The sequence below is a fragment of the Notolabrus celidotus genome, chromosome 8 (genome assembly GCF_009762535.1).
Source record: "Notolabrus celidotus isolate fNotCel1 chromosome 8, fNotCel1.pri, whole genome shotgun sequence".
NCBI lineage: Eukaryota > Metazoa > Chordata > Actinopteri > Labriformes > Labridae > Notolabrus > Notolabrus celidotus.
The window spans coordinates 20,058,777-20,202,955 of NC_048279.1; the positions used below are offsets into that span (position 1 = coordinate 20,058,777).

The following is a 144,179-nucleotide window of genomic DNA, read 5'->3' on the forward strand; positions in this document are numbered from 1 at the left end:
AAACCATACGTATCATTCTTCATTTCAAAAAACCTCTAACACGGGCTGAAGATATGACCATGGGTGCTCAGGTGGAGAATTATAGCCATCATTACCACCTCTACATGAACTGCCTGATCTGAGTGATGCTCTGTGTTTGCTCCACGTTCAACTGTGGGATCAGATTTTAGACAAGAGAAGGAAATTCAAGAACTGACCATAAATCAAAAGTAGTGAGTAACTAGAGCATTGAAAGAAAGTAGTGGAGTAAAAAGTACAATAATTGTCTTCTGAATGTAGTAAAAGTAATAAGCACCCCCCAAAAAATAATACTCAAGTGAAGTACAGATACTCAAAAAATGCACTTATGTACAGTACTCAAGTAAATTTACTTTGTTATTGTCCACCACTGGCCACTGTCTTCTGCAAGTCTTAAAACTCCAACCCTCACATGACCCTGTCCGCACCCCTAACCATTAATTAATATCACAGCTAGATACTTCACTCCAATCCACAGAAAGTTAAGACCAATAAACTGTTGGATTCAGTTCAGTACAACAGTTGAATTAAGTTTATTGGAACCATCATTCCTGATTGGTGAAAGCTGGTAAAGCCAGTGTATTGTTAAAAATTCTGTTTCTTACAATGACCTTGTCTGTACAGTTGCAGTGTTATTTATTCTTTGTGAGCTCATACTTCAACTTTTGAGTGTATGCTTGATGAAGAAAGTAAAACTTGATAATAATGTGTATGTGTGTGTATGTGTGCACGTGTGCTTGTCATTGGCTGTTTTGGTCCCTTTAGTAATATTGCCCTGAATGTTGAGGCAACTGGCAGAAATGCTCCCTAATCGACTCAGAATCACAGAGACATGGGGGGGGGGGGTTGGGGGGGGGGGGAGTGAGACATTGAGAGCTGGACACACTGGCTTTATATGAAATGAAAAGACAGAAAGTTAGACAAATGAAAAGAGAGGTTTTAATTAAATCTAACTCTACAGACACCAGAACACCATCTATAATCTCTGAACTCTTCTAATCTCTTCCTCTTTGTTCTGTCGACGTATTTTTGTCTGAGACTCTCTGCTTTGAAAGTCATCCAGAGAAAACACTGATAACATGGGCACGAATGGAAGGAGTGCAGCTCTCAAATGCAAATGACATCTGAGTCTTAACATCTGATTGATCCAAAGCTTGAGTGGATGACAGACCTGATATTACAGCAGTTTTCATCATCAAACTGTGTCTGTCTCACCGTCTGTCACCGTCTTGCTTCATCTGTCTCTCTCTCTTACTGGCACTGGCTCGGAAAACAGCTGAAATGGCTCTTGGATTGGATCCAACATGGCCTGTGAGGAAAATCTGCATATTGACAACCTTGAAGGCCTTTTGTAGTAACAAAAAAACCCTTTATTTTACAAAAAATATGCCAAATGTTAGGCCAAGCGGGTTAAATGGTGTGCCCCACGTACAGAAACTATATTTCTCGAAGCAGGCAGCCCATGTTCAATTCTGACTTACAGTCCTTTGCCACAGGTCATTCCTCACCCTCTCTCCCTGTTTCCTTCTCCACTGACTGTCCTCGATTCTCAATATAGGCAGAAAAGCCCCCCAACACGTATAAGGAAACGTCTCTTTTTGGAGGCAGACCAGGCCAAGAAAGCAGCACAAAGAGGTTCCACATTAAAAAAAATAGATATACACAAGTTTTCCGAATCTTATTTGCTTATAAAATCTTCTAGTTTAAAGTAACTCTTGAGCTTTGATTTTCAGGACTCATGACTTGGCTTGTTGACAGGTATTTTTAATTCATGATATGCCGACAGGATCGGTCAGAGTTGAATGTAAATAAATTAAGTGTGTTTTCTACACAGCCAAATGTCCTACACACAGTCCTGACACATATTGAATAGTTTGGAGTGAAAAAGCTGTTCTCCTTAGAACAGATCATAATATTTACAATGAGGACTTGACTCAGACTCAGGTAAAGGGAAATATTTAGTGTCTCTAAGCTCAGACTTGAGGTTGGGTGACTTGACTACAACACTAGGTGCAGCTACTTTTAGTTTTAGGAAATCAGAAGACCGGTCATGTAGAATGGACTTATCAAGATAGATTTACTACATTTCTGAGTCTCAATTTAAGATTCTTAAGGACAAAGTTCAATCAGTTGTAGTACTATTATCCAATTGAATGAAGCAGAAGTTTACACTGAGTTGCCATCACTATAAAAGCTTCATTTCAAACGCATATCATTGTAAAAATGCATATTGAGGGTGCAGTAGTTTTACCATTCAAATGGAAGTTACATACACACATGTAGACTTACATATATTTTTCTTAATGCTAATTACTGTCAGTCTGTGCAGATTACAGTTACAGATGGAAAGTCAATTTCATACACCCTAATGTTGAGAAAGTCCTCCTGTAGTAAAAAGTTCACTCATTCAGGCACAGTGCTCCTTTAAAGATCTCACTCTGCTTATCAGGTGTCTATAATGGAAAACAATGGTGAATGTTGCAACGTCTATAATTGCACATAGATGCATGCTGACAAACACTGAACATGCAGGTCTGCTTGCAAATACTAAAACACTACCCAAATGTATGTCTTAGTAATGGATTCAGAGGACTGTAATGGACTGTAATGACTGCTGAGAGCTGGGCTGTCCGCATTAAGGCTGCTCTACTTTAGGAGTTTTTTTTTTTTTTCAACAGCACTGCGCTGTTTCATGTCTTCAGGCGACAACAAAGGGAAGCATGGGGTTTGTATCCATGAGGTGAACGCTTGGAGGGTTCGTTTCAGTACAGGACTATCTGAAGTGACTCCCCCACAGCTGGTGAACACAACGAAGTGATTAACTTGAAGGGACTTCCTGACAGCTTCATATCCTTGTCTCCTATTTGCCACATAAGAAAGATGCAAACAAGCTGAGAAGAGTTCATTCTGACACAACAAGACCTTCCATTACTCAGTGAGCATCAGGGTGAAAAGAGCCCTATTTGAGTATTGAGATGAAAGGCGGGCAGAAAAGAACTTGGAGTGGTGGCTCTTTAGCAGACACAGTCTGAGCCCTGAGATGAGTAATGAGGTTATTTCCCTCTCAGCTAGGACTCGCTGCCTCATTTGTGAGATTCCTCAAATAGCAAGTGTTCATTCTGTGACCTCTTTTACCAGCCAGATGTCTTTTTAGAAACAGATGCATAAGAAATATCCATTCTTCTATGCAAATGAGCAACCAAAGCCATCATGTGAATTGTCACAAGTATCTATATGTTTACTAAGAGAGATGAAATTAGTTATTTCTGCTTCATCAAATCACAGCAGTGTGAGGTCTGAATGTCAGCAGGATGGGAAATTAGCCTTTAGAACCTTCAAAGGAAAAGATCAATGTGCCTGCATTGATCTGTCAATCTGTGTGTCAATCTGTTTTGCTGTAGGTATTCACACCGTTTAGAAATATCAGCTTAAAGTTCAGAATGTATAAATCTGAAAAATTGAGCAAAGTTTGAATATGTGTACTCAAAGTCTTAAAGTGAGTTAATTCAGCCTTCTCAAATTACTGCAGTATTGAGATAAGCTCATATTTTTCAGCAGGGTGTGAAATTAACTTTTTTTATCTGGCTGCTACGTACAAACAAGAAATACCTTATTCATTCATTCATACATTAATATATTCATTCCATGAAAAGGCGTATCTGCTCTGCAATTAGCTGTGAGTCAGCAGTGCTACAAGCTCACGCAGGGACTCCGTTCATTTCTCAGTGACGTGATTTTTTGGGGTATTGCTCGGTCTCCTGCAACATGTTTGAGAGCTTAAAACTAAAACATGAGTGAAACTTGCAGACGCTTGTTTTAACTTCTGAATTCCTTAAAAAGTTGTAGATCTAGGGTGCACCAATGATAATTACGACAATAGACATAAAAGTGTAGACTGTGATACTGAAATGGTCTGAAGATGTTAACATTTTTTTTTCCCAGCATGCGTTCTCAATTAAAGTATCTTCATTCAGACAGCTTGAAGTGTCATTCATCCCTATGTAACTCAGTTGTGGACATGTTGACTGAATCACTCTCTCTTTCTTTTGCAAAGAACTCAGTGACTGTCCGCATTTTATGAACATGACAATGTGCTCGTTTTGTCCTTGACAGAGACACTGGAGAGAAAGAGAAGTGGTCTTGGATGGCAGGTTGCTTGGTAACAGTTACATGTCCTGACTGATGGAGGGGACACTGTGGATTCTCTTTGCAACGTGAAAATGTAACACGCAGAGTGACAGACATGGCAGTGTTAGGTAAAGGGACAGGAGGCCATGACACATAAACGGTGCATAGAGATCCCAGCATGCATTGTTGTTCACACACATTCAGTGCATTTGGGGATTATGGCTCACCTACCAGGTATGTGTCTTGAACCTATCACAACTCTGTTGTGTCCACCTCTGTTGTGCCAAAGGCTTCTGTATGTAATGCTTAAACTTCACTGGTGCCTCTGTCAGGGGCAAGCAGAGAATGTGTTTTTAAGAAAAGAAACACCTGGGGCACTGTTGACCTAGTGGTTTATAGTCCTGTTATTCTTGTTGCAGCAGTCGCTGGTTTGACCATAGACATATAAAGAGTAGACGCCGCCTCAACCTCTACTACCTATTGGCGCTGATGAGCCATGGGGCTTCCATCTTGATCCGGTCACCCGCTCTACCCAGTGTAATCTGTTTGGCTGGCGCAATTAAGTGTCAGTGCATTTAATCAATCATAACTCGCCGAATACTAAACTGATTTTCATGCAGTTTTTTTTTCTGCAGTTTTTTTTTTCTGCAAACGTCATACATGTAGGTATGATACCGGACACATGGTTCGGCATATTTTAATATTCATAGTGGGCTTAACAGTAATAGAATATTCTGATATGTGATATATGCGATGTACGATAGGTATTTTGCCGCACAGTGCTCTGGCATCTTGAATTCTCTGCTGATTCAGTTTCCGTTTACAAGTAGGATGACCGGACCAAGATGGCGGCCGTATTTCTTACCCCCTATCAGCCAATGCGGCGTTTACTCTTTATATGTCTATGGGTTTGACCCCTGGCCATAACCCTTTGCCACACTTCTTCCCCCATTCTCTACTCCTAACATTTCCTGTCTAAACACAGTCACAGCTAGTACTCGTGTTTAGTTGACTACATCATTAAACGTGTTCACCATCACTATTCCACACCAGAATTTCTAGTCAGTGAAACGAGTTATTAATTATTTTATTAATGTAGGCCTGAAACGCCAACCATAATGTGTCTGAGCTGTAGCGCAGCCGCCTGTGACTAGCAGGAGGTAGCGCCGGTTGATGATAACTACTGTCTGGTTGTTAATGAGCACAAATGACAGATGACATCTCTTAGCCCAGCATGGTTTAGCACCTTTTGATTTAGAAAATGGAGATACAATTGTATGAAGTCTGGATGAGCACAGGTATGTGAACAATAACCTTTGGAGAGTACCCAAAGCTGGTGCTGATAGCTCTACTAACATTAGCCACACTCTGCTAAGTTGTTGACATAGTTTACCTGCAAACTCTGTGATCCATTGTTTAGGAGTCATCTCTTATCTTTAGACTAGTCAGCTAGTCAGAATTTATATTTTTGTTTTAAGGACAAGCTATTTAGTTTCTTTAGAACATTCCTGGTTACAGCTTGTTAACTTTTTAGAAGGGGAACTTCAGTTAAGCTGCTCAGTGCAGCATACTGTTCCCTGACCAAGTCGTGACACTTAACCACATCCTCTCTCTATTCTGCTGCTTGCATCAATTTGAACAGCCTCTACAAATGCTCAAGGCTAAAATGGTGCAATAGATCAGGACAGTTTTTTATTTCCCCTTGTTGAAAATAAGTGATGTTTGATGTAAAATTCCTCTAAAGGTGTTTTCTTTCTTATTTATATAATGAGTAGAAGAAGAACAGATTAGAGGACATTAAAACTTCACAATCCATGAAAATAAAGAGCGCCAGCTACAGAAGTGCAGCCTTTATCAACATGAAAGCTGTGGGAAAGATCAATACATCTGTATTGATCTTTTAAAATGTCTGTCTGTTGCATTTTTCTGTGCAAATTCCCAATGCGTTGATGTCCTAAAATGAAAATGAAAGTTGAGGTTCTGATGTAGACTGACACAGATGGAACAGAAATAAGTCTTTGGTTTTGTTAGCATGCACACACAGCAGAATAATCTCACTTCCCAATTTAGAACAGGCTAAATAAACTCTTTGAATAGTTGTAATTGAATAGGGTTCAAACAAAGGCACAGGACTGACCCGGTTCAACTCTCCACAACGACCAAGTTCTGCAGTGCAACTTAAATTCTAACATAATTCAGAAACATCAAAGATGATTATTCAACAAAACAACTGTTCTGAAAAATAAAAATAAAGCAGGAACATGCAATGTTGTAAATCTTTACTTTACTAAAGTTGCATTGTCTTAGTCACACATACAGTATACTGCTTCTATATTTCAGCTTTTATGGTGCTTTTTATGTCTTTGCATAAAAACCCATTAGAGAAGTTTAATGTTTAAACGCTGATATCCACTAAATTCTGATGTCCAAGAGGGACAGGACTGAACATAGCGAGGTTTTTATCGATAGTGCTGTTAACTAAATGTAGAGTCTGTCAAATATTTGTCACATATTAAGGATTCTTGTTTGATATTCTCATTTGTCTGCTGTTAAAAAACAAAACAGTAGCAGCCAGCAAATACAAAGTTGAATATCCAAGTACGGTATACTTCAGAAAGTCTCAAGCAAGAATGAATAAACTCACCTCAATGCTGCTTTTTCTTCTCTGTGACGATAGCCCTGCTCCTCTGCTCTGCTCTCTGAGAGAACCACAGCTTCTCTCTACTAGAGAGAGAGAGTGTGTGTATGTGTGTGTGTGTGTGTGTGTGTGTGTGTGTGTGTGTGTGTGTGTGTGTGTGTGTGTGTGTGTGTGTGTGTGTGTGTGTGTGCGCGCGTGCGTGCGTGCGCGCATTTTAAGTGTGTAAGTAGATGTGGGAGAGAGAGAGAGAGAGAGAGAGAGAGAGAGAGAGAGAGAGAGAGAGAGAGAGAGAGAGAGAGAGAGAGAGAGAGAGAGAGAGAGAGAGAGAGAGAGAGAGAGAGAGAGAGAGAGAGAGAGAGAGAGAGAGAGAGAGAGAGAGAACAAGTCAGTGTCATTCCCTCTCCCTCTCTCTATGTACTCTCTCTCACTGCCTCTGTTTTATTCTTTTCAGTCTCTTGTGGGTAATTTTCTTTTGAAATTATTTCAACAGCTCCTCCATTCTCTTGTCGTGCCCTTTATCCAGCTGCTGTGATCAAGCTGGTTCTCTTTAACAAACTCTTTCCTTTGGAGAATTGGTCTTGTTATCTAAATAATACAACCAACCTGTTGCATTCAGCTCTAAATGAATTACTGGAAATGAGTCCTCTATGTAGAAGGGAGAAACACAGTAAGAATGAATATTCATGTATGCATCTTCTTTTTTTTTTTTGATTTATTTTCCTCTCACGTCTCATACTTCCAGAAAATACCACTGCTCTCCAAACTGTTTACAGTTTAATAACAGAGGGATCCATAGATAGATGGCTATTGGGTGAATCTCTGAGAACTGGCACTGGTTATTGGACTGGAGGGATGTCGATGACCCAATAGGTCACCAGCATTTCTAAATCAATCTCTCTATTTCTAGTGCAGCCTTTTATACAGCCTTTGAATCTTTTTTTTTAATGTGCCTTGGCCCCTGGTCGAGCTGCTCTTCTCTCTCCAGTGTCAATTCATCTTCAGGGCTCCAGGCTAACATTCAAGAAGTCTTTATCACTGTTCCTTTTCATAAATTTTGTCCGTCCCTGCTGCCATTTTCCTTATCTGTCTCATTGCTGTCTGTCTTTGGCTCTATCTCTGTTTCCTTTGCCCTACTCATATCCAAGCTGGTGCTAAATCAAACCTTTTTGTGTGTCATTCTCTCTGTATTAGTCCTCAATATGACTATCTCTATGTATCTATGTCTCTTAGATTTTTGTTCTTTTTCTTTGTTTATTTTTATTTTTATTTGATTGTTTATTTATTTTGTAGTATCTTTCTTTGGCTATGTGATTATACCCACACACTTTTGACTTAAAGCTAGGGTTGGTAGTCTCGGAAAACTAGCATGAATTTGAATGTAGCTTTTCCTCAGGACTCCGTCTAACCCCTCCCCTCCTCCCTCGGAGCTCCTCCAAAACGACGCCCCCCCCGCTCACATGCACGAGCACCGCTGATTCTCGACCATATGACCGTGACTGATTCAAAACCGGTCCTCACCAAAACATTATCATAGTGAAAGTTAAAAACACAAACAAACATGGCTGCTGTTAGTACTCACAACTATCATGCTAGCATTATCCAGTTGTACCGGTGACACGATATCAGGAGAAAAGTTATAATACATATAATACTGTAACAGCTCTACTGTTTGTTAAACGTGTTCAGTGTAGATGTTCTTAATTCCTACAGTGTTGACGGTCAGTGAAGGCATCAGGAGAGGTGTAGAGTGTGCGAGCATAGACTGTAAATAAAAATGGACCGCGTTGCTCCGCCTCTTACCGTTGTACAGTTCTTAAGCCAAAAAATCCCTCTCCTGGGCGCAGCCATTGTGCAGCCAGAGCCTGTGAAGCCTTTGTAATAAGCTCCGCCCTACAGCGTAACGTCACAAGACGCCGTGTGTCCTTTGAAGTTTCGTTCTACGGCGGCTGTGAATCAAAGGAAACCCGGGAGTAAAACCCCGTTTTTTAAACTCTAATAACTAACGAAAAAGAAACTTTTCAGAAAAAAGAGGCCTTGGACACAAAACAGCCAAATACTAACTACATATCACCACAGCATACGGATGTGAGAAACATTCGTACGACGTGTATTTATTTTTTAAAGTTTGACTGCTCCCCTATTCAAATGAATGGGGGAGACGGATTTTTTGACCTATACTGCAGCCAGCCACCAGGGGGCAGTCACACTGCTGAAAGCCTCACCACCAGGGCCGTATCGCTTGTGTGCGGCACGCTTGTGTGCGAGTGGGAGAGAGGAGAGACAAGAGGAGAAGTTTTTCATTCATTCCAACATTGATTGTTGCTTTGTTGGTTGGCGTGATCACGGCCGACAGTGACCGGTTATTAAAACTCAACGTGTTCACGAATCGGCTCGTCATCCCTACAGCGTCCGGACGGACGCTACAATAAATATATATTTTCTGTAGGACTTACTGAACGTCATTAATTATTCTGCTTGTTGGTGAGAGCTTTTTAGACTCTGATCCGGACTACAGTCCTGAGTAAAGCACCTCATCAGGTCAGAGGGGACAGGCCCGAGGACGAGCGAGAGGGGCAGTCAGTAGAGTCAGGGAGGCAGGAGACGGGGACTCGGAGGAGTGCACGCCGGGGAAATGTACGCGCAGGAGGAGGGCAGAACGGCTGGACGGGATTTGATTGGTTTAAAATTTGGGGAGCCAAAAAACGGTGATTGGTTGTTGGTTGTGTTTTCCCAGGTTTACTCCGGCTGTAGATAGCAGTTTTTTTCACTGTTTTTTAGGAACACATCATGTAATGATTGCCATCAGGACATAAAGATCATTTTAACCAGTATAACAAAAAGTGTATCGAAATCTGATTACCAACCCTAGCTTTAACCTTTACATCTCATGTTCACGGAAAGAGTCTTAGTCTTAGTTTTGTCCACCTATACAGAAGTATACATGACATATTTTTCTTTATGCTTTAATCATTTTTCTCTCCCTCAGTCTGCCTGTTTTTCACACACAGACAGAATGGAATTTACAGTTTCTGTTGCTCATTCCTAAGTGTCTCCTCACCTAAACTTTCTGTCATTGTTAAATCCATAGTGTTGTCAAGTCACATCTCACCTTATGTTTCCATAACAAGATTTCAAAGCTATCTGACTTGGTGAGCTACAAAACAGTCGAATATGTTTATGAGAGGGAAAATGAATCAGTATGTTTCTTAAATAAACTCCACTTCAACTGTTATGAAATGTATCCTGCATGTAAAAAGAAGACGTGAACCCACAACATGGCGGGGGGGGGGGGGGGGGGGGGGGGGTCGATGACATGCACTGAGTCAGGCTGGAAATCAATCCTATTACCAGTGTGACGAGGACTGGTGCCTCTTTTAATGGGGATCCTGTTGTAACTGAGCTAAACCAGCATCTTTGGGCCCATTGAAAAAAACATCACATCTGGCCCAAAACACCTCACAACCTAAAACCACGCTAAACCTACAAATATTACACTGTGTAGACATGGATGCAGTATTCTGTATACAATGGAATTCACTATTTTGTCATATGATGCAAGACTGATAAAGAAACCTGCTGAAAGGCTTTTTATGATTTCAAAAATAATTTTCAGGACATCATTTTTTGAAATACATTTCCACAAATGTTGTTTTTTTACTGAAAGTAATTACAGCTAAAGTATACATTAGTCCATCCATCCATCCATTATCTTGACCGCTTATCCCGTTCGGGGTCCCGGGGGGCTGGAGCCTATCGCAGCTGGTTTCGGGCAGAAGGCAGGGTAAACTCTGGACAGGTCGCCAACTCATCACAGGGCGTATACATTAGTCTACGTGATTAGAATGAATTAGCAGCATCTTTAAAATGATGTTATAGAAGAATGAAATCAACAGTTTAGGATGCTAGATATATACAGTGAAAACTGCCTTTATTAAATAGGCTATCTGAATGACAGAAACAAATAATTTTTTGAAGACTGTAGTTTGAAAGTAATCCATGTTAAAGCTTTATAGTAGATCAGCCCTATTCAATTAGCGGCCTGCGGGCCACATGCGGCCCGAAAGCAACCCTTGAGTGGCCCGAAAGCAACTGCCCAGTGATTGTGACTTGGGTCCGGCAAGAAAAACATACTTTACTAACACTGACAAGTGCTGCTCTTTTATTGTGTTTATGCCCTTTTGGATGTGGCAATACGTTAATAAACATCCAGTGTGTTTGTTATCTTATCTATTTGTTTTTCTTTTAAATGGTTAACTTTGCCCACTGTCTGCCAAAAATGTCCGGCCCAGCTCGTGTCCTTAGTCTTAAAATCCGGCCTGACCAAATATTTAATTGAATAGCCCAGAAGTAGATATTTAATCCTCAAGCTGTTCCTTCTTATGCTTTTATTTAGCTAGTTTTACCATCTTATGCTTAGCTGCTTTACTTCCTACTTTGATTAAACACACTTTTATTTTGAAAAGACTTCCGGTTGTTTGTAAAGTTACGCGTTTGATTAAAAAAATCAGCTTAACAGCGATTGTATATCATAACTGTTCCATGCCCCTTGAAAAGGCATAAACTCTCTAGTGTGTCAAATCTTTAAAGCATCAGTTCAGTTTAAGACCATGGTTTAGAGGGATGATACTCCTAGTAGGCTATATGGGGTAACTAATACCAGGGGACCACAGAAGTTTATCTCACGTGGACTTTGTTGGCAGGTTCATTTGTAACATTCACAGACCAGACCCACTTTTCTTAGAGATGAACTGTATGACATTCTGTGGACCTGTCTTTGCATTTTTCTTTCTTTCTTTTATTTCCTGTCCTCCAGACTCTTGACGTGATGACTGCAGGATGCACTTGCACTCTTCATTCACTGTCAGGTAAAGGCGCTTGCACCAGGTTTCAGGGCAGAACCTAATCATTTCATGTATTAGTGGTGGGGAGTTGAGTAATACAAAGGCTGTCTGAATATTACTTTATTTAAAAAAAAAGAAAAATCAATCACTGCACTGTGAAGAAAGTTTTCTTTAGTGTTTGGTTAAAAACGTCATGTAGAAATACTAATATTATTTAAAAAATCCTCTGGGGCCCTTGTCAGTCATAGGCCCCAAGAAACATCCTAACTTTGATCTACCAACTCCTCCTTCCATGCCATATCTGAAGGATAAAAATCACTGTTTGCCAATGGTAAACATAATCATGAATGGCTTTTATTTTCTAGGCTGCACAATTAATCCCAAATTCATAGTTATCACAATGTAAGCGTTTGCAATAAACGCATCCCAAAGGTCTGAATTCATCATTCAAATAAAAAAGTAATTTAATGTAAACAGCTTTCTCACTCAGCTTGGTTATATGTATCTATTAAATGGGGGCGTTATCACCATCTAATAATTAGCCATGCTTTCACTCCATTTTGATGCAGTCAGATGAAGTTCAAACAAGCAATCTGCTACCCTCAGATTAATTAGTGCCAGATTAGAGGTGAAAGAAATTCCTAAGGATTATTTCTGTATTCAGAGGAAAAATGTCCCACATGAAAAATACAGATAGACATAGAAAGTGGTAGTTAAAGCCAATATGCTCTCAGAAAACACCTGGAAACTCTAGTCATTTCTGCCTGTTGTGTGGGGGATGGTTGTAAAACAAATGACCCGGGGCTTATCTGTGTTTCCCTAATGAAAATCACAGGACAGAGATGGTTCAAAGATTCTTAATAGACAAACCGGCTGGAGTATCGGTACATACACAAGGCTATCAACCACTGGAGAATGTGCCATTTGTTCCACATAATGTGGCTAATGTTAAGAAAGAGAAGAGAACATTCTCAGTGCTATACTTAGTCATCAGAAATCCACTTGGTGTCCTCTCTGCATTATACTGAGAAGTACCTCAGACAAACCCATGTAAAATAAGAAAAAGCAAAGAAATAAAAAGAACTGTCTATTCATGTAAATTTAGAGAAAGCTTCACTATATTTCATTACATCAGAATTTTATAAATTCCCAGTAAAGATTTGCTCTAAAGAAAAGTATCACTGTTTTGATGTGGTTGATTATTTTCATGCTTTTCATGTCATCTTTTTCTAACCCTGTGTTTAGAAAACAGACAGTGTTGGCTCCAATAGAGCAAAATGGAAACTTCACACACTGCGCAGGCCTGTGAGCTCAACAGGACTCCACCTTGTTGTACTCAGCCACTTCCCTTTAAAGGCAGGAAGAGAGAAGAAACAGAAGAGGAAGAGAGGCAAAGGGGGACGGGCTTATTGTAATTATTTAAAGTAAGAAAAATACAGAAGTGAGACGTTGAACAGACACCTCTAAAAAAAAACAGTGAAAGCCAAAGACAAACAGGAGAGAATCGGAAAGACAAAAGTCTGAAAGGGGGTAAAGGCCTACATGTAAACATGGCTCCTTGGACAAGGACCATATCGGAGCGGTATGGTGTAGGTAAGTCTGTGTGTGTTCACTTGTGTGTGGGTTAATTTACGTGCTGATGCAGTGTTTCTATGTTAAGGTATGATGGTAAACTTTCCAAATAAAGACAGAAACTAAAATGCCTATCATTTCCTGCTTAACAGGATGTGAGCAGGTGCATACGGTTTGATGGCACTCAAGGATTTACACTTCAGATTTCTACATCTAAATAATTTTAATCCTAAAAATCATTTCATTTTACAGCAGTAGGATTCAAGTGTCCTTGGCGTGTATGCTAAACCAAATTGTCATCCATCCACAGCTGATGGAGAGGTGGGGGGCCAGGCCATCTTTATGCATTACACATTATGCAGCTCACATACACACAAGCAAGATGATAAATAGATCCTGAAAAAGACAGTTTTAGATGTAGAGGGATTGATTTTTGAACCAGGGGAAAAAAAGCAGCTGATCGTGCAAATACTTTGTAAAGTCTGTAGTTTATCTGTTTGTGGTTTTAATATGGCTGGACAGATTAGCATGTGTTGCTGTAAGATATACAAGACACTCAAACTTGGTGAGGAAACGATTTTTGAGTTCTCACAGAGATTACAATTTTGTGAGGAAAATTGCATTTTGCAAATGATGCTCTGATTTATAGGTTGCGAGTCAGCAATTGGTTTATGTAGAAAGTGAAGGAAAAAATAGTAAGTGTTTAATTTTACTAGTTGTACTGTGTATTGTGTGGGCTTAACACTGAAAGTGTGATGAACACAATTCTGAATGAAATACTAATGAAAAAGCACACTGAAATGCTGTTAATCATCTCTATCTTCCTGGTCTGTGTAATACGACAACACAGGAAGTAGAGGAGGATGGAAAGTAGTGTGCTTGAGTTTGAAACTGCTGAAGACCGTAACTGTACTAAGAACAGAAACCACAAACTGTTGTAAACTGCACACACACATTTTTTTGTTTGTAAGGCGTTACATATTCTACACCAGGTATTGGTCTGAAAGAAGGATTTCACCTTTTTATTCTGTGAAATATAGACTATATTTAGAATTCATTTCAAGGGTGTGTGACTGCTTGTTTAGTGTTTTGTTATCCTAATGATCAAGCACCCTGTACAGTGAGGCTGTGTTCTACATAATCTTAAATAAGTTCAGTTGAGAACAAATTTAATTTTGACCTGGGGTGTTAAGTTTAAGATTTTTCTTTAGCAGTTGGCCTCCAATGTGCATGTGAAATGTATTTATTTATTTAACCTTTATTTGACCAGGTGAGTTAATTGAGAACCAATTCTAATTTGCAAGAACGACCTGGGCGAGAAGGCAACACAGGTGGCATGACAATAAATAAAAAACAAAACAAAAAAACAGAGAGGACATACAGAGAGACCTAGAGACAGAACAATACAATACAAAAATATGACCACAGTGAACAAATTAAAAGCAATTTAAAAGCAGGTGCAGTGATGTTGAGTTATGGGGTGTAATACGTTTTTGAAAGTGGCGAGTGGAATGAGAGAGGTCAGCTTTAGGGATTATTGCAGGTGATTCCAGTCATTTGCAGCGGAAAACTGGAAGGAGGTGTGTCCAAAGGAGGTCCGGGCTTTGGGTGTGATGAGTTTGATAAAGCTACTTGAGCGCAGGCTACGGTTTGTGCTGTGAAGTTTGATTAGTGACTGTAGATATAACAGGGTTTTACCAGTGAGGGATTTGTAAATGAATAGAAACCAGTGTGTTTGTCTGCGAGGGTGGAGAGAGGGCCAGAAGTCCTGAGTGTACAGGTGACAGTGGTAAGTGGTGAATGGGGCTTCAGTGACAAAACGGACAGCAGCGTGGTAAATGACATCCAGTGAAAGCATGACACCGCTAGTTGCCAATGTCTTCAAAGACCTATAGCACTTTTAAATCAAGCTATCTTACTATCATAGCCGTGGACTGTGGTGTAAGCTAACAGACATATCACCAGGGGCTTGGTCCCTCTCACTTTGTGTAGCTTACTATTGGGCCTGTGAAGGTTTATAATTTATTTGTGTATTTATTTTACTGCCATCAAGAAACTGTCTTCCTAATACAACCCTTTATCATGCGGTTACAATTGTGTTTTTTAGTAAAGTGGAATTTTGCCGGCCAAGGAGAGAAGCATCTTTCCCTCGAAGTAGGAGATATGGTGTTCATCCAGGAGGCCTGCGATGGTAAGACTATCTAAGAAAATGTAAAAAGTAATATAGTTTATGTCACTGAAAATGTAATAACGCATATTTTTTTGCTACAATACACCAGGCCACATCACAAAAAAATGTAGATCTTTTTCTATATTAAAATATGTAAACTTTAATAGTCTACTTACTATTATACTTACCATGTGTAATTTGAAGAAATAGAGCGTTTTCTGAGTTAAAACAAAAATGATGTGTAACTTTTCTTAATCTTAATTTACAGTCTTAACTTAATCGATAAGTTTCATCCAAAATAGGCCTAAGGTTATATCTCCTATTCAAGATCGTAGTCTGCATCCTTACCTCCCTTCAGGTTTTAGTCTACCAGTATTCTGTGCAGACTCCTCCACATTTCAACATTTAACCCCAAAAGTCTCTCTGTGTAGAAATGCTTGTATAATTAGCCATCTGTTTGTCTTTCAGGATGGTATCGAGGCCACTTAGCTCGGAACAAAGCCCAACAGGTAAGGGCTTGATCACACATAAACTTGATTTTATAGAGTTGACTGTGTATGACTGAATTTAACAGAGATGTGGTAATGACACGTATGTTGGGACTTTCAGTCTGCTGTATTGAACTCAAAAAAGGTGTATTTATTCCTAGTTTTATGGATAGAAAAGAACAGCCATCACTCATTTCTTTTTTCTCATCTACCCACACAAATCCCTTCCCAGGGAGTGTTTCCTGCAAGTTTCATACATCTTAGGGAGGTCATCATAAAAAAACGAGGGTGAGTGAAACTGGAAGTTCTTAAGTAACTTTCTCTTTTCAACAGTCCAACTTTTTACAATGCGTCTTGTCATGTTTGTCATATTTTTATCGTTTTTTTTTTTTAACAGAGAAGAAGAGGTAGTGTTGTCTGCAGAGATGCCCTTGGTAAAGGAGGTTACCACCACACTGAGGGAATGGGGTAGCATCTGGAAGCAGCTCTTTGTGGTAAAAAAAAATTATAAGCAGCAGAGACACAATGTATGTATGCCCATCTGTGAGTGTGCTTGTGTGTAACAGCATAGATCTGCTTTTCCAGGCCAACAAACGCAGTCGTGTCAAGCAGGTCCAGAGACTGATGTGGGAGCTGATGGAGTGGCGTTCACAGCTCCTGTCTGGCACTCTGCCTAGTGATGAATTTAAGGAGCTAAAGCAGAAAGTCACCTCCAAGATTGACTATGGCAACAAGTATGTCTGTTTACACCTCACTATAGTCACTGTTTGAAACGGAATCCTCTTACTCATTCAAATCAGTCACACAAGCTTATTTACTCCTGCTTTACTGCCATGTTCACATCTTTCAAACCATTAATCTCCCCTAATCTTTCATCCTTTTCTCTTTTATCTCCCTCATTCTTCCACCACCTCTTTGTCTTGTTCCCTCATTTGTTACCAACCCTTCTCCTGTCCTTTTACACTTTCCATCAATCTCCTGAATCCCCAACCTCTCTTGCTTCTCATTACAGGATCCTGGAGCTGGACCAGGTGGTTCGGGATGAGGATGGGAACATTTTGGAGCCAGAGCAGGCGAGCGTCATCAGTCTTTTCCGGGCTCATGAGGAGGCAACGGCCAAGATCAATGAACGCATCAAAGAGGAACAGGTGAAGAAAGAGATAAAAGAAATAGTGCTGCCGAGATCAAAAAGAAGAAAGAGTGAATTAACTATAATGTGACGGAGAGAGAACCTCATGAGTGGGTTGGCAGCTACTTCAAGTAGGTTTAAGTTAATTTATCAACTAGAGTTCCCAGAGACTTGTCTCTCTTGTGATTTAACCTGTTTTAACCTTCTAAGAGGTAAAGAATATATACAGAATATAGAAAGGACAATTTTTTTTAAATGTATTTATTCATTACGCAAAAGCAATGAAGTTAAATTTTAACTAAAAGTGCCCACAATGGATAGTACATTTTACACACCAATCATGTCTGCCAGCCAAACTTAATTAAGAACTCCTGTTCTCACAAATTGGCTCGACTTCTCTTTGGCTCTGAACAGCCTGTTTTGTTACACTGAGATATTAACTGGAGGAAATGTACTCTTGAATTCTTTATTTTTCTTCTTCCTTACAAACCTACAATTTGGATTCTGCAGCTGGCACAGAACCATGTGATTAAAAGTTGTTAAATGTTGCTCCAGCTAACCAGATTTGTCCTTGTTGTGAACTATATTGATGTGTTTAGCATTTACCCTATTAAACCTTTGTCCTGGTATAACCTTCTTCCACCAATGTCCTCTCCTGCAGTCCAATGTCCAGACAGACCACAGCGGGATCTCGGCACGGATCCAGTCCTCCCCCACCCACAGCCTCTACGTCTTTGTCAGGAACTTTGTCTGTCGCATTGGAGAGGACTCAGAGCTCTTCATGTCCCTTTACGACCCCATCAAGCAGAGCATCATCAGGTGTCACCTGTCCTTCTATTTTAGCTTTAGTGACTAGCCATATGCAATCTTAAGAAGGTGTTTTTTTTTTGTTTTTTTTTGTATTCTTTTAGATTTAAATGCTGATTTAAATGCTCTTAAATAATAATCATATTAATTTTGAAGTCTTATAGATTGATTTATCCCCTCTTGCATCCATTTGAAATCACTTTGGGGGTGTCATAGTTAGTCACATAAATGTATAAAGCTGGGTGCATGAGCTTCTATTGTTACCTATATGACTTTATATTGCTTTAGCCTCCCCTGTTGCTCACTCCTTCTCTCTGTTCATCCTGTGTGTTGCTATTCCTCTCCTCGTATTCCCTCATTCGTCTCCTTCCACTATTGTTAAACTCTCCAAATTAGAACAATGGCCGCCAAAAATAAGAATACAGATAACACAAATTATAGGGCAGGAGATTCTGACTGGCAGCGCTGTGTGATTCCTGACAGTGCTGATGCTAAGCCCTGTCACTCACTGTCATACTGTCGATATCTAAGCCTCAAACACTGCAGCTGTGGGTAGAAAGATAGACCTGAATTGAACATCAAAATAAATCCACCTCTATTCCATGTCTCTTATTTTCTTTCCACTTTTCCAGATGCCATGTTGTACCTTGTGTTTTCTGTGCTTGTCTTATCATTTCCTTGATTAGACATACTGTACACTGATGGAACTGATATTCTGCATAATCTAGTCACCCCCTGCCTGTGATGTTATGACAAGCTATCAACTTTCTCTCAGCTTTGATTCACCCAATGCTACTAACAGACATCTACTGTGTATACATGTCTGTCTTGCTGTCTGCCTGTCCTGCTCATCCCTCTGTCTCTTAAAAAAAACTCTTGGGAAAAGAAGGGTTGTATTTTTAGCTCTGGAATCTAAACTATTATGCAGCTGCTCGGGGTAACATTATTGGCTTCCCATGCCTATCAGAGGATAACTGAAACACTTAAACTTGAGTGTCCTCAAATTCACGTCATGTCACATCAGGCAGCTAAATATTTCATGCTCATGTACACCAGACAGGCTGCTCTGGAATACTAAAAGAAGAGGGAGACAAACAGTCAAGTATCATCTGTACCAAACATATACTCAATCCTGCATTGGACAGATAATTTTTTATCTTTTTGATTCATCATTTCTTGCAGGTATTGGATTTTTTTGAAGTAGTCTGAATCTACAGCACTTTAATCATGATCTCAGCTGCTTTTTTTTTATGCTCTTTGAGGTTGAATATTGAAATGTTGTGAGGCATAGCTTTGCAGAATTGTTATGTAATAGAAATGTGTCATTTTTCACTCTTTCCTATGTCTGGTGCAGTGAGAACTACTTGGTACGCTGGGGCAGCAAAGGATTCCCAAAGGAAGTGGATATGCTCAATAACCTGAAGGTTGTCTTTACAGTAAGTGACCACGAGAGGGCACTGACACACTGTTTTTCAGCACTACAGGCCACTGCATGAGAGTGAACAGATCTATTACCTCTGAAAACGTTGACTTGTTTATTTATTTATTTTTCTCTCAGATTGTACTCTGTACCCTTTTGCCCTGTCTCCTTTTCCTCCATGTTTTCATTCTTCTATCATTTATTCCCACTCTTTACACGTCTCTTTTTCTTGTTTTTCCAACTAGGATTTGGGGAATAAGGACCTGAGCAGAGAAAAGATTTATCTGATCTGTCAGATAGTGAGAGTAGGCAGGATGGACCTGAAAGAGATGAACAACAAGAAGTGTACTCAGGGCCTGAGACGGCCGTTTGGTGTAGCAGGTATTTGCAAAGCATTACATAAAACTTGACAAAGGCTGAAAATGTTGCTTAATTACCAATCTGAGTTGTCAAGAAATTGATGAAATTTACTAATTTTTACATTTATAAAATTGCTAAGCAGTAACATTTCAGCGAATTGTCATTATTACTGAGTGTACCCTGTAGAAAACCTCACCTAAAGCTAAAATACAAAGGGCAACGTAGAAAGACTGTTTCACCAGTTAAGCCAACAATTATGGCCTTTAATTGCCTCCTCACTCATTTTTACCTGCTCCCTAAAGGTCAGAGTAATTCTGTCTTGAGTTGTCAGCAGAAGCAGCTGCTGCAGGTACTATTGCCAATATTTTCACCTGGGAGCTACAACCCCTGCACTCCTGAAACAAAGCTTAAATATTGATGATGACCGTGCACTAATTATAATTTTACCCTTAAGTACTGTTGCATTGACCACCTTAAAACAGTTGCCTCCTCTGTCTGCATATAAACTCACAAAGCAGCTAGCAGGCTTTTGCAAGGAACCTTTTATGCTGGAGTCAGTGCATGTTAATGTTTCACAGATGCTGACACTGTTTTGATGTGAAAGTCAAGTATTGGAGTTGCTTTGATTTTCCATTGCAGACAGATATGTTTTTTCTCTTTTGCAGTGATGGACATCAGTGATACCATCAAAGGGAAGATTGAATGTGACGAGGAGAAGCAGTATTTCATCCCCTTCTTCCCGTATGTCCTGTGTTCCTCCACTATCACTCTTCCTCTCCTTCCTCTCAATCATTTAGTTCTATAAGAAACTCCCATTTCTGTTCACATTGTAATACAAAAAGAAATGTTGCATCTTTATTTATGAGAGTTGTGTCTGTTTTGAAGAATGTTTGTGTGTGTTTGTTTGTTTGGATTCAGGGTAGTTGCTGAGAATGACTTTCTCCACAATTTACTGAACAAAGTGACAGCATCACGAGGGGACAGCGGGGGCCAAGGTACGGTTCCACACTTACAAGCGTTTGCTTTGTGTTTTGTGGTGTATGAGCCATTTGACTGCTCTGCCAAAGTTAGGGGGCCTGCATGGATGACTGTATTGCTCCCACTGGACTGTGCACACTGCAGCCATTTGCAGGCAGACTAAATGACCATCTTTCACTGCATCCTTTCCCCCCTCTCCCTGCACTGTTTGTTAGAAGCAGGACATTATACTGATGGATAGCATGCTCCCCTGAGTCGATCTTTTCATATTACTTACCCACTGTTTTCCCTCCTCTGCCTGCACTCGCAATGCCCACTACCCCATGTTAACGGCTAACCCTGCCATCCCCAGTGTGTAACACTGTCTCGTTCCTCATATAGTTACCCTGTATGTTGGACTGCACTTTTATATCTCTCAGCTTTTATCTTTCCTCCTGCTCATGAGGGCCCCGAGCATAACCTAGATATGAGAGGAGCATTCGGAAGAGCAGATATGGAAGTATAACCTCAGGCCACCCGACGTCTGTTCTTAACATTACCTACCTCTAATCTTTCCTTTCTCTCCATTTGAGATTTATTTGGCTACAACACACACACACACACGCACGCACACACATGCACAGACGCACAGGCACACATTAACACACATATACAGAGTTTTCTGTATGTGGCCTTCAAAATGTAGACTTGTGACATACTCTGCATTTTATCAGCGATATATTTTTCTTTAAAAACTCATTCTGTTTTTCCTTTGTCTCTTAATGTGTCGTCTGAGCTCTCTCATATAATTTCTTTGAAGGCTGTGGGACTCTATGTTCCTTGGAAAAAATGTCTGCCTATTATGATTACACTGTAATCCTCCCTTTGTTTCTTTCTCTCTATCTCACATCCTTTCACAAAGAGGACAGAGAAATGTATAGTGTTGATAACAGTCTATTCTGCTGTAACAACAGGCGTCTTTACCCAGGCCTGGTTCACCTTGAAACTTTAACAACTTTGATAAACAATAAAACGAGCACAAAGTGAGCCTAACTTTAAGTACAGCCTTCTGGCTTTGTGTTTCAGGGTTTTTGTGGGCCATGAAAACATCTTAAAATGTTTTACATTCAGTTCTGTTTTGTACCGAGCGTTGGAATCCTTTATTCATTCATTTGGCTGTAATGTGAATGTACTTACCTGCAGAGAAAATTGCAAACTCCTCACTGGAAACCTCCTCTCTCATTTAAAACAGCTCGGCATGGTATCTGTTTTTTCCAAGTCAGTGTTCTTCAATCTATTATGTTTGCTTCGGCAACATCTTGAAAAGTACCCTGCGTTCTCGCAATTTGTTTTGTGTGATCAACTTTGTTTACTACAGCATAATTTTTGTCTCTTTGAGGTTTATGTCACTGCACTACACAAAATCCTAAGTTTTTAGCTATACCCTGTTTTATAGTTAATATTGACAATGTACACCCTTCAATGAAATTAAGTGTCCCTGTTTAATCAATATATAAATTAACTTGTAAGATTAATGGTCCTCATAAAGGTAGTTATACATTGGAGACATTGTATAACACACATTAGTCCATCGTCTGTTAAAATTTTACAAGTCTTGAAAATTCCCTGATGGTCTTAATGCTTCTTCTGGAGCCGTCAAGTATGACTAATTTCAAAGACAATTCTGTAGCCCTCAATAACCTTGCCCCTCTTACCTGACCAACCTCATCAAACGCCACTCCCCATCTCGCCGCCTCAGATCATCAGATGCCAACCTCCTGTCCCCTCTCACCAAGTCCAAGCACCACACCTTGGGGGACAGAGCCTTTGCCATCGCTGCCCCAACTCTCTGGAACTCTGTCCCTCCACACATCCGCAACTCTGACTCACTTCAATCATTCAAAAGCCACCTCAAGACCTACCTGTTCCAAAAGCATACAACACATAACCTCTCCCCCTGCCTCACCTCTGTCCCTGTTTTGTTTTATTTATATGTTTTATTTTTAGTTTTACCGTATGTACAGCGACTTTGAGTACTTAGAAAAGAGCTATATAAATGATATGAATTATTATTATTCATATATATCATCCTTCTTCTTCATCCTCATCCCAGGTCTGTGGGTGACCATGAAGGCTCTGGTAGGAGACATCGTTCAGATCCGGAAGGAGTACCCTCACCTGGTGGACCGAAGCACCGTGGTGGCTCGCAAGCTCGGCTTCCCAGAGATCATAATGCCGGGCGATGTTCGCAATGACATCTACCTCACCTTACAGGCTGGTGACTTCGACAAATATAACAAGACGACACAGAAAAACGTGGAAGTCATTATGTGGGTCTGTGACGAGGAGGGCAAGGTAATACAGGTAAGCAGTGTGAAGACGGAGCACACTAATGTATGTGATAGGAAAGGGATTTGTGTAAACGGGGATTGGTTGGAGTGTATGAGGTGTTTGAGGTAGTGGTTGTGTTGTATGTGTGTGTGTACCATACATGCAATGCTTGAGAGATAGAAATGATATGGGCCAGTGAGCAAGAATGGAATGATCAAGAGCTTACTCACCCTCTCATGGTCAGGGGCACACAGACGTGGCTTTTTCCCCAGAATATAAACCCATCCAAGGCATATTTGGATATACACACACACAAACACACTCACACACACGGATATATTATCCTTTGGCTCAAAATGACACATATTTTCTCTCCCTCCCTCTTTTCTAGAACTCCATCTGTCTGGGAGCAGGGGATAAGGCCGTCAGCGAGTACAGATCCGTCATCTACTACCAAATCAAACAGCCCCGCTGGATGGAGACAATTAAGGTGTGTGTGTGTGTGTGTGTGTGTGTGTGTGTGTGTGTGTGTGTGTGTGTGTGTGTGTGTGTGTGTGTGTGTGTGTGTGTGTGTGTGTGTGTGTGTGTGTGTGTGTGTGTGTGTGTATGTGTGTGTGTGTGTGTGTGTGAGAATCGGTGCCATATGGGAGCAAAAAGTTGGGATGATTCTAGGGGCCCATGACTGACAGGGGCCTTAGAAGATATTAGAAAAAATACCATGTTTGAACTGAGCCTGCAGAATAATATATCTATATCTACATGATGTAATATTTTTGGGTTGGAATGGTTGTAGGCAGGGAAGTGGTGGAGTCCAATTTGATGTTTTTCATGAGACCCAAAATCCCTGATGGCGTCCCTGTATGTGTGTGTGTTGAAGAAGTTGTAGAGCTGACAGTACTCTGCCTATACTTGATAATCCTTTCAGTTTCCTTAAAGGTGCCTGATGTTTGCATATCATTTTCACTTGTTTGTGTAGCATTTGCATTGGTCCCTTTCTAAACAAAAATGTTGTGGTATACTTTTTTCAATTTGAAGATGTCTGTTATTTTATATGTCATAATAGCATGTGTCCCTCAGGTGGCTGTCTCTCTGGAGGAGATGCACAGAATACATTTGCGCTTCATGTTCAGACACCGCTCCTCCCAGGAGTGTGAGTATCAGCCTCTCATCCTCTGCCTGTCTGTCGACTGAATGCACCCACATTCTTGAATCCTCTTCCCTGATCACTAGGGCATTATGTGACGCTGAAAGGACCAAATGATTTGAGGCAATTTAGAAAATGACCCAAGACATCATTACTCTCACTCGATTATACAAATCAGTAGACTTTCTAGCTCCAGTGCCTGAATTCTAGCCCTTCCCTCTTTCATTTTCTATTCCCCTGATGTGCTTTTCCCTTGACCCGCCCTCCCTCTGTTTACAAATTGGTCTCCTCCGTCTCCAGCCAAGGACAAGAGTGAGAAGAACTTTGCCATGGCTTTTGTGCGCCTGATGAAGGAGGATGGGACTGTTCTTCAAGATGGACTGCATGATCTTGTAGTTTTTAAGGTCAGAACCAGACGAGAAACTTTTTCAGACAGAGTAACACATCAACAGGTTTAGTATCTTCCTACATGGAAAAACTATCTCAATAAAACCAGAATGATCTCAGTGGAAACCTCATTTCAAACGAATGAAGTAACTTTTGCAGCTTATTTTGCAGCTTATTAGCAGGCCAAAATGCAATCTGAAGATGTAAATACACCCTGATTATAAATTAGGTCATACTGAGAGTTTTATGATGAGAAAGGGTCACATCTCAATCCCTTTTAGGGGCAAGAAACTTCAAGTAAACAGCAAAAAAAATGCTAATCCAAAATATTTAAAGATGGCAAAAGATTCATTACCCATGTTCAGAAATGAGAGACTTAAAGTTTATCTTAACTGTACCAAAGATCAAAGTTATGCCCATTCAATTCTTAAGTTTTCTTTGATTTCAAGCCAAAAAATAAACACAAAACTTTGTAGCTTCCAAATCTCATAAGTTAAAATCTAAAAACGTTTGTGTACAAAGAAAGCTTAGAACTCCTGTCAGAATTGCATTCATAGATTTCTTTAAATATATGTTATTAAACATTTCCCCTTGCCAACATAATCCATCCGCTTGACTGATGTTCCACAAAAAAAAGGAGATGGGCTTGCCATAATAAAATGTCACTCTGAACAAGAGCAGTTTTATTTAAGGATATCTCTTGTGTGCTTTGAAAGGGTCTTAGACCTTTTTTTGAACTCCTGAGATATGAGCCCAAAATTTATTTTTTTAATAATCAAAGCAAAAGTTTATACATTAGCTGAGGAAGAGCTTTGTTTTGTTTAGCAGCAACCATCATCAACGCTGCTCTGATCATACAGTAAGTCTGGACTGGAGATTACGGCCACCCAGAAAGGTTGAGTGAAGCCAAATAGATTTCCTGCCAAATCAGCCGAAGCTGAGATTGAATCCCGTCTTATTGATTTAATGCCAAACGCAATGAAGATTAATTACTTGTGATTCACTCAAAAGACCAAATGGATGGTCTCCCTGTGCCCTCTTTCTCTGTTATCTCTGGTTATCCCTGCAGCCCCCTTCATGTCAGTGCCACTCATGGCTTCAATCTCTTACTCCTGCTTTTTCACCCACTTGTTATCACGAAGAAGGCATGGATGGGCTTTTAAGAACCAAATTAATCTATGACCTACAGAGAGTAAATTATGAAGGAATGCATTATTGTAAGTTTGATTAGAGAAACAGAAGTGATGACATAAACATAGAAATAATCTGGTCTCTTTCCAAAATATAAACAGTTGTTGATGTTTTTGTTTGTGCTCTTTGAGCTTTCTAACCCGTCATGGCTCCGCTGTTGTTAAAATGATGAGTTTCAAACTGAAATTGAGTTTAGAAGGGGATTAGGCTCAGTGATACATGAGAAATACTGCTGTGGAACTTACAGCTTCAATGATTACTTGTCATTTTACTCTTGGGTACCTGCCTGATAAATCAATGCAATCCCCAGCGTCTCCCTCTGAGTTGTATCGAGAATTTGTGCTATTAAAAGAACGATAAGTCTTGTCTTAGTTCTGCTTTGAGCCACACCAAAACTTCCAAGCCATCATTTACAAAGTTATATTATCACTGGTGTTTATCAACGTTATTTGGGTTGAACATAATTTTCTAAAACTTTCCTCTCAGGGTGACAGCAAGCGCATGGAAGATGTGAACTGCTATTTGTCGTTGCCCTCAACCCGCCACCACCATGGCGACCTCCACAAGGGGTCAGGGCTGAACCGCAGCTCCAGCAACGTGTCGGGGAGTGGAGGAGGCCTGTCAGTCAGCTCCAGAGACAGCTTCTGTATCTCTACCCTGGTGTGCTCCACCAAACTCACCCAGAACGGTAGCTACCCCGAAGTCAAATACCCTCTCGTGGGCAAATGACACACGCCCTTCTACACACTAAAATTAATGGAGGTTAAAGAAAAAGTATATACGAGGAGGATGTTGAAAATTGAACTTGACATGCCAAATAAAAAAAAACATCAACATCTTCTTTCAACAGAGTAAAAAGGACAAGCCAAGACCGTGAATAATAGTTTGCAACAAAATTGGTAAAGGACAAATCCACCAGTTTGAAGGTCTCTTTAAACCTGCAAAAACACAACTGGTCAAGTGTACATACATCATTGATGAAATGTTTGAGGTTGCACAGAATTCTCCTCAGAAAACCATAGACTGTATAAAATATGGACGTAGTATCCGTGACGTCACCCATCTGTTTCTGGAGCGCTGTTTTGAGTCAGTCAATCAAGTCAGCTGTGCCTCTCATTGGAAGACTTGTAATCTTAATATCTTCGAAACTGCCGCATTAGAAAAAAATTCGTCTTTTGAACCAGGCTGTGAACATGTTTATTTCTGCTGTAATGATCAGCTTTTTGAATTGGTGTGTATGTGGTTTCTGGTACTTCCGGAGCCAGCCTCCAGCGGATCTTTGATTAACTGCAGTTTTTAGCACTTCCGCATTGGACTCATATTTTTCGACCAGAGGTTGTCGCTTGCAGAAAACTCATAAAAAAGTGACATGCCAAGAAAATATTTTTGACCTTGTAAGTTAATTTTAGGTTTAGAGCTAAAAGTTGTGTCAGGATTACAAAAACTAAGGTTAGGGTGAAGAAGATAGCCAGTCAATTAACAGTGAGTCAACAGTTTGATAATTATGTTAGCTGACCCAGAACTGTGTTTGTGTGTGTGTGTTCAGTATGGTCATGGGTCAGTGAGCAAAAGATGGGGGACACTTTGTTGTATGCATAGGTTTTAGTGTTGGGGAGTGACGACATTTTGTCCTACACACCCTGGCTGGCGGCCACATAACTAAACACGCACACCGGCGTGCACATCTACATCTACAAATGCACACGAACACTTTCTATCCTGACAGTATGGTGCATCAGACACAGGTGCCGTGCAACAGCTGTTACTTGGGAAGCCAGTCCATCACTATAATGAATATTATCCTGCAGTATTAATCACCTGTACCATAGACACACACACACACACACCGGTCACGAAGACATGAAATGACAGACACTGTCACACAGAGGCTTACAGACACTGTCACACAGAGGCTTACAGACAGACAGACACCCGTTCTCATACACAAACACACAAAGGCTCTAAGGCTTGCAGACACACAGTGTTGCTGGGGCCACCCACCAGATGTGCGGCTTGGCTTGGTGAGTCAGAAATTATTGGACAGGGAAAGCAGTGAGCTTCAAGCGGGCAGCTCTGCGGAGACATGCCAATCTGGCCCGTGTCAAACTGCAGCAGAATTAATGACACAAAGTGTGGATGTGAACGTTTAGATGGAGGTCTCTTTAGCATAGGAGGATGGCCTGCGAGCTTGACAGATCATCTTTTGATTAAACATGACTTTGTTGTTGCTTCTCGCTGCGTGATTTGGAAAATCTTGGAAAACAAACAAAAAATATTACATTGAAAAGGATTTCGTTTTTACACAAATCCTTAAATAGACAAGTTATTAAACACAGAAAATGGTACAAAATACATATTTTTCTGTCATTTTTCAAATGTCTTTACTTATCTTTTAATCAAAGGAAATTGTTAATAATTGTTTGGTTTAATCATTGTTTCAGTCATAATAGTTGTATTATATATAAAAAAAGTTAACAGCACCAAAGTCTAACCAACAGGATTCCAGTCACTGACATGATACCTGAGTTTAGCAGTTTATATGTATTTCCTGTGACATATAAGCTGAGAATATTCCAGCACAGAGTAAAGTTTGATTTTGCAAACTTACTACACATCTTCATCACAATAGATGTGATCCGATGTATCATTGGACAGAACAATATGTGTATGTTAACCAGCTGAACACAAACTGTACTCTGTGTGTCTCTCCTCTGCAGTCGGCCTGCTGGGTCTGCTCAAGTGGAGGACTCGACCTGAACTCCTCAAAGAAAACCTTGAGAAACTTAAAATAATTGATGGAGAGGAGGTAGTGAAGGTCAGTGGTGTGAATACAAGTTTGTCCTCGCACGAGTGCATAGACTGGTACGTGTGCTCTCTCATAGACCTCTCCGTTGTCTGGTCTGTGTAGTTTCTGCAGGACACTCTGGATGCCTTATTCAACATCATGATGGAACACTCTCAGACTGACGACTACAACATCCTCGTGTTTGACGCCTTGGTGAGTGTGGTGTGTGGTGTGTGTCTGGGTGTGTGTGTGTATGACTAGTCAACAGATGCTGCCAATTTCTTTACAGGCTGTCTTTGTTTGTACAATTTCTTACATTTCTGCCTGTCCATATTTTTCCAAATAAACATGTCTATCAGACAATTTACATAACTCCTCATCTGCAGATTAAATGTCTATTTCCATGTAAACACACAGCTCTCTTTCTGTTTCTCCCTTCTGTCTGACAGATTTATATCATAGGTCTGATTGCTGACAGAAAGTTCCAGCACTTCAACACGGTGTTGGAGGCTTACATCAAGCAGCATTTCAGCGCCACACTGGCCTACAAGTAGGTCACTTCCTGAATCACCGTGCACTTCGTCATCTCGTTCTGTTGCGTTTTGCCTGAGTTTCTTGATTGACAGAAGGCAGAGCTGTCAGCTGCATGTGTGTCTGGCATCAGACTTCAACATTTTTTTATTCTACACCTCATCACATCTGAACATTAGTGATGTGAAGTGAACATGACAGAGAGGTACAAACTAATTGATATTCTACATGTTTCCAAAGAAAGAGAAAGAAAGGAGAAGTTTGTAGAAAACTCAGCTTACCTACCAATCAATTTGCCTGATTATGGAGCGTTGGGACACAGAAACAATACAGAGGCTCTTTTGCATCTACAGGGTTGCTAAGTTGGAGGATGATTAAATTATGTATTTATTGGCAAGAGAAAAAACGTTTTTCATTATAAGGAAGGTTTAAAATAAGAAAAAGTCCAATTGCTCTTCCTAAGGACTCTAGATGAGTACAATATGTTCTTCATCAGCATTTCAAGCATCAACCTAGTTAATCCCTTGAGAAGGTCAAGAATCTATTTGGTCAGCCAGTTGAGACCACTTTACTGAAACTCACAGAGCATGACTGGCTATTAAATGTTTAAATAATTTCACTGTGGGCTCCAATAGATTCAGGCTGAGTGCATCCACTCAGGGATCAGAGAGGAGATTTTAAGACTTAATGCACGGTGATATTAATAATAAACATACAACCTTTTTATTGTGTGAAAAGAAAATTGCAAATGATGATGATAATAATAATGACAACAATCACAATAAAATAATAATACATTCATAATTAAAATATGATTATTCTCATGATGAATTTGTATATAAAGCAACAATAAGTAGTATCAATAATAATAATGATAGTAATAATAATAATAACAAGAACAAGAACAATAATAATACTAATAATAATAATAATAATAATAATGATAATAATAATAATTATTATCAATAATAATACTGCTCTATCTGTTAACATGGAGGAGGCAGACTTAATGAGCTATACTGCAGCAAATCATTAGGAGGGGCTCCAAATGTTTTGGCTTCCCACTCTTGGGAGCTGTCATTTAGTTGCTGTCAGCTATTTACTATGCCAAACACTGAAACTATACAATTGTTACACTTAATGCGACTTAATGACCCGAATGTCCCTTGAAAATGTAATGTTAAATGACTAGTGCACTGATCCAGATGCCACCAGAGTAAGTGTGTCGTTCATTTAAGAGGACTTGACCGGACAAACCACTCCACTTCACTATACGGCAATATAGCTAGAATTTTAAACTTGCCTCTCTGTGGAGTACCAGCTAAAGCACTTAGACATGCTCCCAAAACACTACTGTCTGCTTCTTACTCTCTGTTAATTCACTCAGTGGGCACTAGGGAAACATTGGTTTGATTTGCCAAAGCTTCAATAAGGAAATTAAAAACACATCAGACTCCTCCTTCACTCTGTTCCATCCTTTTGACCTTGTTTTTCCAATAAATGCTGCTGCCCCTCTCGGCTACTTCTAGCCACTTGTCTCTCTTCCTGTCCATCTCCCCACCATCACTTCATCCCTCAGCTGCCCTGCTAGAGTGTTGGTGTTCACCCCCTTTGAGAGGGTCATGGCGGCTTAATGCCTGTCAGCTCAGAAGCTGTTATGTAAAACTCTTAAACTCCCTCTCACTACATTTTAAACTGTCTATCTCTTTCCCTTATAAAAATCCTCCTGTTCTCACCTTTAAGCCATGCACTAAAACAAAATCAAGGAAGACTGGATGGCAATAACGATGGTAATATTTCCAAGTCCACCCTGACGGCTGGATTAGAGTTAATTTTTCACGGGGACTTTTATTGTGTAGGAGGATTTGATAACTTTAGACCAGTAATTGGATGATCCTCCTTGTACCCAACAAAAGCCAGATGTCTTGACCCTCTAAAGGCCTACATTCCTGTTTTAAGTGTTATAAATATGCCAATGCACTATAACATGCCGTTAAGGTAATTCAGATGGAGATCAGGTAGAGAAATAGTGCTAAGACTTAAACTTAGACTGAACTCTCTGCCACCTACACCTCTCCTGGGCTGCTGTGACACACCGGAATATTTATGTGTGCCGAAAGACGCCTGTGGGGAGAGTGTGTGTTAGAGAATGCTTTTTTCACCATGCATCTCAGGGCAAATAAAAATGTCTGTGAGTTGTATGAAAGGTACATCTGTTGAGGTGTGAAATACTATTTTGCCATTTTTTCACCTCCACCCTCCCTGCCCTTCTCCGTCTCTCTCGTACCTCCACTCTCCTCCGTGTTGCACTTCGTCTTTCTGCTCTATGGAAGTGAAAAATAGAGTTGGTGATTAACTTTTCAACCTGTGGAACATCAGGGAAGGTATGACAATTCTGACTGAATGGTTTCTTTTTTTTCCCTTTTTCTCTCGCTCATACTTTCTCATCTCCTTCCTCTATCACTCTCTGGCAGGAAGCTGATGTCGGTGTTGAAGAAGTATCTGGATGTGTCCAGTCGAGGGGAACAGTGTGAGCCCATCTTCCGAACCCTCAAAGCCCTGGAGTACATCTTCAAGTTCATCGTGCGCTCGCGTATGCTCTATTCCCAGTGAGTGTTGATGCACCTATTTGTGGAGTTTTCTTATTATAATGACTTCTAATTTACTGCTAATATAGCTTCTTGAAGGCTCACACATATGCACACACACTGCTCAATGACACTGCATTGTCTTGCATATTTGTTTTTGACAGTTCAGTGAAAAAAAAAAGGAGCTGATAACAGCACTAATGTTGCTAATAAGCATTGATGATTAAGCGGTGTCCACATGAAAGGTAATGAAAGGGCAGAGCTGCTGAATGGGCTGCCAACCCAAAACCAGACAGACAAAGTTCCTGTTGAGAGACTTATGACACCCACTGTGCCTTGCCGAGAGCTGCACTATAAGATAAGTGTAAACACTATTTATAACTGTGGCTCAGAAGTTGATGCTGACAGATGAGAAACATGATCCACAACTGTGTGATTCACCCTGCCTGTGGGAGAGTTCAGTGCCTGTGTAAGTGTGCAGGTACATGAGGTTTCGGTGTAAAGTTTTATAGGTTGTGTCCCTCTGTTAGGTGTAAGTCATTGTACAACTAAGGCAAGGCAAGGCAGCTTTGTACAGCACATTTCATACACGAGGGCAACTCAATGTGCTTTACATTAAAACATTAAAAGCATTGGAAAAATTCAGACAGGCATAACAGAACACAATTAAAATGACAAATATAATAAAACAGAAAAGAAAAGGAAAATTAGAAATATATTAAAAATGACATTACAATTTAATTTAAAGTGAGTTAAAATAAGCTAAGATAGGAAGGGAGTGGCAAATAAAAAGTCTTAGTCTTTGATTTAAAAGAGGTGAGAGTTGGAGCAGACCTGCAGCTTTCAGGGAGTGTGTTCCAGATATGTGGTGCATAATGACTAAACGCTGCTTCACCATGTTTCGTTCTGACTCTAGGGACTGAAAGCAGACCAGTTCCTGATGACCTCAGAGGTCAAGGTGGTTCATAAAGTAGTAGCAGATCAGCAATGTATTTTGGGCCTAAACCATTCAGTGCTTTATAAACCATCAGCAGGATTTTAAAGTCTATTCTCTGACAGACAGGAAGCCAGTGTAGAGATCTAAGAACTGGAGTGATGTGGTCTACTTTTTTGGTCCTTGTTAGGACTCGAGCAGCAGCATTCTGTATGAGCTGCAGTCATCTGATGGACTTTTTAGGGAGTCCTGTAAAGACACCATTAGAGTAGTCTAGTCTGCTAAAGATAAATGCATGAACGAGTGTTTCTGCATCCTGCTGAGACATGAGTCCTTTAATCCTTGATATATTCTTAAGGTGATAATAGGCTGACTTTATAATTGTCTTAATGTGGCTGCTGAAATTAAGGTCTGAGTCTAAGACTACACCAAGGTTTCTGGCTTTGGTTGAACATTTCATCATTGCAGATTGGAGCTGAGCATTAACCTTTAACCTTCTTACTTGGCTCCAAAAACAATCATTTTCAGTTTTTTCTTTGTTTAACTGAAGAAAGGGATGGAAGAACTAAGATAAAAGGGATCCCTGTCATTGTGTTTGTCATTTAGAGTCCACTACTAACCAAGTTTTTCTTTTTTTTTTTAATCTTGGAGGGGACATCATGGGCTTTGTTTGTGGAAATGAATGTTTGTTCAATGCAGTGGATGAGTTTAAATATTTATTCATGCAGAGTTTGAGGAATTATGGAGAAGCTTTACCCTGGTTTCCCAACTGGTTGAGGGTATGCGTGTGCTTATGTGCCTGTGTAGGGAAGTGTGCGTGTGTACAAGCCTCTCCATATGCATTTAAGAATATGTTTAAATATATGTCTGTGTTTGTCTGAGCATTATATTATCGCTTGGCTGCTCCTGGATTGACTGAGCTCCAGTCGGCAGCCTCCCTGGGCATCCCTGAACTGATAAACCTCACTTCCTTCTCTCCTCTCTCTCCGTCTCTCTCTCATCTCCTCTCTCTCTCTCTCTCTCGTCTCTCTCTCTTCTCTCTCCTCTTCTCTCTCTCTCTCTCTCTCTCTCTCGTCCCTCTCTCTCTCTCTCTCTCTCTCTCTTCCTCTCTCTGATGTCCCTCTCCTGCAGCCAACAACTTCAGCTTCCTCTGCATCTTAAGTTTTTACATCATGTTTCTTCTTCTATAAGCCTCATCATACTTACAGAAAAATCAGGTATTCAAGAGAGCATGCAGCGCTGTAGGTGCATCTGGAAGGCTCCGCTTTGTCACCATCAAGGACTGGCAGTCATTAATAGTTTAACAGCCCATCATTGAAGATTTATTAGCTTGTTCAAACCAGCTTGTGTTCATGCAGAGACTATTAGGGGCATATGATGTTTACTTTGAAATTATGTAAGGCATGCTGTACCACATATTGCTCTTTCTTTCACCTTCTCTCCGGCCTTCACGCCCTATAGCTTTCATTACACTCCTGAGTTTGCTTCATCAGTTGTTTTATTTTCTCCTTTCCCAAGAGCTCAGACAGTGTTCTATATTTTCCACTGTGTTGTCCTACCATTGTCCTCTTTTCTCTATCCAAAAATCACAACTCTCTGTCTCTCCTTCATTTCTCTAATATTTTTTACACCAGTTCCTGTGTCAGGTCCATTTAAACAAAAAAAGATGTAATATAGAAGATAAAAAGAGATAAGAAATATCCCTAGATGATGTTCATTAATGTGATAAGGATTCCTGTTATTATGAGATCTTTGTGTTTTCCATGGTCCACACTTGATCATTTTGTTAAAGAGGTTTTCGTTTTACAGTGACACTTCTAATTAGCTTTTTGGATAATTTGTCATTCATTGGAGGCATAAACATCGGGCACTACTAATAAAACAAAGCTTTTAACACACAGAAAAGGTTTACTTACCAGCAATGGGTTTCTGTTTAAGCTTGTTCATTCATCCTCCATTTGCGCTCGCCACGGTCTCATTCAATGCCAAATTCTCCACAAAGTTCATTATACCAACCAAATATTAGCTAGAATATACCCCTACTGTTAAAGATAACCTATAATAGATGTATTGATCCCCTGCCAACCATGCCCACATGTTCTGGTTTTGCCCAAGATTAACACCATTTTTGGGGCAAAGTTTTTGATACTTGAGCAAAGCTCATAACCAGATATCCCCACCAAAACTCACTCTAGCCATCTTTGCATACCCCCTGACTCTAGCCTCCCTTTTGCGATGAAACAAGCTCTTGCTTTCACTACTTTGTTAGCTTCGGTGGCTGATCCCTGTTTGACTGGAAACTAGCTTGCCCCCCATCATATGATCGCTGGATCAGAGAAGTCCTCTGCAACCTTAAGCTGGAAAAACTCAGATTCTCCTTGAAAAACTCCTCTATAACATTTCAAAATATATGGAATCCTTTTCTGACATTTGCAAAATCCATTACTTTAATTCCTGATTCTGATGATGAGTAAATCACCTTAATCCTACTCCTTGCACTTCTCCTCCAACTGCTGCATCTTCTGCTTGCTTGTACATTTTTATTTCTATTTAAATTTTTTTAAATTTTCTTTGGTCTTTTTTTTTTCTTTTTATTCATTTATTTATTGTTTTTCTTTCTTTCTTTCTTTCTTTCTTTCTTTCTTTCTTTCTTTCTTTCTTTCTTTTTCTTTTTCCCTGTTGTGTGTGTAGTGTGTGTCCACCAGCCTCCGTACAGTCTGGACTTGAACTGGGTGGGTGGGGCAGGGGGGGTTTAAGACATTACTGTAATCCTGTGCCTTATTATTCAAAGCAACTTGACATTGTCTGTTAAAATGTTCAAAACTTAATAAAAAGAGTTTGAAAAAATAAATGAAAATAAAAAACAGAAAAGGTAACATTTAATACATGTAGAGCTTCAGTAATTTTGATCTTTTTAGGGAGCCTTTGAAACATCTGGCAAGGGACTACGGATGTAAATTAGCCTTTTGGCTAATTCTGGCATACTTACAGAAGTGTTCATTAACAAGCATGGTCCTTTTAAATAATAAATAGATAAATAAATAAATAAGTTACATATAGACATATTTACTGCAGTCATTCTATCAGAAACAGACATACCAAGTTTTCCAACAAAACACTAAACCTGCATTTGAATCATCATACTGATTGACCTAGGGAGTATACAATGTTTATTAATTGTCTGCATGAATGAACCACTTAAATAGGATTGGATTTAACAATACTCAAGGTTTGTGTGTGACTCATTGCACCATTCATACATCTTGAAAGTCTTACTCATCAGGGTTAGAGGAGCAGTAATAGTTATGTTGTACTTTGCTCAGAGCGTTGCAGCATTTTTGAGTAGCTGCATCACTTATTTCCCTCTCCCATGCTAAACATCAACATCTAAAATTTGTCTAAACCTGTGGTAAACCTTGTATCTCGGTGGTTAAGTGCCACCCTGGATGTGCTTCGGGATTAGTCCAGGGGGTAACTACAGTTGTAAGTCACTGCAAGGTGACATTTTGACTGATTTGCTCAAACAGGGATTTGGTGGTTCACAAGGGGACGGGCTAAGTGTTGTTTTGATTCTCTCTTTTTGTCTTTTCCTTCTGTCAGACTCATGTAACCAGCTGTGCCGCTCTCCTTCTAAACTTCCCCTCCTACAACCTTTCATCACATTTTTCCTAATTTTCCCCTCACTTCTATTCCTTCCCTGACATCCCTCCATCCCTTCTCTTCCTCTCCATCTGTCTCTGCTATTAATTGCTGAGCTGGTGTGAGTATTTGCGCTGTGCAAATGTGTGGGTACTGAGTGCCTGTGTTATGTGTGTGTGTGGATAAGTTGTGGCAAGAGCCTTCGGTCTTTTTAGTTCCACATTCATCTGAGTGGATTAAAGAAATGCTCCCCAGGCTATGACATGCAATACTGTACTAATGGGACGCAACTATTTTAGGTTGGTCTAAGTGCATATGTGTGGCGTGAGTGCAAAACCTGGTATTATCACACCCAAAGTGACCTTAACCCATCTAGACATCATCTGTTTTCTCTCCTCACACACACCAACACGCACATCTTTATGCACAGACAGGGTGCTGGATTAAGCGGGACAATGCATCTGTAATCATAACTGTACACTGCAAAGAGCCCAGTGTTAATGCCTGTGTGTGTTACCGCCTAATCCTTCCCCCCACATGCTAAAATCGCTGTGTGCCACATGCTAATCCTTCCTCCAGCACTCCTAACTTCTATTGTAATTAACAACTGCACAGCTCCACTGAATCACATGGAGATAGGGAGGAGATGTGGGAAGGAGAGGGCTGGAGAGATGAAATAGAGGAAAGTTTGTCATGGGGGGAGGGGGGAGAAAGTTGGAATAGAGGAATTTGTGGGTGTTTGAATGTGATCTGAATATTTGAATCACCAACACCTCAGTTTATTCTTTTAAAGTCAGAGGCACATTGTGATCACAGCAGTTAGTGTTCATCATTAAGTTTTACTTTTTCAAAACAATACTGAAATTGTTTGCTGCACTACTGAATGTAGTGCAGTCTCTACAAACTGCTAGCTGTTAGCTGTAAATTCCCTGTGATGTTTTGTGTCATGGTCTTACAGCTTCATATGAAAAAGGGAACTCAACTTTAGAACTTTTAGAGTTCAACATACTGTATCACCTCTGCGTCAAAAATATTCTCTTACGTGATTTTGAAAGAAGATACAAGGAATTGCAGCCAGACATTTGATTACCTATTTCCATAAAAACAGAGGTGTAATTTCACTTGTTACTGCATAACTCTAGGCAGAGGAAAACAGCACTGGCTTGATGAAGATGACTTCCAAAACATTGTCATTACCAGCTTTCGATCAATTTAAACTGTGATGAAAAACAACTGCTGCAGAATTACCTATATCTCAGTGGAGACGCTTGCTGTTTGGAAATACAAAGAATGTTTAAATGCTGCAAAAACAAACCAGTTAGGGGGGTAGGAAGGACAAGTTATAAAAAACTGACCACAGAAGTTAGAAGTTCACATATGGCTATAATATGCTATTTACATGTGCTCCAAAACTTGACTTGTATTCCTGATCCTTATATACAAGCTTAATAATAATAATAATAATAAAATAATAATAAGAAGAAGAAGAAGAAGAAGAAGAAGAAGAAGAAAGAAGAGAAGAAGAAGAAGAAGAAGAAGAAGAGAAGAGAAGAGAAGAAGAGAAGAAGAAGAAGAAGAAGAGAAGAAGAAGAAGAAGAAGAAGAAGAAGAAGAAGAAGAAGAAGAAGAAGAAGAAGAAAGAAGAAGAAGAAGAAGAAGAAGAAGACGAAGACTGCAGGGTGTGGAGTTTGCATGCATGGGTTTTCAACGGGTACTTCGGCTTCCTCCCACAGTCCAAAACATGCTCACCAGGTTGATTAATCACTCCAAATGCCTGTAGGTGTGTGCGTGAATGGTTGTTTGTCTCGCTGTGTTAACCCTGTGATAGGTTGGCGACCTGTCCAGGGTGTACCCTGCCTTCCGCCCGAAGCCAGCTGGGATAGACTCCAGCCCCCCGTGACCCCAAACAGGATAAGCGGTCAAGATAATGGATGGATGGATGGATGGATAATAATAATAATAATAATAATAATAATAATAATAATAATAATATAAATGACAATAATAATGATAATAATAATAATAATAATAATATAATAATAATACTCATAATACTCATACTAATCATATAATAATAAATCATGCAGCATTAATAGAAGGAAAGAAAATTAAATAGTACATGTTGTGTATAAATACAGTCAAAACAACTATATACAAAGTCTGATGATTAAGGGCCTATGTCCACTTTTGACATTTTTTGTGGTTGCAGCACCAATGGCCTCAATCATAGAGCACCTCTCACCAGCACTTGCAGTTGCTACGTTGAAGAAGTTGACCTATGGCACTTCAACTTCCCTTTGTATTGACCATGAAGTCTGTTAAAATGCTCTCTATGTTTCATATTGCCTTTTATCCAATCAAATTTTACCACTGAAATGAAAAACTGATATAAAGCGGGTTTGAGTACCCAGAAAAGCGCTTATAAGTCCTGTCATTTGTTTTTATAATTATATATAGAAATTGTGTTGTTATCGTTAGCATTACTTGGAAAATTGGGAAATCAGTGTAGTTAGTTTTTTCCATTGTACAGACCTCCACCATTGCTGTTGACAAAGTTGATATCAGAAGTCCAGCTTCTTCTTGAGTTGATTGGTTGATGATGAAGAAGTGACAAGCTGCTAGTGGATTTAGGCTTAGGCCCTGATACCACTTGCCTGCCTTTGTATGTCTATCCAAGATGCACTTTTTTATTATACTTTTTTTAAGTTAATACATCTATCCACTCACTCTTGTTTGCCTAACACAAGTAACCCCTTCATATTTCTTTTGCACACAAACATTATAACAAACAGTCTGTCTTTGTGTGTTTAGCTCCAACTTGTGATTCCTGTCAGCTATCCCTCATTTTCATGCTTTGTTGATATTTTCCTTCCTCTACACGCCCTGACCTTACTGCTCACATCACCCCGTCTGTTTTTCTCTCATTTTTTCAGTTCCTTTCTTGATCTATATGCAATCTCCCTTCCCCCCTCTCCATCTCTCATTCTAGTCATATCACGCCATGTTTTCTAAAAGTTTGTCCCATGCTTTCTGGCTCTCTGCCGCTCTCCAATGTTCCTGTTTCACTGATTTTAATTTCCTCTTGCACTCCCAGGCTGTACGAGGGGAAGGAGCAGGCAGAGTTTGAGGACTCACTGAGGAGGCTTTTTGAGTCCATCAACAGCCTGATGAGAACAGACTACACCGGCACTCTGCTGCTCAGGGTAATCATGCACATTCACCATTCAGCCATTCTTCACCTCAATACACCTCTTTAAATTCTTCTCATCTGTATCCTCCAGCCTTTCTGCCACTTCTTCCCCCCTTTTTTTTTTTTTTTTACACCTACCTGTCTCATCTTCTCACTCCTCCTCACGCTCCAACTTCCATGATAGGATCTCTCACTCAGACTGAATCTGCTGCTCAATGTCTTCCCCCTCGTTCTCACTACTTACACTGATGCAGATGTTGAGATACAGGTAGTCACAGAAAGTTAGGCAGAGAGACAAGTAGCCCTTTAAAAAACACAAGCTTTTCTTTTCTCACACTATACAAGTAACTGTGTGACGTCAAAGAAACCTTCCATTTGCAAGCCACTACTACATGATATTAAAACATACTTTTAACACTATTTACCTTTTATTTGTGTGTGTGGGTCATCAGGTTGCCTGCTCTCAAGTACCTTCCGACTGTCCTGCATGATGTTGAGAAAGTGTTCGATGCCAAACTCCTGAGGTAAGCTCGACTTGCAACACGCTCAATCATACCTTATCTTTGGTCTCGGTCAGGAACTCTGACAGAGAGGATTACGGAAGCTTTTAGATCTGCTCAGCTCAGGTTTCCCTCTCATGCTTTGCTCAGTGACCCTCATCTCTTTGTCCGCCTTACATTCCATCCTGTTCAAGACTTACTTTCTTTATCAGGTAATAAAATCTCATCAAACTGCCATAAACACAAGGACACACGCTCAAACACACCCTGCACCTCCTCTGTGTGCTCCAAACGGAAATGACAATTTCAGTGAAACCATCAAGCAAAAGCCATTTGAACCTCGTCTCTTTTATTCCGGCCTCCTGAAGAGTAAAACGACCAGGAATGGCTTAATTAACCTCTTTTTGACCCCGAACCATAGTCCGAACTCACTGTGAAGCCCTGGAAATGACCTTCTTGTAAAATCTACCTTTTAAAAATAGATATTTCGGACACTTTATATCACCTCCAGCAACTCCGCAACTGAACTTGGATCCATTCTTTCATCACTGCAATTTGTCATTTCACCTCTCATTGACCGCTGTGTGCTTTACTGTGAGTACACGTGTGATTGTCTACCATCCTCATCTGCCACTCTGGTCCCCTGAGTGGCTCCATGTCAACACAGCATCACAAAGGTGCTACCTTTAACACCAAGCCACACATACATGACGTGGATTAGAAGGTGATGAAGGGCAGAGAGCCATCATCGAACGTATTCTCACTTTGTGTCATTCTTTTTTCTCTTTCCACACGCAGTCACTGCCCTTATTGTGTGACTTCTAGACTTTTAACACACACATGCACAGACACAGCCCAGCCATTTGAACTTGAAAGTTAAGTCCCTATTGCATTCCTGATCAGAATGGCCTTAGGCAAACTCTCCAAAAGCAGCCTCTGTGAATTACAATCACTGTGCATGAGGTGGAAATCAAAGCTTTGTCTCGTCTGAGCAGTCCGATTCTAACACCTTGTAAACTCACCTGGAGTGTGATTTATAGAGTGCTACAAGTGCATACATTGTCAGCTGTGCATGTGTTTTGTTTGCTGTGTGCATCCTTTGCATATCCATGTGGGAATCGTCTGACATTTTTCGTTTTAATTAAATTCAGCTCAGATGATTAGTGGGCGTGATAAGTCTGCTCTGAGCCTCTGTGCTCCGGTGTGTCCTTGTGCCAGCTTATGCACATCAAAAGTCACACAAAGCTTTTTGTTGTGTTTGAGTTCGGGAGCAGAGGTGGTGCATTTTATTCTTTTATGCTATTACTGAAAGTGCTTGCACAACCTTTGTGGCGTAATTTAAGACGACAGGGACAAAGTGACAGACAGACAAAAAAATGAAGACAAAGGGTTTGCCCTGTTCTGAGCATTCAATCTTTTTAAGTGGCATCAGGGCTCACAACAAGCCTGTTTAATTATTATAAAATTGAATTTGGGGCAGAGGATGACTCAAACCTGTGTCTTCATTAGAGCGTGTTTAGACTTTTGCTCATTTGTTTTCATGCAGCACACACCGCTCTGCTCATGTCTACGCTGCACTCTGTTCCAACCTTTGCTTTTAGTTTCTGCATATTTTATGACTCTAAACGAGAAATGTTTAAAGCTTAACTTAAGATGTGGTTGTTAGCCAATCTTTGAATCAATTACACTAAAGGAAAAAGTTGTGCCATTCATTTAAATGTACCATGTGCAATAACCTGGAGAGAATTATTCTGGATTATTTATCTTACTCATCTTCAAGAAAAAAAAACCTGTTGCTCCTCCTGCGTAATGACCTTACTGATTATTCATTCCTCCTCCTTTTGCTTTCTGTTTGCAGTGAATTGCTGCATGATTTTTATTCCTGCATTCCTCCGGAGAAACTCCAGAAACAGAAGGTGGCCTCCATGACTGAAATTGTCAGCAGCCAACTCTTCCAGAAACAAGGTGTGTCATTTTTTTCCAGTTTCACTCCTCAGCACTTAGCTTCTAACCAGTGGCAGATTAACCAGTTGTGTGACGAACCAATCAGAGACATGCACAGTGCTAAACAACCGGCAACCCATTCTGCATGAAATCCCATGGAGCATTAGCTGCCTCTCTCTTAAAGGTCGAGATCACATTAAAAGGTCTATTATATAGTGAGTAAGTCATGCCCTGCTACATCACCGGGCAGACAGCTGTTCTCACCGTACTTTATGATCAGTAAGGGGGTTCTTTGCTGTAAAGGTTTTATCTTGGTGCAGCACAGTGGATAAAAGTGTGCTGCTAATACTGCAGGGGTAATGTTCCAGTCTCTGTAAGGCAATCCAGTTAAGCACTCTGGATAAAAGCATCAGCCAAATGGAGAAGGACTATTCTTGTGTTTATGCATTTATCTTTATTCGGTAATGTACACACACAGTCCAGTCGCTTTGAGTTATAAGGGAGAGACTTGACTTGACGGGCAACATCATTTCAAACTAATCTTTTGAAATTTGCACATATAACTGATTTACCTCATTTGTTTGTTGGTCATGACATTTTCTAAAAAGGGGAAAACCCACTGGGAAAACTATCTTCTCTTACAGCCAGCATTTGAACAGTTTTTGCAGCATTTTTTTGAGGCATTGTTGTCTATTAAGATAAGGAAAACCATACAGATATTTGATATTGATGCTGCTATACACAATTTCAGTGCAGCACCATTGACCTCCACTGACGTTATAATCACTACAACAGATACTATCATATTGTAATCAGCAAAAGTGGCACCTATTAATGTACTCCTCTTCTGCAATGGTAAAGGTCACTGCAAGTCATGCATGCTGGGATTAAACAGTCATGAGGCTAAAACAACATCAACCTGAACAGAGATTTGGTAGTCATTGGTGGTATCTGATGTTTTTTTGTCCTTGCAGCACGTATATTCCCTCTGCATCCAGACTGAGAATGTCAATGAACCATAAAACTGAGTACACCATTCACATCTCAGCAGGTGTGAGAGGTGAACATATAAAAAAGATGAGTGTTTTTTTTTAACATTAAAGCCACAGGTGGTAAATGTCATTTGTCAGAAAGGGAGAAGTAATATTACCGAGTGTTTGAAGCTGGCAAACACAAAGTTTTTAAGTTTAATCGTCAGAAGTCACTTTCCACATCGTCAATTCTACTTTACAGTGATTTTATCTGAATGAGACATTACAGCCAAGGACACAGTCTGCATTGCACCTTTAAAGTGTTCACTTCACATCAGTGATCACACTCACTCTGTCCCCAATCGAGTTCATCCCCTACCTCTGTTCAGCCCTATTACGTCTGTCTAATTTGCTTGTAGTGGGCTGATAAGTAGTGCTTTCCCCCCCTCACAGGACCACAGTGATGGATAGAGTTGGGTAGTGTTGTGTTGCTGGATAATAGGGACTCGATAAGGGGGCTGATAATCGAGCCTCTGCAGAGCAAACTGAAGAAATGGAAGTAGACTGTAAGTGATTGAGGTAGACGGAATTTAGTTTGAGACAGAAATAGGTCTGAGATGGGATACATGCTGGGCTGTGCCCGACAGATTCAGTCACATCACGGGCCATTCAGTGTTTGTGCAGTGGCGCATGCAAAAGAGGTACCTGCACTCCTTTTAAATGTTGTTTTTGCCCAGTGTAGCAGTGGGTCAGCTCATCAGTCAGTCAGTGCCAGCTGAGTCAGTAGCTGGTCCAGGATACGGTCCTTTGGTATTGATCCTGGCTTGGATGATTGATTCCCCAGGGATCTAGACGATGGGCTCGGCCCACTGGCTAGCTGTCAACGCGCTCAGAGTCACACTCTGTCACCAGGAGAGGAAGGGAAGAGGGAAGAAAGTGATAAAAGTCGCTGGAGAGGGAGAGATGGTGACGACAGTTAGAAAAAGAGATAGCATAATTAAGAGTAAAAAAGCAACGTGATTAAGGGCATGAGGCCAAAATGCTTCATATAGATTTTGGCAAAGTACCTCTGAATTACCCGCCAGTATGTGACAAATAGATGAATGTCCTGAGATAATTTTAAAAGTGAAGTTATGAAAATTATCTTTATCTCCAGCCTTAGCTCATAAACTGTTTTGAATTCCTGCCAGGAGTCATTTGTTGCATAGTTTTTGGAAATAGTGGAAGTCTCCTTCAGAATTAAAACTCAACTGCATATGAGAAAATGGTGGCGTTGGAGTAAGGTGCGGGTAGTGGAGAAACCAAGCAGATAAGAACAGAGGAGGAAAAAATGGAAAACAGAAATAAATGGGAGTTACATTGCAGAGGGGGTAGACAGAAAGGGGAGACGGGAAGAATCATTGGAGGACAGAAATAAATTGAGACAGCAAATAAAGGAAACATGACATGGTGCTTGGCAAAGGTGGGACAGGGGCAGAAGGATAAGTAAAGGGGTGGTGAAAGATAGATGGCAGAGGAGTAGGGGAGAGACAAAGGCTTGTTGAAAAGAGGGAAACGAGGGATTTTGGACTGATACAGAGAGTGAAAAGAACAGGTGGATGGCGGTGCTGGGAGGAAACAAAATAGCCTGGGGAGAGTTGTAATGGGAGAGTGAGAGAAAGAGAGAGAAACTGGCCTTGTTTTGCTATTAAACAGTCCTAAAGTGATTAAAGTTTAAGGCCTGTTTCACACTCAATCCATCAACAGAGCTGCTTGCTGTTAGCCAGTGATAGCTAGCCCCCCCACCGCCCCCCCACCTGTGCGGTACTTATTTATTTATTCATTCATTTCTACATTGGTCCTCTCCATCTCGATCCCCGCCTCACGAAACGAGGGCTGACACTCAGTCTAATTGAGATGCATTTTAGCATTGGGATGCTAATCAGGGGGCTTGTATGCCACGGTGCCATTGGCCCAGGACGCTGAAATATGCAGCGGAGGAAAATTATATATTTATAATAGCTAATGGCCCCCGGTGTCCTATCACTGCACTGCAATACATATTTAATAACCCAACCTTGCTGTCTGTCTGACTGTCTGTGTGAGCGGGCCTGCCAAGCTCATTCTCCAGGGGAAAAATGTCAGCCACTGACAGAGCAGAGGTGGAATGATGGAAGGAGATGACATGAGTGTGTTTGTGTTTGTTTGTGAGGTAGAGAGATCACTTGTTAATGTTACACTGAGAGTTAGAATGATTTGTATTAGGGAGCAATTTTTTCTCCTAATTATTAAAAGTGTCTGAATTTATTGGCTTTATATAAGAAGTAAAAGAAGAGAGTAAAAATACATAATGCAAAAGACTTGGTGGCAGTTCAACTCTAAATGGGTTATTAGAAATTCAACAACTCAACGATGTCAACTATCCTTGCTTTGTAGATAGTTTTTTTGATTTACTTAGTGTATGTTGTATAATGAGCAGCCCGTAACAGGAGTTTTTCCTCAAACGCTACTTTCAATACTTAAAACTTTCAGTCCTTCACTGTAAGAAGACTTTGTTCCCAACAAAGTCTGTTGTTCTGCTTCTTCTATCAGTAGTAAGAAAGTCGCTTTAAGGTGCTTGTTGACAAAAGTCTGGATGGAAATTGGTTCAAACGAGGAAACTCTGCACAAACCGGAGAACACTCGGTCATAAACCTAAGTGCATGTAGAGTACATGAGGCTGCTGTGTTCTTATTTGTGGTGGCACAAAGCAAATGCATTTCTTTTTTTATACTGAGGCCTGTCACATGGTCACATGCACTCATTTCTCTCCATCATTGGTTTAAAATGTATGTAAATATATGTATGTGTTTATTTGTGTGTGTGTGTGTGTATGTGTGTCCCCAACTTGCTGAGTTTGCTCGACATGTGTCTCTTAACTGGTTGGCTCTCTCATGACTGGTTGCATCCACGGGCAGTGTTTGAAAGGATTGGATTTTTTCCCCCCTGTCTCAAAAATACTCTTGATTTATTCAGCATACGCTCCCGGGATAATGGGTCTTGGCAAGCACATATTGTATACACACACAGTTATGCACAATACACACATGCACACTCTAGCACACATGCACAGATACACATTCACATCCTGTTAATCTGGTTTTGAGACAAAATTAAATTTATGGCTCAATTTAGGCAAATTATAATTCCGTCCGGCAATCACTGTGACAGATTGAGAGCATCAACGGCGATGAAGGGAAAAAAAAACAAACAAGAGCGAGAGATCAGGGAGAGCAAAGAGCAGAAGGACAGAGGGATGAGCCTGTCATTTTGTTTGCCCACTCTTTTCCCAAAGCTGGTCCAAGTCCCTGATTCAATCCACTAACCCTCTGGATTTCCTCAGCCATTTCTCTCCTTCTAGCTGTACAGCTGCAGAAGACAGTGCACTCATGTAACCTGTCTTATGGTACATATTTTAAAGATGAAGGAAAGTGTCATGCAATTCAGTGCTGTGCTCTTGTAAGAAGAACTGTTCCAGCTAGATATGGCCATGACATAAGCAAAAAAATTCTCATCATAAGAAGCTGCCTCGCCTGTAGTGTAAAATGGTTAATCTTTCTTATAAACCCATATTAACACAGAAATCTCATTACTTAAATTGCTTGCATTTTGCTGCAGTGCATTATACAGTATTGTTGACATTGTTCACACCGATGTATACCTCCCCCCTGCTGCTGTGATTACTTAACAGATGCATGTCAGGGCTTGATGAATATGGATGAGTGATGTACTGTACAGTTATTATCGTCAGGGTTTAATCAGTGCTGAGTGATCTAGGCCTTCAGCACATTCTCAACCAATCACCATTAGTGACAGGTCACTTTAGGTCTCACTCATAATGATACCAAATGTGGCTTTCTACCTCTGGCTTCTAAAGAGACTTGAGGTGACAAGTAGGATATGGATCTAGATTTAACTTCTTAACTCATTCACAGTGTTCACACAGCAGCCATTTTTCTTTCAAGTCACATTTAGGTTGGGAGCTAAATGCTGTAAAAATGTCATGCTGCTTGTTCCAGGTTGTAAAAAAAAAAAGTGTAGCAGCTTTCTCAGTCAGAAAGTAGAGGAGCAATTTTTCACTGCTCACACAAACTCACACTGGCAAAACGCAGCTGTGTTCAGTAAGCGTAACAGCCTCCTCAGTTAAAGTCAAAGCATCAGAAAAATACACATGAACACAAAAGTGTACATAAGTGCACTGTACTGAGAGTAATACAATGATAAGTAACAATTGTGTATTCAAAAACATAAACAAGGCTCACAAACTAGACTTCAAATCAAATCAAATCAACTTTATTTAGATAGCACTATACACACAAGCCAGTTGATCCAAAGTGCCTCAAAGCAAACAAGCTGAGAAAACAAAAAGTAAATGAAAGAAAAAAATGCAACTAGAAGAAGAGAGAGGGAGAGAGAGAAAGCCCAGTAGAATGAAACTCATAGTAACAATGACACCAAGAATGACATGGCTGACCTCCTCCACCAACACACTTCATCCCGGAACCTACGGTCTTCACACCTGGGTCTCCTCTCCATCCCCCGGACTAAGCTGCAGACTTTTGGAGACAGAGCCTTCAGTGTGGCAGACCCTACACTGTGGAACTCTCTCCCTCCCGACATCCGCAGCACCCCAAACCCTGGACAGTTTTAAAACAGCAGTCAAATCACAACTTTTCCTCAAGGCTTTCCCCCATTAGATAGCATTGCCCCCTACCTGACCCCGTGAAGCGACCTTGGGTTCCTTGAAAGGCGATATATAAATACCAGCTATTATTATTATTAAGAATAATAAGTGACCATGATCAAAGTAATAGTACTACTCCAACTGTTTATGAATGATAACAGTAACAACGGCAACAACTATCATTATCATCATTACCATTACTGTTATTATCAGCGTCATCATCCTCACTATCACCTCACTCGATGGGAAACAAGGCATGATGAGCCGTTGCGGAAGTAATGTATAAATGTATACAATCTGACACATCCTTCTAGATTGATCAGAAGTTACAAAGACATTTGATTGTTAAAGTTCAAACAATACATTTGACTTCATGATAGCTACTCTAAAGCTTAGAGCAAGGGAACAAATGTGTGCTAATACTGCTGTTTGATATTTTAGTACTATATGACCGGATGATAGGAGAGGCTTAAATTCCTGGCTTAGGGTAATGTTAGCTAGGAAAAGGTTTAATGCTAACACCAGCTGCTTTCTGAGAGTAGCTAATGAGTCATCCAGTGTTTTGTTAACCCTAAAATATGATATGACTTGATACCTGGAGTACAGAATTTCAATTATACTCCTGAGTGTGTCCTGACAGGAAAGAGCTGAATATGCTGCATGGTGTCTGTTGTATCATTAGACTGTGTTAATGTCTTATTTTTTGCTTAACAAAACCAAAAGATGGTGATAGAGAGGCTCGAACAGTTTAAAGAAAGGATGTGGTCATATACGTTTGGGCGTAACCCTGCGGGTGAGCGAGTGTTTGTTAGCGGCACCATAAGGGACCTTCATTTACTTTTTGGAGTTTCAAGGCTTTTTCAAAGCAGCTGCCCGAGCTGTAATTTCAAAGCTGTCAGCTTTACTGCTGCTCAGGATGAGTGTCCATGTGTGTGTGTAACAGGTTGCTTGGAGATCCAGTAAGCCCTAATGTGCACGGATGCTATATCCTCAGTTTTATCGGAATATTAAGAGACAGACGTGTGAATCATAGAAAACATAATCGTCATATGGCTGCTGTGCTCCCTCAGGCTGTTTCTCTGTTCTGCTGCTCCCTGCTCCTGATGAGCTTCTGTCTTTGTTTACCTCTCCTCTCCTCTCCTCTCCTCTCCTCTCCTCTCCTCTCCTCTCCTCTCCTCTCCTCTCCTCTCCTCTCCTCTCCTCTCCTCTCCTCTCCTCTCCTCTCCTCTCCTCTCCTCCCCCTCCCCTCCCCTCTCCTCTCCTCCCCTCTCACCTGCCGTGCCTTGCTGTAGGATATTATTTTTGCTTTGTTACGTTACATTAGCTTTTGTTACATCACATGCTTGTCCTGCCTTTCTGTCATCACATTGAGACCACACTTTGCAAAAATGCAGCATAAACTGTCCACCATACCTGTCAGGGAATAATGAATATAAATAGGATGTTAATTTGTGTGTTTTGGGTATTTGGCAGCAGAGGAGACATCTGCCACAAATTATTTTTGACTGCTGATGTGCAGGCTGACCTAAAATAGCAGTGTTTACGTTGGAGCAGTGGGATCCAGATGGTTAATGATGGAGAGAGACGGAGGAAGTGTCTGTCATACAACCAGAGTCTGCAGAGACTGCAGTTTGGGAGGATGTGGATAAAACAGTGTAGGAAAAGAGGGATGGATGAGACTAATGAAGCAAAGTGAATGGAGTTTAATCATTTTGGGAAATGCCTCTGTCTCACACTCATTTAAATTCTGATCCATGCTTGTGTAAGTGGGTTGATCTCGATGGAAATGGGATGCAGACAAGGACAGCAGAGGGACACAACAGTCAAAGTACCAACACACTCACTCGTAAATTCATTTGGTATAGATGTAAATCAGGAGAAACAGGACAACAGCTTGTTGCTGTCAATAGCTGACTCTCCACTGAACAGTTCCTGCTGTCTGGTAGGTTACTGCAAAACAAGGTTTCTGGGTCTGCTTGAAGCTTAATGATCCCTAGCAGGATACTACATTATAAAGTGGCGACAACAGACTACAAGTAGTTTCAACCCTTCAATGAATGTGCGTCACTATAAAAAAATAAGTGAATACAAATGTACAGATGGTGTATATAAATCCCAATCACACTCTCACTTTTATCCAATCTGAACAAATACAAAGCAAGATTTAATAACTGTGATCAGATTTCGGCTTAACCGGAGCTAGGAGCTTCGTGATATATTACCTTCCCATTAGAGGACACTGGGAATAAGTCTGCCCATCAGTCAAAGCAGTGCCATGGCTCACCACAAGGCTTTCATCCACCATCGATCTCCTGTGGTTAAAAATGCTTCAGCAACTAGCGCTAGCAACAGACTAATTGGTCAATCAATTTAGTAGTCATGTGGAAGAGCGAGCAGAGGAGGAGATGAGAGGTGGCAATTAGCAGCTGACTCTGTGACGGTGACGGTGACTAAGACAGGTGGGAAGAATGAGAAAGATATTTTACTGGCTGTTTGAAACATAGGGCAAAAAGATAAAAGCTGCATTTAGAGGCTTCAATCAAAGAAATTATCTAAACAAAGTACAAACAGAGACCTTTTCTGGAAATAGCACTTACATAGTTAAAAGAGAAACATATTGTACCAAATGTCTTGTCTACATGAGCTCTGGTCTCTTTTTGTGGGAACATGAATATTTAGAGGGAATCATAAAGATAAGTAATTACACACAAGACAGCTTCCTTGATTGTGTTTACTTTGGTTTTGCTGACAGTGTGTTTCTTCTTTTGCCAGTTCTTATCAGCATCAAAGCAAATATCTGAGTGAAAAATGCACTTTCAGGCTTCACTTCCTCTCTATATCACCATCATTCACAAATGCACTCCGTCATCTGAAACTTATCGGCATATACTTTTGGATGAGCACTCACTAATTCACACATGCAAGACATTTTATGCCTTTTTCAGAGGAAATATTACCCCACTAAAGCATTTTCAGACAGTTTTCTTGCTTTTGTGAAACATATTTTACCACCACACCAATTAAAACCAGCGATTTAGAGAAGTGGCATCAGGCAGGCACAGCCTGAATAAGAACAGAGAAAATGTATCGCTCTAAATTTCTAATGGGGCTCCAAGATGGAAAGGGGAAAAATGAGAAAGGGAGGAGGAAAACAAATGAAGTATGGAGGGGGAGTGGATGAGAGGAGACACCCACAGTGACAAGGAAAGGATGAAAAACCCGCTGAGAGAGACATTTAGTCATCACCAAGCGAGAAGACAGTTGGCGTGGTCCCAGCCCCCTCTCAAAGCAGGAGATTTACTTGTCGTTGTGCCTCCAAACCTCCTCTTTATCATCCTTTCTATCATTCCAGTTTCCCAAAAGCAAGAGAGAGGGAGAGAGAGAGACAGCTCTGATTTACAAGCCTCTCACAAACTGAGATCGCATCTCATTAGCATGTGCTGTAGTTTATTGTGTTTGGCTGTCAAATGAAGAAATGGGACAGAGAAAGGATGAGCTGGATGCTGAGCCATCAAAGCTGCTCTCTCCGTGTGGTTTCCTGCCAGCGGTGGCGGCGGCGGCGGCGGCTGTCTGCTCTCAAAAAAACTTGGTACCTCAAACTCATCGCTACACTCTCACCCAGGCACAAAGAGATTCCAGCTCTTACACATCAAATAGCGTTAAAGCACCAAATCGGACACAAAAAGGACAATTCACACTTGGGCACACATTGGCATTAATAATCAAAGGCTTAGATTACAGCTTGAATAAACAGACATTTCCAACTGAATATAGATGAGCACTTGGAGCTCTGTTCTGAATATTTTGTGTGTTGTGTGACGGCACCTGTGTGTATTTCTATTTCTTTGAACAGGTGTGTGTATATCTGCACTTGGTGAAAGCCAGTTGAGAAAAAAAGTTAAAATTCATCTCAATGTTTGCCCCAAGACCCCAATTTCCATTTGTCAGTGTCTGTTGGTGAGGCTTTCTTCCACAGCATGGCTGAATTGATTGACTATACAGGCTAACACACATAACATGCTACTAAATCAAACACAGACATAAATACAGTTGCACAACCATTGGACTATTAGTCAATGCTAATTTTAGTCACAAGTGTGACTTTGTGTCTGTATCAATTTGGGCTGTTCCATTACAAAGTGACTTTGAAATGATTTTGAATTTTATGTAAATGTGAGTAAGAAGCAACAACTGAATTATTTGATTCTTACTCTTTTTTCTTCAGTTTTTCATACTTCCTCCACTTCTGTTTCTCCCCCTGCTACCTCCCTTCCTCTAGCCTTTAGTGGAGCCTCTGAGGCAGCGAATCTTTTTAGGCTTCTCTCTTACAAAACAGCCCCTAGCAAACTCTACCAAACATACCTCAAATGGTTTTAAGGTTGCAGGATTAGGACCACGACTGGGGTAAGGCCCTGCAAATCCTGACGAAGGATGTCTGATTTGCCTGAAAGGCAGTTCTGTCTGAGGGACTCAAGTCAGAGCAGATGTAGAGAATAAAATATGAAGTTCTGCTCCATATTCACTGAGAAGATGAGATAAACAGCCATTGACAACAAGCTGGGGATTTGTTAGAAATGTGACGAATAAACAAAAGTTTATGATGAAAATTTTTGTATCAGAAATTTGAAGATGGAGGAGGGAGTTATGATGGACAGACCGTAAAGGTGATGTGACTTTGGTGAGGTGAGGTGAATCCATAGGAAAGGTGTGCAAGACTGTGTAGAGGGAAACACAATATGGAAAACATAAGCAAAACACTGAGGTGGAGATTACATTACATAGAGAGCTGTGTTGGGAAACGATAAATACAAATTCCAGATGAGGGAAGTTAGCCAGCAGCAGGAGGGAGAGGACGAAATGCTGGCAGAAGCTGTGTGCTGTATGAGGAAGCTGTTTGCACCTAGGATCAGGCATAAAATTATTTTCTTCTACCAAGACTGCAAAAGCTGCATCTAAGTGGTTTCTACAAATAGATACATTATTTGGCTTTCATGATTTCATTTTGCTGTTTTGACTCAGTCAAAAAATAAAATTCCACCTGAATGAGCCCAGGTGGTTTCTGCTTTTACTCTAAGAGGACATGCAGGAGGCACCCACTGTGTTTAATTGGACTAACTCATTAGTATGCAAGGAAGTCAAGTTTTATTCACATTTTTTTTTTTTTTTTTTACAAATCACTGTGTTGGTACCATATTTCTTCATAAAGGTTGAAGTGTGCATTCGGTCACAGAACAGTGCTCCACAGAAAGTGTTTCTTGAAATAGCAATCACTTCCAGTGCTCTTAAAGGATGACCTAGGAAGCAGCACACCGTATTGGCTGGTGTTCTTACAAGACTGAAAGCCCGCAGGACCATGATGCAGTTCAAAGAATTCACTGAGAAAGCTACCATTCAGGCTGAAGCAGCCGCTATTAACATTCCTGATGTTATTCCAGGCCAGGCAAGGTGCAAAGAAATACCTGCAAAATTAAAGGTGCTGTTCTGCATCAGTAAGTGAAGACCGTCCGCCACAGTGTTCGAAGGCAGCCTGTACTTGTACATTTGGATTCACATATTCATCAGCTCCAGAGGCGTATTGAATGAAAAGAGAAACCTTGGTAAAAATCAAAACAGACAATACACCCTGACAGGTCCTTCAAAGCAGGATGCTGGAGATGAGCAAGCTATTAGGGTGCTCCTGGTTCTCTGAATTTCAAGATGAAAAGCAGCTGCTGACTGAACTAAAGCTTTTTTACTCTACATACAAAAGCTTCCAGAAGAGCACAGGTTATACAGAGAGCATTCAATAGGCGTGAGATGCTGCTAGTTTTTCCATTACTACTTAAATTGCTGAATACATATGCTCTTCTGATGTCGATGGGGTGTGTAGAGAGGTTGACCAGAGTGGAAATAATTGTGTCACTGGTGACAATCACTGCAGCAGTCTATTGTAGAAACATATCAGCAGGTGTAGTCAGGTTAGACCTTAAAACACCAGCTTACTGAAAATTTCCTTTTTATCAATATCTTTATTGTTTTAGCTCTGAAATATAATGTAACACTAAAGCTGTATTTGCACATGCACGGAACTACTAGAACTTGACCAAAACATGATACACAGCAATGTTATTCAACCGAAAGTTGTACCCAGACATCACCAAGGCTCTTCCTACCAGCCCCAAAGTTAAATTCACACCTTTCTGATGTGATATTCAGGAAATTTAACCACAGGTGAGTGGGGGTGTTGACATTTTAAAACATGCGCCTGGTGCAAACTTTGAAGAGCAACACATAACAGGATGACTCAGGATATCTGAGGTTGTACAAGGAGATTCCATTTCAATACAAGGTGGACAAAGATGTCTGCACATTTGTCGGTTTACATGTGGCATTGATATTAATGAAAAACTGTCATCAAAGCTTAGGTCTTTATTGCTTCGTCCACTATGTTAACATCACACTGTGGCTTCAGCAGTAATCTTTTGATGCCTCTTGCCTCCTGAGACTCATGCCCTCCTCTTCAGGAATGACTTTATGCTGTGAGGAACATGTGAGAAGAGACGACTTTGAAAAATTTCAGGGGAAGAGCTCCTTAAACTTTCTAGAAAATTTCAGCAGTGCATCTGTGAAGATTTAGTTTTTCTTTCTGCCTGGAGCTTTTCTGTCCAACAAATCTTTATTATATGCTTTCTCAAAGTGATTGTTTCCCCTCATTTTCCAGTCAGAGCAGCACTTTGTGTACCAACTGAAAGGAGCAATAAAGAGACAGATCAGCTTAGCTCAAGACTAAATTTCTTTATCTGTAAAGAAATGGCAGCTTGACATGTTCTGTCCAATCATCTTAACTCATCTACAAATGTGAAACACCTTACAGACCCAACAGAAGGTTGCAGGCATTTATCAAGCATGAACAATATTTATAAGGGTTATTTTTGGTGTTCTAAATGTGACATTCTATGCTGCGTGCAGCGCCTGCAGTTAAAGTACTTTTCTGTCTCTCTGCACATTCACATCGAGTAAGATGCAGACCTCAAAAACGTGGTTACTTTTTTGTTATGCTTGGCTCCTGACGCAGTAAAACAGAATGCACACTGTGTCTGACGCAACAGAATACCTCCCTCCCTCCCTCCCTCGCCCTCAGCCCTAACTCTCAACTTCACATTCCCTGAACATGTTGCGCCTGAAAATACCAGCTGAATTTATTTGTGTGAATCAATAGCAAAACAGCAGCCAGTGGCTGGGAGGTCATTACACCAGGGAATGGAGGTCTCTGAAGGTTTAATGGTAGATCCAGCCCCCAGGAAGAGAAATGGATTAATTCTAACATGACAATATTTCTACAAAACACAACTCATTGTTTTCCTAGTCTAAAGGGACAAAAGCTGATGAGTTTCAGCTTTGATGGATTAAACAGATTTAGCTGGATTTTGACTCCAACAAAGCTGGCAGCCTTTAAAAAACAATCCTGTATCTCTTTAAAGGGTCCCTGTTACATGTTCTACCAACCACTAGAAATACTTTTACATTTGCTGTTAAAAAAATGACGACGAGTATTTTGAGATATGACTTTGATTGTCAACCCGTCTTCCCCAGAGTGTCATTGTAAGCTCATTTGGAAATCTTTTACCAGTCCACTTCCTACCTCCCTCATCCAGACTCCCTCCTTTGGCATCTGAGTCATCACAGGCATTCAGTGACTCATGCTTTTGCCCCTTGCTGCCTGTTTGTGTGAGTAGATGTTGTGGTGAGGGTCCACTCAGCAGGCGTAAAGGCTTGGCTCAGTTAATAATGGAGCTAACGAGCATCAGCCCAAATGAGCTTTTAATGGGCTCCATCTACCTGCGGCTAAAAGAGAGGGATGTGGTGGAGGAGGGTAAAACGATGGAGAGAAGGAAACAAGAAAGGTATAGGTTAAGGTAGACAATTAGAAAAATAAGGAGGACAAATTTCCTTTCTATATGTATCTTAATATGTATCATTTTGATTGGCAGTTCATAATTTATTCCTGACCCTGAGGTAAATGGTTTTATTCTCTTTAATTGAGTTTATTTCTATTAAACTGCTGAAGCCCTGGACTTTGTCTTTGGTGGATTGGTCACAGCTCTGCTGACGTCTAAACAGGATCAGAGCTTTGACCAATTTGCCAAAGACAAGGAGAATTTAATTAAAAACGTAATGACTTCTGTAATGTATAACAGCGTGCCAAGACTGGCTAGTACATTACACATCAAACGATTGTGTCATTGTCCATTAAACAGTGAACACATTTAAAAAGACAGGTTCAAGGAAACATCAATAAAAGATAAAATAAGATATTACTTTATTGATCCCCCAAGGGGGAAATTCAATTGTTACAGCAACCCAGACATAAGTACAATCAACAAAGAAGTTTCAATAAGTAAAAATAATTAAAAATTAAATCAAATCAAATCAAATTAAATCAAATTAAATAAGTGGTCAGCATGGTGCAGTCTGTGGCTTCCGTTACTGTTTAACAGTCTGATGGCGGTGGGCACAAAGGAGCGCCTGAAGCGTTCAGTCTTGCACCGTGGTGGAATGATGCGCTGACTGAACGAGCTCCCCATCAGCCACAGCTCATCATGGAGAGGGTGAGAGGGGTTGTCCAGGATGGCTCGCAGTTTGTCCATCAACCTCCTCTCAGCCACTGACTCCAGACTGTCCAGTTCTAGGCCAACCACAGAGCAGGCCTTCTTTACCAGCTTGTTGAGCTGGCCTCACCCGTCTTGATACCTTGATACCTCCACCCCAGCACGCCACAGCAAAGAAGAGAGCACCGGCCACCACAGACTGATAGAAGGTCTTCAGATTTGCCTGCTGCAGACACTAAAGGACCTGAGTCTCCTCAGGAAGAACAGTATGCTCTGTCCCTTCCTGTAGATGGCATCAGTGTTGGTGGACCAGTCAAGTTTATTGTTTATTTGGACCCCAAGGTACTTGTATGAGTCCACCCTCTCCACTTCCTCCCCCTGGATGAGGACTGGGGCTGGGGGCCTCCTGTTCTTCCGGTAGTTCACCACCAGCTCCTTAGTCTTGCTGATGTTGAGCTTCAGGTGTTAATTTAACTTTTCTATCTCTACTGAGCATATTTATTTTAATAACCTACATCAAAGTTTTTAAAATGTTATTTCATGTTTTCACTTTGGAAAAGTCGCACAACAAATTGATGACATTTCAATCTTCTTAGCCTAAATCTCTAGGATCTAACAAAGATATATAACTTAGTCTTCTAGTACAATCCAAAGTTAATGTGCTCCATTGAAATGAAGAACGAAACTTATAACACAGCCGGACCACCACCTCAAGACTAAATAAACAGTTTAGTCTGAAGGTTAAACAGTTTGTTAAACTTGGGATTTTCACTGCATTAGTAGAGGTATAAAACTCTTAAATAGATTGCGATTAATTCAGGTCTGCTTCGGGTTGAATTTCCACTTCAGTACTTTTCTACTTTTGTCCTTAAGTGATTACCTATAGAGAGACTTAAGTCAACCCCCAGAGAGGAGCTGTGACTATTTAACTTCCACAAAGAGTTTATAAATTGGTTAAGCAACAGGAATAATTGTATAAAAACACAATAAATGCATTCATCTATGGTAGGCTTACCGATGATAATTTAAGGTTCATAAACTTGATCTTTTCTTCATTGCTCTTCACTTTGACATAGTCTTTTTATGGATGTAACTAATGGTGATGCATGTCATGTGTGACCAAATTAACACATGAATAAACTAAAGATTAGGATTAATGACAGAGGAAATGTTTGATCATGGTGGTTGATGTGTTGGCTCCCTAGCTGACAGAGCAGCGGACATACATGAGACTGTAAATAGACACCTGATTGATGTCACTCTGTTGTTGAGTCTAGGGGTAGAGTTGAATTCTTCCTCACTGTGCAGTAGCATCATTACTCATGGCATAGTGGGCTCAGCTGCCTCTCCAGGTGCTGAGCCAATTGATGTAAGGGTCTGGGGTTTGGGTTTTGAAGGTTTTTTTTTTTTTTGTTTAAGAGAGGAATCACTTTAAAGTAAATCTTGACATTGTGACTGTCGATGTCTGTGCTGAAACTTCTTAAATCATTTTTATCTTTTAGGGCCTTGCCTAAAAGCAGTAAATAAAACATCACTCATCACGCATCCTCTGCCTCACACTATCCAATTTATCCTACAGACTGTCAACTTTGTTTTCTGTTGTTGAAATAGTAATCAGTCCACAGTGAGTCGCTATGTGTGTGAGTTTATGTCAGTGTGTACTGAATATAAAACTGTCCCTGTGTTTGGGTTTTGTGTCTTTCCAGAGTGCCGTGATGTCTTGTTACCCATGATGCTGCGGGAGCTGAGTGGAGCACTGGCCAGTATGGCTGATGGACCTCATGATGAGAGGAGAAATAGTCTGGAGCTACTCAACAAAATCTTGGAGGTGCTCAGCAGGGACAATGTGGTGAGTCAAACAGTATTTTTTTTGCTGAAGAACAATAACAACTTGTTTACAGGGTGACGTAAGGGGCACAGTATTGGAGACATAGAGATCCAAGTGCCTTCACATACCACATTTTTTAACAAGGTGATCAGGGGTCTGTATTTACTATAATCCCATGGGTACCAGGCCTATATTTGAAGCAGGCTTGGATCAGAGCAGGTCTTAATATCTTATTTGTTTGGCTTTATCTGTATAAACTCAGATTGCAAAGTTCAAATACATTTCCAATGTAGTCGTATACTGTATGTCTTATGGCACTTGTACATTGGTACACATAAAGTTTGACAAACAACATACGGTATATATACCAATATAAAATGATACTGTTGATGGCAGTGTTGTGAAGTAATCCAAATGTACATTACACTTCCTGGAGTCAAAAACAGTGTATGTTTGTTCATGTCAGTCATGTCTCAGCATTTACTCATTATTACTATCTATTTGAGGAAAAAGGTACGTTTTTTTTGATTGCACTCAAAGACAGCCTTGTAAATGCTTGTGCAAATAACTGCAATCATAGCTTCCTTTGAGTTGTCATCTCTTGATTTTCATTTCTTTTCAGCTGTTAAGATTCTCTGTATTCCACCTACAATAAAACACGTGATTCAAAATCTAAGTAACTTTAACAATATGTTTGTGTTTGTAGTTTCCACATCAAACTTGGGTGGATAAAAATAAGTATACACAATGTACATGTATAAAAATAGGAATGGGTCTGGTTGAAATAAAAATGGTCAAAAAACTAAAATAATAAAAACTAGAGTCTGTTATAACTGAAGCAGAAGAGTCAGCAGAAACCCATGAATGACTGAACTGACAAGCACAATTTGTTCTTAAACTGCACAATGGCACTTTCTAACAAAGCATTATTATTTTGGAAAAGGTTAGGGTTTTAAAAAAAACCACTGACCATAAACTACAATGCTCTACCTTTAACTTTTATGTATCGATGTATGAATATGAATTACCTCCACAGTACATGCCACCACAGAAAATCTGTTGAAGACTGAAGTCTAAAAAGCCTCAAGCTGTTTTGTATTCAGTCATCTAGTCGTGCAATGAAGCAGGCCCTGACCAATTAGAATGTAATTGATTTTGTTTCATGTGGGCTGCTGCATGTTGACCTGTTAAAACCAAATCCAGTTAGCTCCTGAACTAAACACCTTTAATACGCACACACACCGAACAAATGCATCTCCAGTATACAGCCAAGGGGTTTTTAATTGCCGCCTCAAGTTGTTAACATCCTGCTGAGGCATTGAAGTGAAGGTGTGGCTTTATTCAGCTCTATTCATTTGGATATTACTAATGACGCAGGAGTCAAAAGAAGATAGATATGATAAAAAGAGTGGAGTGAATATGATTAGATGAATTTGTGTCAGTTTACCTATGAAAGACAAGGGGGGTAATGACAAAGTAATTTATGAGTACTATAAATACCTTTATGCTCAGACTATGAAACCAGTGGCACAGCTTCATACAGTTTTATTTAATGCAAGAATAATCTATTCATATGAGGCCATTTCCCCCTGACATCACACTTAGGGAGGAAGCTTTAAAGCTGTTTTAAAAGTAGTACCACTGTGTCTTGAGTTAAAAAATCACATGATCATGGGTAATCTGAAAAACTGTTAACATGTCACAGATTCTAGATTGATAAACAACTCTAAGAATATAATGTCTGCTGAAATCATGGAGGGACCTTGCGTGCTATTTTAAATGTAAACACGTGTCATAGTTACTGATTATAGCTAATGCTAGTGTACAAAAAGTAATGTTAACATACAATAAATGGTAAAATGGACTTGTACTTGCTTCTACACTGCTATTCACATTCATCCATTCAAACAATATCCACTCACCGATGGCAGAGGCTGCTATATAGTAAGGGGCCATCAGTATTAGCTAATCTCATTCATACACAGCGGGAGCAATCTGGGGTTCAATGTCTGGCCCAAAGACACGTCTGCATGTGATTACAGGAGCTGGGGTCAAACTGCCAATCTTCCGATTGACAGACGACCAATTCTACCCACTGATCCACAGCTGCCAATGATGTTATTATTGAACAACAGCCAGGTTAACGTTATCATCAGAAAATATTTTGATAGGAACACAAGCGGAAACCTGTTGGGTTCAAAAATGAAGCCAATGTGGAAGTTCAGTAAACTGCACTTCCTTGAGTGTCCACTTGAGGCTGGCTGCAAAAGTCCAGGAAGCCCCTGTAGGTTCCATGGGGAAATGTCAATTTTTACAACAAATTAAACATGTTTACAGCCTGGTTCAAAATATGGCCTTTGGTATGTAGCCCATTTGGGTTGTTTTCTGCACAGCTGCAAGGGGGAGTTTATGGCTCATCTGTTTTGATCTTATCAAGGCTAAGAGTTTAAGCTAATGGCTGCTGTGTCATGAGTGTCTGACGCTAAATTAAGTATTTACTCATACAATCCTCACACAAACACATGCTGTTACTGTCAGAGTAAATATGGGATCAGATAAAACATTCTCAATAAAAATGTTAGAATTCAGGTGCAAAGAATATAGTAAGAAAACAAAATTCACCGGGATACACATACAACTGTCTGCATTAACCAGTGTTCAATATTTATACAGTAGTTAATTAAAATCCTCCCAACAGCGCCTCAACAGGCCTCCTGTTTTGCATGCTGCACTGCTTTTTCAAAATCCAGAAGCTGTTGAACAGCAGTGAAAAAGCCTCTCTCTCATTCACACACAGATGTGTTATTGTGCCCATAAAGCAAACTATGGATTAGTGTTTAAATATTGAGCATGAACAGGAGCAGAGAAGGCCAGAGAAATAAATGCCGCTCTTGGCTATGGATGGAGGATGACAAACAGTTGAAAAAAAAACAGGACAGAGAGTTAACAGCTAAACAGATGGAGCTGAGGATATTTGCTTCATAGACAATAAGCTGGATTTTACAAGAAAACAATAAAGGGAGTTAGAGAGATTGCAGTCTACAAATTGGAAAGAGGATAGAGAAAACAGATGGAAGAAAAACAACAGAAGAAGAGGAGGGAGAGGTGACAGAGGATGGTATCACCATCCTTTTCTCCCTTTGTTTTTCACCCATCTCTCTTCCCTTGCTCTGTGTTGTACCTGATTAAGCTGTCACCCCACAGATGTCTCCAAACTAGAAAGAGATGCAGAAGGAGGGACAGAGATAGAATAGAAGACGACATAGTAGACAGATGCTTACGTCTGCGGGAGAGTTTGTGTTGAATTTACAAGTAACTTTTGTGTGTGTTGTGTGTGTACGTGTGTGTGTATATGTGAGGGTAGATGCTAACAGAGAGAGACATGAGAAACATGGCTCTCCAGAGCTATTTTGCTATTTTCTATCCCCAACCCCCAAACCATGTTTTCTCTTTTCTTTTGTTTCCTTAAATCATTTTGCCAGTGGAGATGATAAAGCAGTCTGGCTACAGTGTGAAATAAATGAACAGAGTATCGACTTTTATGTGTTTCTAGAGAGAGAGGGAGAGAGAGGGAGAGAGAGGGAGAGAGGGAGAGAGAGGGAGAGAGGGAGAGAGAGGGAGAGAGAGAGAGAGAGAGAGAGAGAGAGAGAGAGAGAGAGAGAGAGAGAGAGAGAGAGAGAGAGAGCATTGTGTCTCATCTCTCGTCTTCTTCCTCTCTGATGACGATCTCTTTCCAAGAGACCGAAATACCTACAGTGAGCCTGAAAGATTAAAGCTTATTTAGGATCAACAGCTGCGCCTCAACCCCCAAAATGCCAAAATGTGTGTGTTCGTGTGTAGGTGTGTCTGAGTTTTCAAAAGTATTGAATTGTATGTGGAATTACACACACATTTACAGTTTGCCTTGTCTGTGTCCTGTGGCTGTGAGTCAGTGCATTAAATATGATTAAGCCTGATGACCTGATTTCTCATCAGACCTTCAAATCTGCCTGTCAGGCCAGCACACACACACACACACACACACACACACACTCACACACACACACACACACACACACACACACACACACACACACACACACACACACACACACACACACACACACACACACACACACACACACACACACACACAGTGACACATAGGAAGAGCAAGTGTTGTATAGAAGCTTCTGAACTTCAGTCATTTTACCTACTTCCGTTATTTTTAGACCGTCACTTTTCCTTCTCATGCTTTTCTGATTAGCTCATACGAGGACATGCCTACATAAAGTATCCAAACACATATATATATATGGGTCAGATTATGCAAGCAAGGACACATACACACAGGCACACACACACACACAAACACAGACACAGACACAGACACACACACACACACACACACACACACACACACACACACACACACACACACACACACACACACACACAGACACACACACAGGCGCCTTGAAGGATTAATGCTAAGGTGTGTAGATGTAGCAGATGCTGCATTTGTGAGTTACTACCCCCAGGCAAGTCTGACTCAGCTTCCATTCACTGACTTCACTGCAGCATAGATGGTGTATATGTGTGCTTGAATACGCGCAAGTGTGTGTGTGTGTAAGTGTTTAAGTGCATGCGTGCGTATTAGAGCTTGATCGGTGCCACTTTGAAGGTGCATAATCTAACATATGCATGCTTACTTTTCTAAAGAGGGATTTGGGGTGTTTTATATGTGAGTCTTCAGGCAAAACCCGTTCCTCTATAATTGCAGTCTTCATGGGTCATCGATAATCAATTTTATCCTGTCATGTTTTGCAAAATATAATGCCAATTAGCTACAGCAATGCTGTTTAAGCTGTTAAAGAGATTTCAAAAAATTAATTAATTATTAAGTATTTATGATCCAATTAGAGGCATTTCTTTCCTCAGGGGTTTTAATTGCATTCATTCTTCATTAATAATGATATTGAAATTATGATAAAAGCTGTAGCATCATTAACAATTTGTTTATCTTTGTATGGATGTGTCTGTCTTTAAAACTGAAATTGTGTACGCGTAGAGAGTGTGCAGTTTTGAGATCAAAACATTGTTTTAAGTACTCACCAAACACCAACAGTAATCACTGTATCACATTACTATTTATTAATACTGAGGTATTTGATTTATATAGTTAAGTTTGTCAACTCCCATCTAGTTTAGCCATCATCAAAAAATACTGTGAGGTACATGCACTGTGAATGAAGATGTGTCTCTCTATCTAACTTATCTTCTAACACATGAATATCAGAACCTGGTAAAATAAGACTTGAAAAACTGTGTTCTCTTTTTCTGCCAAAAAGTGAGACAACCAACAAGATGAAAAAAATACAATTCAATGAAGACTTTTTCACTGAAGGCTTGAGAGAATAGAGAGAAGGTCCAAGCATTGTTGTGTGTAATAACACAGTACGAGTGAAATAACAGTTATTTAACTCTGAACAGGTCTGAGCAGAAAAAAAATTAAACTTGTTCCATTTGATCTACCATAAATGAATACTCATCCATCCATTCATCCATCCATCCATTCACCTGCAGTCCCTGGACTGTGTAAAAAAACTCGTTCCCACTGTGAGAAGAGTTCATGACAGGTTGGAGCTGCAATACAAACAAAACCTAAAGAAAGGACAAAGTTTCACAGAGGAAAAGTTCTGAAATGTCCCTTGAAGCAGCAGTAGCTTTATGCTTGACTGGACACTTCAAGAGAAGGACAAAGAACTGTTTTAAATCTGTGTGAGTGTGTTTGTGCATGTACACCTGAGAAAGTCTGACAATCTTTTTTTCTTTGTGCATTTTTCCCTCCTCACCCTTCTCTGTCATTCTCTTTCTTTTGCTCTGCTCTGTCTTTCTGTTCCTCACAGGGGAAAACATTTCAGCACACCCAGGATATTGTGGTGTCTCTGCTAAGGATCATCAACCAGACAGTCATCACCATGGGTCGAGAGCACGCTCTTATTGTAAGTACAACTTTACATAAGCACCTACCACACTTGACTCTCTTTAAACACAAGCCAATCATTGCAGAACAGTGGTGTGTTTTTTCACCCACTTTGTTTGCTGTTGAAAATGTATTAGTAAAACATCCAACCCTCAGTCCATCCCTGCCTGTAAGCAATATCATGCTGAATCAGAAAGTATGTCAACAACAGCACATTTTATTTAAAATACACACTTTTGTTGTACATACAAGAGGAAGATCAGGAAGAAAGGGGCATCATGGGAGCTCACAGACTGTTTTGATTAATTAGCGAGTGTGGTGTCATCCAGGATTCTAATTTGAGGCATCTTGTCTTCCAGCAGCTGAAGTAGGCCCTTGTAAGATTAGTGGTTATGCTCAAACTATTGTAAACTAAGCAGTGTGCAAATGGTTGTGTATGTGTGTGTGCAAAGTGAGAGTGTGGCTGTGTTTTTGTAACAGGGATGGACCCATACAGCTGTTTTTGCAGACTTGTAAGTCTGAATAACAGGTTTGCCTGACAGAACAGCTTGTTGTAGAATGTCATAATCCTCTTTGTGGTTGTTTCGGTATTACAAAGATATGATTTTGGTACTTTTAAATGTAATAATGTTCCCTGTATGATAGAGTATACAGATTCTTTAATATACATGTACATTTGATTCACAGACCTGCAGGGTCAGTTTTAGTGCGACTTAGATTAATGAGCTGGCAGAAGTGTTGCCTGAATGCTACAGAACAAATGATGCAGCAAGTTGATAAGGGAATGATTATCTCTTACATGTCATGTGATTAAAGCGCTGGTTGTGATTTGGAGTTTTTCCAAAGATTATTATGCTGGGAATTTTTGGCAGTCAGAAAAATGTTTTGTCAGCTCTCCACTTCTGCATAACTCTTGCACGTGAACTTCAGAGAAACTTCAAACACAAAGATGTACGTACTGTGTAAATTATTCATAATGTATCAGTATCTAATCAACTCATATTTCAATAACACTGATACATCTTTAAAATGTGATTAATGACCAACAATGTGAATTGACACTGGTCTCCCCCTGGTGTGCAGGTATGTGTGTTTGCACAACTATTTAAATTTCTCTGAATGCATACTGCATGTGTTTTAAATGCCCCTTAATGCATTTATTTGGATGCAAGTGCGTGTGTGTGTGTGTATAAGTGAGCGTACATTAAAACAAAAAAACACTCCATTTTGGATGGTAATATAGGACAGAATCAATCACTCTGTCAGACAGCATTGACAGAATTTTTTATAATCTGACAGGGCTTGTCAGTCTGTGATCAGCTGCCCATCACATTGTCTCTTAATGTATTCTTAATACAATCAGCACGCTGCGCTCCAAAACCCTGATACCCATCCAGCCAGCTGTCTCTTTGTTTCCAGAGAGCTCATCCGCTTGTTTAATGCGTATCCACTCGGCTCTTCGGTTGTTGCTACATTTAATTTTTTGGCTGCTCTGCTCTCCAAAGCCACGGAATTCCTATTAGTCGTTTCATTCCAGAATTGTTCCGGCTCCTCTGCCTTATTGCTGTAATGCAGCCAAAGTTATTGTAAAGATTTGTTCACAGCTGTAGGTGTGGAATCAATCTTGGCTTAAATCCGTTCATACAACCGTCCATCCGTCTCCACAGCCACCACACCGAGTGACGAACAGTATGCCCGTGTGTCATCCAAGGTGCCAGTTCCACAGAATAGTTTTGAGAAAACAGTGTCCTCACTTAAAGTTAAAGTTAATCAGCCCATGAAGCGAGTGATCTTGCTCTGATGGATCTGGGAGGGAAAGTTTAGCAGCTTTTTGGTCCCCATTATGCATTTACTCTGTCTTTAACTGGTCCCCTGTTGGATATTTTTCATGGCTTCTGATGGTTTGCTCTGGGAAAAGTGCCTTTAACAGGCATGCAAAATGGAAAATTCCTCAGCTGATTTTAATGACAGGTAAACAAACTTCACACCCACAAGACCATGGGAGAGATGCTGTATTCCAAAGCTGTGTGGTCTCCTTTCATATAATCACCCTTGTTGTGGTTCTTTAAAGTTCACAGCCACCAGAAACACTTCTTTCTGAGTTTCTTGACTCGAGCCTTGGCGCTGGGGCGGCTCACGACGGAAGAGACCGACGATGGTTTGGGCAGGGTGGGTGCAGGCACATCATACTCTCCCTCCAGGGCTTCTATTACCCCCTGGAAGCGTCCCTCCTGCTGTCGGAAATCATGCTCCACACTGGGGAGGAGAGAGAAATAGAGAGAACAGCTGAAGGGGGAAAGGAGGGAGCATGATTTAGAGGTTGTGCCACATCAAGGCAAATTTATTTATATAGCTCATCTTCCCCAAAAAGAGATTAGATGCAGGGGAGGGGGTAGGGGGGTGTCGGCGCTGAGAAGAGGGATGTGGGAAAGATTTGAGGTCTACGGAGCACAAAGAAAGATTAGAAAGAGAGGGATAAGGGAAAAGATGAGGGAAGGAGTTTTAGTGACATTTATATGTAGTCTCAAAGTGCTGACACCTTAAAGAGAGGTGATGCTTTAGCATAATGTAGTTTTATACGGAGATGTTAAACCATGTTGTGTTCTCTACTTAGATATATGCAGCTTCAGCACACACACACACATTCACTCAGGTCTCAACTCAGCACTCATTTCACGTCTGTAGCATTCTTCTGCACTTCATGCACCCATAGATCACAGGCTGCTGGGATGGGGGGGTGGGAGGAGAATGAAAAGGAGAACAGCAAAGAAAAGGTGAGTAATGGAAAGAAGAGAGGAAAAGAGAATTTGCAAAATGGGGGGGCAAAAGGAGGGAGCAAAAGAGGATTTTTTTTCTTGCTCTTGTGATGTGTTCAAAGCAGACCCTCATGGCTTTCTTTTTCTATGCTCCTCTCATCCTCCCCTACTCTGAAGCTTCTTCTCTCAATATCTCTCTGAAGTGTCCACCGCTGCAGGTCATAGCGTAGTAGACTTTGAGTTTTCTTCCCCTTGTGGTAAACGTGTTTTTGTGTGTGACAGAGTGTGTGTGCTGAGTCGTGTTATTGGGGTGGAGCTGCAGCATAGGGGCCTGGCATCTGGAGTTAATGAGCCAAATGATGAGGCAAGGGGAGCAGAGAAAACTACCCCACCCTCTCCACCTCCAGCATCCCAACATCCCAACACACACACACACACACACACATGCTGCACAAACATAAACGTGCTCCCCTGACATCCGTCGTGTGCATCTTCCTCAACAAGCCCAACAGCTGAGAGAGGAAGAAAAAAGGGAACGTATAGGGAAAGTGCTCCTTCAGGGAGATGGAGGGATGGACAGATGAAAGAAAGGCAAGCCTTAATAAAACAGGGCAGAGAGGTCAATGCAGAAAAAAAGGAGTGAAGACAGAAGAGAGGTAAAGGAGGAGAGGATGAGTGCTCTAGGAGAACAGGAGAGAGGAGGGGAGAAAGGTCTGTGGTCCCCTAGAAAGAGCACAGCTGGGATGAAGGGGGTTAGGAAAGGAGGGAAAAAGGGGAGGAAATAAAAGCTTTAGTGGGGAGAGAGGAAGGGAGACATGAATAAATGATAAGATGACTACACACACAAAGTAAAGAAAAGATAAATTGGTCAACATGTCCTACATTTACTCAATTTATAGAGTACTTAGTTTCAGAACTGAGGACTTTTCTTTGTTGCGTTTCTCTTTACCTACACACTTCATTTCACGCTTTAAATCTTCTTTAACTACCTCTCTGTACTCACACCTACCTCTCTTGCTATTGTTCATGGGATTACAGCACGGTGGGAAAAGCTTCTGCTCTTGGTTCCCCCTGCTAGCTGTCATTTTTAGTAGTTTTGCAGCAGCATGCATGTCTGTGACAAGCCTGTTCAATTTTTAAAAGCTTCACTTCCTGGTTAACGTGAGAGCAGAGGTGAGTCATGTAGTGGACAGGGTGGAGGTGTGTGAATTTGTTCTATAATAAGCTTACACATGGGAGCAGAAAGTGAGGGAACAGCTTTAGATGTGTGGTGTCTGCATATGTCAGAGTGTGTGTTTAAGCTGTTAAAGCTCCGTGTGAGAACAAAGCTGCCGTCACAACTCCTTGTCGCTGTTGTCTCTCATCACACAGATTAATTAGGACTGACAAAAGCAAAACATCTTCAGGCAGCCAGCCCACATCAAGACCCCTTTTTTCTCCACCAATCATTGGAATGGATGCTTCGGTCCCACGCGTACTTCATCCTCTGCGTGTTTGTCTCACTTTCCCTATCTCACATCCTCTTTACCCATAATCCTCTCTGAGGGTTTGATAAGGCTGAGACTGCCCAATCAAACAAGAACAGCTTTTGTTCTTTTTGCTTTGATGTGTGATTGTCACTGAAATTTATTTTTCATGTGTGCTTAAAAAAGTGATTCTTCCCAAGATGCCTGTACTGATACATCATTTGAAAATGATTAGGGAGCATTTTTACATATCTGCTCGTCGTTAACATCCCTCACATAGCATTAAATATGTACATATCTTGGTATTGGTATGTTGAAGTGCTTGTCTGTATGCAAATGCCGTGTACACACACAAGTGTCTTATAAAAGCTTCAGGAAGAAGCTTTCTGTTGTGTAATATTTATAAACATATGATTATATTTGCATGTACTTGTGAAACAAAGGGAAAGTGGAGCAGGAAGTAAAATCTTTGAAACTAAGAAAAAAGGACAGAGGGATGGTAATGATGTGAGAAGAATCACATCCTCTTGAGATCAGGGTTAGTCTCAGGGCCTTTAAAACTCCACCAACAAGTCAGAAGTTATCAAAATTTAAGTCCTTTAAAAGTCTTCCTTACCATTGTTCCATGTTTTCTTGTGTTCCCTACTAACGATAGGTGTCATAACATTACCAAACTGAGAGAATAATCATCTTCTCATGTCTTATTTCCCAGAGAGAATATCAATATATAATCAGCATAAATCGATTTCTGTTTTTGTTGGTTGCCTTTTAAAATGCTGTTAAATTGAATTCACTTTTAGAAATGAATTTAAAACAGTTTTTTTTTTCTCTCATTGGTAGGGTTGTGAAAGGCAAGTCATGGTACTCCAACCAATGACAATTTCACCACTTAGCCAGTCACTGCTTTCTGAATCAGAAGGTCTCGTTGTTGTGTGACGAAGAGGCCTAGACCTCACAATATTTAACTTACGAGGTTATCAGACAGTCATCCCTTACATTAAACAGGCTGAACCAGACAATTTTGGGTGCTTTCACTTATGGCTCGTTTCTACCAAGCGGTCTGGTATGGATCAGTACAGTTTGGTACGGGTCGGATTTGGTAACGCCTGATCCTGTTTGCGTTTCCACAGCGAACCATGCCCTACTTGATGGGCGGCGTGTAAGCTGGATGCCGATAGCCTCGTCAGCTACGTAATAGCGTGACGTCATGGCAGCGGAACACAGCGTTCCCTGCTAATAAATTCAACGAAGAAGAAAAATGTGAGGAAAGTCTGCACCTCCGTGGTCAACCATGGAACGTTGTTTCTTGATTCCATTTTCCAAACAAAAAAAGTTATCTTCCCAAAGTCCACTGGAGATTTAAACATGGCAGGGTTATGTGTTGTTCTTTATTACCGCTGTTGCACAGGAAGTGACGATCCTTTCGACCAATCAACGGACTGCAGTGTTTCTATCTCCACCTTCTGGTGTCGGATCTGTATGTCTGGTACCCCAACAGAAGGGTACCAAAAAGTGGGACGGTACAACTCGGTAATTTGGGGACCTGTCCCGGTTTTAGTCAATGGAAATGTCATAAAATGGGTGCTGTACCAAGACGAACTGAACTGAACCGCTTGGCTGAAACTGGGCTTTAGAAACGACCTCTATAGGTGTTAAAATGCTGCTAAATCTCTGTTGATCCCTATGCATGAATGACCAAATCTTCAGCCAATTGTAAGGCCACATTAAATATTCCAGCTTGTGCTTGTTGTTTTCATCTTTAGGTGTATGTGCTTCCAAACAGTTGCTTTGGGGATTTGCTTGAGGTCATCTACATCTTCACACATCTGTATGGATATATAAGTGGATGAACATGTAGCCATGTGGCAGTCCTCTCCCTTTGGCGTTCATTACAACTTGCTGGTCTTAGGATCCTGCTGTGCTAATTAAGATCGAGGGGAGAAGGAAATTGAATGAGGAGGAAGTGGGAGTTGGAGAAGTGTAACAGCTGAGGAGAGAAAGTAAAAATACTGGGGGGATGCAGATGTTGGACTGATGGAAATTATGCAGAGCTGGAAAGATAAGGGCCCTGTAAAATGTGTCTTTATCCCTTGTGGCCTGCAAGGAAGGTTGATATACCACGGTAAACAAGCAGAATTAGCTGCAAGCCTTTGTGTGATACACACGTACACACACATACACACACACAACCTCTATGCCAAAGGGAGGTTATTTTAAGAGTATCCCTGTTACAGCAAGTCAATGTTTATGTATTATTTTGTTTTCACTTTGAAGCTGATGCGTTTGTAAAAATTTCACAGTTACAGTTCGTGCAGAGACAGGGCCTTGGAGTCTTGCAGGTGGGGCACAGGTGATTGTAGCTTTACCATTTGACAGATGGAATGAGCAGAGGATGTACAGATGAAGCTGGTTAGATTCAAAAGTTAAAGATGAATGAAAGAGAGGCTGAGCAGGTATGGGATGAAGAGATGGAATAATTTACATAATGAAAAGATGAGGATAAGAGAGAGATGAGCTGGGGGCGATGGGAGGATTCAACTGCAGTATGTGATATCAGATTGAGTGCACGTCTTTGTAAATTGCAATAAGAGCTAAGAATGAAATTAATTATTTTGCTCACACACAAGGAATGAGTGGATCAGGAAAGACATCATTTAGGTGCTGAATTAATTTGCGTGTTTGTGCACACTCTTTGGTGTGCAAATAACATTCCTGGGGAGAGGATCCCTTTTAATCTCCAGGAAACTGCATGTATTCATTTTAATATGGATGAGGGGATCACTCACAGTTGCACATCTTTCATATTATAGGATATATTCTATATGAAGCAAAATGATCGGTGAGAAAGAAAAGGGCAGAGACAGCAGGATACTAGGAAGAAAAGCTAATGAATATAAAACAAAAACAAAAGATGTGCTGAATAAGTGATAAAACCTGGGAACGCTGGGAAAAAACAAAAGGCGTACAGATCCCTATAGGAGAAGTTTCAGGGCTGTTTGTTGAGCTCAAAGAGAGAATGAGTTGTCTTTGTTGGATTATGTAACGCAGTAAGCTCATTATCTGGATCAGGTTACCTGTAGATGATGCAGGCTGTCTTTTGGCAGGTGGGGCAGTTGTTTATGTCCTGACCAGTTCTGTATGAGCTGCGACTGCAGAAACAACAGATGTAAAACATTCACACACTCGCAGTATAATACCTAAACATCTGATGTTACAAAAACCTTTTATATTTCCATTATTGTGTGATTATTTCAGTTATTTCCCCTGCTGAAAGAACAACATCCAACTAAAAAGAAAGGATCTTTATGAATCAGCTGCCGACAACTTGCCCTTTGGACTTGTAATTTTGTAATTCTGTGTGACAGCAGAGGATAAACGTTTGAAATTTCGAACCAACAAAAGGCCTCACACACTCAGCATGAGCATCCCAACAACAAGCATACACACACTTACAGTATCGCATAGGGTAGGGCAGCATGTACGCTGAGTTTAGGAGCCTTGTTGTGCAGCTTAAACATTAATTGCATCTCTCAAAGGTAATCTGATTGGGATTAGTCTGGAGCTGGATACATCTGTTACATAAAGAAGGAGGGACAGTGGGAGTTAAAAGATGTAAGAAGGTGGTTTGGGGGGAGTTAAGGCTCATTTATGATCTACATCTGGTACACATACAGATGGAGGACTCCGCCCCTTCTCTGCGCTTGTTTGACCATAACCCTAACCCTAGTTTACGGACTCAAGCTAGACAAGCAAAACTCAACGACGACTGCTAGATAAGATTAGATTAGATATACTGTATTGTTCCAGAGGGGACATTTGCCTTGGGCGATAGTGCAAAGGAACATACTGGCTTGTACTGTACGTACTGGAAAGTTTGTGCAGGTTGGTAAGAGACTCTAAACATATGTGATGTTGCCTCTCCCAGGCTCAGGGAGAGTCAGCTGAGGAAAGATCAGACTGTAACTGAATGTCATGTTGGATGGCAGTAAAGGAGAAGTGCTGACTGGTGTGTTCGAGCCCCCTTTGGTGGATGCCTCGTTTGACATCCATACATCCCGACATAAAGGAAGTATATGGGTTAGATTGTTCAAAATGTTTGCGTCTATTTTCATTTGTTAAGGAAGCTTAAATGAGCCTTTAGACTGATCATTTTAATGGTACATATTTCATTTTAGGATGCTTGGGATGTGAAGAGAAACCAGTGGAAATAAGAGATACAAAAAGGAATGGGAGAAAGGGAGTTGAGGGAGGAAAACGAAAAAGAATAACTGACAGTTAAGGTGAAGGTGGATGTGGTAAAAGAGGTAAAGAATGCAGAGCAAAAGAGGGCGGGGGACGAGGGGGGCAAAACAGAGTGAAAGTCAACACTTGACAGCAGGGGAGAGTGATGGACAGGCTGTCGGGGCTGAGAAAGAGGAGGGGAAGATCAAAAAATAGAGAGAGGGCAAAGGAGTGATTCACAGTAGGGATGATTCACGTGGTGGAGAAGGAAAGAAAAGATAAGGCGAGAGAAAAGGTATTAATTAAGGCGAGGTGAGAGTGATGCGAGGGCGGAGGGTGAATAGCTTAAAGGAAGTTGAAAAGGAGGAGGATGTCGATTGAATTGAAGTACGGAAAGCTAAGAGGAGAGAAACAAAGGATAAGAGGGAGGACAGGGTGATTAATAATCAAAAGAATGAGAGGGAAGACGAAAGAGAACCCTGATTAGTTTAACTTGTTGAGCTTGTTACTGTAACGCCTCCCGGGGTAAAGTCACACTGGGAATTCCAAACCCTATAAGGTAGGCTATATAGGATAAAAGGACAGAGGAAGGATCTGCTAGCATTTACTACAGGCTGGCAGGTATCATATATCCCTGCGGGCTGGAATCTCACACACACACACACACTCAAACACACACACACTACAGCAATTCTCTTCAGGCCTGGCTGACATTTAAAATCTATTACATGGACTTGAAAGCCTGTCGGTATATATTGCTATAAAAACTCAAATGCACTCTTCTTAATCCTGTGCACTCCCCTTGACATCCTCTCTTCTCCCTCTCCTTATCACTTCAGCTCACTCTCTAACACTCAAACTTCAAGACTGTCTTTTTTGCAAAATATCTCTACCTCTTCTTCATCTTTTTCTTATCCATCCCTGTTTTCCTCTTTATCTTTGTGTGTCTTTTACCTCGTTCGCCTTTGTCTCTAGCTCTTATGTTTTCTGATGGCATTTTTTTCTCAATATTGATACAATTTTAATACATGAACCTGAGCACTAGACGGTTGCATGGACAATTCTGATACTAGTTTAATTAAGAAACTATAGATGATAAAGGTGGAAATCCACTGATGGCTGACATTTAGCTTGTTTGCCTTACGTGATATGTTCTGCTTGCACAACACTGTGATTCTAACGTTATGATTTACCTCAGACCAGTGGCCTAGTTTTTTTATTGCATTGGTGCATTGCCTCGCATACTTATCAAGATCCAATACTGCATTAAAGGCGGCATCAAAGCAGTGGCGGTTCTAGACCAATTTTACTTGGGGGGCCAGGCTGAGGCCAAGGGTGCTGTCAGAGGGACACATTAAACCCTGACAAAGGAGACTGAGAAGGGCGAGGACCGGTTGAGAACAAACTGGCAAAACATCAGTGCATCCCTATATACTAGACATATACATTGGGGCGAAAAAGTATTTTGTCAGCCACCGATTTTGCAAGTTCTCCCACTTAGAAAGATGAGAGAGGTCTGTAGTTTTCATTAGAGGTACACTTCAACTATGAGAGAGGTTCAGTTTTACAGGGGCACTGGCCCCTGTTGGTCCCTCCCCAGAACCCCCACTGCATCAAAGAACTCTGTGCTCTCTAATTTGAAAACCTTAACTCCTTTTAGTAAAATGCCATCATCCTCCAATTCTATACATTCTCTTCCATGTCTCCTTCCTAATAGTTTCCCTCCCCAGTTCCCTTCTCTCACCCTTCGCTGAGTGCCTTGCTCTTCTCCAGGTCCTGAATGACGTTGAGAAGCACCTTGATCTTCTCCTGGTTGGACACCAGGTTCTCCTCCACACTCTGCAACTGTCTCTCCAGCGGTGCGTTCACTCCACGTCCAGTCAGCAATCCTCCGGGAGCCCCGTTACAGTGTGCTTTCAGATGAGTCTTACAAGGCAGAGTGTGGTCATCGAATGATTTGCTCTTCTGTTTGGTGTAGCCCTTGAGTTTGGTCCGTTCGGAGGATGTTTCTTGGGGGGTATTTGCCTTCTGCGGGGTGTTTTTGGTTTGCGCTACAGGAGTGGATGGTTTGGAAAAAGTGAGCTTGGGAGAGTTTTTTTGCGGGAGTGTCAGGGTGTTCAAAGACTTTGAGTCACTGTGAAGGGAAGGAGGTTTAGAAGTGATATGGACTGATGTGAATTGGTGTGTGTGTTCATCACTGTGCTGCGTTTTAGCCAATTCGTGCTTATGTGAGTCAGTTGGATGTGGTTCTGGCACTTCTGCAGATGGTGTGAGTGCTCGTTGTGTGAGTGCAGTAGCTGGGGTCTTGTCAGTGCTGTTGTGCAAGTGTGTCTCTGCTGTTTGAGTGGCTGAGTCCCTATAATGCATGAAGTCTGCAGAATGTGGCCTTGCCTGAGGCTTTGAATCTTTGCCCTTGTTCTTGGCATGTGCTGTGCTGTTGGAATGTGAGCTGTGGGTTTTTGGTATAGTATGTGAAAGCTGTGGTATTTGACTAGTCTTTACTGATGTGTGCGTTGAGGTGTTTGCTGTGTCCATGCTCTTTACGTGAGGCTTAGAGTCCAGAGAAGTTTCTTTTCTTGACTGGTTGTGAGCCACAGATGGCTTCCGTGGTGGATTAGGTAAAGTCTGGCTTGCTGATATTTGACTGACAGCCTTCCTTCGACATGCTCCCGTGCATGGTGTAATCTGTGATCGTCTCCTCCCACATGTGCCACAGAGGCTCTGTGGGGAAGTGGCCATCATTCGACAGGGCCGTGGTGGAGTGGCGTGCATGGTTGTACAAACACTCCCTGTCTTCACAACCATGCGATGGCCTTCCCCACGTAAAGACTGCACTCTTCTCCTCTCTTGAGGCAGTTCTTTACCTTCAGTTGCCTCAGAGCAAACCCCTCCCAGTGCATCAGAGGCTACCACACTACCATTTGTATACCGAGCTGTCCTTTTCACCCGTATCTCCTTTGGGTTTGTCTGTATAGTTTTGATCTGGCAATAAATCCCGCTGCCCGACCCCTGCGACCCCATGTCGTCCTGCGTAAGGCTGTTGATTTCGTTCTGAGACGTCTCCTTGGACACTGGCAGACTGCTGCTGTCACTCCCGGTCACTCCGGCCTTCTCCGCAGTTGTTGTTTTGTCTGTTGCCATAGCGGCTGGCCGATGCATGTTGACTGGTTGACTTCCGTGTAGTTTGAGGGAGGGAAGAGTCCGCAGTCCGGGAGATGTTTGCACCCCGACACTGCACAGCGGGCCCCATCGTCCCCCTGCCAGGGGAACACCCAGCGCAGGCACTGGATTGGTTGGGTCAGCCACCCTCCTGCCCATGCTCCTCTGCAGGTCGCCTCAGCCTCCTGCAGAGCTGAGTGGGGTGGAATCCAGCGGTGACATCAGCTGACGTCAGCAGGGCTGAAGAAGGCTGAAATGTTTCCAGCTTTTGTTTATGCAAACAAATGTATTCGCTTGCAGCACAGAGAGAGAGTTTGTATGTGGAAGCTGGAGTCAGAAATTCAATATCCAATACACTCTCAGTGTCCCTCCATTAATGACCTCCTTACTACTTCAGCTGCTTCTGATTGGACATCACTTTCAAGGCTTCTCTCAGTCTCTAACCAGTGGGCCGAAGATGATGAGTTGGAGGGATTTTCTGGGCAATGCAGGTTTGCTCTGGAGAGAGAAGAGAGAGAGAGAGAGGCAATGAATGAGAGACACGACTGACGAAAAGAGGGAGACGGGGAATCAGCGGTCAGATTGGCTAGAAGACACAGACATTAGGCACGTAAAGCACCACATAAAAGCTTCGACCTCGACTGAACGCACACACTGACCAAATCGATAGAACTCTATCAACCTCTTATTAGAGCAGAAGGTTGGGAGTAACAGAGGCAAAACACTAAATCTCATCAAGATGTTTCTCTTCAAGGTAGAGAAAAGACCAGAGATATATGAAGGCTAACGGTGCATGTCTCCATAAAGTTGCTAGTTGCACACACAGCCCAGGAGCCGGGTCATTAAATCTCATACGTTTAGGACTACAGATGTTGTTGCCGTTCTTTGTTAAATGATGATTAGCAGGCCCGTCAATCAGTGATGAGGATGATTATGTTCGCCTTACACAGCAGTCTGCTGTATCATGTCTGGGCATGTCTCATAAACGAGGTTTTTCCAATGCGTTATGCATAAACATTAATCTCTGCACATCTGTGTTTCAGTTTATCCTCACCTGTTCACTCGTTTCTTCATTAAAATCCTCGGTCAAAATTACTCAATTGTTTGAAGAGTGAGCAAATTAACCTTTGAATTTTAATCACATCAAATAACTTAAGAATTGATTTTGAAGCATGACACTGTGAGCTAATAAAAATTGGGGCAAGATTATATTATAACCCATTTTCCTCAGGAGAAAATTGGGCCATTGCAGCAGGGCCTATTGGCAGGATACACACTCACACTAAAGAAAAAGATAGCAGGTTGTTTGTGCCTACAAATGCAATTTATTAGATACTCCGGCATGACATTGATATCGCCAGGTAGAATGATTGCTCTTCTTTCGGATAACTGAGTCTCCCAATCACACACATCAAACTCTGAAATTAATTCTGAGTGCTCTAGCTCATATTGCTTTCCAATTGTGTGACTTAAAAATGCATCACTACACTTCAGACATGTTCTGGATGAAAGTCTGACATTTTAAGCAGCTCCCTCTTTATTTGCACATATTCAAATCAGAGTGAGTAAACCCCTCACATTTCTTCTAAAGGTGATGCACAAGAAAGTCTGCAAACAATTTGCTAAAGACAGCAGACTAAGGACATGGATTACTGGAACCATGTCTTGTGGTCTGATGAGACCAAAATAAACTTATTTGGTTCAGATGGTGTCAAGCGTGTGTTGGGGCAACCAGGTGAGGAGTACAAAGACAAGTGTGTCTTGCCTATAGTCAAGCATGGTGGTGGGAGTGTCATGGTCTCGGTCTGCATGAGTGCTGCCGGCACTGGGGAGCTACAGTTCATTGAGGGAACCATGAATGCCAACATGTACTGTGACATACTGAAGCAGAGCATGATCCCCTCCCTTCAAAAACTGGGCCACAGGGCAGTATTCCAACATGACAACGACCCCAAACACACCTCCAAGACGGCCACTGCCTTGTTAAAGAAGCTGAGGGTGATGGAGTGGCCAAGCATGTCTCCAGACCTAAACCCTACTGAGCATCTGTGGGGCATCCTCAAACGGAAGGTGGAGGAGCACAAGGTCTCTAAAATCCACCAGCTCTGTGATGTCATCATGGAGGAGTGGAAGAGGATTCCAGTGGCAACCTGTGAAGCTCTGGTGAACTCCATGCCCAAGAATGTTAAGGCAGTGCTGGAAAATAATGGTGGCCACACAAAAGATTGACACTTTGGGCCCAATTTGGACATTTTCACTTAGGGGTGTACTCACTTTTGTTGCTGGTGCTTAAAACATTAATGGCTGTGTGTTGAGTTATTTTGAGCGGACAGTAAATTTACACTGTTAAACAAGCTGTACACTGACTACTTTACATCGTATCAAAGTGTCATTTCTGTGTTGTCCCATGAAAAGATATAATTAAATATTTGCAGAAATGCCAGGGGTGTACTCACTTTTGTGAGATACTGTATATCTTGCAGTCAGTATTGGCTGTATTTGCTGCCAGCAGGCACACACATGAACAGCTGCATGCAGACATGGTGCCACAACACATCACAGATCTTTGCTGTAATCGTTCAAAGCTGGACCAGCGCAACATTTTACAAACAGGTTAATTATGGCATTTTGCACATATCACTTAGTTAACCCACAAAGTGCTGACAAAAGTTAAAAGCCCTTAAAGCAAAAGGCAAATGTCATGTTTAAAATTTTCAGGGGTGTCTAAAAATCCACCTGTCAGCATGCATTGCCCCTGCAGCAGCTTAAAATGTTCTTCCTCATGGACAGCCACTAACTCACATTGACTGTGATGAGCCTGACTGCTGCAGTTGTAGTTCATATGCATTCAGGAGCAGAGTCATGCACTTGTTCAGTCATAGTGCTGCTCTCTGTGACCTATATTGGCTCATTTAAAGCCTGATGTCACACTCTGGTCTGACAGCGTGAGCAGATTTCGAAAATGGCATTTTAGCCGTTTAATTCTCTTCACCCTGACAGAAAGTGTAATTAATATCACCAGACTCTTTGGAATTTCAGGTTTCATTTAAAATCATTAAATATTCAAAACAGAAGCAATACAGTTTATAATGCTGCTGGGCCTGCCGATGGGCTGCAGTAACAATGTCTGCAGATTAATTTTAGACTTCTCTCTGTCTTATCCCATTTTTATGTAACTTTTTGACGTGTTTACTGAAAAACAGGTTTCATCTCACATCTTTGGACAGTCAGTGCTCAAGACAAAGGCATATAATCGTCCTCGAAAATGTCACTGAAGAGATCCTGGAGCTTTAAAATGCAAGGTCTCTATATACGGCACTATCAAAGGGTTTCTGCTTCAGTGACACGCTGCTGCTATTTTTACAGATATCTTGACAGTCAGCTTGGCCCAAGGACTGCCACGTTGCCCGCGAGCTCACAGAGGGTTACGGTCTAGGCTGTCAATTGACAGCCTAGACTGTTTATGATTGGTTACCATGGCAACTGTGATAACCGTGGGGCCAACTAATCTTGACCCAGAGGTTGCACAAAATCCAGGATTTATATAGTTTTGTCATTCAAGTGTATCTTGTTTATTTATGTGTTGGTAAGAGAGAAAGAGAGTATGGAGATTTAGTTGAAAAGCAGGGCTGCCAGGCGGATGAGGAATGAGATGTGTTGTTTGTGAAAAAGAAATTGCAGATGATGATGATATTCTTCCTGATAGAAGCGTAGAGAGAGAGAGAGAATGAGAGAACAAACCACTGTTTGTCTGTGCAACAAAGAGAGGCATGACTGCAGATGAGCGTGCATAGGTATGTGTGTGTGTGTGTGTGTGTGTGTGTGTGTGTGTGTGTGTGTGTGTGTGTGTGTGTGTGTGTGTGTGTGTGTGTGTGTGTGTGTGTGTGTGTGTGTGTGTGTGTATGAGTGTATATAGTCAAGCAGTTTGCCTTGGGAGTCAGACTAAGTCAATTGAAGGTAATTTCACTGCAGCTCATTTCTAAGCATTTGTCTTTTCCACCAGCAGCTACACCAGACACCAGAGCACCTGCTGCAAAGAACTTTCTCTCTCTCTTTCTCTCTCTCACAATTACCCCCCTATCTGTGTTTGTGTGTAAGACTTTGTGTTCATATCTGTTTCTAGCATCTCAAGTCTCACCCCCGACCTGTACACTGTCAGAGAAAAACAACTCCAACTTGTCAGAAATCAGTGCCTCTGATTCACACAGCTCTCCCTCTAAATCTTATTGGACATCACTCCCCTCTTGTCGCTTGTGTTTCTCATCCATACTTCTATTTGTTGTTACACTTTTTCTCTCACCACCCACCTTCCCATCTCTGTCATGCTGACTTTGATTTGCTGCGTGTGTCTCACTCCCCTCCCTCTGTCTCTGTATTCAATCTAAGTCTCTCAAACCTCCGGCTGTGCAAAATGAACATGGAGGAGAGAGGGAGGTAACCCTGTCAGCCTGGGGGATGAAGAGGGAGGAGAGGGGAGAGGACAGGCGAAGACAGCAGCACAAGGAGGTGTGGAAAGGTGGAGAAGGGATAAAGGGGGCAGAGACAAGATGAAGGAGAAATAGTACAGAGCAGATGAAAGTGGTTCTTGAGTGTGCGTGCGTGTGTGTGTGTCCAAGATGTGTAAAGGGCAGTTTTCCTGTGTTAAAATCTCCACAAGTGTCTGATAGAGTTTGTAAAACAATAAAGAGAGAGGCACGGAGGAGGGAAAGATGTGTTAGGAGACATTAAAGAGGAAGCAGGGGATCTGGGGAGCTGCACACACTGTCTGCCAGTAATCAATACACACTGCAAGTGTGCTTGAGTATCTGTCATCAGACTCTCACACACACAAACATGCACACACACACACACACACCCATAGAGCTTTTAAACACTACAGGGAGTTTCGTAACAGAGTGCAGCTTTTTATGAAATTTGTTTATACATGCAATGATTTTAATTTACCAGTTGGTGGGTTTAGTTAGTCTCAGCATGGCCTTGTCTGTGTGTGTGTGTGTGTGTGTGTGTGTGTGTGTGTGTGTGTGTGTGTGTGTGTGTGTGTGTGTGTGTGTGTGTGTGTGTGTGTGTGTGTGTGTGTGTGTGTGTGTGTGTGTGTGTGTGTGTGTGTGTGTGTGTGTGTGTGTGAGAGAGAGAGAGTGTGTTTATGTGTGTTTGTGTGTGTGTAAATTTGCACTTGTGTGCGCATGTTTCAATGTGTGTGCGTGTATGTGGTAACATTTGGGTAAATTAGTGCGCCCCCACATCTCTGCAGGGGTAACAGAATGCTGAATGCTCCAGCGAATCGAGTCCCCTGTCGTCTCAAGGTTAGCCTCATTCTTCAACCACCGATTGACGGGCCTGCTTGTGGTGTGTGTGTTTGTGTCTTTGAGTGTGTGTGTGTGTGTGTGTGTGTGTGTGTGTGTGTGTGTGTGTGTGTGTGTGTGTGTGTGTGTGTGTCACTGAGACTAAGGCTCGCTTTACTGCTCTGTAATCACACCGCTTCTCTCATTCACTATCTATCGCCCACTCACGGCCACAGCAGAACAAATGCAGCACTTTATTGGCCCGTGGAGACAGGGGGCTCATTGCATTTTGGGTGTTGTAGTCTGTGTTATTCTTCTGCTGTCTGGAACGGAAGAAACCAAAAAACATTCCCTATTTTAGCCTTTGATTGTAAAGCATGTCAAGTTTATGTGTTATTACCACATTATTTTATTTATCAAGGGACCATGGAGATTATTTCACACAAATGTCATTAATGTCACATTTTCAATCAAACACAAAATCCTGGGTATTATATTTCCATATATGTAAGCAAATAAATCTGACAGATTCAAGCTTTGAGTGATGTCTGTCCCCTCAGCCACAACAGTCTGCACAGTAAGGTTGTTGCCAAATTCAACCTCCTCTTTGACTTCTTGTATAACTGATGATTGAAAAAAGGTTTATAGTACCAGCAGACAAGCTGTCAGACAGGTCACCTCAACAAATCATTTCAGGTAGGCTATAAGTTCAGTGCTTTCCCTGAATCAACAAAAAATATCTGAAAATGTTGAAACTGTGAATCTGTCTGTAGCGCTCTAAGAAAAGGCAGCTTGTTTTTAACCTTTAGTGTTGAATAGTATTGTGTGTAAAAGTTAATGGGAAAAGAGAAATGTGGAAAGGTATTAGTAGTAGTAATAAAGTGTCAGGGTATACTTTATAAGAGGTCAGGCTGAAGATAGCATTTAGTAATGACCACAAAGCCGCAGGAAGCCAGCTCAGCTTTCTGCAGACTGGTTTGTTGTGCATTTTAATTGGGCACAACTGTATTTTTCAGGGACAGTACACTTTAATGAGCACTTCAACTGAAGAGCCACAAGCCTAAAAAGCTAATGTTCATATTACAAAAGCTAAGCATCTCAGCCAACGCTGCATAATCCATTGAAGAATTGTTTGGGGCAGATTGTGTAAACCTGAGTTATTGTAAGGGACTCAAGTGTCTCTCCGACTCAGCAAGCACAAACTATGGAAGCTGTTGTTGTCCAAAAAAACTGAATAATAGAACTAATTATATTCTACATCAGTGGTTACCAAACGTTGTCAGATCATGGCCTCTCAGGGTAATTTTTGGCATGGCACCCAAAAGCCTGCAAATATAATGTGATTACAAGATGGTAGTTTGGTTGGTTGGCTCGGGTTCAGCCATCTCAGACTGTTAGGGCTAAAATGTATGTACTTCATCAAGTCTTTTTATCCCTTACTCTGACCACTGAGCATATTAAAAACAGAGAGAGAGGCATGTGACCATGTATATAACAATTACTATAATCTGTATAACCAGATATTTGCACACAAATGGAGAATCTGATGGAGAGGGAACATTTTTTTGTTTCTGTTTTCAGTGTGTTTGTAGTCCATGTAGTGATAACAAAGATGGTTTGAGCAGCTTTGGTTGCATGTGGGAAAACAGTCCATGCATAGAGCAAAGGATTCACACGGTTTCTCAATATGCAATAACCACTTGACTGATTTCTTGCGCTAACTTTTTCTTTTGATTCATCTCTTCAAACAGATACTGTAACTCTATTCTTTCACCACATATTGTTAGTCACACTTTGAACAATGAAAAGCTCACAGAAAAGGAAGTCTTGGCCTGGAACCATTGTAAGTTACCAAGATACAACAATTATTTTAGGACAGTATGGAAAAGGTTTACAGACCACAGACTGTATAACACTTTTTTGGGGGGGTAGCACAGCGCCTCTGAAGAGTAGGATTCCAATGTCAGGCTGGTGAAGTAAGTCATCATCATTATCAGAGTCCTAACAGCATAAAAGCACAATCATGGTACCTCTCATTGAATAATCTATTTTGAGCAATATTGTTAAATCAGTGGAGAGACAGACACATGAGAGAAGGCATATTTTGGAATAAATTGAGCAGATGTATTTACGTAATAGATCACACAAACACTAAGCAAAGAAGCATACACTTCCACAAACAGATCCAATGTGTTAACATGTACTATTTTTTAAATCAACCCTGTTTATTATATACAATAAAAACAACTGGAAAAAAGCAACATACAATTATGTTATTTCAAGTTGCACTTAAATTTGTTCCACTGCTAGACATTTAAAGATTGGTTATTGACTTATTCATCAACTTGTCAAATAAAAAAAATCCTAAAACACTTAATATCAGGAATATTATAAGGACTTTCCAACAAACACCATATTGAATCTCTGTGCTGTGGAAATAAATAAGCTAGTATTTACTACAAGCACATTTTAACACATGCTTATATGAGCTATGAACTGACTGCGCTAACGTTAGAATTAAGCTAATTGTTTTTCACTGCACTCTGTTTTCGGTGGTTTTACCAGGTTATTATAAAGTTAGGTTGTTATAAGTTCACATCTGCGTGTGTTGTAACATGGGTGTTAATGGGGCTTCTTGAGCTTTTGGAGCCATCCTCAAGTGAACACTCGAGGAACTTCAGTATTTTGCATTAGCTTCATTTTTCAAAATCTGAGGTCACTGCTTGGTTCTGACACTACAACCTCCTGAGACAATTATTCTAACAGTTCTCTTTTTCTGCAGATTTAAGATGCTAAAAAGGTAGCTTAATGCATTTTTAATACAAAGAGTTTTATAAGCATTATTGAAACTCCAGGAACAAACCTTTTTTTATATGCCTGGTTGATTTAACTTTGCTCTGAACATGAATGAGGATTATGGTTATGAGTTTTTTTATCATGTTTGATTTCTTGAACACTACAGTGAGATAGATAATGTGGAGAATGTTAAGTTGTTTCAACTAGAGATGAACTCAAAAGTGAAGGTTGTTTTCTTTGGACAAACTTATATATTTATTCTTTGCCATGAGTGCAAGTATGCTTGTATGTAATGATACATAAGTTAGCACTCATTTTTAATCAGATTTCTTGATGCTTCATTTTATCGGTGAGGCAAACTGGTCAAGGCTTTTCCACATTTCACAGAGGATACCTCAAAAACACACATTACTTCGAAGTCATTAAAAGTCTTCTCAGTTGCATTTTACATACACGGTCAATGTTAAAGACTCTTAAATGTATTAAATGCAAGCTTTTTGTATTGTGTTTGGTTCAAGCTTATGGTGTCCATCCTTTCATATAGTAGGAAAGGTTAAAGGCAGACATGATAAATGTTGAACAGAGGAAAGGAGTCATATTGCACCACAGAGCCTTTGAATAAGGGGTAGGCTTTAATGGTATGTGATCTGCTTAGAGAGTTACCAAGCAACCATCATGTTTATCTGTTAGTGTATTCAATTTGGTGATCCTTGACCATTTTAAAGTATAAAATAACCTCAATATTAATTTCAACCCTTGTGAAAATTACAGCTAAAGTAAATGATCAAGGACGTTTTAACTTTTCTTAGGCCCATTTCTGTGAATCCAGCTTTTTGTAAGAAGTTTAAATGCCTTTTAGCCCCTTTACTTTTTATGGGGAGATAAATGGGTCATAATTCAGAGCAATGAGCTGTCAGATTGCCCTCTGAGGGAAACAAGAATGGTTTAGTTGTATGGAGGAAGCTTATTTACAACCAGTTAACTACCTGTAACAGAACAAAGAGTGGAAAACAGACACAGAGCAGAGAATCGACAATTCCATCCCCCAGCCTAATTTATTTGTTTTGTGGGCTAGAGGATTTTGTGTTAGTTAAGCAGCAGACCATGGAAAGGAATGCAAAACAGAATATTTATGAGATATTTGCCACCAAATATTTGATCATCAGAGGTGAACAGGCTAAAACAGAAAATTAGATCTTGTGAGCCAACAGGGGAAAAAGTGCTTCAGGAACACAACCACATGCATCTTTACAGCGCGACTAAAATAGACTGATGTGTTTGGGTTCTTCATTTTAACTTTCCCCTCTTTCTAATTTAGCCTTTTTACCCTCACCCAAAATTTTGTATCCACCCGTCCTCGCCCTCTCCCTCTTCTGTCAATCCTCCTCTATCATCTCATCTCTCTCCCCCCCGCCATATCACTCATCCTGTCCGCATGTCCCGTCCAATCTCTCCATCATTAACCCACAATCTATCTCTCCTCCTCTCATCTCTCTATCCTGCTGCCCCTGCCGCCCTCCCCACCTCTCCCTCATCCATCTTCCTGCCCTTCTGACTCTCAAGTCCTTTTTTGTTTCACACCATCTCATCTTCTTCTCTTCACTTGTTCACAGTCCGTCTGGTTAGCCGAGTGGTTCAAGTGTCAGTGACTCACAGGCACACACACAACACACATATTTCGTTTGACTTTGTCTTTCTGTCAATCTCCCTTAACCTTTATTTTTTTCTCTCCATCATCTGTCATTCTCAGGAAAAAAGCGGTGTAATCAAAGCCAGTCTGGTTTAAAGTCATAACCTTTTGATTAGGTTTTCTTAATTTGCATCAAAGCTCGGTCATTTATCTTTCTGTGCTGTAGTTGTGTGGAGCATTGTCTCCACACAACTGCTTACATGCTTTTATTATTAGAGATGTAAATCACTTTGAAGCTAATTTTTCTCAGTTATAAAAGTTATATAAAATTAGTTTCACTTAGTTGACCTAAAGCAACCAACACATGACTTAAAAAGAAAATAATATAAGTACCAAATTGGGCAATAAATAACAGTAACAGCAAAGGCACACTCATGAACAAATTGAAGCAATTTATAGAGATTTGATTAGTACCAGATGGGATTTCTTCTTGCATACGTTGGTGATGCATCATTTTTTCATCACTGGATGAAAACAGAAAAATGCACTTAGCATGATTCTAATACATCACGTGTAATCACAAAGCCGCAACATGCTACCTCCATATCCAAGCGTCATGACTTTATGCTATCAGTTATTCAACAAATGTGCATCCACTGGTATATAGGTCAAACTTCACCAGTGTATTTATATATTCTTTGAGCAAACTGATTCAAATTTAGAACATCTTCAACATTTTTAAGTTTAGTAAACAAGATTCCTTTAGTGAAATGTTCTTCAGCAGCTACATGACAACTGATGGAGTGAGGTGATTTTAAATCAGGTTTTTACTTCGTAATGTGTTTGAGTGGGACTGAAAAAGACTGTTTTTTGTGTGTGACAAATACACAAATACACACACACACACACGCACACACAGCTACAAACACAAAGTGTCATTTGGAAATTGTTCCTGACTGATGAGGTTACATAAATACTAAGTGCATGGATAGAAAATATACTGTCTCTTATGTAGATCCCACTTATGTGCTTGTTCTTCCTCTCCTCTTTTCACAGAAACATTCTCTGTCTCTCTGTTTCTCTCTCTCTCTTTCACACACACACACACACACACACACACACACACACACACAAACACATACACAGATGCCATGGGGCGGTATTAGTGTATAAGAGAAGGGTTATTGCAATATAATCCCATATTAAAGCTACACGAGCTGTTCTGATGATTGGTTCAGAGGCTTTTAATAGCGGTCAGTCGACGAACACACACATACAGTACATATGCGCACACACATTCATACATACATGAATCTCCGCGGCATTCTCAACCTTTACTAAAAGCAAAAGTTGTAAATGAATGGTATTTTGTGCATTGCAAAACATGCACCAAATATGCTCTGCACACACACACACACACACACACACACACACACACACACACACACACACACACACACACACACACACACACACACACACACACACACACACAGGCAGGGAGACACACACACAGACGTAATCATATGCATCAAATCCCACTGTGACAGATGGATAGGATTACTCACCTGCCACACAAACACACGCACATACACACACAGTTTTGATGCTGTGATCACACTACTACTTTTAACTAAAACACACACACCCACATACAGATGCCCTCTGTAATAGAAGTGTAAACAAAGCCACTGAGTTAGAGGAAAACAAGATATCCAAAATAATCCAGAAAGTATTAGGGCTTAATTTGTTTGTTTTGAGTGATCCAGAGGTTAATTCTCAGGATTTTGCGCGTTTGTCTGGTTGGCACACTGACGATTGCCTCCATACAATCACCATTACCTCAGATCATATTCTGTCCAGTGTTTTAAATCTTGCATGAGTAAGATAAAGTACAGGCTGCGGGCTATCAGACTGGAGATATTCTTCAGAGGGTCATAACAGAGCATCTTCACCCAGAAGGAAACATAATGGGCTTTTATGCAAACCCTAAAAATGCACACACTGACTTTCTCAATCACTTACCTTTTCTTGTCCCCTTCTTTGGTCCACATGCTTCTCCTCTTGTTTGTGTTCTCATTGTCTTTCTCTGCTCTCTGATAGTCCTTTACTCCGGTGTAGCACTCTCCTCACACTCTTTGCCGCTCTCTATCTCTCTCTCCGTCTCATTCTGTTGCTGCTGATCCTCGCATGCTCGCGGAGCTCAGTGATCCTCCCTCCTCTCTCTCTCTCTCTCTCTCTCTCTCTCTCTCTCTCTCTCTCTCTCTCTCTCTCTGCTCCCTCCCTCTCCTTCTACTCTGTCCCTTTTTCATTTCTTTTTACCTGCCGTCCCTCCTCTCCTTTTTGAGCTCTTTCATATTTCTCAAAATACCATTTCTCAGTCATTAATTCTGCTGTTCCTTTTGTTTGTTTTCTGTTGGTTTTTCCACTTCAGTCTCTTCCTTGTCGGTTAATCCCATGCCATGCCCTGGTTTTTCTGCATGTGTGTTTGTGTTTGTGTGTGTGTATGTCTGCATTGACCCTGGCATGGCTGTAGACCCAGAGAAACTTTGGCAGCATACAAGTGTCTGCTCCTGGGAGCAGGGCCAGGACACAAAAAAACAAACAAATACACACACACATAGACACACACAGAAATGCACACTCCTGCTTCGATCATTTGCTTTATTTATATCTTTGCTTTTCTGTGTGAACTGCATCTGCTGCTCTCCCTCCCTCTCTCTGTCTTGTCGCTTTATCCCCTGGCAGCTTCACCTCACTCCCTTCTTTGAGCTGTTTTGTCGCCTGTCCTCCCTTTTCCTTGCCCCACTTTAGCCTCCTACCACCCTCTCCTCTTTTTATCTCCATCTCTAACCCTCAACTCATTCCTCCTGTGTTTGACTGTCCCACCTCTCTCCCTCTTGCTATCTGATTCTCTTTCTTTCTCTGCTCTTGCTCATATGGGCTTAGGATAACACTGCTGTTTCTTGAGGCAAATGAGTCAAAAAGCAAGATGAATTGAAAAAGAATAGAGATTTAACGCTCTGTGGCATCAGGTTCTAATTATGCTTAATTATGAGTGCTTTGTGTTTTGTGAACAGCTGGAAATGTGTGTTTGCAAATTAATTTCCTCATCCGTCATGCATCAAGAAGGACGAACATATTCTGCTGTTGTTTGTGTTCTTTATAGGCAATTTTCTTTTCTTTTTAGGTACAATTTTATTGAAGTCAATTAAAGCACAGTTGTAGTTAGAGAGAGCAGTTATGAAATAGAAGTACAATAATGAAGCAGATGTTCTTACAAACATGCTTCAGCTGTTTGTCTTCTGTGGGTGCGAGGCCTTATGTAACTGCATTCTGAGTTATGACTGTCAGTTTGAGTGTGTGAGGACAAGGAGTTATTACGTCCGTGCATGTGTGTGTGCCCCCTGAATGGTCCCTTGCTGTAGCGTCCATGTGAATGTCCCTCCTGAGCCCTCCATAATCTTAAAATAACTGGTGATGTATGCACCAAAGCAAAGTGGTTGACTCACCTTGCGTTGTGTTTCAATTGACCTCTGGTGAGGCGAGCATTGGAGAGTGCGTGAATGTGTGTGTGTGTGTGTGTGTGTGTGTGTGTGTGTGTGTGTGTGTGTGTGTGTGTGTGTGTGTGTGTGTGTGTGTGTGTGTGTGTGTGTGTGTGTGTGTGTGTGTGTGTGTGTGTTATTGCGCATTACATAAGCAGCCAGGCTGAAGGCAGTGCATGGAGCCTGCAAAAATAACACATGTGCACAAAAACATGCAAGGCTGACAGAGCATGAGAGAGCTCTGCTGAAGCTGTGGCATCTCTGGGATTTTATTTTGGAAGGAGGGATAAAAAGAGAAGCATCTATTCCCTTCCTCTTATGATTTCTTTATCCTTGACCTCTTTTCCTCCCTCTCTCTCTCTTCCTTGCTTTTATCACCTGATTGTGTGTCTTCATACTTGACAGAGAAAGAAGCAATCTGGGGACACATTAATCTGTTTTCCGAACATGTTCGCATTCATGCTGACATGCAAACACATAAACACCCGTGTTGCCCCCTTTTTTTTTGAAACACACAGCCACATCACCCTGACACAACAACAACATAATTACACCTTCACACAATCCATCTCTCTCTTTCAACTACCCGCTACTCCACAGCATAAGCCCCCAGGTGTCCAACAATGTGTGTAATTGAGTATGTGTGTAATAGAGGGGGGGTCAAAGATGAGCATGTGCCTGTGAAGGAACAGCGAGGAGCGCTGTAGGCTGCTATCGAGGCTGTGTTTTTTATATATTTTATTTTGAAAGATGATGAAAAATCAAAGTTGAGTGCAGTGTAATGACTATCCACCTGGTGGGACATCTCAAAAGAGGAGGGGAGACATGAAGGGGAAAGGGAAAAGGTGTGAGGTGAGTACAAGCTGGACATGGTCCTGCTGTTAGTGATGGGATTGATTGGAACTCACTGGAGTGAATTCTCCTCGTAGTAATTAATCAATCTTAAATTTCTGATTCTTTGTGACTACACTGGAATCTCCTCCTGTGGATTAGTCCTCAAATAAGGCATAATACCATAAACATTGGCAATTTAATGGGAACTAGGGTTGTTGCTAAGTGTGACTAATTTCCAAGCAGATTAAACAGGCATTTTTATTCTAACCAGCCAACTAGCCCAAGAAAAGTTTGTCCAGCTAAACACTTTCCAAAGCCCCAATGCCCGTAGCCTTCGGCACTGCTATTTGAAACCATTAATCAAACTGTTTTAAAATTCTGCAGAAATATGTTGCTCTTTGCAATGTGCAATATTATCATGTCACATTATCCTACACAGCATGACTGCAAGACACTGAATAAAAGTTAAGAAATAAAATCTAAAATAAATCAATTTGTGTAGCCTCTTGCTGCGTGTGTAACAAACACTGCTATCATCTTTTACAAAACATGATAGCAGATAACTAAAAAAGTCACCAATGTAAATAAAATATCCATATAGAAATCATAAACAGTCAACAGTAAAACTAGCAATTATAGACCTTTAGAATAATAACAGTTAGGCCTACATTAACTTTGTAGTATTTGGATGTTTTATATTTTGCATGTACACAGAGATGGTGAGGCGCAGTGTTTCATATAAGCAAGTTACCCTGTTAACTGGTGACTTTTAGCTAATGCTTCTGTAACTATCGTTGTTACAACAACTGTTGAAAAGGGAAAGAGTCCTTGCTGATGCTTCTTTGTTTGGTTATCAGTGAAAACATATCTGATGAGTACATTTTAATATTATAATGAAAGAGACTCAGCGTACAAATGACACAGTAACAAAATCATCCCCTGGCTATACAAGTGTTTGTAGAGGCAGAAAGGAAATGATACTGGTTATATTTAATTAAAATGGGAAAAAAGACCTGAACAGAGAAATACCAAAAAATTATTGCCATTCAATATTGAGCGCACAGTATTCATTTACAAGCTCTGAGGAGACACTTAGATCAGAATTTTATTTTGTATTGATTTATTCATTTGAAACACAACACATTAAAAGGTGACACTCTCAGTCCAATCAGCTATGCTGGAGACAGAGAGGACACGTAATCGCAGTCACTCTCACATTTTTGGTTATGTCCCAGAGTAGGGACATTCTGAGTGAATATATGTCTAACTCTGAGGAAGAGTTTAGGTTATGGACTCCCTAACAATGCAGAGTTCCTTTAGCATGCTTCAACTGACATTGAGTCAGACTTATCTCACCAGTCAAGAGGAATTTAAAAATGATACTTTATGCTTATAGGGGTGTGTGTGTGTGTGTGTGTGTGTGTGTGTGTGTGTGTGTGTGTGTGTGTGTGTGTGTGTGTGTGTGTGTGTGTGTGTGTGTGTGTGTGTGTGTATGTGTGTGTGTGTATCTGTCACACACAAAAAAATTGTCAAAGTCCAGTCAAACACATTGAAAAGCAAAAAGCTGATTAAAAATCTCTTCCCTCTCTATCAGTTGTCATGTAGACAGACTGGTATTTGTGTAAAATACTTCTTACCGCTTGTAAAAAAAAAAAAAAGAGATTACTAGGAAATGGCATAACCCTGAGCCTCCAAATCTCAGCAAAAGGATTGACATATAAAGAAATCTTTGCAATGGAAAGAATGACTTTCTCTTTGAGACTGAAGGAGCAACTTTTGCTGAGAAGTGGGAGAAATTGACAGTTTCTCTGACAGAGAAGGAAGACACTTTACCTCCATGGGACCTTCTTTGGTCAATAGTGGTCTCTTCAATGATATATGTGCATGATTGGCAAGTTAAGGTGCCCCAATATTTAGTTTTTTCTTTTTTGTCTATGTTTGTTAAAATGAAAAATGGCTAATCAAAGGAAAATAAGAAAATGGGCTACTTCCATTCATAACAGTCCACCGACAGATTAGCTGAAAGTCACCAGGTAACGGTATTCTGATAAACCGTTTTTTGAAAGCACTGTCTTCCCTCTACAGCTGTTTGCTTTGTGAGCTTGCATTATTTACATTTTTGATAACTCATATTAACCGACTAGTTAATCTGGTGCAGACTCCTGAGGGTGACAGAGTAATTGTTTGACTAAACACACACACCCCAAAGGAGGGACACAAGCAGATGCCAAAGTCCTCACTGTGAACCTAATAGGTAACTTGTCCCACACTTTCAAATGAAACATTTTCTTGAGTCCCTTTGGCAGATTAAACTCCACCTCTTTAAGCATTTAAATTAAGTCTGTCTGGTTAATGCTTTAGTACCCTGTCTCAATTTAAAATGAATTAGATGTTAATTATATTTAACTGAATCACCTGTATCTTACTGTTTATCCCACTGGGCATCTCATGGAGGCAATGCATTTGAATCAGGGAATTCAACGTACAACTTAAAGTGAGTCTTCAACACTTACAGATTAAAAAGCACAACTTTATTCTCCCATAAACTAAAAGTTCAATACAGAGATAATGAAGTGCAGTCTTGGTCTGTTGAGTACAGTCAGACCATTTGCTGCTGCAGCCTTACTTTGACCAGCACTTAATAGAAATGTCAGCTGGATATTACAGTGTAACTGTGTGACTGTTTACCAATTCTCTTCTGTGATCAATACAACTGCTGCTTTTATGCAAACCCCTAAAATGCACACAGGACTTGAATAAACATTGCAGCAATCTATGGGCTCATTGGGTATTTTATGTTGTGCAGGTGCACTTCTAGATAACTGCTGTTTTGATGCAACACTGAAATTACAGCTGTTAATACATTATTAATGAGAGTGGATAGAGTGAGAGATAACTGATAGATAAATGGAGGGAAAGTGAAGGAGAAAGGAGGAGAAGGTAGACAGGAGAGAACTCCCAGACCTCGCCAGCATCTGTGTTCTGTTTTGTTAGTAGTCTCTCCACTGTTGTGTTAGGCTTTTGCCTCAACAAGCCCTAAACTCTCTCTCGTGTCTCTCTGCTCAATGATTTTAATAAACACAACACTTTTTTTGCCTCCTGTATGTCTTTGCAGGTCATAAAATGTGTTGATGAAACACTTTAACGTGCAAGGACACGGGCAGATGATGGTCGATCTGTAGCCCTTGAGGAATTGTGTGTTTGAGATGTCTTTAAAGTAAGAGAGACAGAGAGACACAGAGAGAGAGCAGAAGTTTTCAGCCAATTAGTCTGAAGTAGGGCAACAGAACATGTGACCTACCCACACTAACACACACACAGACCATGCGACAAGAAGATACAAAACTGGGGAGTAGTTCTATGTGTAGGTAAATGTGTGTGTACTTAATCTTATTACTGGTCAACCATCCCACTCTGATGAGGACGGAGGCTGAGTGAAAATCAGAAGTAGAACGAATGATTTAGAGTTTGTTTTGCTTCTTGCTTCTGTTTGTTGGTGTTTGCCTTTTGGGAAATGATATTTGATTTTCTGGCCATTTGCTTTAGTATAATTGCTCAGGACGTGCCTTATAGATTTTCCCCAGCTGATATAGCCGATAATTACCTGCTCTTAATGAGTAATACGCAAAGTAAATCAGATAATTCAACTGTTATGTACCTTAAAAGTAGTCTTACCTGTAGCTTAGTGTTTGAAAGGCACTGATACATCCAGCATAGATGGATGATTTCGTTGCTAAGGTCTGTTGATGATTTATTGACTCAGTTTGTATGTTTAGTATATCCAATAAATACATTATTCCAACTCATGCTTTGATGTCAGGAAAACCTTCAGTAGCAGTGTGTTTTATGTTGGGCTTTACTTTTAGTGACAGGAGTTAATCTTTATTGACTAAGATGAATTATTTAGAGGCAATCTAAGTACTTAGTCATACGTTAGTGTCACGGCAAATGATGGCATGAGAAGGAAAGGAAAGAGAAGAGGGAGAGAAGGAAAGGGAGATTAAAGCAGGGAGTCTGCTGACAGGGTCTCTGGTGTCAATGCAGAAGGGAGGTTTGGTGGAGGATGGGTGGGTTGGGGTGGGGGGTGTACACACAGCCAAAAATCTACAGTACTCATCCTCAGTGAGACATCTATGTAATAAAGTTTCAAGTTAAATTGGGAACACATCCTTTATCATTTGTGCTGTGCATTGGTGTGTGCCTTACTTTGGGTGTCTGCTGTAAAATGTGAAATATGCTCAGCTTTCTATGCATGCTCTATAAAAGTATGTTTAAAGTTGAATGTAGGCAAGCAAACACACTCACATACACTGCTCATTTGCATCAGATGTGAGCTGTCACCTCATGAAAAGCTATTCATCTTTCATCTTCAATTAGCCATCCATCATCCTTCATTTCTGTCATACGTTCCCCTCTTCCGCCACCAACTCTAGAGGATAATTTCACTCAAACCCTGGCATAAATACCTGTACATCTGCCACGTCTCTGCTCAAAAGGTTTGTGAACTTCATTCCAGCAATTAAGCAGAGAGTGCAGAGGAATGGATCCGAAAAACCCTGCTGTAGAAGCAACACAAAACATACTGACAGAGACTTTGAGCTGGGAATAAGCCAAAACACCCAGATGCTCACTGGATATTACCACTGTGGTCTTTACCAGTCTGAATGATGGCCATGTGGTGCCCTGACCCATTTTCTGGCTTTCTCTGCTGGCTTTCATTACCATCAGTGTAATGCCTGTGTTTATGAGTGGCACAATAAATGATTATAAAGATGGCAAATAAAGACAAAATGAAAAAAACAAGAGAGAAGAATTACAGAATTAGCCTACATTGTTACTGCTAGTCATTTGTTTTTTCAGTAGTCGTAGTACTTTTAATTTAAAGCTCCTTGGTTTGTGTTAAGCAGTGGCGGAGTCAGGGGGTGGCCAGGGGTAGCCATGGCCACCTCTGAAAACTAATTGGCCACCCTGAAATTCTTAAATATGACTGGCTATTTGCCATGTCAGATGCATTACTTATATTGAAATCAGTTATTGCGTTTCAGCAAGCTGCAGAGACAGTAGTTTCTGTGGATTTGAATTTTGTTTTTGTTGATGCTTTTCCTTTGGACAATCATCTTCATTTTGAGTCCTTAAAGAGTTCAGTTCAGCAGATTTAAATGTTTAAATGCTGTCAAGTTACATTTTTTATGTTAATGTTAGAAATCTACAAAAATTTAACATTTGTTAAATTATTTTATAAAAAGAAGTTAAAGTACATGTGATTATTGGAAGTAACCCTCCTAGGTTTGGGGTATGCCCCTAATGTTTTCCACACCTGGCCAACCCTTCGACAGTCAGTACCCCAGTTTGGCCACCCAAGTCAAAACTCTCTGGCTCAGCCACTGGTGTTAAGGCTGTCTGCATTAACGTGTCGATCGCGAAGCCTTTAAGGTCTGAAATGAGCGCTGTATTTTTTTTAAATTCCATGCTTTTCTGTACCTTTCAGCACACCGTAGTTATCCACTACATCACAGAAGCCATCAGAGTACTATTTTTGAGTGTGCAAATCTCCACAGACCTGTGGATGAAACTAAATCAGAGTAACAGCGCATACTAAATGTGTCACAACTAACTGCAGGCCAGTCAACATCATAGAACACTCCCGTCTAAGGGACATCCTCAGGTTGGGATGTATTGCTTTACATTGTTACTTTGGACTGAAAACTCATTTGAAATGCAAAGTAACGATGTAATTTTAAACGTGATTAAAAATGTGTTTAATCTTGAGTAACTTTTAGCTAACTTAGCTATTAATCAAGTGGAAGAAAAATAAATAAAAAACAGACAATGTTCGGGAGAGGGAGGAGCCAATGTTGGGTGACTGGGATCACTTTTCTAACCAATACATTAACAAACATGATATGGGAGTATCATTTATATATAGTGTAAAGTATAATTTCGGTTATTTGGTTATTTCTCTCTCCTCTTGGCTATTTGATTTCTTGGTTTTTTTCTTCCTCGTGTTCCCCTCCTGTGTTGCACACTGCCCCCCTGCCTTCTTGTTGTCAGCCTCTCTGTTGAAGGTTCACTCTAAATTTTCCATGACTTTTATGCTTTAATCCAGCTCAAGGAGTTTTTCTCAGCATGAGTAGTTCTTTTACACACATAGTAAACTCAGAACTTGCTTTTAACTTTCTTTTCTGCTGTCCTCATCTTTCATGTCTGTCTTACTTTCACAGGCGCAGTGAGGCTCTCGCTGCTTTTTCCTCCTCTCTGTCTTTTCTCTCCTTCATTTTATTATTCATCTCCATCTCCATCTTCCTCTGCTTATCCGTGTCCGGGTCGCAGGGGCAGCAATCTCAGCAGGGAATCCCAGACACTCCTCTCCCCGGCCACTTCCGCCAGCTCTTCTGGGAGGACACAGAGGCGTTCCCAGGCCAGCTGAGAGATATAATCTCGCCAGCGTGTCCTGGTTCTTCCCCGTGGCCTCCTCCCAGACAGACATGCCCGAAACACCTCCCCAGGGAGACGTCCGGGAGGCATCCTGACCAGATGCCCGAACCGCCTCATCTGGCTCCTCTCCATGCGGAGGTTCAGCGGCTCTACTTTGAGCCTCTCTGGGATGTCTGAGCTCCTGACCCTATCTCTAAGGCTGAGCCCAGACTCCCTGCAGAGAAAGCTCATTGCAGCCGCTTGTATCGGCAATCTTGTTCTTTCAGTCACAACCCACAGCTCGTGACCATAGGTGAGGGTTGGAATGTAGATTGACCGGTAAATTGAGAGCTTTGCCTTCTGGCTCAGCTCTCTCTTCACCACAACAGACCGGTACAGCGTCCGCATCACTGCAGACGCCGCCCCGATCTGTCTGTCAATCTTGCGCTCCCTCTTCCCCTCACTCGTGAACAAGACCCCAAAACACTTAAACTCCCCCACTTGGGGCAAAGACTCTCCTCCGACCTGTAGTGGGCAAGCCACCCTTTTCCGACTGAGCACCATGCCCTCAGACTTGGAGGTGCTGATCCTCATCCGCGCTACTTCACACTTCACGTCCCAGTGCGGGCTGGAGGTCACTGTTCGATGACGCCAAAAGGACCACATCATCTGCAAAGAGCAGAGATGGAATCCTAAGGTCACCGAACTGGACATCCTCCACCACTCATCTGCGCCCAGAAATTCTGTCAATAAAAGTTATGAATAGAACCAATGACAAAGGGCAGCCCTGGCGGAGTCCAACCCCAACTGGGAACGAATTTGACTTACTGCCGGCAATGCGAACCAAACTCTGGCTCCGACAATACAGAGACTGAATGGCCTGGAGCAAAGCACATGTGGACTAGTTGGGCAAAATCCCATGCCCCCTCCAGCACCCTCCCGAGGGTGTAGAGCTGGTCTAGTGTTCCACGGCCAGGACGAAAGCCGCATTGTACCTCCTGTATCTGAGGTTCAACCAATAGCCGGACTCTCCTCTCCAGCACTCTGGAGTAGACTTTTCCAGGGAGGCTGAGGAGTGTGATCCCCCTATAGTGGGAACACACCCTCTGGTCCCCCTTCTTAAAAAGGGGAACTACCACCCCTGTCTGCCACTCCAGAGGCACAGTCCCTGATGTCCATGCAATGTTGCAGAGGCGTGTCAAGCAGGACAGCGCTGCAACATCCAGAGCCTTGAGGAACTCGTGGCGGATCTCATACAAACCCTTGGCCTTGCCACTTCAGAGTTGTTTAACTGCTTCAGCGACCTCTGGGCCAGTAACAACCTCCAGGTTACACTGTCATTGCCCACGTGAGCATTGAAGTCCCCCAATAGGACAATGGAGTCCCCAGTCGGGGTACATTCCAGCACCCATCCCAAGGACTCCAAAAAGGGTGGGTACTCTGAACTGCTGTTTGGTGCATAAGCACAAACAACAGTCAGGACCCGTTCCTGGACCCGAAGGCGTAGGGAAACAACCCTTTTGTCCACCGGGGGAAACTCTAACACACAGGCAGAGAGCTGGGGAGCTACGTATAAGCCCACACCGGCCCTCTGGCTCTCACCTGGCGCAACTCCAGCTAAATTATTCATTGTATATTCTCCATATATCTGTTTTGTGTTGCTGTGTTTTTGTGAACTCCTGGGGAGGTGTCTTTACAGTGAAATGCTTGCACTGAGGAGTTATTACCTCATTAAAAACCCTCTGATGTGTAAAACATGCTCTGAAATGAAAGTAGAGGAGTTATTTAAAGATGATGCTTTTATGGAATCAAAAAATGATTTGTGTTTTGGTATGGTGTTGTAGAGTCTGAAGATCAAAGCAAAAGACATATTACTTACACAGTGTAACCCAAACAAAGTAACCAGGGGGCTCAGCAGGATGTCTTTGCAAGAAATGTAACCAATCAATTACATTTTATTACACTGTTAGCTTCTCTGTGGTGGCTTTGGTATTGACCGCGACTTGTGTTTTCACACACATGGAGATGAAAATCTTTGTCAGTGTGACACTTATTGGTGCTACACATGTTGCTTTGATCAATATACAGAGATGGATACCGTCTGCTCTTTCTTCACATTAAGTGCGCACGTTTTTTTTTTTTTTTTTGGTTATTCACGCCTTTAACCGCCACAAGAAACTCTGAAAGCTTGTCATATAAACATTGTGTTTCATAGCAATACAGAATTCAGTTTCGGGAATCTTATCTTTGGCAATAAGCCACGATGTAAACCATTAAGTAAAATTAGAAACTATAGAGGCTGCCAGCCTTTCTGGCAGTGATTATGTGTGTTCAAAATAAGTATGCTAATTTGTGAATATCTTAACAACCTGCTTATGCAGCATTTTTAAAATAACAACAGATTGCTTCGAGTGCTGCCCTGCTGTTCCAGGTGTTGCAGGCAGTATGTCCATGGGGCTGATCAAGTTAGCAAGTGACAGAACTGGTCCGAGGGTTTCTTTAACATTAGTTTTTTGGCACCCTCTGTAACAAATTACATTAAGAGATTTAAATGTCTTTGGCTTTGGATGTACTACTTAATTTAAGAGCAGCTGCACAGAGACTCACTCCCTCCTCTTGTTTCTCTCTCCCATTTTACCTTTGTAGTCCAGGGTTGTGGCCTGCATGACAGCTATCCTCAGCCAGATGGATGATCGTCACTATGCTTTATACATAGAAACCTTCACCAGGAGCTCTGATCTAGTGGTAAGCACACACAAGCATGCACACACACACATTAAGATGTCTGTTGAACTAACTCTGATTGTCAGACTCTTTTACAAGTAAAAGGTTGTATACACACTAACCCTCTTGTGTTTTCCACTGCAGGACTTCCTGATGGAGTCCTTCCTCCTCTTCAAGGATCTGATTGGGAAACATGTGTATCCCTCCGATTGGATGGCCATGATCATGGTACAGAACAGGTACAGAACACCCCCAACCAGTCACCCACTCCAAGGTCTGCAGAGCAGGCCCCTAAATGACCTGATATTATGACATTGAGACTTTGTGTGTGATTTTTAAAGAACTGTTGACACCCACAGAAACCCACACAGGGAAAAGTTAGAGATGGCAAAGCTGGGATCAGGACTGAAAAAAGGCTGAGGTGGCCAATGTGTGTCTGTTTTTGTGTGTGTGAGCTGGTGGATGAAAGCCAGTGGTGGACTTTTTTTGTGATGTAACCTGGAAGAGAGGCTACAGCTGTGTGGCAGGAAGAGGAGAGGTAAATAGGTGAAAGTGAGAGTGAGGGAGAGGAGAAGACAGGTGGATAAGTACTCTGCAGGCTGGGATTAGGGCAGAGATGTGTAGGTAAAGAGAGAAGCATATTGTGAAAAAAAAAAAAGGAGAGAGAGAGTGAGTCAGCTCTGAATAACGATGACAGATAGTGCTGGAGCAGAGAGACAGGGAGCAGATTTGCTGCTTAACTCTAGAAATGCACAAAGTCACAACTCACTGATACACCTGCACACTTTGTGAGGTTGCTATCATGATCTGTCATTGTGACAGAAGTTTGGAATCTGAAGGAATTGTAGCCCTGTCTGAAAAAGCTGTTCAGCGCTATGAGCCAGAGCAGCTGTCATGCTTTGATAAACAACAAACAAGTTGTGTTTGTGATCATTATTGTGAGGCTATCATACCTACTTATTCTTAGACATTATGCTTGTCCCCTTAAGGTTGTTTTTCAATTTATTTCTACAGCCACCCCACTGCATGAGGAACCTTGTTTTTACATCTTCCCTTATTTCCTTTGGTGCTATTATACTTTACAGGTACATTCTTGTTTGGGTGTGTGTGATAAATGTGTGTTTTTTCCTCTAGAGTGTTCCTCAGAGCTATCAATACCTATGCAGACACAATGAACCAAAAGTTCCTGAATAATGACGACTTTGAAGTGCAGGTGAGTGTGTTTTTGTGTATTTTTCAGGCTGTCTCTCATGATGAAGGTGTCTCTTGTCTCTCTTTTGTCTGCTTTGAACATTGATTTATATGATACATTCCTCCCCTTCCTCCCTGTTCTGTCTAGTTGTGGAATAACTACTTCCACTTGGCGGTGGCCTTTATTACCCAGGAGTCCCTGCAGCTTCAGCACTTCTCACCAACCAAGAGGAACAAGATTCTGGCCAAGTGAGAGCGGGGCCATATAATTTCCTTATTTACCACACCTAGTCTCCCTGCTCTAATGAAACACTCAGTGATTTGTGGTCTATTATGGAGTCTGCATTTACTGTTTACACTCCCACTGCCGATTAAAACCCCATGGTGCTTGTGGATAGACATTCAATTTAGCTCATGTTGGGGTAGATCAGTACCGCATTATCTCTTCCACTAGCCTGATCATGGTCTAAGGGGGAAAAAAAAACAATATTGATCAAGACATTGTTTCTAAAGACAGGAGCTAATTTCACTGTGTGTCTGTTTCTGTGTTAGATACGGAGACATGAGAAGGCTCATCGGCTTTGCTATACGAGACATGTGGTACAAGCTAGGTAAGAAAATGTGGTTTATGTAAGTGTGGCTACCTTTCAAATTCGAGGTATGCACAAAGTGTGTTATTACTCTCATATCAACACAAACCTGTGTGTGTGCAGGTGCGCCTTCACCTTGAGTTTGCAGCACAGCCAGTGCAATGTGCTGGTGGAATTTGTTTTCTGCACAGCATGAAAATAAGGGCTCACAATGTCTGCAATATTCTGCATGGGTAGACCTCAGGGTGACATAACATGTCACTTTTTAAATTACATTCACATTACCCCTTGGTAGTTAGTGGAAAACCTACATTAACAGAAATGCAGGGTTATATTCTGGATATAAAAAAGTTCAAACACTCTTCACTGATGGAAAACTTGTTGTTGAACGTGGATGTGTCAGTGTACACAGTCTTGTGGATTCTCCCTGAAGGCAGAAGTTGAGAAGCGTGAGTTGACAGGTCAGATATGAAGATTTTGATTTTATGTGTCTCTTTTAGGCAGTCATAAGATCTGTTTCATTCCTGGCATGGTGGGACCCATCCTGGAAATGACATTGATCCCAGAGGAAGAGTTGAGAAGGGCCACCATTCCCATCTTCTTTGACATGATCACCTGTGAGCACGAAAGAACTGGAGACTTCAACAAGGTGAAAACACTCACACACAGCCAGAAATGTGTGAACATCAGTGCTGTTGAAATATTAAAACAACTCTGTGTGACTAATGTTTGCACCCAACACCTGAAGATGTACATAAATAATTCGTATTTGCTCTCCTGGAGTCTACACACACACACACACACACACACACACACACACACACACACACACACACACACACACACACACACACACACACACACACACACACACACACACACACACACACACACACACACACACACATAAACACCTTATGCTCCTGCATGGGTGTTTTAAGAGGGTGCATATCAAATTAACAACACACATTTTGCTTTAATACATTTTTTTTTCTCCCATTACACTTTTTATTTGCTTCCTCATCTCCCTTGTTCTCCTGCTCTCCCTTTCCCTCCTCCCCTCTTTTCTCCTGCAGTTTGAGAATGAGATCATTCTGAAGTTGGACCACGAGGTGGAGGGTGGAGGAGGAGATGAGCGATACATGCAGCTTTTTGATACCATGTAAGCCTGAATGTTAAAATATACCACAGAAACAACACGTTAGAAGTGTATCAACAAGTTCAACAGTACAAAATCATTCAATTGAAAATATTTTAAACATGGCATGGTTTTAAAAACCTCACAACAGAAAGTCCTCACTGGGTTTTTCATTATCCTGCTGGTGTTGTCATTTGGAGACCTTCAACCAATCAGACTGATCTGAATTCTAAAGCAGTGGTAGGTTGCAAGGCTGGGTAGCTAGTACAAACATTCAATTTATATAACCTTTAGTGAAATTAACTGCAAAAGTACTGCAGTGCTTTTAATACTGGAACAACTGAAGAATCAGAACATTTGCTTCAGCTGAGGTCCTCTAGGTTGTTTATGACAATGTCTGCCCAGCGCTCACCTGTACAATCATCAAATTAATCCCACTTCACATGAGATTGTTATAGACCAGGTCAGCTGGAATTATGTCTGACTTGACAAGAACAAGCGGATCTGCTTGAAAAAAAATATATGAGCACATAGATTTGTCTGCTTCCCAGGCTAAGACCATGTTATAAATATAACTTTGGGTCATTTCCTGCTAACCCTCACAAGTGAAACTCATACCAAAGGTCTCTTTGCAAAAATCTACACAACATTGCTAAACATGAAGCCCTGAGTATCAAGCCTTTTTTCCTCTGATCATGAACTTGTTGCTTTCTGTCTGCCAGCCTGCTGGACTGTGCTGCAGAGAAACCTACCCTGAAGCCACAGGTGCAGCACTTTGTTGCCTTGGTGAAGGGACTCCTCATTCGTCTCCTTGACTACCGCACGGTGATGAGTGATGACAGCCGCAACAACCGCATGAGCTGCACCGTCAATCTCCTGGTAAGTAGCTGTGCCGTCATTGCCTTGTTCTTTAAATTCCTGCAGGCTTAATTATCTTTGAAAATTCCTCCTCTGGAGTAAAGGTGTCTGAGTGGGCACTCTCGAAGACCGCTTACAACATGGTTACAAAACTAAGAATGAAGTTGCATCTTAGAATTTATCGCTGTAGGCCTTTCCTCTATAAGAATTTCATCATCATGTTGTTGTCTCCATGCTTCATTGATGCTCTGGGAATCTCTCAGAATCCCCCATATGTTGTCAGTGTGGCCAGCTTTACTATGGATCTGCACTTATTGACACTGGCCTTTTGATTCATGCACTGTACTTTGTAGTCATGTATTGAACCTTTCCACAAAGAGGTGCTGATCTCAGTCGCACACAACGCACATCGATAAGCTCATTATAAATTGAAGGGCTAAAGTAAGAAGAGACCAGGGAGGGAGTTTGTTCCACACAGACCTCAGGATATAATCTCATCCAAAGCAAAAGAGCCAAACTGATTGAGGAGTTCATTATAAAACACTGATTTTATGGCTTGTCTTTGGTGCAGAGGTCCTTGTGTATCTTTTCCACATTTAATTTGTATGCTGATTGATCTACAGGAAAACATTAATCTCTGTGTCTGGTCTCTGACTGTTTGCAAAGCCTTGCGTCAGTTTCTGTCTGTTCCACATCCTTTCTCTTGTGAGATCATCTCATCAGATTCTCCCCCACGGTATTCTCAGGTTTAGTAATGGACCCTATCCACCATCCCTTGAGACTGTCGCTACAGCAGATTAAATCATATAATTCCTCCTGTAAATGCAATCTCCCTTCTTCTATATATCGTTTTTCTTACAACTCTTCCTAGAATTTTTATGTTTTAGGACATTTCTGCGATTCAGAGGAATCATTCAATTTTAAATGAATGTGTCTGTTCTTAACTTTCCTGAGTTATTTCCTCCCTGAGGAGCAGAGGGTGCTGGCACATGGCAGAGGTGTTAAGCTTGTTGCCTGTAGCAGCTGCCCATTAGCTATTCTCTTTCATTTGTTTGGCCCACTAAAAAAATCCCTTCTGCTGGCAAACAGGCTGTTGTGCACTCTGCCATCCATGTTCCTGCAGGCTAACTTCACTTAGGCGGTGCACTCACACATGCATACACAGTCACACACACATATACACAAGTACACAGGTATTTGCTGTGCTTCCTCATGCAAATGTGCTTTTAAAGAAGTAAAGAAACATGCACCCAACACTTAGGCTAAAGTAAACAAAGCTTCTGGCTTTCCAGTGTCACTTTTATCTTTCAGGGACTTTATCTCACCAAAGCATGTTAGTGTAACTCTTCATCTACATGCATGAACAAGGATTTTAGGTGACACGTATAAGGATATTTTAGTTCTATCGTAGCTTGTATCATTATTTTTCTAAGAGGACAGCTGTGTGTATATGCATCTGACCTTCATAAAGAAATGCAGCCTCCTGCAGAAAATTGGCTTATTTAAGATAAAACACACTGATGCAAACACTGATGCATCTGACCTTTGCAGAAAATACAGTCATAAATATGCCTATAGCTTGCCTTGGTGAATCTCACAGTAATTGAGCTCGTTTTCATGCATACTTGTGAAAGTGTAAATCTGTGTTTGTTTGAGCGTGTTATTGTGTCTACTGGCTCATCGCTGGTGATAGGAAGTGGGGTTACATCAGTTCGTTCCTCTCCTCTGTTCTCTGTAGACGTCATTAAACTTCATTAAGCTGGGAGTTTGTGCTGCTAATCTAACAAATGGGCATGCACACACTCCTACACATTGACACACTACAGCAATCAGAGGTCTGCAGCAATACACACATAACACAAACGTTTAGAGGAATGCAAGGCCACACAAACTCCAAATTACAAATTTGCAGTCAGTGCAAAGCTTCAGGATGATTTGGGAAATCTCCTTCACACACATGCTGTATAGCGCACGAACACGCACGCACCCTTATAGACTGACATTGACCCTGTTTCTCCTCTTGACTTTGCAGAACTTTTACAAAGACATCAACCGAGAAGGGATGTACATCAGGTATGTATTGCTGAATCTGACATAATATACATTTAAGTTGTTCATGTCTGTGTTGTATGTGCAAATATGTGCACGTCGGAATGTGTGTACATGTCTGCGTGAGCGTGTGCTGGTCCATAATCTGACAAGGGATTATATGAGTCCCGCTGAATTAATGTCAAAATCCACAGGATCAGCTCTTGGTCTGACTGGAGGGAGAGCAGAGAGGAAGAGAGGCATGATGGGCACAAGGGGAGGGAGGGAGGGAGAGGTGGAGGAAGACAGGATGATGAGAGAGTGGTAGTGGTAGTGGTAGTGGTAGTGGTAGTGGTAGTGGTTGGGGGGGTGCAATCCTGCAAGGTCCCATGATGCATTTCTGGCGATGGCTTATAGACATAATTAGTTATCTGTTAGAGTGAATGTGAGCTCAGCTCTGTGGTTGATCAGCTGCCTCCGTCTATCCTGTGGAGAGTATCGTAACATTTGGCCGGCTCCATAGTTAAAATTGGCAAACACACATAGTTTAATGCAAATACACATTTAAGCACTGTGTGTGTTATATAATGAGCCAAATGTTAGCTGTAACTACAGACCCTGCATGGATAATAAACCCCAAACTAATTATGTTATTGCACAGTGCTTGAATTATGGATCATTAAATTTGCAGCTTAACTGCTTACACCTTTTGGAAATAATACTGAACGGCTAATGCAACACGACCACTGAATATCAACTCATCCTGAACGTTACCTGTACTTGATAAAGTATGATTTACTGAGAACATATTATTTTGATCGCCTGTTGTGCTGCTATTCACAACAGAATCCTAACACATAGACTTTACAGTGTATAATGAAGTGTTCAGTAGGGGTGAGTATTGGCATCACGATATACACATCACGATACTTGGGTCACGATACGATAGTATCATGATATATCACAATATTGTGATATATTGCGATATTCTACACAGTTAACGAAGAAATAAATAGAGATGGTGAATATGTAAACCACACAATGTTACTCAAAATTGAAAGGACAAATTAAGTCAAAACTAATTGATTGAAAACAACTTTTTCACTTTATTGTTTTTGAAATACTGAAGTCTTATTTTAGTTCCAAATCGGCTAAAATATGTTTTTTTTTATTTACAAAAAATTTGATATTAAGAGTTTAAATATCGATATTATATCGGAGGTCAAAGTATCGCGATATATTGCCGTATCGATATTTCTTCACACCTCTAGTGTTCAGCAGTGCTCAGGGTTTCAGCATAAACTTAACCAATCCAACGAAAACAATAAACTGTTCATATCCAAACTCACTTCATTGAAGTCTTCTGGACAACATCATTGGCTGAAAGATGGAGAGACATGGTGACCAGAACAAAGTGGCACAAAAATGGGACAAGTAGCCCGACAACTGAGGCAGAGTTGTGTTGCCTTTTTTGAGAAAATGGTTGACTGCAGCAGGGACATTAAACAGCTGCCAAACAGCAAACCTGGCAAGTAAATCTTAAAAGTATACCCATCACCAAATGTGTCATTACTCCAATAGACTGCAGTTTATTTTGATTCTCATGGTATTTAAGATACTCCTAAGATAAGATACTACTTTATTAATGGGAAATTAATGGAGTTACAGCAGCAAACAAAAAGGTGTACAGTACAAGAATTTCATCAAGAATACAGTATATATAGAAAAAGAAATGTTCATCAGAGACGACAGCTTGGCCATAATTCTCCTGTTAGCCACCACGTCCACAGGGTCCAGGACTGAGCTGGCCTTCTTCACCAGATTGTTCAGTCTTGCTCTCCGGTATCCTGTCCCCCCACAGCAGGTGAAATCCTTCCAATGTGGCGTTCGTGTCTGGTATTAGATCTGTTAGCATGATGCTACTCTGCCAGTATTCCCTCTGGTGCTGGGTTAGCTCGTCCACCTTATCGTAGATAGATCTTACAGTCCCCATAACGGTGGGTGGAAGGACAGAACAATGTCATCTTTTTTTTTAGCTTGCACCTAGAACCAGCACGTCGTCCTTGCCTCCTTCTCCTCAGCTCGCAGGGAACATCGGACCTAGCATCGTTTAGCATTTACATACATATATATATGTATGTAAATGCATAGTATAGTATGTTGAGTATACTCAACAGACTTAAAAGCTAAATGCTGTTACTGAAACTGTTACTGTTTATTTCTGTCACCGTCACTCGAGGTCTTTTTTTGGTCTCACCACGACCCACAAAATGAAGAATTACATATAGTATAATTTTACAACCACTTCCTTCCCCTCTTGCCCATGGTGCAGCCGAACAGCTACATAGTTTCAGTCCAAAAATTTAACTTTTCATGGTGTACCATTTTTATTACACTTGAGCTACTCTTTTATTGGAACACACTGCACACCTAAAGCCATCATTAATATTTGGATGTGCTGTGGAACTAGATGCTTATGTAATACCTGAAGAGGATAAAAGACTGTCGTTTTCAGCCATTACAAGCTGCACACCGGCAGTGTTTCTGGTGAACAGTCTGAGCCTGCCTTTGTCTGCGTTTTCTATTCAGTTGTGACATAACCTTCATCTCACTTAACTAATTAGAGGCCAGCGTGACAGTGATTTCAAATGAAAAGAAATATTCTTCAAACTGTATTTTCAAACACAGTACGTGCTCTAACCCTGAGGCAATAGAAGAGAGATATGATTGATTATGTTGGCTTTCAAACCATGTCAGTGAGAAAAAAAAAATCGTGGTTTACGCAAAGACATAGAGGAAGGAAGTGAGGGAAGGAAGGGTGGAGTCAGAGGAGGTGAAAAAGAGAACAGGAAGTGTCGAAGTACATGAGCGTGCACTTCAGAAAGTCAGAGAGGAACTGAGTGTTTGTTTACATCGGTTCCCCTTCCATAAGTAGCAACTTACAATAATAAATACAGCAGCCAGATGAGACTGTGATGGAGTGTCTTTAAAGTGAGACTAAGGCAGAGAGGAGAGATTGAGGAGAAAAATCGAAAATAAAGCAGAACTGTCAAACATCGAGCCAGACAGAGTTGCTGCCCACACATATTGCAATTATACAGGCCACTCTTTTCCTGCCTTGTCACCAATGTGAGTCCAGCCTCTGACCGTTTGGCAGAGCATTTTCTTTAGAAAGAAGGAGGACAATATATGGAAGGATTAAAACTGAAAGCATCAGAAGTAATAGCAGTTTGTTTAGCAGCCCAGAGTTCCCATTTTTGGCTTTAAAGTTGTACCAAGCCATAAAAAGTCAGTCAACCCATTAAAGACATTCCCCTGGTTGTGCTTTTGTGCGTTCGGCCTCGCCTATGATGATATGTCACGTTTTAAATATTTATGCATATATATGGGTGTGTGTATAGAATACAAAATGTGCAAGAAAATAATGATTAATGTCTTGAATTGTCTTCAAGTTGCCCAACAGTGGCATCTTGTGGAGGGATGTGTATGACACATGCTAAATTCACTTGACCTCTGTGACTTTGTGTGTGTGTGACTGTGTGTGCATATAGGTACCTGTACAAGCTGAGGGACCTCCACCTTGAGGGTGAAAACTACACAGAGGCAGCATACACACTGCTGCTCCACTCCCGCTTGCTCAAGGTATAGGACACATACATGCACACTTCTGAACAGATATTCTGTGGTTTAATGCTCCCACTGAGTCTCAGTCATCCTAATCACGTATCTGTGTGCAACAAGGGAGACAGTTTTTTTATCAGCTGAATAATGGTTGCTACGTCTCTGGCTTCTAAACGATGAAGCTACGGGGTTAGTTTATGGCACACCATCGGCCTCTGTGGCTTCATCAGTATTTGATTGATGCAGTGAGTGTGTGCGTATGTGTGTGTGCATGTGTCTGAGCGAGTTTGACCTCTTTTGTCTCTTCATTTCTTTTATGGGACACTTAAAAGCTCACAGAGAGAGAGACAGAGGAATAAGGGCATGTCTCCACCTCTCTCTCTCTCTCTCATCGTGTATCATCACATTAAATAGTTGAACTCCTGAATGGTTTTTATAATCTCTTCAGTTATTGCTAGTGTCAGCGCTGTCATTCCCTCTTAACATTGGTGCAATGAGCTGGCAGTTATACAGACTTTCCTCTAATCTCATTCTTCCCCACTTTTCTCAAGATATGATTAACTTCTGCACATCATGTATGTTTAAGTATATTTCACAGAGGATCTGTGTGATTGGATTAGTCATTGTCTCATTTATGAAACAAATGAGTCTGTTGTTTTGACTCTGCTCCGGACCTTTATTGATTTATTAGAACAAAGAAAAGCTTTGAGCTCTCCTCTCTTGTTTCAATACCATGATAAATGGACTGTAAAACAATGGTTGCTCTAACTGTGACTTTTTTCTTTGTTCCACCTATAGAAAATTCTACACAAAGTATTGTTGCTCACTTTTCCTCTCTGTCCTGTTCTGCTCTAGTGGCTCGATGAGATGTGTAGCCCCCAGTTTGAGTTCCATGGCTCCCAAACTCAACGGCAGCTCAAAGAAACGCTCTACGACACCATCATCGACTACTTTGACAAGGGCAAGGTCAGTATATTTGTAAACTTTCATCTGCCTCTATTTTTCTAAAGAACAATTTAATGTTTTGAAAAGCATGTCTCAATAATCAATTGTAGTTGTGGTTTTCATTTTAGGGGCCAGTACCCTTAGAAGTTTTTTTTTTTTAGCAAGACAGTATCCCTCTATATCCCTTTGACAAAAAGATAAAGAGGACACAATAGGATGAAAAATAATCCTTTAACTTTGGGACAAGTATAAGCACATAGAATCAGAATTCAATGCACCGTCTTTTATTCAGAAAATCGTGACTTTCCTTTTTCTTTCAGCGTGGTCTGAAGATGAGACAGTGTTGCAATCATGCAGTCACAGTCTGTGAGCGGTGTGTTGGCGTCACGTTATCTTTTTATATTCTCCATGAGTGTGTTTTGTGTTCTCTGAAGCAGTGAAAGAGACATTTTCATCCGCTCTCAAGAGTCCTGGAAACAGAGACTTTCACAAGCTGACTCCTCACCAGGACAGCTGCTGCAGATTTATTAGCAGATGGTGTAATGAAGGACACTTTCTCTTTCCTAATGTGTGTGTGTGTTTGTGTGTGTCTAGATGTGGGAGGAGGCCATCACTCTGTGCAAGGAACTCTCAGAACAGTACGAAAACGAGATCTTTGACTACGAATTACTCAGCAAGAGACTGGTAATTCTTTATTATCTTATCTTTTTATGCTAATCTAATCTACTTATGATGCTTTCTTTCTCTTCAACTTCTTCTTTATCCTTCTGGCTTTAAATCATAGTGTGGGGTTTATAGTTGTCTTTGGGTGTTTGAAGCAAGGAAGTGGATTCCAGCAATGGGCACACTTCCAGCTTTTATGTGTAAATTTAATAATACAAGACAAATTCTTGTCTAAAAGTTTGATTTTAGCCTTTTAAAGCACTATCTGGAGAACACAGACCTCAGAGCATATTGTTGCAAATAAGCAGTTTCACAATTAATTAGGCATCTGCACTTGAGCATTACCAACATCTTAGCACAATAACTCATCCCTTTTTAAAAAAAGAATACCTCCTCTACACTGCTTTGACTTGAATTCCCTTTAAATGCATAAAGAGAGACATAGTTTGAACTACCATAAGTACCATGTTGTCACCAGTAACTTCAAACTACCACCTCATCATTCATCTTTTCTTCATCTTCTGCTTTGGCACCACTGCACATGTGGTTTTCTGTCGTATCCAAATCCTAACTTGTTCTTTAGCACCACCTTCTCCTCTATCTCCCCTTCACTCAACTCCATTTTTCCTCTCCCCACAGAACATTACACTTTAAGCAACAATGAAAAAATCTCTCTCTCTCTCTTTCTCTCTCTTTATATGAGTGCAGCAGTCGCTCTCTGGGCTAATGTTGAATTTATGTGGTTATATAAATGACAGGCATTGCCCTTGGACGCTGTGCACTTTATTTTTTTCTACATCTATCAACCTCAAAGGCCAGGCATTCTGCTGAGGGTAGCTGTGTCATTGGCACCAGCTGATAAAGCTGCTCCAGCTGCATGCGGTGCACATCTAAAGACTCCTCTCTGAAACACATCCTTTGTTTCTCTCTGCAGGAGAAGCAAGCCAAATTCTACGAGAACATCATGAAGATCCTGAGGCCAAAGCCAGACTACTTCGCAGTGGGCTACTATGGACAAGGCTTTCCTCCATTTCTCAAGGTTTTTGTTTTTCACTGTTTTCCAAAAGTGAAAGTAAACAGCGTGTGCTATTGAAAATTTGTACTTTTCATAGTGTTCAGATTCACAGTATGTGCATAGAGAACACAATGACAAGACTGGCATCCTACCATGGGTAGTGTAAGAGGTCAAGCAAACCTCTTTAATATCAGCAGTAAAGCTAAGCCTTAAAAAGTTGCAGCAGTAGACGACTTTCTGAACACAGGAGCAAGACGGTGAATAGAATGGGACATTAAGTACCTTATGGGAGCATTGTAGATCTGTGGATTTCAGCAAATTGCTGGGTACAATATTCCACCCTTTGTTGCTCCTGTATTCATTAGATGTGCTTGTATGCTGTGGTGAGAATTATGTCAGTAACTCAGTTTTAAGGGAGCAGAGCAGTGAGGGGAGACCAGGTACAGGGTAATTTGTCATTCAGTTTGCAGCTTTACATATACTGTCTGACTTAAGGAAGACATAATACAAACAGAAATGCCCTGCTGATCACTGGATAAACAAGGGCTTTAGATTGAATCATTGTTGTTAACATTAGTTCATTACTCGTGACTTCAGAACAAGGTGTTTATCCACCGGGGCAAAGAGTATGAACGCAGAGAGGACTTTCAGAACCAGCTGATGAGCCAGTTCCCCAGTGCCGTACGCCTCAACACAACCACAATGCCAGGAGACGACATCAGGAACTCTCCACTGCAGTGTATCCTTCTGCTAGTACCACACACGCACAAATGAGCACAATAAATGTATTTACTGTCAATGGAGGAGTATTCAAATACGACACAGGTTATTTATGTAGAGCTATACAATCATTTATATTGAGTACATAAAGGATAGGTTGGTATTTGGGTTTCTGAATTCTGAGTAAATATGAAAATAAAGAGAAGAGCACCTAATATCCATTTTTCTCAAATAACATATCATCAGATCTGGATTATTTATTTATTTATTTTTCATAGAATTAAATGCATTCACCTAGTTTTGCATGTCTTCTAACTTTACTTTTCTTGTTCATTTCAGTGTAACTCTGTATGTGAAAAGACATCTCTCAAATATCAGTTTGTCAGTTTGTTTTCCTGCCACAGAGAGGTAGAAACTCTTTCAATCATGAAGCAGATTGTTTTTCCTTTAATGATCTGAACTAGACATCCAGTGTTTCACAGTGCAGCCAGTCCTGGAGTTCCCTCCTCGCCTGAAGAACAAACCCGTTCCTGACCAGATTATCAAGTCCGTCCAACAGCTTGTTTTTAGTTAAATTCTGATGATGTCACGTTTTTCTGTTGCGAGAGATTACTTTCTGTTCCCTTGATCTGATCTAAACCTCTTTCACCATTCTCTCCATAACATGTGCAGCTTCTACAAGTCCAACGATGTGCAGCGTTTCCACTACTCCAGACCTGTGAGGAAAGGACCTGTGGACCCAAACAATGAGTTTGCTGTAAGTCATTTTATGAAAGATTAATGAACACAGGGACCATGAAAATCTTATTGTAGCAGCTAATCTTTACTCCTTTTTTATTAGTCTGAAAAGATGATTCATCGTTCTGTAGGATAATAGGATTTTATTCCACAGAAAGTTTTGTTGTACCTGTACGATAAGATATTAGATTATGTTGTGGGATTTGAGATGAGCACATTAGATGGGACGTCGGAACAGATTATTATTGTGGAGTAAGGTTTTATATCAGGCTGTGCAGCGATAAAGAAAGAAGTGGGGGACATAGTTTCAAGAAATACTACAGAAAAAATAAAGGAGGGAATACTGACAAAACACCATAGGAGTATCTATGAACCAATCCCCACAAAGAGGGCAATGGAAACGGATGAGACAAATTTGCTCATCTAGAGAACATGAAGCAGTTAATAGACTGAACCCTATTTGAGAAGACACTATTTTTACAGTCTTAACAAAGTACTATCACTGATGGCTTTGCCTAGAACACCTAATACCCTATACAACATAAGTTACACATCATCTCCAAACACAGTGCTCCATGACATTAAACTGTCACATTGAATAATGGCCTGACCAATTGATTAGAGCTGTATTAGTATCCTGTCCTACATATAGTGTGTGGCTCTGTGCCATCATTCTCTAAGTTAGCCAAGTTTCTCACTCTCTCTCTCCTGTGCCTCTTAAGCTCACCTTGTGCCATTCAGCACTCCACAATAGCAAGCTCCTTATTATAACTTTGAACTTTTTTATCCACTTACAGCTGTTGAGGAAATCCTGCAGTCTTTTATTAAGGTCATAACTTTTTATTTTGAGATTTCATAAGGGGAAGAGGCTAATCTTATCTTCTTTTTTTCCTCTGGTGTATAAGTCGATGTGGATCGAACGCACCACCTTCACCACTGTGTACAAGCTGCCAGGGATCCTGCGCTGGTTTGAGGCAGATGACATCAAACATGTAACTTGTGACTTATTTGCTTGCTTTAAGCTACAATTGCTCCAGTTTCCTATCTCATTACAACTCATCACATCCTTTCCTTTCTTTCCCTTGACTCTAACTGTTCTGTTTCTCTCCGTCTTCCTTCTTCCTGCTCATTCTACTGCTCTGTCTCCCTGCTCAGACCACCCTGTCTCCATTGGAAAACGCAATAGAGACCATGGAGTCCACAAACGAGAAGATTCTGACCATGATAAACCAGTATCAGGCCGACTGGAGCCTTCCCATCAACCCCCTCTCCATGCTGCTAAACGGCATTGTGGATCCAGCTGTGATGGGAGGCTTTGCTAAGTATGAAAAGGTAAACTGTAAGATTGTACTATAGAGTTACTAAGTTTTCAGCTCTTCATAAACACTCTTTCAAGCTCATTTGATGGCCATTGTTCTGTTACAAAAAGCTTCTATTGAGAATTTGATTATCACAACTTAAACCCAGATTATGTTTTGTTTTACTTTTAAATTTTTTGATAAAAGTATTGGAAGAGAGGATTTAAAAATCCAAAACTTTTAAGAAAACATTTCTGTACATTGCATTGCTTTTGTGTTCTCTCCCTTGTAATGATCTCTTTCTCATCTGAAAAAGCACTGATACATTGTGACTGTGTGTAGAATCTTAAAAGACATCATGACTAAGATTCAGCATTAGATCTGCAGGGTTCAGCCTCTGTGTGATCCGTGCATCAATGGAAAATTCATCATCAACGTGCACAATAACAAGTTGGGATTAGTAGCTTTTTTACTGTTTCATAAAGCATTCACCTCTGCTTCATACTAATACAAGCATGAGAAACATGCCTGTCTGTGTGTGAGCCCCACCCATGTGCTCTTTGAGTGTGAGTGAGAGGAGGTTGGGGTGCAGGTTTCAGAGTTCGATAAGCAAAACAATAAAAAAGAAGCCCAATAATTGCATCGACTTACTGCAGTGAGAGGGCTAATCATCAATACAGGCTCCTTCAGAACCAACCGGAGGCAGCAACGTGACAACTCAACCTTCTGCATAGAAAAGTTTTTCCCAATATATATGGATGAAGAAATGAAATAGACAAACTGTACCGTGAGATTTGTGATCTGTTGCACCTCTGACTATGAGTATGACTGTAAAGCCCCTAAAACTCTAAACCTAAGATACTGCTTTCATGTACTGATTGAGCTGTCACTCATGATGTATTAACTCAGTTTGGTTGAGTCATCTCATGAAGTCCTCTATATAATAAGTCCCAAAACCACTTAGCACAATGAACTGATTAGATTCCTGTGTTTTTATACCTTTAAATGTAATAAAAGTTCATCCTTGGACACCATTCAGTTTATTAATATCCTATATAGGATAAAATCAGCAAGTTCAGAAAATGCGTATATCAGCGGAGAACTCCCAAATTAATTGGCAAAATGCCTGACCGAAGTGAAAATACAGCCTTGATCCCTTAAATGAGTTTTATTATTGTGTTTATCAGGCCTTCTTTACTGACGAGTACACCCAGCAGCACCAGGAGGACAGAGACAAACTGCTGCGCCTCAAAGACCTCATTGCATGGCAGGTACTGAACACAGTAACACACTTTATTGAGCACAACACATAAAGCCTTGTCACTTTTATGTGGACATTCTGTTGACATCATAAATGTGGCTTTTATAGATCCCATTACTAGGCGGGGGGATCTCTCTGCATGGGAAGAGGGTGACGGATGACCTGCGCCCATTCCACGAGCGCATGGAGGAGTGTTTCAAACAGCTGAGGAAGAAGGTGGAGAAGGAGTACGGAGTGAGAGAGCTGGTAAGAATAGTGGGATGACGGGGAAGGAAGAAAAAGTAAGATAATAAGTTCTTTTTACTGAGATATATAGATTCACTATAGTACTAAATATGTTCTATATGTTCTATGTTCTGCTCGATTCTGACATTAATTAAGCTGACAATGAGCTGACCCAGACAGACGAGTAGAGCTTTAATGTGGGAGTTGTTCCTTTAAATTCTCTTCAACAACAACACAGTTCAGATGTTCATTCTGAGGCTAAACATGGTCATTGACTTGTAAATTATCTCTGCCCTTCAGGAGTGATTAAACTAATGATGAGAGGGAGTGATGATACACTCCTTTTATCTTTATTTGCTTTTGAGTTTAACGATTCTCTGATTATGAACTTCTGCCTTTTCACTGTCTGTGAACTTTACAATTGAAGTGCTCTCGTCTTCAATTAGATTTGAGAAAGTTTGACTCTCTTTTTTTCAGCCGGATTTGGATGAGAGGAAATCCACTCGTCCCCGCTCCATGCTGCGCTCCTTTCGCCAGTCCATCATCTCCATTTCCTCTCTGCAAGGATCTGAATGTGGTACTCCAACGAAGCTGTATGCAGACAGGTAGAATACTTTACTTGTTTTGACAGTGTATTAAAAGATTGATTTACCACTTGACCTTGGAGTTTCTGGGCTATAGAGCAGTGGTTCCCAAAGGGGGGGGTGCAGTACACTGATGATGTGGGGGTTTGTGCAATTCCCCCCTAATTGTTTGATGATTTAAAACAGCATATTATTGCAAAAAGATAATCAAAAATGGTGATTACATTTCAAATAGAAACATTCATATAAAATAGGAAACATAGCAACATATTCACATAGGTAGCTTTATTTTCTACAGATCAACTAAATTAAGTATTTTCAGTTCTTGGCCAGAGCTACACGGACCCATCTGTGCATCTGCTTATTAAATCGTTTAATCAGTGCTGCTTGTATTCTGCCTTTAGCCTTTTATAAAATAACATTTTGTTTGTTTGGTTGTTGTGTTCTTTAGTGCTGTCCTAGTTTCTGTTTTTGGATTGGTCTCTCAGTGCTTGCCTGCGGCTGTAAAAAGCAACTTTTTACCACCTCAGGGGATAGAGGGGGTCATGAGTCTTATTTATGGGTCACAGGCTGAAAAGTTTGGGATCCCCTGGACTGGAGAATGCCAATCTCAGAACCCATCAGCAATCATTGTCTACCATACTTGGGCATTGATGGGGTATATACCTATGGGGCCGGATGCCAACCTCTCTGTAATTTCAGTGAAGCCAGTTTGGGTTGGTTGAATGATTTCCAGCCAAGGCTTCCTTTTTCAGTGCGGCTGTCATTTCTTGGTTTATTTCAACCCCTGGAGTATCACCCATTCATCTGATTACTGTGAGGCTCAGTTCAATAGTGGATAGTAAATTACACAAGCTTCACTCTGGCTTACTTCAGCAGTATGGCCCCAAGAAAGTGATTTTCATGTGATTTACTTTTAGAGATAGTTTTTCAAGTCAGCTAAAATGACAAAATCATGATTCAGATTTGTGAAAAAAAAAAAAGCATGGAAACTTTGTCCGGTTTGTCTGGAGATCTAAACACTGTTTGGCTTTTGTGACACAACATACAGCAGATCTGTTGTTCAAGTTAAAATTATGATCTAGAGCAAACTCTTAGCTGCACTTGCACACAAATACATGTTTAAAGAAATTAAATCTTGTTCAGATTAACTCAGATCAGAGCTGGGATGTCATTACCAGGGATTCCCAGCTCTTTACAAACAACTGTAAGTCATTGTAGAAATATAAACAAACATTTACCCCCTTTTATGGACTGCTTCCACCTTCACCTCTTTCTCCCAGGGACCTCACCCCGGAGTCTCCCATCTCCTGGACCTCTTCCCTGCCGCGTTCCAGCGGCAGTGTAAGTGGTACAATGGAGGAAGTGGTGACCGTGGGTGACTCAGAGGTCAAACTGAGGAAGAGCAAGAAGAAAAAGAAGAGGAGCAGCATGATCTTCATTACCGAGGAAAGAGAGAGGACAAGTACACTGGACTCCAAACGGGTGAGAATGAGGAGGAGGAGGTTAGAGAAAATATGAGGAAAGGTAGATATGAATTAAGAAAAGAGAGGACATCAGTTGCTGAGTTACAGAGCTGAGAATGTGTGATGTGTGTTGTCTCTGAGTTTGTTGTGATCTCTGTCTCCCTCTAGCTGTCCAAAAAACAGGAGTTCCGCAGTGACACCAACTTATCTGAGCCGAATCAAGGAAACGTGTCACTGACGAGCGCCAACTCCAGATCCCTGCCTGCCATCACAGGTGACCAACATACAAAAATAATGTGGTACTGCATATTCCACTGTGATTGAAATACACAGTTATTCCCTGAGATTGTGGTGGTTTTTTTACAATAAAACAAAATTTTAAAAACCACATCCAAGCCTTTGCAGTCAGGTGAATTCAAGTAAAAAATATGGCAAGAAGGAATTTTGCAGTAATAGTCTGACCCAACACAAACTCTGATGTATGGTAGCAGAGTAATCATACTGGTTGTAATTCTTTGAAAAATGTCAAGTTTTTATTCCATCAGTTCAGTATCTGTTCAGTACCTGCTCTTCAAAGTAGCACATTAGACCACAATTCACCCTCATTTCTTTGGCCTCCTGCCATGTTGGAACAGGCCAGCTGAGCCAGCATTGATTGTTGTTTTAATAGACTCCTCTGATTAGCTCCACTGACCGCACGCTGTACAGCCTTGCTGAACACACACTCACACACAATGAGAAATGGGTGTTGACATTTCAGATAGTACATCAGTGGAACAGATGCTAGAACAAAATTAGTCAGAACAAATCCTGGCAGCAGGAAGGGCCAGAGGTTTGGTAGTAATGTGGTTATCAGTAAGAAACAAACACTAAAGTTGTTTACACGTGTAGGTCTGTCCTTGGCGGTGGTGGGGGGCACAGAGGAGGTGGACTCTGCCAGAACTAGGAGAGACAGTAAAAGCATGTCTGTCTGTGGGAGCTCTGACAGAACAGCAGACAGGCGCTCAAAGGGCGTCATTAATCTGCTCTTCAAGTCTAAGGTGAGACATAAAACGATTTAATTAAGACCCATGGTGAAACATTAGGTTTACTTTTGAGAATTAGTGCTTCTGTATGAATACTGAATACGTTTTAGGTAGATAAAAGATAATTCTCTCATGTGAGTAAGGTGACTATGAAGATAAAGCAAAGAAGAGGTTGGTTTAATATAAAGAACAGAAACAGAGGGGAAAACTTTACCTGACTGATTTGATATATAAACAGAAAATACCTCTGCCTCACGAGCTAACTTGTTAACACTTTATATATCAATATTTTACATATGCTTAAAGTAAGATTTATTTTTTTACTTTAGACAGGGCCAGGAAAGCTAGCTATATATAACAGTTATATGAGTTGTATTCAGTAATATGTTCTTTTTACCAAAATATTAGAAAGGAAGGGGAATATCATTTTCCTGAACTTTTCTACTATGCCATGAACAGAGGAAAGTTTAATCGCATTTAGTTTTAGCCAGATAACTTCAGGAAAAGTTAAAATATGAAATGTTATTGCATGATTTTACACTAATATAAACTTTCTGATAAATATCAGATGTACTGTAAATAATTTCTGTAACTCAGAATAAACTTAATGTTCATCTTTTGCATGTCTTTTTTTCTACAGAGCTCCAAATCAGAGGATGTGAAGCCTGCTGATTCATCCAGAGACAGTGCCAACCATTTCTGAAATCCTTCATTTTAATTTCAGTTTACCTTTACTAATCTTTATACATTTGTTTACAAAGAAGTCCTAACTAGCCTGAAGCAAAACCAAATGATGCACCCACTCCTTGTCTCCGTCGGCCTGTCAGTCTCAGTGTTGCTGTTGCCTTAATATAATTGATTTTACCTATCAATAAAGGCTATTTTGGAGCCTTGACCTTTTTCCAGGTAATTCAAATGATTCCCAGCAAAGCTAAATGCCATCTTACAGCTTTTCAATCAATTGTGCTTCTACGAGAATGAACAAACACAAACCATCCCGCTGACGTGCTTGATTAAAAAGCTTCTTATTATACGGTTTTGGCATTGTTGTGACTGGCTGAAGTTAATGGGAAAATAATAATTTGATAAAGCACAAAGGTTACTGCGTCCTCCCAAAGGACCTGTAACGGGAACATGCTGCCAAAAAGCTTTGGCACTCATACAACAAACAAGAAGGTCTAATAAATTTAAACATAATGGGGAGCAACAATATTGTGAAGCCTACCAAACAAAGTCTGTGGCTTGTATTGTGTTTACACAAGAATTCAGACAAAACTGAGTCTGTTTAGTGTGCTTTCCAATATAAACAATGTTGTTTATTTTTGTGGAGTTGGAAACCCATTAACTTTGCTTCTGTTAATAATTCAAAATGTTTCGAGTGCAAGGAATAATAAAACATGTTAAAATAAATACACTTTCCCCTTGTTTATGATAACAATCATGCCTCTTTCATATCTTTATGGTTAGTTAAACATAAGAAGCAGAAGTTAAAGAAGCAGGTGGAAATGAAAAAGCCTTACTCTGTCTGAAGATTACCAAAGGAATGTGGCATTTCTGAAGGTCTCTAATCAACACTTTATATTTCATTGTTTTTTTTAAGGGATATCAAAAAGGACCCTTGTGCTTTTCAAGGGACTTTTACACTGCTTGCGGTCCACGTTGATTCTGCCGGTAGTTACATTTTCTAGGAGGTGCACGTCAGCTATGTACGTAGGCCTCTGCGTAGGTACGGGAGCTACGCGGACCCTCGGCTTAGGCTACGCCGTCGATTTGACGCAGAAGTATAAATCAGCTTTAAGAGATGGCAGTGCTCTAAAGGTCACATTTATGTAAAAAATAATCCCAGCTACAGATAAAACAAATTAGATTGTAATTTAGTGATTGTATAGTAATTTAATAAGTGAGCTTTAGAGATATTAGTGAGAGCCAGGAAAGCTGATCCCTCATGCCTCTAGTCATTAAGCTTAACTAAGCTAAGCTAATCACCTCCTGGCTCTCATTAATGCTGTATATAACGCAGGAACTCCAACTTACAGCAAGAATTGTGTATAACAGCAAACAGTATAGAAGCACTGTTCCTTTGATAGACCTAAAGCTTGAGTAAAGACCAAATACATTTTAAAAAATTGTGAGTGGAGATGCTCAAGTATGTCTTGAAAAAACAACAAAATTAGGAGGACTGTAAAACATTCAATAAGAGCCTATCTTTCAAATAAAGGGGTGCTTTTTAGTAGCAGCACTATATGTAGTTCCAAATAAAGGCTACATTTTAGGCTTCTAAAGTCTTTGAGGTTAGACGTGGTATTATGCCGTTTTCATATTTTAAAAACATTTATGACGTTAAAATGTTGGATGTCAACATTAATGCAGGCAAAGTTAAATGTGCTTGAGTAATCCCCAGATGAGACTACATGCTGCTCTGATTGGCTTGTTCTGCCCAAGCATTACATCATCAATTGGCCAATCTCCTTAAAAGGGTAGATTTGTCATTTCAGAAAGACAAACACAACTTTCTTGCATGGCAACAGTGAAGGAGGCTTCCAGAATGCTGCGTTCTGGAATGCTGAGGGGTCTTTAAAGAGACAGTGTCTGGAATGAAGTGTGTCAGACAGAAGCTGAAATGAGGGGTATCAAAGACACCAGCCTGAGATAAGTGAAGAAATGAATGAGCTGTAAATCATGTAAAGTTACTACAAAGCTATCAGAGGGATAATATAAAGTCTAAACAATGAGCATAATATATACTATGTTAAAGCTCCCCCAGCAAATTAAATATATATGTAAGCAAATAAAATAAAAATGTAATGCTGCCCATCTCTGCTTCTGACAAGAAAGCATGCATGTCTCCAGAGGTGTTGGTCTATTCCTCTGGATTTATCATAGTACCACCAAAATGACTTGTAATCTATGATGATATTCCTGAAGAATTTGCTCTGGGAGTGAGTGTGAAGAATGAAAAACAAAACCAGGATAGACACCTCTGCAAGGACAGTGTCTGTATGGCTCCCCAGTTCTGACAAACTCTTTTAGTTGGAAAGAAAAACAAACTCCTTTGGTGGTGAGCTGAATTTCTGTTTTCTCCCATAGTGGAATTTGATGAGTAACAACAACATTGCATCTGTCAGGCCAGTGTGGAGTGTTATTTTAGGAATTGAACCATCTTTCAGTTTTATTTTGAAACCCTCCCACTGTGTCTGCATTCTTGATTCATACAACTAGTGGCTTCAAAGTCCTGGTGGATGGTAAGGAAGTGAGCTGAGCTGAGAATTGGCTGAAGTCTGACTTCCTTTATTGACTTTAGTGACATTCTCATAAAGATATTGAAATAAGTTGTTAAAAGCAGACACACTGTTGTGCTTGATGAATATTAATTATCAGTCAGTGTAGTCAATGATAGACTTAATGTATTACCTGCAAGGTCATTATGTAAAAAATCTGATTTAAAATGAGTCGTGTTGAATGATTCACGGGAGGATAAGTTTCTCTCATGTATTCATAGCTGGTTCCACTGCACTGTGGGAGCTCAACCAGTCAGAGGGTGATTGAGAACAACGGGGCCATTTCTCTCTTCTCTTGTTAATAATGCCATTATCTGATGCCACATTGACCACCAGGTTTTCCTACAGACAATTTAAAGTTGCACACTAGCCTTTTTAAAACTGATGTAAAGTCTTGTTCTGCAGTGCTACAGTGGGAGTGAGGATGGTCTGATTAAACTATCGCCCCGTGACCACAGAGCCCATTTGAGCCTGCAGACATTTATCTCACTTCTGCAAAAAAAGAAGATGGCTGGAGGTGATAGTGAAGTTAAATGATATGCTGTACTTTCTCACAGGGAATGAAGGCCCTGCGTCGCTTGACTTGCCAAGAGAATCATTCCCATTGAAAATATCAAGGCTACCCGGGGAGAGTTTGAACATCTACCAAAACGGTGATGGATAAAATCTCTGGTGTGTAGCGGAAGAAATATGAACAATATTGCATTATAAGAACATTATTATTTAGAATATGTAAGCATTAGAGGCCTGTTCCTGTACGCTATCATTGATTTATTTCAAAGTGTATTCAAAGATTTAAGTCATTATTATTAGCTCATGGCGGTATTCTTCACGTTTCTTTCAGCTTTAATGATCCAGCTCCATGGCTTCTTTCTAATCAAACACTCAACACACAACTCCTGCAATCATTATCAGTGTTACTTTAAGCCTCTGAAGATGAGTCAAAATCCTGTCATTAAGTTTGAAGCTTTAATAGAAGCTGTCATTTTGGTTGGTGCTATTACTTTGGTGCTTTATTTTTAGGCTTTTCATTTTGTATATTAGAACAGCATTTTTGAAGCAGCTATGCTCAGCTGATAACTCAGCCCTGTGTGTATTTGCAGGTTTCCAGTTATGATGTTCAATGCACACTGTACAAATGAAACTCCTTTGTGATTCACAGGGGTAACAAAAAGTTGTTTTCGTGTATGTGTAGCCAGTGGCGGTTCTAGACCGATTTTACTTGGGGGGCCAGGCTGGGGCCAAGGGTGTTGTCAGAGGGACACATTAAACCCTGACAAAAGAGACTGAGAAGGGCGAGGACTGGCTGAGAACAAACTGGCAAAAAATCAGTGCATCCCTATATACTAGACATATATACTACTGTGTACTATATCAAAATGCAGACTGACAGCAGCTGTTTGGCTGTTTACACTCAACATTAGTATAGTGCGCAGTACTGATAATGGTTGTCTATCTTAAGCTGCAGGACTTCAGTGCGGGTTGTCAATGATCTAGTTCTGAGGGTAGGTGATGAGCATGTTGACTTTACCTTCTGGCAGTGTAGTGCTCTAAGAGACTGAAACCAAGTGCCAGACGCGTGTGTTCCACCTGTCACATCGGCGCGATACTGAAGCTTTTTTATTGTGTAATATTTGTTTGGTGTTGGGGTGGGGGGGGACACAGGAGGGTCCAGGTTCAGTTTTACAGGGGCACCGGCCCCTGTTGGCCCCTCCCCAGAACCGCCACAGTGTGTAGCTACTCCATTGATCAGTATATTTACAGAAACAAAGCATTTAAAGCCTTAAGTTAAAGCCTGGTTTAACACAAATAAGAGGTTTTCAAGCAATCTACCCTCACCATCACTGTGATGACCTGTGAGAGTTTTTAGAGCTTTTGATTGTTATTATCTAGGAAATGATCTTACTTGAGCTATTTCACGAGTTATAGGGTATTTAATGGACGGGGAAATGTGTAGCTGCCTTTCTCATCATAAATGATTGTTCAGATAGATTACTTCCTTTAGATTATAATTCATTCACTATAGTGAATATGTGATATGATTAAGTCAATAAAACTCAAATCAACAAATTAAGCTACACATAAGAGAGGCATTGTAAAGGAGGCAAAGGTTAAGATTACATTCAATACCAGTACTGTGATTTATGAACAAGATAACTGTTTCCAGAAAGCTTAAACCCTTCAAAATTTTAAAGAGCGGAATCCGGACTTTTGTGGATCAGGAGATGTTTGTAAAAAACAGTTAATTCATTAAAGCAAAATGGTGATTATATATGAATTATATATGCTCATACTTTAGGCTCCTCAGTATCTATCTGGATGATGCACAGCTGCACATTTCCCTCATATACCTCCAGGCTGCTTCGTGCTGCAGCTCTGCTCCAAATCAGCCTGACTGCAGGATGATAGACACGGCTGAGCAGCTCCAGTCTGCCTGAAATTATAGTTCATTCAATTAGAAGTAGTCGATGGCAAAGTAATAAAGGTGGTAATATGAAAACAGTGATACTTATATCCAGCAGAATGGAAGCCAGCTCATTAGCGGCTCATTTAAAGCTAATTACAGATTAGCATCAGAAACTTCCTCATAAACTTTGTTATTAATATTCAAATTGTGGCAATGGAGACATATTCTGTTTCAATAACTGAGCCTGGCAGGCTAATGAGCTACAGAATCATAATGAGTTGTAGTTATGATTGTTGTCCAGTAGGGGGCAGTACAACATTGTTATTTTGCTGCCTAAAAGATGACTTGTAAATGTGAATCCTCATAGAAAAAACACAACAAACAAATGGAAAAAGCCTCCATTGAGGAATTAAAATACCGTTTTTATTTTGGTAAGCTATTAACACTTTTTCTTAATGTTATTGAGGTAAGCCTCTCATATGAAAATAAAGGCTTTAATAAATGTGTTATTTTGAGGTAAGCTGATTATTTTTTACCAATAAGAAATGTCATATATTACATCATGTCATGGCTGCAAGGTCTTTCTGCTCGTCTCTACTCCTGAACAGCAATGATCATCTGATCAAGATGGCAGCCATCCAGCTGAAACTTAAAGAGTAAGTAAAAAAAGTACATTCTATTCTATTCTATTCTATTCTATTCTTTTCTATTCTATTCTAATGAAATCAGTGACTTTATACATATTGTTCATAAGCTTCTTCTTTGTGTACCTTCACTATGTTTACCTCCCGTTGATCTCTTCACATCTGATGACACACTCAGAACTTATTGATAAGTGTAAATGGTGTTTTTATGACCAGTCTTCCAAGTTTGGGAGAGAACAAACACTGTTGTGAGTGCTGTCTTCTACTTTTGATTTATGCACCACAGCCTGAGATTTTGGCCTTTGTTCCTCCAAAGTCAAAGTTATGCAAAAGGACAATTTTCTCATTCCAGCGTTTTTCATTTGGTCAGCAGTGTTTTGATTTATGCTTCCCTTTTCCAGCCAAGTATTTTAAATTGAATCCAGTTGTCTTAAGTGTTTGTTTGTTTGTGTGCAAGCAGCTGGGGGTAGTGAACTCTATGAATATTTGTCCCATCATTGAGGGCGTCCTTGTTGTGGAGTAATAATATCAGAGGGCTGAGAAGGGGCTAAAAAAAAGGGTTGTGCTGTACTGTGCAAGGTGAAGCCTGGTTCGTCCACTATTCTCTGTCTCCGTATGCTCTCTTTTTCTCCATGGTTTATGAAATTAACTTCACTTTTCTGTGAGGTTTCTTTAATTACTGGATAACTGGTTCCAAACAAGTTTGGGTTAGATCTGCCTGTGTGTCTGTGTGTTTGAATCACCCCCCAAAACTCACACATAAATCACAACTTGCCAAGCTCAGTTTCATTTCGACACCAAGTTTCACAGAGTGTCTGACTAAACCGTTCTACTGTTCTGTAGCACAACAGTTTCCGTGATAATTAGCTGTAGTGCTGCAAATTATTCCAGTTTCTCCAGTTTGTAACATGTTTGAAATCTACAACTCCTGAGGTGCCTCAATGTCACCCTGTCTGTTATTCCTAGCGCCATGTCACTTTTCTCCTGAGAATTTAAATTCCAGTTCTGGCCTGAGGAGTGCAGTGTTGAGATGTCCCAGCAGCGATCTCTCATTCCTGTTGATGATGGAGGAAGTGGATGTGTTGTAGACATAAACTGTTGAATAGTCTACTCCACGCTGTACATCAAGTCTGATAATGTGCCAGTTGTCAGGCTTCTGTCTCCTCTTCCCTCCCTCCACTTTTCTTCTATCATCTTATTTTTTTCCCCTCCTCTTTCCCTTCTCATTGTAATCATCTCGTTCCCACTTTTTTTTGCCCACTTTACCCTCCCTTTAATACTCTTGGTACTCTCCCTGTATCTTTCTGACAGGTTTTCAAAGTGCTGTGATGTGGAAGCAGGACATGGAACAGTTGGGCTGTGAGTTTTTATGGGGCTCCTCGGTAATCCTTAATCTGACAGCTCATCACAGCAGAATGTGCTACATGTGAGAGTAATGTACCACATGTAATCTGTGCCAGCAGAGTTGGGGTTATGTATATGTATAATATCCCGAGGCACATATATACAGTATAATTTACTGCAGCTCAGGGATCAGGCTTAAAGTTGTAAAATTGCAGATGACAGGAAGCTGGAGTGTGTCATTGGATAAACGACAAGAAAAAAATGAAAGGTTTCACAATGCAGAACTAATGAAGGAGTTTCACAGTTTAATCTCACAATCATTGTATGACAGTCGACACAAGAATCAAGGTCTATGTGTTTGCCTTCTTACTGATAACTATGTGTTAGTTTTTAGTTGTTTTTATATACAAATTTTGATGGGGAATGGGTTGACTTTTGTAACTGTATCAGGTTATAAAAGTTCAGTCTTAAAACCTTAAATGAGAACAAATACAAATACTTTTTTTTCAAACTATACTGCTCACTGCAAAATTCAAATGCATCCCTCAGTGTCCAATATACCGCCATGCCATTATACAGTATCTCACAAAAGAGAGTACACCCCTCACATTTCTTCTAAAGATGATGCACAAGAAAGCCTGCAAACAGTTTGCTAAAGACAGCAGACTACTGACATGGATTACTGGAACCATGTCTTGTGGTCTGATGAGACCAAGATAAACTTATTTGGCTCAGATGGTGTCAAGCCTGTGTTGGGGCAACCAGGTGAGGAGTACAAAGACAAGTGTGTCTTGCCTACAGTCAAGCATGGTGGTGGGAGTGTCATGGTCTCGGTCTGCATGAGTGCTGCCGGCACTGGGGAGCTACAGTTCATTGAGGGAACCATGAATGCCAACATGTACTGTGACATACTGAAGCAGAGCATGATCCCCTCCCTTCGGAAACTGGGCCACAGGGCAGTACTCCAACATGATAACGACCCCAAACACACCTCCAAGACAGCCACTGCCTTGCTAAAGAAGCTGAGGGTGAAGGTGATGTACTGTCCAAGCATGTCTCCAGATCTAAAGCCTATTGAGCATCTGTGGGGCATCCTCAAACGGAAGGTGGAGGAGCGCAAGGTCTCTAACATCCACCAGCTCCGTAATGACGTCATGGAGGAGTGGAAGAGGATTCCAGTGGAAACCTGAGAAGCTCTGGTGAACTCCATGACCAAGAGAGTTAAGGCAGTGCTGGAAAATAATGGTGGCCACAAAAAACATTGACACTTTGGGCCCACTTTGGACATTTTCACTTAGGGGTGTACTCACTTTTGTTGCCTGTGGTTTAGACATTAATGGCTGTGTGTTGAGTTGTTTTGAGGGGACAGTAAATTTACACTGTTAAACAAGCTGTACACTGACTACTTTACATTATATCAAAATGTCATTACTTCAGTGTTGTCTCATGAAAATATATAATTAAATATGTGCAGAAATGTGAGGGGTGTACTCATGTTTGTGTGATACTGCAACTATGCCAACACAGAAACGGAATAATCAAATTAAATATTGCAAATGAACACTCATCTTATTCAGTTTTTTCTTCTTCTGTGCTCGTTTCTTTGTATTTGCCCCCCCCCCCCCCCCCCCCCCCCCCTTTACATTTTTGGACAATGCTCCTCTGGGATAGGTAAGTGCCTGTTGTTCAGCCGTTGAGCCTTAATTTTTATCTGGATGTATCCTCTTCCTCATCATATTCTTTTATGTATATTTTTATTCCCTACAGTGTTTTAGTGTTTTTACTGTTAGTAAGTATACTTATTTGATTCATTTCCCACATTAAAAAACACTATTTTAATAGTCTGTGAGCTAGCCTTATATGCATAGAAAGTTAAGCTAACGCACGTGCTGTATTTATTTGATCTGTGCAGGTGCTATAGTGGGCGGTGACATTGACCTGGAGGTCCTGTCTATCTGTCTGTCTGGGTGCAAGGTACGTTTGCTAGATATTTTGTTTAAACTTCATATTAATTTGATGTCACTGTCAGTCTTATGTACATTTTCCCTGTGGTAGAAGAGCTGGAGTGGGCTGTTACTTTTACATGGAGCTTCTGCCTGCCTCTGTGCCAGAATAATGTAGGTGCAGAGAGAGTGAGAATCCAAGTGCCACAACATTACTTACCAGTCAAAACACTCGTGATGTGTCATGATCAAAAGCTGCGGCTCTGAGAGCCGATGCTTTATGGTGAATCAGAAGAGCCGGTTTGCATCCAGAGAGAGCCGGCTCCCAGTCTTTTCCTTTTGCTGGTCAGCTCTCTCAGTGCTCAGCCCCAGCTCTACCAACAGCAGAACTTTGTTTTGATTGGTCAGCATGGCGGCCATGTGGCCAATCACATGTGAGGAAATAAGATACAGGTGATGTAGGGGAGGCTGTGTATCGTGGCTTCCATCTTTTCCTTCTGAGAGGGTTATGGTTAGGGTTCTTCTCAAAAATTGGGCAAATTCTCATTGAGAGGAAAAATCGGATCAGCCCATCCAGGCTGAGGCATCTGATTTTTCTTAATGCCAACCTGAGGACATTAACAATGTTTGCTCCAGTCTGGTTCTGGTTCCGTTTGCTTGATTTTGGTTCTGGTTCTGTTTAATTGAGTTGGTTCCGTTTCTGTTTGCTTGAGTTAGTTCTGGTTCTGTTTGCTTGAGTTTGGTTCTGGTTCTGGTTCTGTTTGCTTGAGTTTGGTTCTGGTTCTGGTTCTGTTTGCTTGAGTTTGGTTCTGGTTCTGTTTGCTTGAGTTCTGTTCGGTTCCGTTTCTGTTTCGGTTCCAGTTCGGTTCTGGTTCAGTTCTAGTTCGGTTCTGGTTCGGTTCTGGTTCGGTTCGGTTCTGGTTCAGTTTGGTTCTGGTTCTGGTTCGGTTTTGGTTCAGTTCTGGTTCAGTTCGGTTCAAGTTAGGTTCTGGTTCAGTTCGGTTCTGGTTCTGGTTCTGGTTCGGTTCTGGTTCGGTTCTGGTTCGGTTCTGGTTCGGTTTGAGTATGGTTCTGGTTCTTTTTGCTTGAGTTTGTTTCTGGTTCTGTTTACATGAGTTTGGTTCTGGTTCTGTTTGCTTAAGTTTAGTTCTGGTTCTAACCCTAACCCTAACCCTAATCCTAACCCTAACCCTAACCCTAACCCTAATCCTAACCCTAACCCTAACCCTGACCCTAATCCTAACCCTAACCCTAATCCTAATCCTAACCCTAACCCTAACCCTAACCTTAATCCTAACCCTAACCTTAATCCTAACCCTAATCTTATCCTAACCCTAACCCTAATCCTAACCCTGACCCTAATCCTAACCCTAACCCTAATCCTAATCCTAACCCTAACCCTAACCCTAACCTTAATCCTAACCCTAATCTTATCCTAACCCTAACCCTAATCCTAACCCTGACCCTAATCCTAACCCTGACCCTAATCCTAACCCTAACCCGTACCCTAACCCGTACCCTAATCCTAACCCCTAACCTTAATCCTAACCCTAATCCTAATCCTAACCCTAAACCTAACCATAATCCTAACCCTGACCCTAGTCCTAACCCTAACCCTAATCCTAACCCTAATCCTAATCCTAACCCTAAACCTAACCTAACCATAATCCTAACCCTGACCCTAGTCCTAACCCTAACCCTAACCCTAACCCTAACCCTAACCCTAACCCTAACCCTAGTCCTAACCCTACCCCTAACCCTAATCCTAATCCTAACCCTAAACCTAATCCTAACCCTAATCCTAACCCTAACCCTAAACCTAACCCTAATCACAACCCTAACCCTCACCCTTACCCTAGGGTTAGGGTATGAAAAAACAAAATTGGGCTTCTCATAAAAACATTGTACGTAAAAGGGTTATCACCACAAACCATTATTTTTTGCAAAGGTAAGTTAAAATAAACGGTTACAAAAGATCCTAAATTAAGAGCTGCTCGGGACTTGAAACAGCCGGCTCTTCTTTGGGAGCCAAGTTAAAAGGTTCGGCTCTCTGAAAAGAGCTGAACTTCCCATCTCTACAAAACACATCACAGAGGTCCATTGGTTACACATATATTAACACACAATGAGTAGACAGAGAACCTTATATTTTTGTGAAAAAAAAAATAGTCAAAGTTCATAACCAGATTTGAAAGAGGGATGTTTGAGATCCAGGTACAAAGTTGGCCTTTCTGTGTACTCTTATCTTCATAAGTACTGGAGTATTCATTCCACCTGGTGCAAAAGGGAGCAGCAAATTGTAATCAGCATGATTCAGCACCTTTATTTGGGTTTGAACAGTGCTGCAACCCATTTCTCTGTGTCTAATCAGGATTTGTAGCACACTACATGCTGTGTAATGAGCGTACAAGGCAAACAAACTTGAGCTCTACTTATGAAAAGAGTGGAAGTAGAAGAATGGTTCACCCTTTTGAGAAAATTGTTAGATCTTACTCTAAATTTCAAACAGATGAGAAGTTTAATACCACTCACAAGCCTTCAGTATATGCACAATATGAAGGTACAGCCTGCAGCAGTTGGTTTAGTTTAGCATAGAAACTGAACATGAAAGAAAATTACTAGCCTGGCTCTTTTCATCCTAACAAATCTTCCGTAAGAGCCGCTTTCGCTCACTTAATACCAACAGACCCACAAAAATGTATCACACCAATCTCAGTAACTCTGTGTTTTGCTAAAAAATCAATTTATGAGCTGTTAATAAGTGATGCCAAAATAGTCCTGAAGGTCACTTATGGACATCTTATATATTTGGAGCCAGAGTTTACCCAACAGGGATTACCTCCCAGAGTGGTAACATTCACGTATCACCCCTTACCTCCTGGACCACCGGACTTTCTGTGGTTCTCCAGAATGTCCAGATGGTCAGTCCACCACTGGGTCAGGTTAAGGCAGAATCCAGGAGTTCAGGCTAGGTCGAATATCTTGGTCATTAATAAACATATAAAGCTAGAGAGCCACGTCAAAACATGAATACAATCCGGCGACGGACTGGTAAAAGTGGCATGAATGTGCAAGGTGCTAATCAGGCAATGGAGAGCAGGTTAGTAACGGAGGGAGGCAGGGCAGGTGAGGTGATTTTGAAGGAAGACAGGTAGGAATGGCCAGGTCTGAAATGGCAGGGGAATTAGAGCATTGAAGGGGTAAAGAACAGATAAATTATCAAAGACAGAAAATAATGAACCAGGCCAGCTAGCTGTTTTATTCAAAATCATATGCCAGTTTCACATTGAGCTTGAAGACATAGGAGTGGTATCAACCACTTCATCAAACTCGTGTCAACAAAGTAAAATTAGATTACCCAAAATGACATCCTGATTCTTTCATTCTTCAAAGCTCAAAACCCCCAATGTAAATACATACTCAGTCTGCAATCCCTCAAATCTGACGGCCTCGGCTCAGACTTAAGTCTCCATACTAATTTGTATTCATGCCAGAAAACACACACATCTTGTTGCAAACTTGCTTGTTGCCTGTGTATGCTTTCACACCAGGTATTAACTAGCATGCCATTGCAGCACCAAAATATGCCTCTTTGTCTAGAATGTTAAACAGCACAGTTAAACACACTACATGATGCAGCACTGTTGGATGACCATTGTTTAATTCACATTTAACAACAAAGCTGAGCTTGTACAGTGGGGTAAGAAAGCAATACTAGAGAAAAAAATGAATTCATTAAACTTTGATGCTCTTCTATTTTGAAACACTGGAGTGGGAAGCAGTGAATTATGAGAGGATTGAGTTCCCATTTTGCTCAGAAAGGAATGATCTCTATTCACTTGTGAGAAAATCTCTTTTTAAAAAACACAAGGTGCTGCACGGTTCCATTAAGGGAAATACCCACGACTAAGATCTTTAAAATGGGAACAGGACTCATAGGTTCAACCTGCCCTGCAATAACACTGCAGGCAGACGGATGATTTCTACTTCACAGACCTTGGCAGCAGTTCTTTTTCAGTTGATCAGATGGATCACTGGTGACTGGAATTGAAAGTTTTAAAGCATATTTATGATGTTATTTTTAAAAGTGAGACTAATCAGCATGACATCTACAGGTAGCTGAAGGGCAGGGGGCAGCAGAGATTGATGAGTGAGTTGGACATCTTAAATCAACCACCTAATTGGTAATGGCTGTACTGTATGTGAGACAGTAATGTGCCCTGCCACTTACATTTCATATGTGTTTGTGTGTATGCTGCTTTGTGTGTGCTCTGTGGCACCAAATGTGTTATCAGATACCTCCCTGTCTTAATGATGGTTAGTGTGTGCCAGACACATAATGACTGCAGAGGAAATGGAGAGAGGAGAAAATGGAAGGAGAGTGAAAGAAGAGGATATTATCTGTTGGTAAAAGAAATAAATAGCCAGTGACACGCCTTGTGTTGAGCCTTTGGACTCTGGTTACATTCTGAAAACAATATGAAAACACATTAATACCATAATATCTTTTCTTAGATGTGTGCATACAGGATAAAAAGCTTCTTGGATCTAAAGGATGGATATTTGTTATCTTGTTTTTCACCAACTTTAAAGGAGACCCATTAGACCTAGAGTCATTGTCACCTTACATTATGTCAGTCTGGGACACCTATAGGGTAGCTCTCCATGATTTGCAGCTCAAAGTAATCCTTATTCATCTTAAACTGCCGTCTGTGAAAACCTTCATTTCAGCACTATTCAGACTGCCTGAAACGCTTTGTTTTGGCTACTTTTCCACTGATACAAAGTTAGATACAGCTTGTGGGTGTTACTTTTCACACATTTGTTTCAGTCATGAAATGACCCAAAAGTTCTGCCTTTACAGAAAACATCTGAAAATCATCTGTTGGTGCCCACACTTGCTCCCCATGATATGCTGGCTATTATAACATTAACTGATATTATGTTACTTACAATAGGGGTTGACCAATATAGTTTTGTCAGGGAAGATGCTGATACTGATTATTAGTAGTTCATGAGACTGATAAACAATATTTGGAACTGATATACATTTATAGTAAAAATTTAGTATTTAAAAAATGACAAACTCTAACACAAAGCAGTCTCAATGCCTTGAGCAAATTTTCAATCCAAACTGAAACTTTCGACATCATATACAGGAGTGAACAGTTTAGCTTACAGTACAGTGACATCACACGATTGTGTGACATCTCGCCAATCAGATTGTGTTTTGGACAGGACATAAGAGGAGACAGTGTTAAAGGAAAAGACACACTGGCAGTGAAGCCAAAGTACTGCACTTAAAAATACATTTTCTATGATCTGTAAAATAAAACGCAAATTCAGATTATAAGGGCAAAAATGTTGAATATCGGCCCCTTATAATCTACCAAGCCGATAAACGACCCCTACCTTACAGTCTGTGGTTCCAATCCATTGTGGAAGGTCTTTATAGATCGAACAACCCCAGATTTCAGTAACTGTTGAGATGCAAATCCAGCTCGCTCTTGCGTTTGCTTACAAAGGAGTTAACACTGAAGTGGTGAGCACAAACAGTTACAGTTACAGTTACATTGAAAGCACAAGAACTACTCTCTGTTTTCTGGTGCCTTTGTATTTAGGACGAGAGAATAGCTGTGACTCTCCTTCATAACCATAAGGGCACTGAAGCAACATGGTGGCAATATCCTAACAGGACGGCAGAGTCTGATGTCCGGTTCAGGCCAAGTCTGGCTTCTTGAAACAAACTGTTCAGATAAGCCAGAAAACACACCAAAGGATTACACAAACATCCATGTATCTCATGTTTTGTAAATTCAAGGTTTAGTATGGACATCCAACACAAACATTATATGTATATATTGAAATACTGATCAGTTTAACAGGTCTACTATAAATAGCTCCTCATGACCTTTTTCCCACAGTGCTGTAGAGTGTCTCTGTATGCACACACACTTTCCCCTGTGTTTACATCATGAATAATGTTCTGTGTATTCTGTCCTGTTGATGCATATTTGGCTAATTGAGCATCACTCAAGCTTTGACCTCTGACCTGCCCTCTGTCAAGGAAAATGTTACTCCATTCTCAAGCCTCGCAACGAAATCATGTCTTATTATTCAGAACTCAATTTACCAAATGAAAATCCTTCAAGAGCCTCGATGCTGCGGAAGATGAGGGCCCTATATTGCTTGATTAATTTATTGATTGTTGCATTCTTGAATTTCAGATGATATAACTGAACATTTCATTTCATTTGTCTACACTGTTATCTTATTGAAATCCTTCTTTGCTTTTTCCACAGGGCAGACAGATGTCCTTGTTTCCACCATGACAGGCCACTTTAACCTACTGACTCATTGATTTGGAAAACATGTCACCACTGTTGGCTGCACCAGGGGAATTGTGGGAGTTTTACACCAACAGGTAAAGAAAGAAACCGCTTTAAAGAAAACAAAGATAATCAATCAATCAATCTTTATTTGTATAGCGCCAAATCACAACAAACGTTATCTGGAGACGGTTTTACAAACATAGATGTTAAAGATTGCCTCAAGAAGTCTTCTCTCAAAGGATTTCAGTGAAAAGTCCTGTTTTGTCCATTAATGTAAAATAGTTAAAGTGATCCATGGGGGGAAATGAGCAGACGTCTCAAGGGAATCACCCTGGGTATCTGACTGTCCGCCCACTGATTAGGCAGTTGTCACCAGAGGCCTGGTTGCCAAGGTAACTGCCCTCTGTCACCTCCTGTTCTCATTGGCTTCCTGCTGCTCTGCACTCTCTGTTGCACTCTCACTCTCCTACACTTTCTTCATCCTTTTTCTTTTCAAAGGGCAAGTGCTCGCAAACTTCTTGTTTGTGCATCCATGTGTGTGCGCATATGTGTGTGTGTCTATGAACACGTCTGTTTGCCTACATCTGTTGGTGTGTATAACTGTATGCTGGTGTGTGTGCTTGAGTCAGTAACAGCGTGTTTGTGCTATCAGTCACGCAGGGTGGCTACTGTCTCCCCTGGTGATGGACTGTGATGCCAATCTGTTGCAGCAGCTCACAACGAGTCTGTCAGAGCTGAAAAGACAGAGGTACTCTTAATTCACCCTTCCCTTTCCCTACCTCCCCTCCTTTTTTTCTTCCCTTCTCTTACCTTGCTCAGTTTTTTATTTAATTCTACCGTTTTTCCCTCTCAGCAGATGTCTTTTCCAATTTTCCCTCCAATTGTCTTTCCCTTGTTTTCCCTTTTCACTTTCTTCCCTTTCCTCCCTCTTATTCGATCTCCTTTCCATTAACCTTTTCATGTCTTAATGTGATTGTCCTTATTTGTCTCCATGATTTCATTTCTTTACATCACTCTTTCTTTACTTGCTTCGGTGAGTCTTCCATTACCTTTCACATTTCCATACAACCTGGTTCCACACTGTATCTTTTCCTTTTCTTTCTTTCTATTTTCCTCTCTTCATTTCCTCTGATCTGTAGGAGGTGAAGGATAAAGTGGGAAGAAATTGCTTCAGAGGTATGAGAGAAATTGTGTTGAAATAGACATAGCCTGACTTTGACGGTAGCTGGCCGTGATCACAACATGAGGGGAAACAGAAGATAATGGAGATTGCATTCATGCAGTAACGCAGAGAGCAAAACAGCAGCAGTCATATTTCCATAAACCTTTTACCATTGCACACTTTGAGGTATCATATTTACAAAAAAAAAAACTTTGATGAAGAGATTAAAATGTGTTCAAACCTCTCCAGCTGTAAGAAAACAATCGTTCTAGATGATCAGCTGTCAGATGAATACTCATTATACACTGATGATGTGATGATGCATTGTTGTCAGCAAGTCTTTGGCGCTTGAACTCAACAGGGAGATATGATGATTGAAGAATGTCTGCCCAGAGTGGCAGCCAATGTATCTCCCCTGTGGCGTCCAGACACTGGTGTTGGAGGTGTTGGCCAATGATGTTGTCTGAGGCTGATGAGATGATGAAGCTGATGAAATTGCCAAGACTGGGTGGTGATGGGGAGCTTGAGGGAGGCAGAGAGAAGCCATATTTAAAAGACAGCAGTGATATGATAGGTTAGCAATGAGGCAGTGTTGCAGTAGATGTGTCCACCCAGAGGAAAATTTTACTGCTCAAGGCTTTCTCTTCTAAGTCTCTGGAGACAAAATTGAGATTCTCACTTCAGCCTCATTCAAGTTTCAAATTGTTCTCATTCGTTTCTCATTAGTTTCTCCTAAAATTCACTAGGAGAAATAGTTGAGACCATGACATGAGTCTTATTTGAGACTTAAATGAGAGATCTCATTAATGGCTAATTTTCTTCTCTTTTTATATATATATATATTTTCTTTTTGCCTTTATTTGACAGGACAGCTGAAGAGAGACAGGCAATGTGGGAAGTGAGCAGGGAAAGACATGCAGGTAATGGTCGACTGGCCAGGAATCAAACTTTTTTCTTGAGGCCAGAATGAGAAACAGGAGACATAAGCTATAGTCTCATTTTTCTTTGAAACAGATCTCATTGTTGTCTAGGAGACATAAATGAAACAATTTTGAGATCTCCTCCCTAAATTTATTTTCCTATGGGTAGCTGATGAGAACAGTTGGTGACTATGTGAAAATGTGAGCGCACATGTGTGGGGAGTGAATGAGAAATTAACCATAGAATAAACATGCAGAAGAAAGTCGTCATGGCTCCACTTTTATTGGAACTTCATTGTGTACTCTCTCTTTGAAAGTTTCATTAGTGCAGCTTCAAGTTTTTGCCAACCATTGCTAAGAAAGAAAAACGAGTTTGAAAAAAAGAGAAAAAGATGTTTCCCTAATTGGCATCTTACTGGATGTACTCATATGGGGACTATTCTTCATTTCTTAATTGCGTGAAACAGGAAATAAGTTCAATGACAAAGGTTGCTTTGTTTTTAGTTCAGCAGTGGATTTCTGTTGTATCCAAAGCATTTCCTATTCTGAAAACTTCAAGCAACAAGCTCAATTTGTCAAAACTGATGGAAATGCAATTGATCCTAATGTCCCACTTTTGTCTCTGTTTGCTTGACGTTTTCTTCACAATTAGATGGAAACACCGAGTTTTAGTGAGACCCTGGAACAGCACCATCCAGTACAAGTAAAGCTTTTAGGAATAATGATGATATGAAATACAGACTTCACCTTGTGTCAACCCCGATCCATTCTTGTGCTTTAACTAAAAGTATAAAATTCAGAGAGAAATTGTACCAGAGACAGAGATAAAAGATTTGAAGACCTGGGCACTGACAGATACCTGACCTGAACATCTGCAGACGCCAGTGAGATTGCTTTTTGCGAGAGTGGGGCAGACTGCTGCAGATAATTGCATCCTGGTGAGAGGTGGGGAATAGAGAGAAAGAGTTTATGTCATGGTTTTAGTTCAGTGTCACACCTTTTTGTAAAGCTTCAGGAAATCCAGATCCAGTAGTGATTGTGTCTGAGCCCCGGAAATAACCCCCCCTCCCCCCTTCCATCTGTGTGTGCTTTGCTGCCAGATGGATGCTGCCCAGCCCATATCAGAGCAACACAGACCTAAACCCACAGCTAACCAGCTGGAACTGTGTGCACTGCGGTTGATCCTCCTCTCTGGGATCCCGCTGGTTGCAGCTCTTTTTCTGTTTCATTTTGCTAAACTTTTGTTTGTTTAGCTTACATCATTTTAAATCATTTTTGTAATACTTGCTATGTGAGTCTGTGAATGCAAAGTACAGCATGTGCTGTCCATACTTAGTCAGTGGGACACCCAGAGCCTGACAATTACTCTGCCTTTTACCCTCTTTTATTGTTAACTTGCTCTGTCTCTCTCTGTAGATGTTCTTGTCTCAGTAGAATGGTAATTTATGTAAGACTTTATGAAGGACTGGCAGGTCCCGACGGACAGCCAGTCCTCTGTATGAGTCTAATTAAACACAGCTTTTTCATCGCGCTCCTCCTTCCTCTCATGCTTAGTTCTTCCCCTCCTCCCTCTCACGTCCCTGTGATGCACAGTGGGCTCATTAATTACTCTGGAGTTAACAGATCAGCGTGCTCTGGCTTAGTGTCAGCCAGTGTTACAACATGCAGCCTCACATAGACCTACAGTATATACATAAACACTGTTGTTCTGTATGTGTTATCAATGAAGGCAGGCTAACAAGGCTTTTCTACATTATGTTCACCAAAACCAGATGTTTTTTTTTTATCTTGCATTATCCCAAAAGCGTGCGTGCGTGTCTTTGTATGCCACTTTGATGTGAAGTGTGTGTCCAGGTGCAATCCCTGCTCTCTTAGATGGAGACATAAGTGCGCAGCTGTCTCTCATCTGCCAGACTGAGATTTAACAAGCAGACAGATAAAAAGAGGAAGATGCAGAACACTGAAGAAGAAAGACACCAACAAAAAAGAGGGGCACACATCCACATGTTGAAAAAAATATCCAGCAAAAACACAAGACCTCCAGAAAGAATATCACACATTTACGAAAGTCCAAGAAACTCTGCCAATAGAGAAGAAAGTTTGCGTTTAAGATTCATAGTGACAAAACACTTTTGTTTATTTGCCCTGCAGCTTGTTAAAAATCTCTTCAGGGCGCCTCGTGATTCATTAGGGAGATAAAGCCAAAAGTGCAAAATATGTATAACTGCTCGTTACTTCATTCAGACTAGCAATGTAATGCAGATCAGACCTTTAAAGGCAGACTATCTGAACTGATACTAGCTAATGCTCCTTGGCAGGATGTACTGTCAGCTGCTGTCTGTTGGTTCACAAGCAGCAGCGTGCTCTAGAGGGAGTTTATAGTGAAGACTGAGTATGTACTGTGTCTGATCACCAAGTCAATGAGAGGTTCTGCTTGTCGTGTACACACCGGTTTTAATTCTCATCTCTTTCTGTCTGAGTAGTTGCAGCTGATGTGATTTATAGAATGCCTTTCGGGTGATTCTGCTCTTTTTCTTCCTGAGGAAAAGCAGGAAGAAAAGAGAACAGTTTCTTGTCTGTCTTGAAGATAGATCACAGTTGAAACCAAACTGTCTGACATCTTCACCCATGCAGTAATCTCAAGTGAGAATGTGTTACGTCTCATCCCAACAGAGCTAAAGACTCTTAAGGACAGAGGACAGGAAAGGCTGTTGGCTCGATAGGATTTGTTTTATTCTCTCATAGCTTCAAAAGTTTCAGAATTTTGGACTTCAATTTTCAGATTTTGTCTCCCCAAAAAAACAAGTGAGGAATTCCATCACAGATTTCCTTAATATTAACTTAAATTTGCATCTAAAATTCTCAAAATTTTTCATCAAAAGATTTAAAGAAGTTTGTGGGAATCTACATCCATGATTTCCTGATAACTACTAAAATTTCCCTGGAGAGTTTCTTTAATCCTCAACAAAGTTTCTGAAAATTTTGGAAAGAAAAATTGCAAAAACTTACGAAAGATGAAGAATGTTTTCAGAAATTGATTTAATTCCCAGCAAATGTTTTTGGAAATTTCCAAAAGATCCCAAGAATTTCTGATAAAGTATACAGACTTTCCTGGAAGTTTCCAAATGTTTCTTCAAATTTCTGGAGAATAATTTATCTTTAAATGATCAGATTAGAAAAAGAGGTTTGTTTTTAAATCATATTTAGTTCATATCTGTGATTTACTTTGATTTATTCACTTCAGAGAAACCAATAGAGATATTGTGTTTAAGTTGCAACACCTTTGGCAGTTATGGCATGAAATAAAGATTTACTGATCAGCTCACACTGTCAACATAATAACATGTAATATAATTTTCTCTTAGAAAAGATGCATTACTAAAGTTAAACCACCCTGTAAATACTAATATAAATGCTTAGAAGATAAAGCAGATGGTTCCCTGTGTTAGGAGTGAAGAGAAATCAAAGGTAGACTCAGTAGGAGCTTAAAAACACAATACCTTGAAATAGCAGGCTCATGTCAGGATCAGCAGGGGGCTCCCCAGGGGGCTGTTTTCTTTAAAGTCTTTTATTAAAGGTTACACTGTGATACATCAACGGGAGATCTAAAAATCTCACTAGGACTTATGATGATAATACCAGAGACCATGGCTATTATGACACTAATGCAAGGGCAAAACTCCAACACTTTTGTAGTCTTAAAAGCAACATGAATGTCATTCTATCATGACAACACACAGGTAGACTGACAGAAATTGCTAATGAGTTCATTTGTTTATGACTAATGTTAACTGGTAGCACCAGCAAACAGGAAATCAAGTGTTATAAATAAAATTACTCTCAGTAGATTTGTAGTGTTTATGCAGGCTGGCATACTGTCAAGATGGGATGAAGAAATAGAAAAACTCAGGAAGCACTATGCACTTAGCTAGACTTTTATCCACTGTTGTCCCCAGTGGCAGATCGTGTCTTCCAGCTACAGTTGACTTACACTGTCCTGCTCTACTCTGGGAATCTGTGTTCAGCTCTTGAGTGACCCAGCACTTGGTACTTTGGTAGTTATTGTGGTGATGAAGAGTTAATCGTTGATGATGATAATGATAGGTCTTAAATTGTTTGGTTGCTTCATTGTAGATGTTCCTTATTTTACAAAAAAAATAAAAATAAAAAATCCTTATTTACTTTTGTGCATTGCCTTTACACTGCTTGGCAGTACCTGTACCCAAATGGACTTGAAGCACTTTGTTACTCGTACTGATCTTGTTTCCTCTTGTCTAGATCTTTGCTTGTGTTGTTCTTGTTCTCGTATGTACATCGCTTTGGATAGAAGCGTCTACTAAATGATATTGTAACATTGTAACATTGAGTCTGTGCTGTAAGTGCAGGAAATGTAAAGACAGAACAAAGTGAACACTAGAAGCACATGGATTAGCTGTGTAAGCTGTAGTAATGATAATGATTTTCATCAATGCAATTTATTCCAAGACTTTTTCTGTAGTGGTCATGCACAGTATGTCGTGTAAGCAATTTCACAGGAAAACAATGGGTTCCTTTGAGATAGAAAGGATCAATATTTGAAAAGTAGCTGAATCTATCAGCATAATAAGATCAATAAGTAATTAGGTCTGGAGAGGACCCTTCCTGACATCGGACCCAAATAGTGTATCTTGTGCATGCTAATAATAATAAGTGAAAAAGAGGAACACTCATTCGTTGGAATTTGAAAGGCATCAGCCACTCTGAGGATACAAAATTAGCCACACATTAATCCATTGTATACTTTTAATCTAGTGAAAAGATCAAATGAAAGCTGAAACATTTAACTTATTAAACCCCTGAGAGAGGGTTATTGATCCTCTTTACCATGACCATCCTCACTAAACCTTTCATCTTTGATTAACTCTAGATAAATGGAGGAATAACATCAGCTACAGTAGATGAGACACTGCAGCCTTTGTAGATCATGGAGTTAACCACTTGTCAATACAGCTGAAGTTCATATCCACAATTGGATCAGAACTGGTGTGACAGTGGGAGGGGATGGAGACTGATCGTGTCATTTTTTCCCCCAGTTCCTTATCACAATGACAACACTCATCTACTCCCAGTGGAACGATGTTATTAGAAGCCTGGGTGAACGACAGGAAGAGAGACAAATGAGTGGAAATGTAAAGAAGGAAAGCTGTGAGAGATGCATAGATATAAGTTGTGAGACAAAGCCATGAATCAGGGTTTATGTACTGATAAGGGGGAGGGAGGTGTTACAGCAGACTAGTGCCGCTATCAATAAGGTAACAGATGGGATGGGGTATTGAATGTCAGTTTTTCAGGGCCAACAAAAGCAGGTTTGATAAATAAATCAGGTGTGGAGACAAAGGAGGGGATGTAATCCCCATCCACATCACCAAGGAATTCTTGTTTTAGAGGTGAAATGTCTTTTGGTGACCTTACTTTTACCCTCATCTGTCTTTCACATGCACTTAAAAAACAAATAATTGCGTTGACTGTGCTGTATCATCATTGTCACTGCTGGGTTATGAATCATGTTGTTGGCTCAGTAGTTGTTTTCACCATTACTGTCATGGTACTTATATCAGAAGAAACAACATAAACAGGAGTAACTGGTTACTGATTGCTGAAATAATAATAAAAGAGCAGACAGGATCATTTTGTTCTTGTAAAATATGGCATGCATGTGTATAAATAAAAGCTGAAATGACTATTAGGAAAAATAGAAAGCAGATTAGTCTTTTTTTTCAAATAAAGAATAACATTTAATACAAAGATGAATTATGTTAATTGAATATATGTATTAAAGGTGGATGATATGGGAGTGATGTTGTGAATATCAACACTACTGTAACGGGACCATGGGCTGAGTGTAATTGCTACGGTGCTGATATTCACAAGGGGTGTTCTGAAACAACTAATTTCCTTACCATTTAAACATGAATTTAAATTATGACTAACTGACTAGTCTAAAGGCAAGGAAACACTCTGAAAAATTGAGCACATGAATCTGTGGGTAAACGTTGTCATATTGGTTTGCTGAGTGTGGATAAATCCAGTCCTACTTGTATGTTCCATCTGTCATCTGTGCTTGTTTACACCCAGGTAGTAAAGCCTCACAGCAGTATGGCAGTATCCGTTTAAAGGAGCTACTACCCTGGCTAGAGGTGAGTGGCTGCACTACAGCCAGTGGTGGACAAAGTGCACGTCTTAATTACTTAAGTTGAAGTCCTCCTGGTCAAACATTACTCCAATACAAGTGAAAGTTGTTCCTTCAAATTACTACTTGAGATAAAGTCCTGGAGTACTTGCTTTTAAAAATACTTAAGTATTCAAAGTACCTTTTAAAATATCTCAAAACGTATATTCACAAAGCATAAGTACAGTCAAGAATGCATGAGTGTACATTCTGCTACGTTCTGTTTATCTAGAAAACATTATTTCATATCTAAAAAGTATACCATGAAATATAAATTAAGTTACTACAAGCACAGACAAGATCAAAATGTTAATCTGGAATAAAACAAGTGTGTTAGCTACAGACCTCCACACGCTTTCTCAGGTTAGATGGAGATTTTTTGTAGGCTGATGAAGTTTATGTGGTAAACAGATCGGAGATTTACAACAGTACAAATCATTTTTTATTTAAAAACCTGAAACGTGGGTTTAGAATATGGCCGTGCTGCTCAGGTAGAGAATCATCATCCTTCTCGGCCATAGCCGTCATTGTCAAGACTAAATGAACGTACTGATCTGAATAACGTTTGCTCTGTGTTTGTTCTACGCTCAACCGAGGTACGGCTACACAATTGAGACAAACCAAACACAAGTACACAAACAGTTTATGGTCTTTGGGATCTGATTTCAGAAAAGAAAATTCATCTGCTGGCTTCAAAGCAAAAGTAGTGAGTAACTAAAGCATTAATAGAAATGTAGTGGAGCCAAAAGTCATAAGTTGCCCCCAAAAAATAATACTCAAGTAAAGAACAGATACTCAAACAATGTACTCAAGGAATTTTACTCTGTTACTGTCCACCACTGACTACAGCTAAGACTCAACATATGACCGGTATTTCAAGCCTCCATTTATAATAACGTCAATACCGTGATTCGTTTAACTTGCTAGTAATTATGGTGCAGACTGGGAACTAAACCTGCACATCTCTAATATTCACCACAACATCTCCACCCCCAGCACAACCTTGCTTTTATAAAGGTGCTCTCTAGAATGCATATCATTTTAAAGAAATGTGAGCAACTAAAGTTCATTACATGTTTGTTTATGTAACTGTTTGGCTTCAACTATACAACTAGTCCCCCAACATTGACTGTTGCTGAATAATACAGATTATTATGCAACCAGTGGATTAAGAGTCAGTTGACAGTTGCTTTGGTGACCTGTGTTAGTCAAAGGTTTGAGCTTGATCATACATGTTGTAAGGTTCAATGACTGTTTTTAGAACATACAACAGCAGACATGAAGCTTTGCATATAGTCTAAAGTAATATTCTTCTCATGTATGTCTCATTCAGGGAATGACCCCAGGTCTTGGTCTGGAAGAATCTGTTATAGTTGTAAAATGTGTAGTAAACATTAAGAGCAGATTATGTAGATTTGTAAAAATGATGCAGTTTAAACTGAGAAATATAATTTATAATAGCAGGACATGGATGGGTTGTTTTTATATTGTTGACGCTGTTGTATGAGTGATGGGAGTAGAAGAAATAAAAGTTTGTCAGTGTGAAGATGGGAGAAGATGAACAGAGTTTGTCCAGGACATGATGGATCTGTAGTTATATTTCCTGCCTGATGACTCTGGAGCTGCATAAATCCTGAATTGAGGGTGAGCTGGAACAGACGGTTCTTCCTACAAGTCCACTTTACTTTGCTTAATTGTGGTCAATGACTGATTTAAACCACATTGTGATGAATGTGCAGAGATCACACTGTATAGTTGCAGTACAGAACTGAAACAGCAGCTACTGAGGCAGGTTATTTATTGATTGATTTTTTGAGTGTTTGAGTCTTATGTTAGGAGGGATATGAATTAATCTGACTGCTGTGGAAAAATAATTGTTTCCGTAATGCTTTATCAAAATGATCTCTATGTTAAATTATAACTGTTTTTCTTGCCCTGTACATTTAATCACATCGAGAGTCAAAACAAACTCAAGCCACACATTCATCTACATCAGGGCTGTG

The 144,179-nt window shown here is 40.7% G+C and overlaps 3 protein-coding genes across 3 annotated transcripts in view; 1 reads left to right on the forward strand and 2 right to left on the reverse strand.

The window, feature by feature from the left end:
- LOC117818045 (histamine H2 receptor-like) overlaps window positions 1–6,831 on the reverse strand; it is a 12,371-nt gene extending 5,540 nt beyond the window's left edge. Inside the window, exon 1 of the mRNA XM_034690902.1 lies at window positions 6,791–6,831. The gene's annotated coding sequence lies outside the window, so the exon portion shown is untranslated. The remainder of the gene's footprint in view (window positions 1–6,790) is intronic.
- A 4,765-nt stretch (window positions 6,832–11,596) lies between these two features.
- On the forward strand, window positions 11,597–119,373 carry LOC117817893 (dedicator of cytokinesis protein 2-like). The gene is made up of 52 exons (XM_034690689.1): window positions 11,597–11,649; window positions 12,871–13,218; window positions 15,305–15,388; window positions 15,836–15,876; window positions 16,088–16,143; window positions 16,253–16,349; window positions 16,441–16,589; window positions 16,868–17,003; window positions 17,646–17,803; window positions 19,146–19,227; window positions 19,457–19,592; window positions 20,237–20,312; window positions 20,490–20,566; window positions 22,642–22,892; window positions 23,251–23,349; window positions 23,937–24,009; window positions 24,304–24,407; window positions 26,068–26,269; window positions 28,299–28,396; window positions 28,490–28,579; window positions 28,816–28,916; window positions 31,372–31,506; window positions 39,152–39,268; window positions 39,700–39,771; window positions 41,606–41,712; window positions 57,659–57,801; window positions 63,669–63,764; window positions 98,495–98,593; window positions 98,717–98,811; window positions 99,707–99,785; window positions 99,912–100,012; window positions 100,316–100,374; window positions 100,854–101,002; window positions 101,430–101,515; window positions 102,214–102,370; window positions 104,382–104,422; window positions 107,929–108,019; window positions 108,854–108,964; window positions 109,538–109,627; window positions 110,541–110,645; window positions 111,219–111,360; window positions 111,806–111,887; window positions 112,014–112,098; window positions 112,985–113,071; window positions 113,235–113,411; window positions 114,565–114,648; window positions 114,747–114,884; window positions 115,341–115,468; window positions 116,731–116,932; window positions 117,082–117,187; window positions 117,805–117,953; window positions 118,579–119,373. Exons 2-52 carry the CDS (start codon window positions 13,176–13,178, stop codon window positions 118,639–118,641), a joined length of 5,529 nt encoding a protein of 1,842 aa, XP_034546580.1. The 5' UTR covers window positions 11,597–11,649; window positions 12,871–13,175; the 3' UTR covers window positions 118,642–119,373.
- On the reverse strand, window positions 63,943–87,138 carry LOC117817892 (protein INSYN2B). The gene is made up of 5 exons (XM_034690688.1): window positions 87,081–87,138; window positions 73,933–75,845; window positions 71,042–71,116; window positions 65,796–66,001; window positions 63,943–65,666 (listed from the first exon to the last, which is right to left on the reverse strand). Exons 2-4 carry the CDS (start codon window positions 75,504–75,506, stop codon window positions 65,818–65,820), a joined length of 1,833 nt encoding a protein of 610 aa, XP_034546579.1. The 5' UTR covers window positions 75,507–75,845; window positions 87,081–87,138; the 3' UTR covers window positions 63,943–65,666; window positions 65,796–65,817.
- Window positions 119,374–144,179: the final 24,806 nt, after the last annotated feature.

What these genes read in the sequence shown, in the direction of transcription:
- LOC117817893 (XM_034690689.1), top strand. Translation starts at nt 13,176, where the DNA reads ATGGCTCCTTGGACAAGGACCATATCGGAGCGGTATGGTGTAG. An exon ending in AGGAGGGCAAGGTAATACAG is followed by an intron (nt 22,893 to 23,250) that starts GTAAGCAGTGTG and finishes CCTCTTTTCTAG; the next exon opens with AACTCCATCTGTCTGGGAGC. An exon ending in AATTACTCAGCAAGAGACTG is followed by an intron (nt 109,628 to 110,540) that starts GTAATTCTTTAT and finishes TTCTCTCTGCAG; the next exon opens with GAGAAGCAAGCCAAATTCTA.
- LOC117817892 (XM_034690688.1), bottom strand. Translation starts at nt 75,506, where the DNA reads ATGGGCAGGAGGGTGGCTGACCCAACCAATCCAGTGCCTGCGCTGGGT. An exon ending in AGCAAGGCACTCAGCGAAGG is followed by an intron (nt 71,117 to 73,932) that starts GTGAGAGAAGGG and finishes TTGTTTCTGCAG; the next exon opens with TCGCAGCTCATACAGAACTG. An exon ending in ACAGCCTGCATCATCTACAG is followed by an intron (nt 66,002 to 71,041) that starts GTAACCTGATCC and finishes TCTCCTCCCCAG; the next exon opens with TGTGGAGCATGATTTCCGAC.